This window comes from Anabrus simplex, chromosome 5, assembly GCF_040414725.1.
Source record: "Anabrus simplex isolate iqAnaSimp1 chromosome 5, ASM4041472v1, whole genome shotgun sequence".
Lineage (NCBI taxonomy): Eukaryota > Metazoa > Arthropoda > Insecta > Orthoptera > Tettigoniidae > Anabrus > Anabrus simplex.
Window position 1 is genome coordinate 383111467 of NC_090269.1, and position 144179 is coordinate 383255645.

Consider the following 144179-nt stretch of genomic DNA (forward strand, 5'->3'; position numbering starts at 1 on the left):
ATTGATTATTTTGGCGAAATTTCTGTACAGTTATCCGTTTCAGGTGTAATAATGACCATCTGCATCATTTTTAGCTTTGGTGTCTGTCTGTTTGTTTGTCTGTTGTCTGTTTATCTGTTTGTCTGTCCTTCTAAAACTTGAAAACTACTAAATTTATATTTCCACCAAACTTCACATTTAGAATCCACTGACCTTTGGGGAGGTTTTAGGGCAAATATTGTTTCTAAATCCCTGAACTAATTGGGGGTTTATACGAAACCGAAACCGTGATTTTGCACTCCCTCAAAATACACACAACCAAACTTAATGGAAATCTACCTGCCTTAATGGAAATTAATTTCTAAACCTTTTCTTCTCATGTGCATCATTTCAATCACTTACAGGAAAGATAGTATGATCAAACTCTACACGAACATTGGCCCACCCAGTACCCATATGTGAGCCAAATGCTATGTCACATAATTATCCGAAAAGTAATGCAATGTAAGATATTCTTACACAAATTTCAACCTATTCAACGTTTCTGATTCAATGTGACCCATGAATAGATTAGATGCGAAAAAATATCATAGGACCATCCATTTAGATCGCTAAATACTGCGCCTTACGGTACAATCCTTTGTCGATATGACGTACCGTTTAGCAGCGGTTAATCTGTAAATGAAGTTCTGCAATATTGTAAACATTTATATACTTTCGTATGTCCATCTGTATATATTCATTGATGTCGATTTGTAGCGATCGAGAAAGGGTGTGTCTGCTATTGTAATCAGTACTCCCTACACCGACTTTGACTGCTGGCAGTAGGAATGGGGTCCTTCTCCAACTCCTGTGTAACTGGCATTAGTAAGGAGGGCCTACCATTTTAACGAATAATTCAGTTTTCGATTTGTCTTGCAGAAGGCAAGGGATCATGCAGTTTTGTTCGAAAGTCCCCTACTCTATTGTGTGTGGCTCTAGGCCAGGGTGCCCGCCATTATAAACAAATGTTCCAATCTAAAATTTGACTAGCATTAGGCATAGTAGCCTGCTATTTTCATGGAAACTCACTAACTCTGTGTGACTGGCAGTAAGCTGGCTAGCAGCAGTAAAAAGGGACTGTCATTATAATGATAACTGCACAACTCAATTTTGACTGGTGGTAGGGAAGTTGCCTGGTATTATAATAAAAACTCCTCAACTGTAACCTGTCTGAAAGTAGGAAATGGGTCTGCCATTGTAACTAAAACTTCCCAAATCGATTGTGACCGCGCAGTAGGCATTGGGGCCTGCAATTATAATGTAAACTTGCCAACTCGATTGTGAATGGCATTAGGCAAGTGAGCCTGCAGTTATCATCACAACTCCGCAACCCTCACTTTACATTGGAAACAACGTATGTGGACCTCCCCATGCTATTTCTCGGATAAGGCTAAGAGACATGCAATTTTAAAACAATCTCATTTGCTGCACGCACAGTCTTTACGTCGATATCCGTGTACAATGTAGAATACCGTAGCGAAGCACGGGTACATTTGCTAGTATATAATAAAGTATGAGAATATATCGTCGTTGCCGGGACAAAACCTCCTATGTGATAATATTTTTGGAGATATACTGACCCGCAGCACATACAATATGAAGAGCGAGAATGCCTGGACAACATTCACACAACATTGCACCTTAGATGACAGAACCTTACCGGCCAAAGTTCTAAGCTAAAATATTTCACATAGGAGGTTTTGTCCCGGCAGCGACGATATTCTTTATTTATTCCTAAAAGCTCCATTTAGTCCGGAAGAGATTTTCGAAATTTGTTTTTTAGTTTGACAGAGTTATCTAAGACTCACAATTTGCAGCCTTTCCGGGCCCTCTAGCCCTTCAACTTTCGCCACTATTGAGGAAATCGCTTAACTTTACGTTTTTCGTTGTATGGGAACCCCTACTTTGTTTGCTAAGGAATGCTTTCGACATTAAAAAGAACGGACCAATGTCTGTTACTGTAAACAAACCTTCTCAAATCATTGCTTATTTCGTGGAGAAATAATGGAAGAGGTGCGTCTATTGAGAGCAGGGAGACGGACGCACTTAGAGTAAAATATTTTAGTCTATATATACAAAAGCAAGTCGGGCTGGAGCGATGTATATATAAATATTTAAAAATGAAAAAAGACGTGAATTAATGAGGCACTTCCATAAATCCCATAAATTTGAAACTTGGTACGAGGGAAACTGATGACCCCAGGATCCCTAGAAAAATCGGAAATTCTCAAAATTCCCTGAAGGGGGCACGCTGGGGGGGCTCAAATTTTGGGCTCAGCATAAGAACACAGTCGTATAGTATATCCAAAACGATAACCTATAGTTTTCGTGGGCTTAAAAATTTTCGGGAATTTCCTCATTTTTATCCCCTATCCCCCCAAATCAAGATGGCGGCACAACCTGCCAGACGAGGTAGACAATTGAAATTTGGTGAAATTATAGCTTTTGGTCCCTAACCGACGGGAAAATTCCAAAATGTTCAAATTTTTCACTTTTTACCCCCAAAGATATCGAAATATGGAGGCAATTTTAATGACTGTGCAGACATTCCTTTTGAGCTATTTTTGGCTAAACGGTAAGTCGTATCACAAAACGGATGGCACAATGTCGCTTTAATTTGGAGTGGTCTACAACTTTGGTCCTCTGACATTTTGTCTTATCTCTCTCCCTTATACGTTAAATTTGGCCGTATTTCTGGATTGTTCGTAAATTTGGTGATTTTTACAAGTATATTTCATTGTTTGACACACTTATAACAATGATAGGATCATCGCGTTAGGTGCGCACATTGGCACGATTAAGGGACATATATGTACCAAATTTCATGTATCTAGCGTATACATAAGTAGGCAAAATGTAATGTAAAATGTTAAAAATGCACCCAAATTTTACCCTATTCAACATTTGAACTCAATTTACCCCCTTAATATGGGAGATACGAGGATATGGTTTAGAAACAAACATTTAGAGCGGTAAATGAGGCGTCTGATGGCGCAAACCGTTTCTTAATATCATAAACCGTTTAGGAGATATGAATCTCGAAGTGGAAGTCTACACTTTTCAACGTGCTCATGCTTATCCGTCATCTATATATATAAAAGCAAGTCGGGCTGGAGAGATGTATAAATACATATTTAAAAATGAAAAAAGGCGTGAATTAATGAGGCACTTCCTGAAATCTCAGAAATTTGAAACTTGGTACGAGGGAAACTGATGACCCCAGGATCCCTAGAAAAATCGGAAATTCTCAAAATTTCCTGAAGGGGGCACGCTGGTGGGGCTCAAATTTTGGGCTCAGCATAAGAACACAGTCGTATAGTATATCCAAAACGATAACCTATAGGTTTCGTGGGCTTAAAAATTTTCGGGAATTTCCTCATTTTTATCCCCTATCCCCCCAAATCAAGATGGCGGCACAACCTGCCAGACGAGGTAGACAATTGAAATTTGGTGAAATTATAGCTTTTGGTCCCTAACAGACGGAAAAATTCCAAAATGTTCAAATTTTTCACTTTTTACCCCCAAAGATATCGAAATATGGACGCAATTTTAATGACTGTGCAGACATTCCTTTTGAGCTATTTTTGGCTAAACGGTAAGTCGTATCACAAAACGGATGGCACAATGTCGCTTCAATTTGGAGTGGTCTACAACTTTGGTCCTCTGACATTTTGTCTTATCTCTCTCCCTTATACGTTAAATTTGGCCGTATTTCTGGATTGTTCGTAAATTTGGTGATTTTTACAAGTATATTTCATTGTTTGACACACTTATAACAATGATAGGATCATCGCGTTAGGTGCGCACATTGGCACGATTAAGGGACATATATGTACCAAATTTCATGTATCTAGCGTATACATAAGTAGGCAAAATGTAATGTAAAATGTTAAAAATGCACCCAAATTTTACCCTATTCAACATTTGAACTCAATTTACCCCCTTAATATGGGAGATACGAGGATATGGTTTCGAAACAAACATTTAGAGCGATAAATGAGGCGTCTGATGGCGCAATCCGTTTCTTAATATCATAAACCGTTTAGGAGATATGAATCTCGAAGTGGAAGTCTACACTTTTCAACGTGCTCATGCTTATCCGTCATCTATATATATAAAAGCAAGTCGGGCTGGAGAGATGTATAAATACATATTTAAAAATGAAAAAAGGCGTGAATTAATGAGGCACTTCCTGAAATCTCAGAAATTTGAAACTTGGTACGAGGGAAACTGATGACCCCAGGATCCCTAGAAAAATCGGAAATTCTCAAAATTTCCTGAAGGGGGCACGCTGGTGGGGCTCAAATTTTGGGCTCAGCATAAGAACACAGTCGTATAGTATATCCAAAACGATAACCTATAGGTTTCGTGGGCTTAAAAATTTTCGGGAATTTCCTCATTTTTATCCCCTATCCCCCCAAATCAAGATGGCGGCACAACCTGCCAGACGAGGTAGACAATTGAAATTTGGTGAAATTATAGCTTTTGGTCCCTAACAGACGGAAAAATTCCAAAATGTTCAAATTTTTCACTTTTTACCCCCAAAGATATCGAAATATGGAGGCAATTTTAATGACTGTGCAGACATACCTTTTGAGCTATTTTTTGGCTAAACGGTAAGTCGTATCACAAAACGGATGGCACAATGTCGCTTCAATTCGGAGTGATCTACAACTTTGGTCCTGTGACATTTTGTCGTATATCTCTCCCTTATACGTTAAATTTGGCCGTATTTCTGGATTGTTCGTAAATTTGGTGATTCTTACAAGTATATTTCATTGTTTGACACTCTTATAAGAACGATAGGATCATCGCGTTAGGTGCGTACATTGGCACGATTAAGGGACATACGTGTACCAAATTTCATGATTCTAGGTTATACATAAGTAGGCAAAATGTAATGTAAAATGTTAAAAATGCACCCAAATTTCACCATATTCACAATTTGAACTCAATTTACCCCCTTAATATGGGAGATACGAGGATATGGTTTAGAAACAAACATTTAGAGCGATAAATGAGGCGTCTGATGGCGCAAACCGTTTCTTAATATCATAAACCGTTTAGGAGATATGAATCTCGAAGTGGAAGTCTGCACTTTTCAACGTGCTCATGCTTATCCGTCATCTATATATATAATAGCAAGTCGGGCTGGAGCGTTGTATATATAAATATTTAAAAATGAAAAAAGTCGTGAATTAATGAGGCACTTCCAGAAATCTCAGAAATTTGAAACTTGGTACGAGGGAAACTGATGACCCCAGGATCCCTAGAAAAATCGGAAATTCTCAAAATTCCCTGAAGGGGGCACGCTGGGGGGCTCAAATTTTGGACTCAGCATAAGAACACAGTCGTATAGTATATCCAAAACGATAACCTATAGGTTTCATGGGCTTAAAAATTTTCGGGAATTTCCTCATTTTTATCCCCTAACCCCCAAATCAAGATGGCGGCACAACCTGCCAGACGAGGTAGACAATTGAAATTTGGTGAAATTATAGCTTTTGGTCCCTAAATGACGGGAAAATTCCAAGATGTTCAAATTTTTCACTTTTTACCCCCAAAGATATCGAAATATGGAGGCAATTTTAATGACTGTGCAGACATTCCTTTTGAGCTATTTTTTGGCTAAACGGTAAGTCGTATCACAAAACAGATGGCACAATGTCGCTTCAATTCGGAGTGATCTACAACTTTGGTCCTGTGACATTTTGTCGTATCTCTCTCCCTTATACGTTAAATTTGGCCGTATTTCTGGATTGTTCGTAAATTTGGTGATTTTTACAAGTATATTTCATTGTTTGACACACTTGTAGGAATGATAGGATCATCACGTTGGGTACGCACATTGGGACGATTAAGGGACATCTGTGTACCAAATTTCATAATTCTAGCTTATACATAAGTAGGCAAAACGTAATGTAAAATGTTAAAAATGCACCCAAATTTCACCCTATTCAAAATTTGAACTCAATTTACCCCCTTAATATGGGAGATACGAGGATATGGTTTAGAAACAAACATGTAGAGGGATAAATGAGGCGTTTGATGGCCCAAACCGTTTCTTAATATCATAAACCGTGTAGGAGATATGAATCTCGAAGTGGAAGTCTACACTTTTCAACGTGCTCATGCTTATCCGTCATCTATATATATAAAAGCAAGTCGGGCTGGAGAGATGTATATATAAATATTTAAAAATGAAAAAAGACGTGAATTAATGGGGCACTTCCTGAAATCTCAGAAATTTGAAACTTGGTACGAGGGTAACTGATGACCCCAGGATCCCTAGAAAAATCGGAAGTTCTCAAAATTCCCTGAAGGGGGCACGCTGGTGGGGCTCAAATTTTTGGCTCAGCATAAGAACACAGTCGTATAGTATATCCAAAACGATAACCTATAGGTTTCGTGGGCTTAAAAATTTTCGGGAATTTCCTCATTTTTATCCCCTATCCCCCCAAATCAAGATGGCGGCACAACCTGCCAGACGAGGTAGACAATTGAAATTTGGTGAAATTATAGCTTTTGGTCCCTAACCGACGGGAAAATTCCAAAATGTTCAAATTTTTCACTTTTTACCCCCAAAGATATCGAAATATGGAGGCAATTTTAATGACTGTGCAGACATTCCTTTTGAGCTATTTTTGGCTAAACGGTAAGTCGTATCACAAAACGGTTGGCACAATGTCACTTCAATTCGGAGTGATCTACAACTTTGGTCCTGTGACATTTTGTCTTATCTCTCTCCCTTATACGTTAAATTTGGCCGTATTTCTGGATTGTTCGTAAATTTGGTGATTTTTACAAGTATATTTCATTGTTTGACACACTTATAAGAATGATAGGATCATCGCGTTAGGTGCGCACATTGGCACGATTAAAGGACATATGTGAACCAAATTGCATGATTCTAGCTTATACATAAGTAGGCAAAATGTAATGTAAAATGTTAAAAATGCACCCAAATTTCCCCCTATTCAAAATTTGAACTCAATTTACCCCCTTAATATGGGAGATACGAGGATATGGTTTAGAAACAAACATTTAGAGCGATAAATGGGGCGTCTGATGGCGCAAACCGTTTCTTGATATCATAAACCGTTTAGGAGATATGAATCTCGAAATGGAAGTCTGCACTTTTCAACGTGCCCATGCTTATCCGTCATCTATATAAATAAAGTCATAACGACCGTGTGTCTGTACATTGATTATTTTGGTGAAATTTCCATTTCCGTTTCAGGTGTAATAATGACCATCTGCATCATTTTTAGCTTTGGTGTCTGTCTGTTTGTTTGTCTGTTGTCTGTTTGTCTGTTTGTCTGTCCTTCTATAACTTGAAAACTACTAAATATATATTTCCACCAAACTTCATATTTAGAATCCACCTGTCCTTGGGTAGGTTTTAGCGCAAATATCGTTTCTAAATCCCTGAACTGAGTGGGGATTTTTACGAAACCGAAACCGTGATTTTGCACTCCCTCAATGTATACACAACCGAACTTAATGGAAATCAACCTGCCTTAATGAAAATTAATTTCTAAACCTTTTTTTCTCATGTGCATCATTTCGATAACAGGATTTAGTAAGGGAGATATCATTAACGGACCGTTTTTCGGTACAAATCCCAGCGGACTTAACGCAAGAGCGGGTGCGTGTAAAGCGTACTTCTTACAACTTGAAAACTAACAAGATATTTGAACCAAACTTTATATATAGCATCCATCTGTCCGACGGTAGGTTTCCTTGGTGTCTGTTAGTTTGTTTGTTTGTTTCTTTGTTTGTTTGTTTGTTTGTTGGTCTGTTTGTCTTTCTCTAACTTGAAAACTACTGGATATATTTCCATCAAACTTCATATTTAGAATCCACTTGTCCTTTGGTTAGGTTTTAGGGCAAATATTGTTTCTAAATCCCTGAACTAATTGGGGGTTTATACGAAACCGAGACCGTGATTTTGCACTCCCTCAAAATACACACAACCAAACTTAATGGAAATCTATCTGCCTTAATGGAAATTAATTTCTAAACCTTTTCTTCTCATGTGCATCATTTCAATCACTTACAGGAAAGATAGTATGATCAAACTCTACACGAACATTGGCCCACCCAGTACCCATATGTGAGCCAAATGCTATGTCACATAATTATCCGAAAAGTAATGCAATGTAAGATATTCTTACACAAATTTCAACCTATTCAACGTTTCTGATTCAATGTGACCCATGAATAGATTAGATGCGAAAAAATATCATAGGACCAGCCATTTAGATCGCTAAATACTGCGCCTTACGGTACAATCCTTTGTCGATATGACGTACCGTTTAGCAGCAGTTAATCTGTAAATGAAGGTCTGCAATATTGTAAATATTTATATACTTTTGTATGTCCATCTCTATATATTCATTGATGTCGATTTGTAGCGATCGAGAAAGGGTGTGTCTGCTATTCTAATCAGTACTCCCTACACCGACTTTGACTGCTGGCAGTAGGAATGGGGTCCTTCTCCAACTCCTGTGTAACTGGCATTAGTAAGGAGGGCCTACCATTTTAACGAATAATTCACTTTTCGATTTGTCTTGCAGAAGGCAAGGGATCATGCAGTTTTGTTCGAAAGTCCCCTACTCTATTGTGTGTGGCTCTAGGCCAGGGTGCCCGCCATTATAAACAAATGTTCCAATCTAAAATTTGACTAGCATTAGGCATAGTGGCCTGCTATTTTCATGGAAACTCACTAACTCTGTGTGACTGGCAGTAAGCTGGCTAGCAGCAGTAAAAATGGACTGTCATTATAATGATAACTGCACAACTCAATTTTGACTGGTGGTAGGGAAGTTGCCTGGTATTATAATAAAAACTCCTCAACTGTAACCTGTCTGAAAGTAGGAAATGGGTCTGCCATTGTAACTAAAACTCCCCAAATCGATTGTGACCGCGCAGTAGGCATTGGGGCCTGCAATTATAATGTAAACTTGTCAACTCGATTGTGAATGGCAGTAGGCAAGTGAGCCTGCCGTTATCATCACAACTCCGCAACCCTCACTTTACATTGGAAACAACGTATGTGGACCTCCCCATGCTATTTCTCGGATAAGGCTAAGAGACATGCAATTTTAAAACAATCTCATTTGCTGCACGCACAGTCTTTACGTCGATATCCGTGTACAATGTAGAATACCGTAGCGAAGCACGGGTACATTTGCTAGTCAATTATAATTTCAAAAGTTAGATGATTTCCATCTGTATGAGAAGCATTCCTACCGACGTAATATCCCTAACTTCGATCACTGGTCAAATGTTAAAAATAATTTCTGTACACAAATTATCTCCTACTGGATATGACGTGACCTGACCATTCTAAAAGTCAAAGGTAAACTTGCAGGGACAGGATTCGATGTAAATATTTTATATAAAATACGTGTTTCCCAGTATGAATGAGTGTGTGTGTGTGTGTAAATATGTGTATTTTTCTTGTTTCATGTTTGTTCAATTTAACTTGATCTGGTCGGGTGCTAGTGACGACGCAGATTACATTCATCGTTGTGTGCTACCTTAAGAAGTAATTTTCGTGCCCTGAAGGGAAAATTTTGATAAGTTTAAGTCGAGGAAGACTAGGAAGAATTTATTTTGTTGATGAACGTGAAAGGAAAGATTATCTCGTTATTTTCACAAAGGCAATCGATTTGGAAAGTAAACTATTATTAACTAGCTCACACGTGGATATCACAGTTTTCTAACACATTTATATTTGCATTTTGAAATATTTAAAAATTAATTTGAAACGTAAATGCCACGCAAAGATCAGAAGTAGATGTTCACTAGCTGCATAATTACTTTGAATTCTGGTGATAATGAGTCACAATAATTAATAGGAAAATAATTATTTTGGAAAGTAAATGGCAATTGCTAAGTGAATGATGCAGGAGAAATTAATTAGAAACACGATCGTGTGATGGTGAAGAACGTGTTAATAAAATAAGGAGAGGGATTAATAATAATAAGAATAACAATTAATTCATTTTGAAGTTTTTGAAATTAATTTCGATTTTCTATTATAGTTTATACTGGTGTTATTGACCTATGTTAAATACTTTAAATGATAAAACTTAGTAGAATTCAGCTTAAACCACATGTTGAGGCTACTTTAAAGTCATGAAGCCTTTAAGTACTTTATTGTAAAAATATTAGCAAGACAATTATCGAGTTATTTTGTGAACCTCTTTGTGAAGTTTTTGAATTCCTTTCAGTCGATTATTTTGATTTTTAAAAGGCGGTAGGCCTAATTTTTCTTTGATTTTCGTTGCAGACCAGTAAGGCTGTCCATTAAGAAATACGTGCTTCTCAAAGCCTGAGGAAGAAATGGATATTATGAAAGTTCAATGTAAAAGAAAGTAATATCAGCAAGAATATTCTTGCTTGTGATTTGCTTGTGTTAATAAATGTTAGAGTGTTGTTTGAAATTTTTTTTCTGGCTTGGTCATCAACCCTTTTTCCTTAAATGCCTCTAGAAAACAATAGCCAATGAACGAACGGTCCCCCTTGGGATCTCTCGCTCACTAGCTGGGCTTAGCTAGGCAATAATGGGGGCAGTAGTAATAATTTTATCTGCAGTGATTAAGAAGAAGTATGTCGGATGGTGATATACAACATTTTACAATTCTATATGTGCGCGCTGATTGCATAAGATTGCGATTGTATCAACAGAGAGATTAATCTAATAAGGTTTTGCATTATATATGTTTCTGTTCTGAACACGGATAGCCAACATGTTTCGTCTTGTTCTACAATCAATTCTAGTGTGTGCTGATTGTAACATGTCTTGACGAAGCATAGTACTGGTAAAAGTTTTCTGTTTAATAGTCAACATGTTTTGTCTTGTCCGATAAAGACATACAGCATGTCAATTCTATATTTTTACAATTGCATTCTGTAACTAGATTGAACCTGTTTTGTCTTGGCGGATACAGCATTTGCTTATCCTACAATATTTGTGCATGCTGAAAAATGTATTACCTTCTCCTAACCGCCTCTTCCTCCTACCACTTTCTCCTGAATCGAAAACTTATGTTTTGCCAGAAGGAGGGGCGCTTTTTCGAGGAAGAGGTGCCCTTTAGCCCTTTTGCCTGGAGGAAGAGCTCTTTTTCAATACAGCTAGGGAAGAGCACTTTTGCCCTTTTGCTAGGAGGAGGAGCAGTCCCTTTGGCCTTTAGCCGTTTTGCTAATAGGAGGTGCCCTTTTGCTAGGATGAGGTGCCCTTTTGCCAGAAAGAGTAGCATTTTTGCCCTTTTGCCCTACAGATGACGATGAAGTGATCTTTTTGCCCATTTGCCCTTTCGCTAGAAGGAGTGCCCTTTTGCCCTTTTGCCCTACCGATGAAGATGAGGTGTTCTTTCTTCTATTGGCCCTTTTGCTATTAGGAGGTGCCCTTTAGTCCTCTTGCTATACGGATAAGGAGGAGGAAGAGGAGGAGGGCGGCAGTGTCACTTCGGAGGAGGAAGAGGCCATAAGGGGCTATGTATAGACGCCATCTTGTTCAGCAGCCCCATCTGCCTGCTTTTTCCATAAGAGCAGCCACCATCGTATGCAATAGCCTCTAAGCTAGCTTTCTTCATAAGAGCCTGGGTATAGCCACCATCTTGTGCAGTAGGACCCCTCCGCCAGCTTTATTCACAATAGCAGCCGCCATCTTGCGCAAGCGCCCTTGGCCGTCTCATAAGAGCCTATGAATACTCGCCATTTTGCACAATCGCCCATAGCCGTCTCATAAAACCCAATGTATAGCCGCCATTTTTTGCAATCACCCATGGACAACATCTTCCAGAAGACCCTATATATAGAGGCCATCTTGCACAATCCCCCATAGATATCTCATAAGAGCCAGTGTATAGCCGCCATCTTGCGCAGTAGCTTCCAAGCAAGCTTTTTCGATATTAGCCTGTGTATAGACGCCATCTTCTGCAATCGCCCATGGCCGTCGCATAAGAGCCTATATACAGCCGCCATCTTGCGCAAGCTCCCTAGGGCCTCTCATAAGGGCCTATGTACGGCGTCCATCTTGCGCAATCGCCCATTGGCCGTCTCATAATAGCAGCCGCCATCTTGTGCAATTTGATAGCCGCCATCTTGCCCAAGCGCCCCAGGGAGTCTCATAAGAGCAGCCGCCATCTTGTGCAATTACATAGCCGCCATCTTGCGCAAGCGTCCATAGGGAATCTCATAATAGCTTATGTATAGCAGCCATCTTGCCCAGGCGCCCCTAGGCTGTCTCATAAGAGCCCATGTATAGCAGCCATCTTGTGCAAGCGTCCATAAGGAGTGTCTTAAGCGTCTATGTATAGTGGCCATCTTGCGCAAGCACCCATAAGCCGTCTCAGAAGAGCAACCGCCATCTTGTGCAATTAGATAGCCGCCATCTTGCGCAAACATCCCCAGGGTGTCTCATAAGAGCCTATTTGTAGGAACCATCTTGCGCAAGTGCCCCTAGGCTGTCTCAAAAGGAGCTGTGTATAGTCGCCATCTTGTGCAATTGGCGTCGGGAAGGGCATCCTTCCGTAAAACTAAGGATAGCCATCTTCAAGATGGCGGATGTTAGGTTAGTCTTGCTCTCTTAGGCGTCGGGAAGGGCAACTATCCGTTAAAGTAAGGATAGGGCCCTCGAGATAGCTACTGTGTGGTTAGGCTTGCTGTCACGCAAAAATCCACAAATTGGCCTAGCACTTCTACTATACTAAGGGTCAATGTCCTCGGGTAAATGACCTCGGGGTCAGAACCCGCCTAGGTACACTATAGGGGTCAATGACCTCTGGTGCTTATGCAGGAGAAAAATAGTATACCTACTTGAGGAACTCCCTGTGGCGTGGGAGCCCCACTGTACCCCTACCCATGCATTTATATATACGTACTTCACTTTTCCTCTATTTCTTTATGGCTATATGCCTGCAATACATGTATTATTATTCAGAAAGGAAGGGACATGAACCTGACATATTACCCAATCACAACAATAATATACTAAACTACACATATTCTAATATTTATTAAATAAAGTTTAACTTAGTGACTGGAAACAACACACTAAATGACATCAAAACGTTTAAAATTATAGTAACTTAATGAATAAAGAAGTTTAGATTCATTATTACAGCATGATTTTCCATGCAAATGCATGTTTCAAATAAACTGGTTACTCTTCTCAAACGTAGAAAATATTCGTTTTATGGCTTAGCAGTTCCAAATAACCGTTAACTTTCCCAGCATGTTTGCATGTTTTGGCCTTGTTAGCAGTAAATTCAAGCATAATGCATATTTTGAAGATTTTCGATTTAATAGCGAATGTTTGGAAGTTTAGTATTACATAATATGACTTTCTTCTGACTTTGGCGCATGTATAATGTTAACTTGCATGACCGTGCCTTTTGCGAATGTTGTTTATGTTTCTGTAATAACGTAATTTAAGGTTGTGCCTGCTATTGGCCCACAGCAACCTTGCTTGGTGACTTGGCAGCCACCTACGCCTCCAAGCCTGCTACTTTCTGTAGGGGTAGTCTCCCTTAGCCTTTGAAGATCAATCTTCACCACAAGACAATGGTTTTCCTCTTTATTTTACCCCTAGAGGAAGGGTTTCCTCCTCCGCCAACTTTGCCGTACCAAAGGTCGCCTTCTCCGCCTCAGTTGCCGTTAAGGACTTCACCAGAGCCCCGTCAGCCGTTACTTTTCAGAGTTCCTATAAGGCCTTCACAGCTACCGTAGCGGTTCTGGGGTACACAAGGTCCCCGCTGTATTTCACCCTTACATGCTATCCCCTACTTCGTACCGTTGCCCGTCCCCCACGACGTGGACGAGGGGTTGGACTTATGTTGGATTTATGCGAACGTTGGGGAGCAGAATATAGGACTATTTTTCCACGTTATACAGTATGTATCTTACTGAGTGTCGGCGAGAATGTATTCCTGGCATGCTATGTGACAACCAAAGTTAGTACATACGATAGAGGTTATATAATCCAATTAAACAAGCACTTTCTCATCTGTCCATTGGGTAAATAATGACATAAGGCGGAAAGCCTCACTTAGGAAAAAGGTATTTCAGTTATGCATTGCTATAAACTGAACCGTAAATTGTGGATTACTTTTTGACGGCTGTGTAACTGTCATTAGTAAAGAAGGCCTACAATTGTAATGAATAGTTCACTTCTCGATTTGACTTGCAGAAGGCAAGTGAGCATGCAGTTTTTTTTAAACTCCCCCACCCGATTGTGTTTGGCAGTAGGCAAGGGTGCCCGCCATTATAAAGAAATGTCCTCATCTAAAATGTGACTGGCTTTAGGCATAGTGGCCTGCTATTTTGATGGAAACTCACCAACTTGGTGAGACTGGCAGTAAGCTGGCTGGCAGTAGGAAAATGGGCCTGGCATTATAATGATAACTGCACAACTCAATTTCGAGTGATAGTAGGGTAATTGCCTACCATTATAATAGAAACTCCTCAACTGTAATCTGTCTGGAAGTAGGAAAGGGGGGTTGCCATTTTAACGAAAACTCCCCAAATCGATTCTGTCCGCGTAGTAGGCAATGGGGCCTGCAAATATAATGTAAACTTCCCAACTCGATTGTGAATTGCAGTAGGCAAGTGAGCCTGCCGTTATATCACAAATCCGTAACAAACACTTTACATTGGAAACAACGTACGGGGACCACCCCATGCTCTTTTTCGGATAACGCTAAGAGACATGCAATTTTAAAACAATCTTATTTACTGCATGTACACTATTTACTTCGATATTCGAATACAATGTAGAATACCGTAGCGAAGCACGGGTACATTCGCTAGTCTATAAATAACTACAATATGTGCAATCCTCGATTTTCTCTTCAGTGTTACTTTTTCTAAAAACATTACGAATCAACAATCAGTACATTGGCAGGCCTTTCTTTATCGTATATCTTTTAATTCCGGGAGTATCCGAGGACAGGTTCGGCTCACCTGTTGCAGATCTTTCTACTTGACATCCATTGATGACGTGCCAGTCTAGGTCTGGGAGGATGATGATGACCATGATGAGAACCAGAATCAACAGCGTCGGATGCCCTCACACCGTAGTGGAATGGTTCGGAATTTAATCCAGGCTTTTGGCACGCAGTCTAGTGATTATGAATTGTATACCACAACCTCCCCTACCCTGCCGGCCAACATTCAGATAACCACGGTGTCAGATCTTATAGACTTCAAGGACTTAACGATCACGGCCACAGGGCGGACTATATTGGTAGGTAAAAATTATGATACAAAATTGTGGACTTGTAAATTTTCATTCCACATTTTTAATTTAAAAACCTCGTAAGTGACTTAAAATGTGTTAAACTGAAAACTAAAAAACTGGTAACTTCACATTTGATCGAATTATAAAGTATATATTAATTAAATTTACATGTATATGTAGTCACGAGATGAATTTTATGGCGACAAACAGGTCTTCATTTGAGGTCATGGAACGTTTATTGTCTCTCCTGTAAAATTACATAATTCTGAATTACGAGGTGTATGAAGAAATTTAATGTTACCTTGTTCATAATTTATTTCTTCACATTTCTACTTTCGTGCGATGAATATTAGTTAACAAGAATATGGTAAGGTAATGTAAGGGCTAATCTGCCCGAAGGCAGGTCCGAACCTCCGCAGAGGTGTTCCTGAGCCGGAGTTTACGTGCGGTAGGGTGGCCAGTTCCTTTCCGCTCCTCCGTTCCCTTACGCCCCCCCTCCACCAACAGCGCGTGGCAACCCATCCAAACTCCTGACCACGCCCAATGTTGCTTAACTTCGGAGATCTCACGGGATCCGGTGTTTCAACACGGCTACGGCCGTTGGCTAACAAGAATATAACGAGTACAATTTTACTTCAAGGAATAAATTACACATGAAAATGGCCATGAATGTGATCGTTACATATAACTGAATTACGAACACTCAGTTACTCCCCGACGCTGGATATGAACCACCATACTACAGAACCAACAGTAGAATGAAAATGAAAGCTCATTTCATCGCTCTGCGGTATCCATTGAGAGGGGATCACAATGGAACTCCTGGTCTTGTGTGCTACTTCATAACGTTGCTAGTCCAGAGAGACCGCACGGTCCTGAAGGGAAAGGGGAACAGCCTTTGTGAGTTTTTCATTTAATATCAGGCTCATGGCGGCGTGAGGGCCAGTGGATATTGAAGACATCTGGAGCAATCTCTAACGGCGTGTGTGTGGTTCGCCGTGGTTTTAGCGCAAGTCGAAAACTTCGTTAAGAGATGTTGTTCACTGATTACCCGATATCCACGAAACTTTTTTCTTTCATCTACTGCACGCATATAACGAATTTACCAACATTTCCTTCCAGGTGTGAAGAAGACATAAACTGTAAGGACAGAATGTCTCACGAACAAATTATTTGCCTTTAAAGGATTCTACCGTAATCGTTCAATGTACGAAACAATGGATAAATTGGGAGTACGATGAACTTCAAACCATGTTGAATATTCCACGGTAATGTAGAGGACCCATATTTCTACCCATCAGGAGATTAGGGCGTGTAGAAATTCAGGAATATTACGGACAAGGCTAGAAATTGGTGTATACTGTATATTACTAAGTGCATTCTCCACATACGGGTAAGTTACAGTGAAACTGTTATAACATAAGGTAGTCAATATTTAATATAAACACTACAAATCTAAACTACCAAAAATGTGTTCGTAATTTCGCCCCCCATCAAATTTATTACAAGTACATAAAATTTTAATATATTTTTTCTTTTCTAACCTTACCGATCACTTTCCCTACAGTGATTAACTCAAGGCCATTTATGAGAACAGTTTTCTTGTATTCTTGTATTCAGTTTTGCTGGAGGGATATTAAACTCTTTACATGCACGTTCGTGACCCATTATCTTGTTCCTCAATCAATTAATCAATCAATCAATCAATCAATCAATCAATCAATCAATCAATCAATCAATCAATCAATCAATCAATCAATCAATCAATCAATCAATCAATCAATCAATCAATCAATCAATCAATCAATCAATCAATCAATACTGATCTGCATTTAGGGCAGTCGCCCAGGTGGCAGATTCCCTATCTGTTGCTTTCCTAGCCTTTTCCTAAACGATTTCAAAGAAATTGGAAATTTATTGAACATCTCCCTTGGTAATTTATTCCAATCCCTAACTCCCCTTCCTATAAATGAATATTTGCCCCAGTTTGTCCTCTTGAATTCCAACTTTATCTTCATATTGTGTTCTTTCCTACTTTTATAAACGCCATTCAAACTTATTCGTCTACTAATGTCATTCCACCCCATCTCTCCGCTGACAGCTCGGAACATACCACTTAGTCGAGCAGCTCTTCTTCTTTCTCTCAATTCATCCCAACCCATACTTTACAACATTTTTGTAACGCTACTCTTTTGTCGGAAATCACCCAGAACAAATCGAGCAGCTTTTCTTTGGATTTTTTCCAGTTCTTGAATCAAGTAATCCTGGTGAGGGTCCCATACACTGGAACCATACTCTAGTTGGGGTCTTACGAGAGACTTATATGCACTCTCCTTTACATCCTTACTACAACCCCTAAACACCCTCATAACCATGTGCAGTGATCTGTACCCTTTATTTACAATCCCATTTATGTGATTACCCCAATGAAGATCTTTCCTTATATTAACACCCAGATACTTACAATGATCCCCAAAAGGAACTTTCACCCCATCAATGCAGTAATTAAAACTGAGAGGACTTTTTCTATTTGTGAAACTTACAACCTGACTTTTAACCCCGTTTATCAACATACCATTGCCTGCTGTCCATCTCACAACATTTTCGAGGTCACGTTGCAGTTGCTCACAATCTTGTAACTTATTTATCACTCTATAGAGAATAACATCATCCGCAAAAAGCCTTACCTCCGATTCCACTCCTTTACTCATATCATGTATATATATAAGAAAACATAAAGGTCCGATAATACTACCTTGAGGAATTCTCCTCTTAATTATTACAGGGTCAGATAAAGCTTCACCTACTCTAATTCTCTGAGATCTATTTTCTAGAAATATAGCAACCCATTCAGTCACTCTTTTGTCTAATCCAATTGCACTCATTTTTGCCAGTAGTCTCCCATGATCCACCCTATCAAATGCCTTAGACAGGTCAATCGCGATACAGTTCATTTGACCTCCTGAATCCAAGATATCTGCTATATCTTGCTGGAATCCTATAAGTTGAGCTTCAGTGGAGTAACCTTTCCTAAAACCGAATTGCCTTCTATCGAACCAGTTATTAATTTCACAAACATGTCTAATATAATCAGAAAGAATGCTTTCCCAAAGCTTACATACAATGCATGTCAAACTTACTGGCCTGTAATTTTCAGCTTTATGTCTATCACCCTTTCCTTTATACACAGGGGCTACTATAGCAACTCTCCATTCATCTGGTATAGCTCCTCCGACCAAACAATAATCAAATAAGTACTTCAGATATGGTACTATATCCCAACCCATTGTCTTTAGTATATCCTCACAACCTTAATGGCATTTTATTAACCTCCTTAGCCCACCGGTTGGGTTTCCCCATCTGAAATTAGTTATATAATTCATAAATAACAAATAAAGTGAAAAAGGGGGGGGGGGGGTGAAATTACGAATACTCCCAGATTTATTGTAATGGCCGCTACAGTAAGTCACGCCAACCACCTCGCTGTAGCGTTTAGTACGCGACTGAAATGCAGTCCTGTATTTCATATACATATCAGTGCTCGCTCTAGGAACAACAGCATCTTAATTTGAATGCTGCACTAATTCAGCTCAGCATTAAAAATGAATCTACCTTTACACGGAAATTAAACGTAGTACACACAACCAACCAACCAACCAACCAACCAACCAACCAACCAACCAACCAACCAACCAACCAACCAACCAACCAACCAACCAACCAACCAACCAACCAACCAACCAACCAACCAACCAACCAACCAACCAACCAACCAACCAACCAACCAACCAACCAACCAACCAACCAACCAACCAACCAACCAACCAACCAACCAACCAACCAACCAACCAACCAACCAACCAACCAACCAACCAACCAACCAACCAACCAACCAACCAACCAACCAACCAACCAACCAACCAACCAACCAACCAACCAACCAACCAACCAACCAACCAACCAACCAACCAACCAACCAACCAACCAACCAACCAAAAACGGAATTAGGTACGGTGTCGGAATTTGGTTTCCACTACCTAATAACCAGTCTGTTAATCATCAATCAATGATCAATTAAGCCGGTTGCCCAGATGGCAGATTCTCTATCAATTATTTACCTCATATGTACACTTATTTATAATTGTTTACCTAGCTGTTTCTTAAATGTATTCAACTAAATTGTAAATTTATCGAACATTTCCCTTGACATTTTATTCCCGTGTCTTAATCCTCGTCCTATAATTGAATATTTGACCCTATATGTACTCTTGTATTCTAAATTTTTCTTCATATTATGATGCTTCATACTTTTAAAAGCTCCACTCAACGCTATTCTTCTACTTATGTCATTCCACGCCAACTCATTACTAACAATTCGAAACATACCACATAGCCGAGCATCTTGTCTCCTTACTTTTAATTCTTCCCAGTCCAAAGTTTGCAATATTTTAGTGACACTACTCCTCTGTTGTAATTCGCCCAGAAAAAATCGTGCTGCTTTCCTTTGATATTTTTTTACAGTTCTGGTATCAAGTAGTCCTATTGAAGGTCCCACACACCGGAGCCATACTCGAACTGCTATCTTACCAGAGATTTATATGCTCTCTCCTTTGCATCCTTACTACAACCTCTAAATACTCTCATTATTTTGTGAAGAGATCTTTAATATTTCTTAACTACTTCGTTAATATGATTACCCCAATGAAGACAATTCCTTAAATTAACACCTATGTACTAGGTGCTGTCGTAGGAGATGACAAAAAGGGGGCCTCAGGAACTCTGAATTTGGGAGTGTAAGTTCGTACTTTTGAGGCTCATAATCGAGACTGGCTTTCCATTCAATTACTGAGCCAGTGTCCATCCTCACACTCATATTTCCTATACGACCTTTCTTGGTGAACTTCTTTTTCGTCTGAACAGATGGTACTCTATTCGTCATGGTAGTGGGTTTAATATAATAACAGAGGGTGTGAACAAAAGTTTCCAGTTGAGGGCGTTGCTTCAGCGAACGTTCAGCGTAACGCTACTCGGATGCGAGTATACAAGCACGAACGTGTGGGCAACGGCATTAGTGTGGCAATCGTGTCGTGCCGAGGTGCGTACGTTAAATGCGGCCACGTGTACTATGGCGAAGATTTTACCAAATGCGTCCAAACAGGACCAACGTGTTGTTATTCTGTTCCTGGATGCCGAAGGACAAACACTGGTGTAGATCCATCGAAGAATGAAGACTGTGTACGGGGCAGCATATCAGTTGAATACCACCGTTGTGGAATGGTGCAGCAAGTTCCGTACAGGTCGCCTTTCGTCACAAGACGCCGGTCGATCTGGGACGCCAGCCTCATCCATTACGAACAACAAGCGAGCACCCGCGCTATATTCTGATCACACCATATGCCTTCGGTCCCCTCAAAGAGGCCTTGAAAATTCATCGCTTCCTGTCGGACGAAGATGTGCAGCAGGCGATTATGAACTTCTTCACGCGGCAGGAAACGGTGTTTTACCCCACGGGGACCTTCAACCTGGTGCGTAGGTGGGACGACTGCCTGAATGTTCACAGCGGTTTTGACTGATTGGCATCCCGATTCAGGACTGTACGGCTGTCGAACGGAAACCTTTTGATCGACGCTTATAGTAATAAGAAGAGGAAAGGGAAGAAGAAGAATGGAATTGTGAGAGCAGGAATATAAAGGTATCATTTTAATGTCTTTCATTACCCTCCAATTTTCTTGAAATAACTTGTCTTTGAAGGTTCGGGATCCATCTTTGTTCATTCTAGCCAATAGGGGATAGTTGCCTGGTTGTAATCATCTTTAAAACAATAATATCTGTCTGTACATCACTCTGTGCGAGGGGTGGTAGAATAACGTCCAAGGTATATTCTGCCTATCGTAAGAGGCAACTAAAAGGGGACCCATGGACTTTTAACTTGGGCGCTTGGGTCTGCGACCACGGGTACTGGCATTGATTTCACCTACTTGTGCGAGGCTCCTTACTTTCCTCAATCACATCCCATCTCTCTTGGTCAAGTCTTGTCCTTTTCCTACCCCGACAGCAATACGTACACGAAGCCTAGGAAGTAATATACTTGTCCGCAGCGGCCTTTGTCTTTTTTGACCGATACTTTAATACTTGTTGCCCGATACTTGAATGTTTCTAAGTGTCGGACCCCTTCTATTAGTTTCTTTTGACTAGGGTTAACAGAGGATGGTTGCCTAGTGGTACTTCCTGTTAAAACAATAATCACCACCATCATCTACCTCTACAACAAATATTAAAGCCATTTCAAGTCATTGTCACTCCGTCGGTTCTGATGTAATACTAGAGTATTAATCAACTCTCATCTGAACTTACTTTCAATTTTCACTTCGGAGATTTAGTATGTTCTGAGAAACCACACGTGATAACTAACCTTTAGCAACTGAGGTGAATAATAATGACCATAATAAGAAAATCTAGGGGAGTGAATAACTTCTACAGGTCTACTAGGAATAGCGTTATAGGAAAGGGCAAGAAAGATGAAAACATCATATCACTTGGGTATGCTGCATTGTATGTAACAAAGAATCAATCTCAATCTCCGCAGAACTCAGACGTTACAGTACCTACTGTGATAATGAGAGAAAGTTCGTATGCGATCGGATACAGTCCAATTAAAACGGAAGGCTTCTATAAATCATTGAGAAAAAGGAGAGAAAAATCTTGAGGAAAATACAAGGGCCTAGGAAAATGGGACAAGAATTTCGACTGCAATCAAATGTGGAATTATTCAAAAAGACAGAGAAAATAGAAAAAAATAATTTCAAAAGAGAATAATTTATTTCTAAGGACACATCAAATTTATGTCACTAGAAAATTCAGCTAAATCTCAATACATGCAGAGCAGAAAGACACATGAATTAGCTTGAAGGAGTCTAGGAAGGTGTGCAGGAAAAGAACATACCACACGATGCAGAATATAATAGATAATATTCTAGGATCAACGCATTTACCGGATTCTGAAATCAAACGATCAGCCATGTTCACTCGAATAGAAAACGGACTGGCAACACCTGGTTGCAAGGACAAAAAAAAGCCCATTCCGACAGGATGAGGAAATACTGGGCTGATCGAAAGAAAAGCAGAAATGAATGAGGTTTAATGTGGCCCACAGTACTGTGGACCCTAATGGAAAGGCAAAGAAAACAGAACGATTAGTAATAAAAGCAACATTATTGAAGCACAAAGGAATTCGTACGCTGTGAATATTAACAATAATAATAATAATTGTACCGGTAGTACACATTCTCCGGCCAGTTAAACTGCGCGCCTTCCATAAGGCCATCTATGTATTCTAACTTGAACTGATGTATTAGACTATATTATGGTTTTCTAACATTAGATATCGCTAGCATTCGTCTAATTGATTCCGACAGCGAGTTGAACTCTAAATTATTAAGGAATTTGTATTTTCACAATTGGCAAACCTTAGGTTTTTTAAAATTGTTTTATTCATGAATCAAAGTTGTCAACACTTCTGCTGGTTCCTTCTTCAATAGTAATCAACCGATCAGAAATTTGTAAATATATTGTCCATCCAATTAAAATTGGGGGTGTGCACAGGAATCTAGCTTATCAGTAACTAGTTCTGGAACCTTCCCCTAAAAATATACTATAAACGCTGGGCACTTTACGGCCGTATGGTGTTATTCATTTCTTCAGTTAATTGAGTGCGGCGTGTCCAAACGGAGACAGGGGCCGCGGGTGGCATTCCGTATGAGCAGCAACAGAAGATAATTGGCAGAATTTTCCTAAACATGTGATAGCTCCGACAGATAGCTCGAGGGGAAGGTTTCGACGTCTTTTATTTCATGTAAAGTTCTAAGTCTGGTAGTTTAAATGTAGAATTTCTGGCCATTCTGAAGACTCTGTTCTACTCCCTATTGGGAAATATGTAATGTAAGGGAACAAAGAGTGATTACCCTCTGTTGATTCCCATTCCGCTGGGTATGGGGTGACGAAGGATTTTAAGCATTTCGAATTCTTAACACTTATTTGGTATTTAATGTTTCTCATTTAGTCACTCCGCAGTAGAGGCCTAGGCTCTGTATCATTAGGCCATAATCCCTCTTAGGGTTTTACGTATTTCAAGGAGAAGTGCAAGTGCTTCGCCTCCTAGCCTTTTGTTTAAGGCCAGTCGTGTTTAGCCTTTTCTTTTCTACATTAAGGCCATTTACTATTGGCACTCATTCCCCCTGTTTATTCGGTAATTGTTTCCGAAACAGTGTGTTACGAACTGTTGAGCATGAGCTCATATCAGGGCAATGATGTGTAAATACCTTTATCAAGGAAAACTGATAGATTGTAAGAGCGCCATAATAATATTGACATATCTGCGAGGCTGGAGTATGATGTAATTGGAGCGCACCTCCCCTGTTGGGTGAAGGATAGGAGAAGATCGTGCTCTTGCAAATCTTATAAGTGCCAAGAGCGATCCAGCTCTTTTCTGTGTAAATTAGCTCTTACAATTCTCTCAATTTTTGTTCCTGTTGTTTGGACTTTAAGTCATTGTTGTTGGAGCTGATGAGCTCATTATTACATTGTTATTATTGTTTCAGATTTTCTATTTATCACTTTTTAAATTAGAGGAAAAAAGGAACAGCATTAAAATTTCAAAATTTGATGTGTTAAATTATGCTCCAGTTATCCGCTCAATCACCCCGGGTACTTGTTATCGCTCTGTGAGGCACGGAAATCCCGTAACAATAAAAATAAGAACAATAATTATATTGTGAGCTCGCAATGTATAGTTAATTTAACAACTGTCAAATATAGTCAGACGGAGCTCGATAGCTGCAGTCGCTTAAGTGCGGCCAGTATCCAGTATTAGGGAGATAGTAGGTTCGAACCACACTGTCGGCAGCCCTGAAAATGGTTTTCCGTGGTTTCCCATTTTCATACCAGGCAAATGCTGGGGCTGTACCTTAATTAAGGCCACGGCCGCTTCCTTCCCAGTCCTGGCCCTTTCCTGTCCCATCGTCGCCATAAGACATATCTATGTCGGTGCGACGTAAAGCCAATAGCAAATATGCATACGTATATATATAGTCAGAGCAACCATTCATTTACTCGTTCACATAATAATATGTATATTGTCTAGTGTTCAAATTTTGGAAATTTTTAGAAATGTCATAGTTGTATGCAAATATCAGGGCACGTAACAGAAGATACACTATCATTCTCTTTTCACAGGGATTCTCCAGAACACAACACTAACGAAGTGATAGATGTTACATGTATCACATCTAGGTCATTTACATTCGACAACGTCACAGATATATTCAGTAATAGGGATAGGAGAGTCAGTTTACTGTCAACAGAAATAATTAATGGTTTATGTTCATGTGAGACTGCGACAATGGTTCATTAGCGACTTTGACAGAGGTCACATTATCAGCAGCGGAGACGACAAAGCACCTCACAAAGAAATTTCCTGACGTACACTGTGTCCTTCGTAGCTGCAATTTGTAGTAAATTGTGCGGAGAAGGATATTATGAAACCGATACGGTTCTCATAGGCTTACTATGCAGAGAGAAGACTGTGATTCGCCCGTTGCCCAGACTATCACATTCTCAAGTTCCGCCACTAATATTCATCTGCCCTCACAACAGAGACCGTACCGTAGTTCTGATATACTTTATGCATTTCGTCTTGGCTGCATATTATGAATCTGCAGCACATTTGCATCTTGGCAGCGTTTTATCTCGACGATACACCTATACGGATTAACTTGTTTTAAATGTTTTTTAAATACTGATGATGGACCTGGAGTATCAAAACCGAGACTGAACTTTAAAATATATTTTTGTGCTTATACGATTGGCTAATTTCAATAATAATAATAATAATAATAATAATAATAATAATAATAATAATAATAATAATAATAATAATAATAATAATAATAATAATAATAATCTTTTATATAGGAAACTGACCGTCAGCAGCTTTGCCATACGACACGGCATTGTAATAAGTTTATATCCCGGAATAAAAATGGTTGCTTAAAGAACCACTGTCCCACGCATAGCCGCCTTGGAAGTCGTGGCTAGGCAGCTTTCCTTGAGGGCAAAGCTGTTCCACAACTCGACCATCATTCGCGGTATGGTACCTCTTGCACCCACTAACGGTGACGGAGTTCATATGATGTTTCTTCATGATGTAATTGGATACATTGACGTAGATTGCCTGCTTATCCGAGTGCACATCGTGCGACTGCTGTACGCCTGATTGTATACGTACCGTTGGGTCCAATGTTACAGAACGATCTCCCTGTTTATCGATGGCTAGAATATCTACTCTTCCCATGCTTCCATTTTCATCAAAGCAGTTCATTTCTTCGTATACTGTACTTCCCATCCGTTTTCGCGAAAGGTTTTTGCTATAAGGCCGCGAATTATGTGATGGCGAGTATTTATCAGCCACGAACTGAATAATAATAAGAAGAATAGGAAGAAGAAGAATAGTACCAGGCGTATATCTTCCTCTACTATGTCAACTGCGCTGCTTCACCACTATGGCCACCTAGGACAGTGACCAAGTGAGGTAAGTTCAAATATATTTAGCAAGATATTACGCCCTTCCCGCGTCCAGGGTGGTGTACGCAAAAGGAATCCCAACCAGCTTCTCAGAGTTCTTGAATGTCTAGTTGTTTTACGTGGTATCAAAGAAAATCGGATACACCGAATCCCGTATACAACTTATCTGATAGTGAATTCGAAGGACGTTACCATCCGACGTATGCGTTTGTTAATGTTATTACTCGAAGACTCATCGCCTTAAATCTAAAGTATCTCATACTACTGTAGAAATCTAGAAATAAGATCTAGGGTTAATGTTGGCTTACAATCATTTAGTAAGAAACAAAGTAAACATCTAGGAAGAGAAAATTAAGGTAATGTACTTAAGATTCAAAATTGAATTCTTGATAACCTTCTAGTATGTTCAATTCATTTGTTCATGATTACATTTTTATCTGTCGTTTCTGCTTATCGTCATTGAAATCAGCAATCTTCTCCTGGGAAAAAAGAATTAAGTTTCGTTACGATCAGGTTCTCTCAAGTTAATATCCTTCGTTTTCTGAAATATTCTTACATGTTTATATCACCATTAAAACACAGTGTTTAATAACATTTTTCTTGAATTACCTCATATGGTTTTCTCTCGCTTCACAAGCATAGGGAAATTCGATAAATTTCTTGTTCTCTTTTCAGCCAAGAAATGTATATGCTGAGAATAAATTAATACTATTCTATCATTCATAATTATATCATGAAATTGCCATTCCTCTTCAAAGTAATCATATAGTATGGCTTGACCTATACAACCTTAAATAATTATAATTAGAACTATCATATCCCGCTTGAAATAACTTTTTTCTTGCTAGTGGCTTTACGTCGCACCGACACAGATAGGTCTTATGGCGACGATGGGACAGGAAAATGGCTAGGAGTGGGAAGGAAGTGGCCGTGGCCTTAATTAAGGTACAGCCACAGCATTTGCCTGGAGTGAAAATGGGAAGCCACGGAAAACCATTTTCAGGGCTGCCGATAGTAGGTTTTGAACCTACTATCTCCCGAATACTGGATACTAGCCGCACTTAAGCGACTGCAGCTATCGAGTTCGGTCGTGAAATAACTAACGTTGGGGAAAACTCATATTTGACGACGTGATACATCAATCCATTACGTATTATTATATGCAGTAGCAATGGCCCTCTAGGATAATTTAATGATGCCATGATTCATTTAAAAGCATGTAGCTATTTAACAGAATTTCAACTTAACATATCCAAGTGCAATAAACATTTGCTTTCGAAGTGATACCCGTAGATGACGACGACCTGCCGTCCTACTTCACGAAGGTTAAAACTATACGTTGCCATTACTATAATGCATGGATTCTTGATATCATACAATATTACTCTATTAGTAGCACTTGCGATCCTAGTTTCCGTCAATCGTAACGTACATTACTCCAAACTTTCCATCTCTTCTTTCGTTTCATCGTAGTACATTCTTTCATTGAATTCATCTTTCATTTCTTTCCTATAGTAAATTTATGCCTTCATAAATTATCCGCTTCAACTCATATTTCTTCTTATTAACCTCAACGTTTTATAATAACGACTTCCTCGACGTACAGTTAATTTTATTATATAATTTTAACATACGACCAACATCTTCTTAATTCGTAATACCATTTATCCTGTCTGATGAACTTTCTACCTCTCATAACATCTTATCTTACAACAACAACGTATTACCTCTCTGCATTCTCAGAATATCTCACCTACATTCCCTTCATAATACTACTTGGAATCTGTATAATCTCAAAACTCATTCTTCTTATTAAAACTTCGTCTTCAACTGTGGCATAACGTTTCTTGGATTGTGTATCTCTTTTAATACCTAACTGGGATTTGGTTATTTATGTGGATGACCACCTGACTACTTCACATCATTCTATACCGAAATCACTCGTGAGAATCTAATTTTTTGTAGGTTATTTTTGACGATATAGAACGGCACTACTACTACACTTGACTATACATGGTTTACGCGAATACTATCTACCAAATTACGTATTTCAGTACAAGAAACTTATCTTATTTCCGTCCGCTCTTGGAATGGCCTAGGTCTGGTTCATTTCCTGCAGCTGGGAGCGATCCTCGTGTTTGGTGACTGGCTAGGCAGACGTACTCTGCGTCCGGATCGTCATGGTTCGGCTCAGGTAACCTCGGGTAGCCTGTCGCGCATCTTCCTAGTGGGATACCATCTTTAGGTGCTCAATTATGAAACAAGAAGACGTAATTTATATCAGCTGACACATGTTAAAAATATTCTAGGCCTTCTAATCGAACAACTATTTTTCTTTATAGATTTGATGGGTTGGTCTTTAATTTGTATGCTCAGACCTTCAATATGTCGGAAACTATTACGAAATGTATATTAAACTGGTCTGCTTTACAAGTTTTGGCAACATTAACGCGTTATTGTAGCCTCTTTCTTCTTCGGACGTTTGATTTTAATTGGCGTTCTATAGCTGGGTTTTTCTTCAATCTTTTTACATATTCAAGATGGATTTACGCGTTTTCTATTTATGTTTTGCCTTGTTTTTGAGATAACTCAGTGGAACAGTATGGTTAATATGCTCCTTTTGTTCAATTCTCTTCTTTTACGAAGTTTTATCGGAATAATTTGCCTCTTATTTACGATACGTCCGGATGCTGGGATTGCCAATGAATTTGTCACTTTTTTCTGTGTTGGGTCTCCTCAAAAATCCAAATCCCATGTTTTTATCTTTACACTGCCATCATGATTATATATCTTTCGGTATTATGTTAACCTAGACTTCCGTGACATACAGTGAAAACGCCATCTACTTAATCTCGTTGCGGGTAATTGCGTTTATTCTGCCTTGATTGCAGTTCTCTTTTGTAATATTGTAATGGTACAATATTTAATGTGTTGTAGTAGGTAAACCTTTCTTCTGGTTATTGTTTTTCTTGTATGTGCTGAAGTTTTCAACACTCACCACGCTTCTCCTCTAATGTAAGCTATCGCATGCCCGTAACTAAGTTGTTTCGTCAGTCAAACACGGGAGAGTGTACGGAATTGTAGCCTATCAGCGCTCTGATTTTAATTTCATCTAGAACATTCCCTTGCGAAATTATTTCAGAGAGCACCTTAGGGCCGTCTTGTCTGATTTGCGCCGGTGTTTCAGAGTGCAATTTGACATAGGTTGGATGAAATCAGGAGAAAGGGTGCGGCCAGTTGGAAGGATATCATATGCTAAGAGTTAATAACAGAATTTACCTAAACATGTCATTGTGCCGGCGTGTGTTTCGAGGGAAGTCTTCAGCGGTTTTCCTTAAAATCTCTTTCCTTTTTGAGGGGTGCGGATGAAATGTAGGACGTTCTGCTAAATTTTCGGACTTAATTTATATTGCCTACTGAGGAAATATTTAATTGTAAGGGAGCACGAGTGGTGACCCTCGGAACTCTTCCCTTCTACTTTTAATCTGAAATTGTTGAACCTCTAAATTTTGGAAATTTGTCTCGGTTTTTAATCGTTCCTCTTTAGTCACCCTCTTTAGCATAGGATTAGCCTTTGTGTCATTGGGCCTTAAGCCCACTTAGGTTCTTGTCTTCTCCAGAACATTCTTCTAAGCAATGCTGGTGTTTCGTCTCTTTGCCTTTTGTTAATGGCCTGTTTTGTGCAACCTTTACTTTTCCTTTCTAAGGCCTAGTAGAATGGGTAATTATGTCCCTGTATATTCCGTATGTTTTTTTTCGGGTAACCGCGTGTACGTTTAGGTTCCCCTGGGGAGCAGTACTTTTCCTGATTGTAAAATTTTGTCATTCATAAGCCCACTATGGGGTAATCTTTGTAGGAACACTATGAAGTGGGGTCACCCTACGGGTTATCATTGTATTTGAAAATGTAAATAGCCTTTGTATATTTTGGAGCGTAGACTCTACAATATTTTACCTGTTAGGACCAGTTATGCTGCTTTATATGTAGTTTAATGCCTGGCCGTTTCTAGCTGTTCACCTTGTACCTTATTAAAGACTTCTAAGTCCAATGCATCGTTGGAGCTGACGAGCCCGTTGTTTAATGTCAATATCCCCAAGGAATATTTCAACATTTCTGCCTTATGTTACATAATTACATTACTCTCTCTGTATTTTAAGAAAGGAAAGATATAAAATTTCCAAAACTAGTTAAAGTAAATTGTCACTCTAAGTGATCCCCTGTCCAGCCATTCATCCCACGCACCTCCTCTTCTCTGCGTTAAACGATAAATCACCGTATCAATAATAATAATAATAATAATAATAATAATAATAATAATAATAATAATAATAATAATAATAATAATAATAATAATAATAATAATAATAATAATAATAATAATAAATAGTCTATTCCTATCCCGATGGTATTACTTTTGCGAGGCGTACGGAGTGTTTTATTTTTCTCCCGTCGTAGCCTTTGCCTTTCCTTCGCTGAATGATTTTATTTTTAAATATGTCGGTCCTCTCCCACGGTTCCCTCTGATAATGGTTAATAGAGGATGGATTCCCTCTTGTACTTTTTCTTAAAACAGTAATCACCGACAACTACAGCATATTCTATAAATAATGAGAGATAACAACCATACTCGTGCATCTCATTAACAGTCATGTTAGATTGGAAATGATGATAAGACTGGGTGGCTGGACACTATCAGCTGTTTTATATGTAGCGTCCCTAAAACATCTTTGCATTTTGTCTTACGTCACAGTGATTCGGACAGGCCTCGTGATGATTGGTGAGGTCAGGGTTAGGACTAGGAAGCACACGACCAGGGTCCCAGCAATTATTTGGAGTAATAGGAAACCAGGGGATAACATTGGAACCTACCTCCTCCCGAATGCAGTATAATTGCTCCACAATGCAAACCACCTAGCCAACTCACTCAGCGGTCTCTAATAACTTTATGGAGTTCTTTCCATCAGCTTACGAGGGTGAGTGTGAACGATCTGTTATATGTTATTGTTCGCTATCCCCAATGGATCATTTTAGAGTCAGAGTTTCCTCAACAAGCTCCCAGCTCTATTGACCATATTGTGCCAAACGTTTGGTGTGGAGAATAAAAACAAGGATGTGTTCGTCTGTATTGGCTCAGTCTTCACAAGCAATCTGTTTAATGAGCTTCACCCCTTTGATTTTACTACTCGTTATATCTGGAATGCCTCATGCTGAAGTTCTTGCTAGTTAGCACATTAATTTCCCCAGGAGAATTCACAAAACATTGTGAACGAGGAACACGAACCTACTGACAGACCATTATTATGGTAACCGAGGAGATTATTATGGGGGTACAATGCCGAACCGAAGATATTTACTCGTTTCTTTTTAATCCGACATGAAAGGTATCACTCCTCCAGCTCCCTGGTTGAAAGGTCAATGTTGAGACCTTCGGTTCAGAGGACCTCGGGTTCGATTCCTGACCGGATTGCTGATTTTAATCGCATATCATTAATTATTCTGGCTTGAGGACTGATTGTTTGAGTTTGTTCGAAACTTCTCCTATTCATATTAAGACAACATACCACACAACCAACCATCACTGAAACACGCAATAGTGATTACTTCCCTCCACATGGCGTTGGCGTCAGGAAGGACATCCGGTCGTAAAATAGGGTCAAATTCACATGTGCTTCACAGTACGCACCCACTACACCAAAGGTGTGGGAAAAGCCGCAGTAGAATAATAATAATATGAAGATATATCTCTCGAAATATACCTCACAAAATCTTGGACGTTGTGGTTCCTGATATGATTGATTGATTGATTGATTGATTGATTGATTGATTGATTGATTGATTGATTGATTGATTGATTGATTGATTGATTGATTGATTGAAATTCCTTATGTTTTCTCTATTTACTTTAAGTAATTTGTGTTACGTGAGATGGTCAATGTGCAATGTGGCAATTCATGAAGTTAAACGAAACGCACTCGAATTTGTATTTATTTACGTACTTACAAGTCGTGAAGTTAGGACTATTGTTTCTATAATGTTTTCACCTCATTATTTATTACTGGTTTGATTGACTTATTCTCATAATGTCATAAGGCGATGATATTTATGATTGATTGACATGACCTGCGGCATCCCTCGTAATGAGTTTACCCTATACTACGCGCTATCAAGCTCTAGCACTCGGAATTTGATTTAGCTGCAATAAATGCCGTTTTCTGTGCTAGCACCTCTTCCTGCATTGTCAAGGGGCAGTGAGAAAACGTCTGCATATATCTAGGGGAGTTATCTCTCCTGTTACAAACTGCGCCCAATCAGCTGCCGGCCAGTTATTTGTAAAATAACAGATAATTTTGTCAATGAGTGTCTCTCTCCGTGCAAGCCTTATGAACAGGACTTGGGCTTGTTAACTTGGTCTACAGCGGCTGGTTGGTGAGTGATCTCCATAAAGTAAGGTTTCTTTGAAATATGAAAAACTAGCGCTATCCTCGTGACTGCTCAAAAGATGACCGCTAACTTCGCAGCCGTTCGAGCTGTCCCAAGCAGGTCCATGTTAATAAACGTTGTCGGCGTTGCCACAACGAGAAATTAACCCTTTCTCATGTCCTAGGATACTGACCGTACGGCGAAACAAGGTGACTTACTAGTCACCATACCATACGAAGCTCCGTCGCTCCGTCTTTCCGAGACGCTGGTTACTAAGTTCACGAAGAGGTCCATGGATGATCGGAGAACGGCAGTATCCGTAGGATTGATATGATAGCCTTCAAAACTAACACCAATGGATATACAACATGTGACAATAAAGTTCGGTGAATAGTCCTGTACTATCAACATTGATGAATAATGCACGACAGTGACCGTACTATCCTTCGAAATAGTTCCCTCCCATAACTATGCATTGCTGAGGTCGGCGATACATGTCCTGCAAACATTGCAAGAAGGCGTCCTTTGGGATGGTGTTCGAAAGCCTCGTCACGTTTAGTTGGATGTCACGAATATCGTCAAATATCTTTCCTTTCAAAGTGATTTTGAGTCGTGGGAATAGGAAGAAGTCTGGAGGATTGAGATCTGGCGAGTATGGGGGATGTTCAAGTTGCACAGCCCCATTTTCTGGCACAAGACGAGAACACGTTTTCCTCTTCCCTAAGTTATGGGAAACGATTTGTCGCATGGATTCACGGTTAATCTGCAGTTCATCCACTATCATGTGCACAGTTATTCGCCGATCGTTCGTGATTAATATCCTCACCTTCTCAATGTTTTCGTCACTGCCGGCGGTCGCCCGTCATCCGCTACGGGTTTTGTCGGAAACACTTTCCCGGCCTCCTCGAAAACCGGCGATCCACTCGTACACACATTTCAAGGACAGTGCTTGATCTTCATAAACACGGACCAGCATCGCATGCGTTTCTTTCGGTGTCTTGCCAAGCTTAAAACAAAACCGTACATTGATCTTTTGGTCGTTAATGTTCCAGTTCGCAGTTCAGAACCAACGCACTAAACACGCACTTTGTAAAACAGGTCTTACACAGCACAGACACGATGCTCAACTGAACAACGTCCGGAGCAGGTGGTCAAAACCTGCTGCTACGATAGTGCAGCGTTGTTGTCACCAGTGTTTCCGGATCGACCGTTATGACTTCATTCAGCAAACTTTATTTTCACAGGTTGTATTATTGATCCTACGCTTAGGTTTGAATCGCACGACAATCAGCCCAGTGAAGTACACGAGGAAAAGAAAAGCATCTACGAAACAACTATCCTCTTCTACCGACGTGAATACGGACTGGATAACATCGAGGTTATAGGCCTCACGATCGGTGCGAGAGGAACAATTCTTAGGTTCTTCGAAGAATTCCTCTCAAGGTTCAATCTATGAGAGTCGTTAACAAAAACTGTGGTTCTCAAAGGCTTGAAAGGCTCATTATCCATACTCAGAAATTATTTTTACAGTCATAAATATAGATAGTATACTTTGTCCTCAAGGGCAGCCTCCTTATGGGGGAAGTGTTCATTCTTTCTGAATATATATAGTGATTAATCGTTGGTATCATCCTCTACTTTCTCTTAGCGACCAGGTGTTTTCTAAATTTAAAACCTTTCGAGATTTTACAATTATACCTTTCTCTTTTACTAGTCGCAGCGTGGTTTGGGGTCTGCCCCTGTTTCTATTGGCCATTCGTGCACCGTTAGGTTGTTCCGGTACGTCATTATTTATGGGATTTATTTGATTATTCAACCGACTGCTTGTTGCTATTCTAGGCCAGATCTAAATTTACCCTTTCTGAAACCGCAAATCGTAGAATTTCACGTAAATTAAATGATATTATAATTAGGGAAATTAGTTTTAGACACCAATAAGTTAGATTGCAAAAGTATTTGAACAAGGCGCAGGTACCAGCTAGCCACTCTACAGTTATGTAGGTGAGCTGGATAAACTTTAGGGGTTGTGATAGTTCAGATCGCTAATATTTATGCAAATTTCAGTGCAGAGCCCTTGTGCGGGCTAGAATTAACTTGCGCCTTGTTTAAATACGTTTGCATTCTAGACTATTAGAGAATAAAATTCCTTTACCTTTATTAGAATTTTGGGGAATTTAGCTCGAGTTACCACTATTGTAGGCTCACGCGTTTTGATCTTGCTACCAAGATCGCCTTAATGAATTATCACTCCATAGTTACAAAACTCAAGATGCAAAAACCCTTTTAGAAATGTTATTTCATTCCAGGATCTCCAGAGTTGAGAAGAATATTGGAGGGCAGCCATGATCTCCTCAGAATATAACCGTTCTCTACAATAGCTCTAACACGATCTAACATCTCAAAATACTGTAATGCTATCCTTCTATCTTTTACTGTTAAGTGCTTCATATTGAGGCTTTTTATACAACTTGGGGGTTCTACTCCAGCTTCAGATGTATCAATCCAAGTTGTTTTCATTTTGTGTCCTATTTAACTTTTACTTGTTGTACACTCGAATATCCTACGAGCTACGTGAATGTACCATACTTTTCATCTAACCCAGTGATACGAGGATTAAAAGCTCACACTCTACGCACACAAATATTTCTTTACGGGGTAACTTATTGCTCTGTTTGCTTATTATCATTTTTAGATTGGTTCTGTAATATTGGTAATTAGTTTATTACTTTATACATATTTTTGTCGTAAAATTATTCTCGAGCCCACATTATCAATCATTCACTAGTGATATACATGTAGGGCTGTCGCTCAGATGACAGATTCCCTATCTGGTTTTTTCTAGTCTTTTCTTCAGTGATTGCAAATAAATTGGAAATTAATTGAATATCTCCCTGCGTAAGTTATTCCAATCACTAACTCGCTTTTCTATGAACGAATATTTTCCCCAATTTGTCCTCTTGAATTCCAACTTGATTTTAATATCGTAATCTTTCCTACTTTTAAAGATACGACTCAGTCTGCTAATATCATTCCACGCCATCTCTCCACTGACAGCTCGGAACATACCACTTAGTCGAGCATCTCATCTCCTTCTCACAAGTCTTCCCAGCCTAAACTTTGCAACTTTTTGCCGGAAATCGTCCAGAACAAATCGAGCGGCATTTATTTGGATTTTTTCCAGTTCTTGAATCAAGTAATCCTGGTGAGGGTACCATACACTGGAACCATACTCTATTTGGTGTCTTACCAGATACTTATATGCCTTCTCTTTGACATCCTTATTACAACCCCTAAACTCCCTCATAACCATGTGCAGAGATCTGTACTCTATATTTGAAATCCCATTTATGTGATTACCCCAATGATCTTCTTTCCTTATGTCATCACCTGGGTACTTACAGTGATCCCCACAAGGAACTGTTATCCCATCAATGCAGTAATTAAAACTGAAAGGACTTTTCCCATTTTTGAAAGTAACAACCTCACTTTTAACCTAGTTTATCAACATACCATTGCCTGCTGTCCACCTCACAACATTATCGAGGTCATTTTGCAGTTGTTCACAATCTTGTAACATATAGTACTCCATCACAGATCACCATCATCCACAAAAAAGGCCTTATCTCTGTTTTCACTTCTTTACTCGTATTACTTATATGTATGATAAAAATTAAATGTTCAATAATATCGCCTTGAGGTATTTCTCTCTTTATTATTACAGGGTCAGAGTGAGCTTCGCCTTATTTACTTGTTGAACAGATAAAAAGAAAATTACTGAAAAATTGAAAAGTACATACCGTACTGTAAATTGAGGAGTGTTTTTCTTCCTGCATTTCCCCAAAGTGACCTGGGACCCTGACATTTACTAAACCCTCCTGATGTTCCTACAATTTTGAGGGTTGTGGAGATCTTAACGCTCAATGTGCTGTTAAAAGAAGGAATATGATAAGGTGTCGTCTAACGTAATTCTGTACGTAACTAGAAAATTGTGAGTAATGTTGGCGATGCTGACGACAGTAAAAAGAAGTACCTTATGGCATCATAAGCACTATTGCTTCTAGAGATACGTAGGTGAATGATGGTCCATGTAGTGCATCCACTTTCTCCCAGCTTTTCAAATAAACTGACTACCCACTTAGTCCCGCACCCACCAATTTGAGTAGAAGCCTTTATCTTACTTTAAAGCTACGTAATCCGAGATAACAATGAAGTTATTATTCACCAACAACATTATTTCGGATAACGGATATTATCTCGGTTTAAAATTTTACCGGTTATTGGTTGACCGGTAAAATGGGAAAGCATGGCCTCACGAGATGGCAGCTCGTAGACGGCTGGAATGACTAATTGAAAGAGAAAATCACAGCGACGAGTAATATGATCAGGATTATTCAATTAATAAACGTCCTAGGTGGATAAAAGGACGTGTGACGTATTTCGAGGACTACGGCGCACTGCGCCTCAGACACTTTTTGGGTTATCGAACATAACCTGGAATTCCCAACACACAGGTAGGCCTGAGATGAATTTTCGATTATAGCTTTTATCTTGTACTTCTCACGACTGGGTGACATTTTAATGAAGAATTAATGAATACTGCCTTATTTCTTGTGTAATTGTTTTTTATTCTCTATGTTGTTAATACTTTCTGTCAGCAATTTCGATAACAATTCACTCTCTTGTAAAGTCATATTAGACTTTACGTCCCACTAACCACGTTTACGGTTTTAGGGGACGCCGAGGTGCCGGGATGTAGTCCCGAAGGAGTGCTTTTACGTGCCAGTAAATTTACCGGCTCGAGGCTGACGTATTTGAACTTCAAATACCATCGGACTGAGCCAGGATCGAACCTGCCAAGTGTTCGTGTCTGAAGGACAAAGCCTCAATCGTCCGAGCCAGTCAACCCGGCTTATTCTTCTTCATCTTCATCATCTTCTTCTTCTTCTTCTTATTCTTATTCTTATTCAAAAACAACCCTTCGTGAAAGAGGTGGCAGCGCGCCAGCTTCTCACCGCTGGGTGCCGTGTTTCAAATCTCGATCGCTCCATGTGAGATTTATGTTTGACAATGCGGAGGCGGGACTGGTTTCTCTCCAGATTTTCCCTGTGATGTTTCATTCCAGAAAAAGTATGTTATATCATTTCATTTAATCTGTCACTCAGTAATCTTTGCTGTCCCAGAGAAGTGCGGCCGAGTTCGACAGCCGTTAGAGTTCCTATCCTCTTCACTAGATATGGCTTCATTCATTCCATTCGTGATCTGACTAAAACAGGAAACGGGGCGTGGATTTTCATTAGTTGAAAACAGTTGGTAGCAATGGCAGGAGGGAACTGAGTTTCAGAAGATAAAGGCTAAGTTGGGAATAAACTCGACGGGTGAAGCTGTATGCGTAAACCGGCTTCGGTGGTGGGGCCATGCGGGTTAAGTTATCCAGGAGAATGGATTCGGTCATAGTGATCAAGAGAAATAGAGGGAGACCAGCACGATAATAGTTAGACTCATATTGTAGTTATTTAAATGTAAGATGTATGAAAATCAAGGTGCGGTACTAGTTACAAGCAGAGGGTTGTGCAGGTATTTAATGCATTCACAGAGCCTCGCAGACTGAAAGCTGAAATGCATAACAATCTATAATGAAGATACATTATTATTACTATTATTACTATTATTTATTACATTTATTTTATTTTTTTCCCATAAAGCATCACATGAAACAAATTATGAATTGTTGTTTTATTTTTTTGTTCTTCCAGAATTCCTTCTCCATGTTTCTATGTTTAGCTCGACGTTCGTCAGACCATTTTCTCCTGTATCTTCTGGCTTATATTCTGAAGCAACTTTCCAAGTGTAGATCTTAAGTCTGAAAGTTTTGCGGTCTTCGATATCTGTAGGTGTGATGTTCCCCTTATAGAAATCATTCTAGATTTGTTTGATCCAAACCGTTGTCGTCTTAAATATTTATGAGTACATCAGTATTTTCTTTGTTATTCGATTGTCATCTAGCCTCATAAACTGTCAAAATAATTTCAATTGTTGTTTACGTAAGTCTGTTTCAGTATTTGAGTACTTTTCTATGATCTTGTGCGATTGTAGATGATATCATTCATCTTTAAGTTTTGGGACAATGATTTTTCGGATGATTTTCCTATTAGCTTTCTTGATATCTTCGAGATGCCTTTTATAATTGAGGTTTAGGGTCTCAGTGGCATAGAGTGTTTCAGTTTTTACCACCGTCATGTAATGTCGAATTTTTGTGTTAATGGGCATGCATATTTTTTGTACAATTATTATTATTATTATTATTATTATTATTATTATTATTATTATTATTATTATTATTATTATTATTATTATTATTATTATTATTATAATTATTATTATTATTATGCTTTCCACAGCTACCAAAAAAGAATCCTGTTCATAACGTTCTCCACGATGTTCATAAGAAGATTTCTGGGTTTCCGATCGCCACATCTGTCAGTTCAGTACGAAAGTGTGTGATGTTCCGCGTATTCTCATATCCGCGTTCACGAACCCCATCAACGTGGCTTCGCTCTAACGTGCGATTGCTGAACGCCATTTTGAAAGTATATTTTAAGTTATCATGGGTACGATTTCGGGCTTGGGGTCTATATGAAGTTAGCGTCAGATATTTTTCCAACACCATTGTAACCATGGGGACCAGTGTTCGTCTATGTATACTAGGTCACTAGCGTCATCTGCTCACTGTGCGCTTTCTTCCTGTAACTAATAGCTTGAGAAAATCTGGTAATAATTGCACCCCGTCCTACTTCCCAGTCCAGAAATAAAATACTTTACAGGGCCTGGAAAGGCAAGGTACAGTACTTCTACATCACAGTGCTGGCTAATAATAACAATAGGAAGAAGAAGCAGGGGAAGGAAAACGAAAATCCACGGCCTGTTTCCAGTTTCAGCCAGGTCAGGAATGGAATGTATGAAGCCCCACCTAGCGGTCAGAATTGGAGTTGTGTCGGCTGCCGAAGCCCGTCGCATTCCTCTCGGGCAGTGTTTTATGACTGGCAGAGTGTTGCGCGAATGGAAGATGACAGGGAAAACCGGAATACCCGGAGAAAAACTTGTCTCGCCTCCGCTTTGTCCAGCACTATTCTCACACGGAATGTTCGGGATTTGAATCAATAATAATACGTGATTAGAATTGAAGAGCTATCTGACGGTGAGGTAGCGTCCCCGGTCCTAAAAGCCAAGAATAACGACCGAGAGAGTTCGTCGTGCTGACCACACGACACCTCGCGATCTGTACGCCCGGTCGCTTGGTAGGCCAAGACTCTTCAAAGGCTGTCGTGCCATGGGGGCAGGGTGTGGTTTAGAATGTCTTTAACTTTTTCACAATTCATGAAACTGCACTTTTTCGATATTTTGATTTATCGGAAATTTTTATCTCCCCTGCGGGTGGATTCAAAGGATTCATTATCTATACCCACTGCATGTCGTAAGAGGCTACTCTCATTTTCTATGCCCGGATATATATCTATGATTCTATATTTCTCCGTTACACTATATAGTAAAGTTCGCCTCTGTGGTATGTTGGTTACTGTGATTAGCTGCCACCCCCGGAGGCCAGGGTTCGATTCCCTGCCCTTCCACCAAATTCGAAAAAAAAGAGCTGGAACGGTGTCCACTCAGCCTCAGGATGCCAACTGAGTAGGGGTGTTTCAATTCACCTATCAGCCATTCTTGAAGTGGTTTTCCATGTTTTCCCAATTCTTCCCAAAGAAAATGCCGAGATGGTACCTTACTTTTGGCTGCTTTCTCCCTCGTGTCTTTCCCTTCCAAACTTCCCGTTCCCCAGCAAGGCCCCTGCTCAGCATAGCAGGTGAGGTCGCCTGGGCGAATTACTGGGCGTCTTACCCAGCTCTATCCATCCAAGTGTCTCACGCTCCAGGACACTGCCCTTGAGGCGATAGAGGTGGGATCTCTCGCTGAATCCGAGGAAAACGTCAACCATGGAGGGTAAACGGATTAAGAAAGAAAGAATTTTTTTGAACTTGCTTTACGTCGCACCGACACTGATAGGTCATATGGCCACCATGGGATAGGAGAAGCCTACGTGTGGGAGGGAAGCAACCGGGTCCTTAGTCAAGGTACAGCTCCAGCATTTTCCTGGTGTGAAAATAGGAAACCTCGGAAAACCATCTTCAGGGCTACCGATAGTGGGTTTCGAACCTACTATCTCCCGTTTGCAAGCTCACAACTGCGCACCCTTATCCTCACGGCCAACTCGCTCGGTAAAAGAAAGAAATAAAGAAAGAAAAAAGAAAGAAAGAAAGAAAGAAAGAAAGAAGGGAGGAAAGAATGAATGAAAAATTATATAATAAAATTTCGAAATTTTATTTTTGCTAGACGGGATTATTTGTGTTGTGAATGTTTTATCACTAAGTGTACATGTGCAATTAGTTCACGATTAGTGCCTCTCTGGTAGTAAGAGATAAACGACAGTTTGTAGCATTGCTTATCTATTATACACAGGATACAGTGAACCGCAGTTGCTTAATTGAAGCACTAAAAGCCCTTGGGTTTGATGCTCATTAGCGCCATGAATTGGATATCAAACACAAGAGCTTTACGCGTTAAGAGTTTGTCAACTCTAGTTCTCTCAGTAATCAGTGCCCAATTACTCCAAAAGCCTTCATCTACTACTGACCTCGGAGTCTCACTAATGAAGTCTCATTGTATCACACAGAGTTTCTTCAGAAGCATCAGACGAAAAATTCCTCCTCACACATTGTCTCTTTCTACACGTGCCGTCAAAGATAACTCATTTTATTAGCTATAGCACAACGAGGCCAATCCAAGGCACGTGTTCCTCTAGTAGCCTGCAATTTTTAAATGATACGCGTTAAGTAGTAATACGTGCTTACCTTGTACATATTCATCATTGTCCGTTTTATATTTAATCGTTCATTCTGCAATGACCTGTAAATTAACTGAATGCCTAAAAAGCCCTCTATTTGTAAATAGCTCTTTGATGTCATTTACTTCAGTACCTCTTATCTTTAAATTATTAGAAACGGATTATAAAAATTTCTACCGTCCCTCACTCTATTCGGATTACCCTCAATAACCGTATCCATTATTCTCCTATAAACTCCCCACATAATGATTTCATGTCCCATCAAATCAATAACATATTTCACAGGCAAACAAGTTATAATCTAAGCATGCTTATCAAAAAATGCCAAAAGAATATTATCCATAAAAGAGGACAGATCTGTATTAAACACTCTAGAACTAACAAACGAAATGAACTAAACATAACGGAAAGCACAAAGATGACATCTTTTGACGTGTACACTAATGTACCAATAGAAGAATGATTTAAAATAATAAAAAAACCTTCAAGATACCGACATTTCACTGCAAGAAACTAACGAAATACTTAACTTCCCAAGAACGACATTAAATCAAAAACAATTTTACATTCAGCGACAAAATATATTGTCAAAGGTAATGGTTACCATGGACTCGACATTACCAGGAGTTATAGGACGAACATATTGCAAAAAGATGTTGGAGAAACAAATTCTTCACATTGCAGCTGGTATGTTGATGATGTAATATGCATAAATGAGAATGCACAGCACTAATTACACACATTCAATTATAAATAACATAAAATGTAGAAATTATAGACTACAATTTATTATAGAAGAAATAATAATTTACAATCATTTTCACACGACATATTAATATTAACTTTAATTTATTAGTGTATTAATATATGAGAAATTGCAACATGAAAAAATAAACATGAGTACGAAACGTTTGTTCTACGTGATTTCACATATTTGTTTGTAATAATTCTACACAAGAAAGAAATAAATCCAAAACAGAACACAGCGAATGACGTAATATCCCCGAAGTTAGTTCAGGCGTTTTGCTTGAAGACCTTTACACATCTGAGCTTTACAAATTAGTGCATAGTTGGTGTTTGAATAATGGATGAATGATGGCGTACGTACTATGCAGCTGCAGTGTGTTTTCTTTGATGGTCGTTAAGTTTGTAATAAAGTTTAGAAAATTATTATCACGTGTCGCTTTATTGTCACAAATCTTTTCTAATATTTCCTATCGCAGAAACTCTCGAAAGTTTCGGGGTTAAGATTTAACTATCTTGTAAATTATAAGGATTTTTACGAAAGTATCCTGGATTAATTTCCTAGAGAATTCATCAAATGGTGCATGTTTAAAATAATGCGCAGCCTAATTTGCAACTACCAGTAGAGTAAAACTTAACCAATCTTCAGCTTGCTCCGCCACGCTATTTAGGCAACTTCTTTGGCACGTCTGAGCGCTGTATAGCCTATTGTCACAGGAGTACATGAAAAATTGAAGGGAATTCATTTTTGAAGGTTGAACTGTTGCTAAGGATTCGACGTTATCGTGATGCAGTACCAGCAAGAAAGCTTCATTTGTGGCAAGGACAGAATTGGTTTATCTACCACGACACCACCCCGGTATATCAGACTCTACCACTGAGCGATTTCCCTTGAAATTCGTTCCTCATTCTTCTTATTCAATAGCGGATCCCTTCCTGTTTCCATAATTCATTAGCACACCCGTGAGGTGTTCTATATGTTCCCGTCGGCTGAAGAGATGAAGATGAATATGACGCGATTCCTGCTCGAATTGAACAAAGTTGGATGGCAGTACTAGTTGGAAAAGTGTTACAGGCGTTGTAGGAACTGTCAAGAGATTTACTTTCAAAATGGTGTTGTATAATCTCAGTCCTCTATAAATATAGGTTGATGTACAAGTACGATTACTTTTTGACTCTACTGTTATGTGTACCGTGAAGGATTAAAATGAATCGGTCTAGTATCTTGAAAGAATGACTCGGACGTCGTGACTTTTTTTACAATCTGCTTTACGTAGCTCCGACAAAGATATGTCTCATGGTGACGATGGATTAGGAAAAGGATAGGAGTGGGAAGGAAGCGTCCATGTCCTTAATTACGCTACAGCCCCAGCATTTGCCTGGTGTAGGAATGGGAAACCAGGGAAAACATCTTCAGGGCTGCCGACAGTGAGTTTTGAACCCAATATCTTCTGAATGCAATCTCACAGCGGTGAACTCGCTCGGTACGCCGTGATTTCTGGAAACATATGCAAGGAGACGTATAGTACAAGAACATAGGTGATTTCGTCCAATGTTCCTAAGGTTCCTACTGTCCGGCTCCACGGCTAAGTGGTTAGCGTGCTTGTCCTTGATCCAGGGGCTCCCGGGTTCGATTTCCTGTATAGTTGTGGATTTTAACGTTCATTGGTTAATTCCTCTGGCTCAAGAGATAGGTGTTTGTGCCGTCTTCAGCATTATAATTCATATTAGGTAGGGCCTCATCCTCACAGAACGTGCATGTCACCCTTACAGTGCCAACTCGATAAACCTGCACCAGGTCTCTTCATAGTCAGACGCGAGATCCTACTTGGTAAATCACGTTGCAGTGGCGCTGTTGAGGCCAGAGAGCTCATGTGAATATCGTGCAACATCATTTATTTCCTAGTAGGGCGAAGACGTAGAGTTTGAATGCTGGGGGGTGGATCTCAATCGTTCTTGAAACTTCCAGTTCAGTCCCAATATTAACTGACAAATCAATTAGTAAAGGAATAAAAAATGGAAATAAATAAATCGAAAACAACGGTAATGGTGATGCGGGAAATATTACATTGGGAAGTGAAATCTTAAGGGAAGTAGATATATATAGCTACTTGGACAGTAGAATAGCTAATGATGGCAGAAGTAAGGAGGACATCAGATGCAGATAAGGACAAGCAAGGAAGGCCTTTCAAAAGGAAACAATTTAGCTCACTTCAAGCATTGATATAGGAATTAAAGTACGTTTTTGAAGACTTTCGTGTGGAGCGTGGCAATGTATGGAAGTGAAACATGGACAATAATGACCTCAGAAGGAAAGATAATAGAAAGTTTTCAAATGTGGTTTTACAGAATAATAGGGCACATCGTAAGATACCCAGGTCTTGTACAGTTAGTTTTTGAGGGATGTGTAGGCAGTAAGAACGGCAGGAGTAGCGCAAGATATGAATACGACAAGCAGATTAGAGAAGATGTTGGATATAGCTGTTACATAGAAATGAATATAGCGATATGAAGAGCTGCATCAAAGCACTCTATGGAGTAATGACCCAGACAACATAACAAATCAGTTCGTAACTGAAGGTGTCTAAATACTTCGATTTAAAGAAAATCCATTATTTAAACCTCGTTATCAAATTAAAAAACTACGTAACAATATCTAGATTTGTGACTCAGTCTGGGGCATAACTAACCAAGTCTTAAGCCAGATGAAATAATATATACTTCACGTTTGTGATTCGTCTCTGCCAAAAGGAACATATAACTGTGTCACATACAAGAGAGCTCCCAAATCACTTACGCACAGAGAAATCCATTCTACAACAGAGCACACTTGAGCAGCACATTTCACAGCGTCTCTTAGAAGTTTTCTATCGGCTGCCTATCTGCTACACAAGAAGTACTGAAAGAGCAAGTCAAGATGTAGAAGTAGAGCTCCACTAGATTGGATATTATGATGTAGGCATGTCTAAATAAAAAGTAATCAGTTCGTAATAGACCTTACAATTAGAACCGAGGCATCATTTCTTCAACCGCATGATGTACGCAAGGAGAAATGTGATATATATGAACCTTCTATTCCATATTACGCTGAGGAATAAAATCTGCACTCCACAGAATTATTAGAACTGATGATAGGAACAAGAAGTACCATTACTCACATTTATTTAAATTTTGCATTAAATTAAATTTGGATAACCAGTTTAGTAAGACATTGAGTTAGCTGCCCTAGAAGGCTCGTTAAGAGCAGTAAGAATCCTTTATACTCTTAGCTATATCTTTGCCCCTTGAGGAGTTCCTCATGGGCTTCGAAATTACTGATTAATACGATTTTACTGAGTAATAGGTATAACATGGTATACAGCTATGATATGTTTAGTTTGTAATACTCTCTCTCTCTCTCTCTTTGGCTCTTATGTAACAGTACGCAGGCAGACAAAATGGAGTATTGGTTATCGACAATAATTGATACCACCAGGCACGATAACGGGATACCTAAGGGAAAGTACGGACTAAAATATTGATTATCTGTCAAAAAGAAGAAGATATAATTCCGCTTCCTTTAGTGAATGATGAGACTAGCTTCGAGGAAGGCTGGTTCGATTTTAGCGGCGTTTTGGTTCTAAATCTAAGTAAATAAATCTAAATCTATCTATGGAAATAGATGTTTATGTTTGCCTTTAATATACACGTCTTCATAGAAAAATAAAACACGTAATAATCAAAATCGTGTTCGTGGGTATCTGGCAGTGAGACTGGGCTTAAATATGCGTGTGATGCCAACCAGGGGAAATTTAAATTGTCGTAGTTACAGAATCAATTTTGACAAAGAATTATTAATAAAATAATGTTTAGATATAACTCTTCTTTGCATTCATACCATTAACTGTGATAAATACCTATGTAGGGTTTACATGATTAATGGTACATGGGCATTTGTTTGTAGGAAATCAGTATAAGGATGACAGCAAGTAAGGTCACATACGCCGAGATAAAAAGAAAACATGCGTGTGGTAATGCAATTTCGTACCAAAGGAAAACTAACAGTAGCGGGGAGAAAATGAATTTAAGGAAATAGACAGGAGTAACGATCACAGAAAGATAAAATAAATGGTTTCCGAAATATATCGATGTGCATTTTATTGCATTTTTATTGAAACATACATACAAGCTGTGCTCTAGTCATATAATTACTATTAACCTTTGAGTATACAATTCAAAAATGACATTCCAAATTTTGAATCATGTTCATAAAGTATTGGCAAGCAACGACATTCTACCTACTGGATTATGGAGGAAGTCCTGTGGTTGAAAAGCACTCTTATAAGAGGGATATTGAAGTTATGGCTTGATAGAAAATAGTTATAGGACTATAATGCAGCTCTCTCATTTTACTTGTGTTTACATTGAACATGGAAAATATATCAAGGAGCGCAAATCGACACGAGAGATATAAGTGATGGAAAAACTCTGAAAGCCATTGGGTCTATACTAAAGATTAACTACGTCAAAGATCTGGGTTTAAAGTTTCCAAATATGAAAAGAATACTGAAAAAAGAAAATCAACATTACATTAAATCCCTCATTCCGAGAAATAACGTACATAAGGAAAGGGGCTATGATATTCTGTATCATTTATTCAATCAATCAATCAATCAATCAATCAATCAATCAATCAATCAATCAATCAATCAATCAATCAATCAATCAATCAATCAATCAATCAATCAATCAATCAATCAATCAATCAATCAATCAATCAATCAATCAATCAATCAATCAATCAATCAATCAATCAATCAATCAATCAATCAATCAATCAATCAATCAATCGATCGATCAATCAATCAATCAATCAATCAATCAGTCAGTCAATCAGTCAATCAATCAATCAATCAATCAATACTGATCTGCATTCAGGGCAGTCGGGAGGTGGCAGATTCCCTATCTGTTGTTTTCCTAGCCTTTTCTTAAATGATTGCAGAGAATTTGGAAATTTATTGAACATCTCCCTTGGTAAGTTATTCCAATCCCTAACCCCCTTACTTTAAACGAATATTTGCCCCAGTTTGTCCTCTTGAATTCGAACTTCATCTTCCTACATTTAAAAGTTCCGCTTAAGCTTATTCATCTCCTAACGTCATTCCACGCCAAGTCACCACTGACAGCTCGAAACATACCATATTTTCGAGCATGTAGTCTACTTATTCCCAAGTTTACCAGCCCGAATAATTATTATAAATATTACCGAATAATTACTACCGTTATTACAGTTCATTTCTATGTTAACATTTCGTACTATTAATGAGGATTACACCGTACCTGGCCAGGACGGCGGTTTGAAAGTTCTTCAACGACTTCTTGGAAATTGATATTTCACACGTCCAGAACGATTCACTAATTTCAGTCATCATGGCATTAACGTATATAATGAACAGTGCTTTTCCTTATGACGAGTTGAAGTCTATAACTTATTCACTCTGAGTGACCAAGGGATCAGTTAAGATAAGCAGAAGTACCGGAGGTAGGCAGGTAAGGGGTTTAATAATGGTGGAGCAGGTGAGGATTATTAAAAAAAATAGGCATTTTGATTTGATATCGTTTCCTTGGAAGGAAATGTGACGTAATATGTGGTATAAATTAAGAAGACTAAGTGTGCAAAGGGAGGTAACGAATCAATAACATTTTTCGAAATATGAATGAAGTGCAAGAGGCTCCGTGGCTCAAGCGACAGCGCGCCGCCTTCTCACCAATGAGTTCCGTGGTTTAAATCTTGAATCACTCCATGTGAGATTTGTGCTGGACAAAGCGGAGGAGGGACATTTCCCGGGTACATTTTTCAATATCATTTAATTTCTTGTGACAGTCCTTAATCATTGCTCCAGTGGAGTGCCACAGGATTCGGAAGCCGGCACAGTTTCCATCCTCGTCGGTAGACGGGGGCTTCACTCATTCCATTCCTAAACCAGTCCAATGACAGGAAACATGATGCGGATTTTCATATGGATTAAATGCAGTGAACAGTTAATGGACCCACCTTGAGAGCCAATCTATCATTTTTTAATACTTCCCTCGTATTTTATCCCGTGTACTTTTTAAACTGCTCAGTAGTCTCATCTGTGATACACCTTTTTGTATGGAAGTTCAGCATTGACGTGTATTAACACGAAATACTGATGCAGAACCGGGGAACGTGTATCGGGAGCACCAGGTGTGTTGGCCATGCGGTTAGGGGCGCGCTGATGTGAGCTTGCATCCGCGATATAGTGGGTTCGAGCCCCAATATCGGCAGCCCTGAAGATGGTTTTCCGTGATTTCTTATTTTCACACCAGGAAAATGCTGGGGCCGTTTCCTTTCCGCTCCTAGCTCTTTCCTCTCCCATCGTCGCCATAAGACCTATCTGTGTCGGTGTGACCTAAAACAAATTAGTAAAAAAGCATCTAGAACACATCTTGTGGTAGAGGAAGATTCAAATACGGAGTTCGTGGACAGTATTAGATTCAGCTCAGTGGAAACCTCATAGCGAACACGAGGGGAAAGTTAGAATTAACAGGATTCATGGACAAAACCACAACTGCCAGATTTTAGACTTTCAGTGCGGTCTGTGGATTGAAAGACAGGTATTCTGAATACTCTCTGTAAGTTATCAACATTTGTGTGAGTAGCTGTAGTATTTGTTTTAAAGGAGAGTGTAGTCAAATAGTCATCGCCTCTTAATTGTAATCCAGGGAGAGAAAGAGGAGACACGACCTTCAGAAAACTGAAGGTACCAACAAAAGGAAAGTGCAGGACGGGCGTGAAAATATTTGACCCTTCAGTTCTCACAAACCAAGTACTATATACAGTATATCATAACTATACCGACAAAAATATCAGGGATGCTCTTCGAGTTATGTTAAAAACGGTGGTGAAATGAGATTGGCGGAGACAATTAATCTTTTCGATAAAATGAGGTTAATTTGTTACCTACGGGCACAGGATTCAAATTGACGAACTCGCAACATATGCTGTGCTAGAGCGCAATCCGCTGCCATGCTTCAGGGAAGAGATGCGGAGTGGTTGTATGATGGAGACAGACATGATGTTCCACACGTATGCACAGGTTTCCTCCTTCCACCCTCATATGATTGTCTTTGTCTCTTAAACGCAATATACCCTATACGTTTATTAAGCAGACATAACTGCACACACAGCACGAGAACACACTGTATTATTAAGACACACTTGTTAGTCCAGGAATGCACCAGATCGTTTCTCCTCTCGTCTGCTGGTCGCTGGAACGTTCTTAATTATTTAACATGCTCGAAGGTGCCGTCTCACGATTGTGTGTTGCTTCGCTCACAACACTGTAAATAGAATGAATTACTGAACGAGGGAAACAATATGCCAAGTGATTTGAATTCAGTGGATGTTCAATATGCCCTCCTTCTACTTCGATGCACTAGATTAGTGACCTTCGGACTCTGTTCAGGATGTGTGGATTGTCACGCATTACCTCTATCCCACACTTCCCACTTCCCCTCCCTTCCCTTCCCTCTTCCGATGCACAGCAACAGGCAGCGGCTGGTTCTTGAGCATAGCAAATACGGTAAGTTCGTCAATTTGAATCGCGTGCCCGGAAGTAACATAGTAACCTAATTTTCTCGAAAAGAAATATTTCCTCCGCCAAACCGACTACATTATCGTTTTTATCATAACGCAAAGAGCATCCCTGATTTTTGTTGGTATAGTTATGATTCACCCTGTAGAGAATGTTGAAAATGAATTAGATTTGATCAAAGAAGCCTGGATAGATTACATGAAAGTATGAAGCCTAGCCAAAGTGGCTTCAACCTTGGACACTAGTGAAATACATGTGGTCACTCACCCATGGGGAGCCATACCTACATTTTGGACACCATTTTCGACAGACAGGGGGTACTGTGGATGTACCCCCCGCCTGCTCACAAAGTAGAGGTAGATGCCAGTTGCTTTTAGTAAACAATATTTCATGCCTGCTAGAGAAAAGAACCAGTGGTCTGCCACTGGCTGCAGGCCAAGTAGGTGGTCGGCCACCTTGTTAGCGTGACGACATCTTCAGCCATATTGCCTGGATTTCGTGATCTGACGTACCACCTATCATATTGTCGCTGTTGTGCCGAAACCACGAATGTGACACTGTTCTTCCTATCCATTATTTCCCTTAAGACTGGTCACGGCTCCCGGCCATATATTGACATGTAATCCACTATAACAAAGTTCCTTGACTTCATTTTCCTATGCAACGTACGGAGGAAAATGAACCTTTCTGGGAATGAGCAAATGTGTACTACAAATATACATTCCAATAATACGGTAGAGTACGGTCCATTCTTTTACACACACGCACAGCAAAATGAACTCAACGAAAGTTGTTCTGGAGGACTTCATAACCATATGTGGCTGGGAGGCGTGACCAGTATTAAGGAGAATAATGGATAGCTTTGCCACATTCGCGTTTTTCCCACAGTTGCGACGATATGAAACGAATTATCAGTTGACTGTGTCAAATCCACTCCAATCGTTTCCAAGTCTCTGAACCAGCTGGGAGTTGGACCGGGAACCTCCGAGGGAGAGGCAAGCACGATAAGTGTACAGTGCGGTTCGATCTCCACGTCCATGAAACTATGAACAAGTTCAATAATAAAAAAGTTACTGAATTAAATTCATTTCTTGAAGAACCACATATATTAAAAACAGACTAATATTTCATAATAAAAATTACAAATAAGATCATTATAATGTGATGTCCAATCAGAGGTTTATTTTATTACTTGTTTTGTATTCATTTTTATTCCTCTGTTCTCAAGGAGGCGGATTACATTCCAGCGGAAGAAGAAAAAATTTTGAAGAGTCACTTATACAACTTCATAACCTTTCTTCGGCTAGTTGAAAAAATTCTTGCTGAACTTTCAGCTTCTATTGAAATCTATAATTATCTTTTGTATTGCCAATAACTTTTGTTAACGACGGTAAACTTTCTTCAGAACTTCAGCAGTGATAGAGTCTAGCGGAGATGTCTGCAGTTAGAAGGGGTGGTGCATATCTCATTCGACGATTGCTTAGCATATAACAGGACAACATAGCCGTTAAATTGAGCGTGTCTAAACAACCCTGATAACCAGTGTTATTGCAGTGACTGTAATAGTACGTGTCGAATAAGTGACCGCGAACTTAAGAAAAGGGTCATTTCCATACTTTGCGAAAAACCTGGGAAGATTTTGTTACTTGAACCTTTTAATATCTTCGTTGAAGAAGCAAAACTTCGTATGTCACGACGCTCTTAAGACTGGTCACACCTTCCAGCCCATATGGATATCCACTCCATTAGAACAATTTTCGTTATGTTCATTTTCCGATGCTGATGTACGGCTCCATGGCAAAATGTGACGTGCTGGCCTTTGGCCACATTGGTCCCGGGTTCGATTCCCTGCATGGTTGAGAATTTTAAACATCACTGGTTTATTTCGCTGGCACGCGGACTGGGTGATTGTGTCGTCTTTATTTTCATTTCACCCCCATTAGGACGCGCAGGTCGCCTAGGGGTGTCAAATCTAAAGACCTGCACCTGGCGATCCAAACTTGTCCTCGGACACTCCCAGCACTAAAAGCCGTACAACATTTCATTTTTCCCATGCTGATGTGGAAAGGAAACAGAAGTGCAAATACAGTATACTGTATGAGTAATTTCAGTAAATACGTCACGCAAGTATATATTCCTACTGTGCGGTAAGGTAAGGTTCATAATGGATAGGAGAGGCATTTAGACATACAGGGTTTTGTTTGTTCAACGACGGTATGAACAATATCAGAGACAGTTCGCTGTAGCTATACCATCATTGACTTGTTCTTCCTGAAAATTATTTCAAGAACAAATGTTTGAAGTAGTTTGACACGGGCACGTCAGAAGGCTCACTGTGGAGTTATCATTTCGGTAAACTGAAGGAAATAAAATTGGCATACGAATAATGTAATTTCCTATGTTGTATGTCCTCCGCTCTCTTCGCTCAGCGCCAGCCAGCCGCACGCACGCATGCGTGGATCATTCGAGACTCGACGCGCCGTCTTCAGTGCGCGTGTCTGTTACGTCGTGTGCAGTATATAAGGAGCTCCCTGTCTGTCACTCATGAGGATTCTCCCCAGTGTCCTACTCCAGAATACACTGAACATCGAACACGGAGGCTACTCTTCTTAAAAATGTGTCTCGTCCAGGTGGACGGAATTCTGGTAGAATGAGGTTTCACCTCAGGTCACTACTCCACTTTCCCGTTCCTTCATCCATGTCGAGCCCCAATGTTGTATGCCACACATCCCCAAGCTCACTCAAGCTCCGACACACACATTAGATTCTCGAATTGTGAACATAGCTTTCATTTAGTACAAGCTTATGATCTCAGACACTTCAAGTTAGAAGGAACTCTCTTAGCTAATCTATGCTAGTGCAAATGATAGTTTTCAACTATCACGAACTATATCTTTCCCAAGAACTACCATTTCAAGATAGCAGTGTGTGTAAATACATTCAGAGTGTACATAGTGTATAGAAACAGAAACTCTCTCAAGATTAATCATCTACTTTGCTTCAAGACAATTTTATGTTTTATTCCTGTACATACTGTAGAATCTGTGTGAAGCAAATAAATAAGTTGTGTTCTTGTAAACCTTATCTTGTTTACAACATCCTGTATTTGAAAAATTCTAGCTGTGCACCAGTCAACTGCACTCAATTAAGTAGGGAATAAATAGAAGTCTGTAAGTGATTAGCAACCATGTTTTTTCTCTATTCCTTGTAAGATAGGCAGTGGCGATAGATGTACTCGTAGGTGCATGGAGTGGTGGGATCAATCCAATTCGGACGCCCATAGCATGCGAATGCTTTCGCTCATGCTTGAGAAAGAAACTGCAAATGGTTCACCATTTGAGGCCTTTCTAACAGAAATAATCCAACACCAATCTAACTCAAAATTTTGGTTATAAGTACGTTTGTGTGTATTCTTCATTTTTAAAACCAAAACGTTACGATGATTGACTAAAATGTGAAATAAGAATCACACAGATTTGACCTCACGGGTACGAAAATGAAGCTTTATGCTGAAACCCTACTTAGTGTTGTAATAACACATTCTAAGATTAATCATTGTCGCAGGGAACGACAAAGGCCTGTAAAATATAACAATTTTCATTGTTTAAGTTTCCACAGAAGGTCGTTTTAGACCTCTGGTGACGAGTTTGAAGGCCGCTGGTGGCGCTGTTATCAGTTTTACCACGTCAAAACGGGGAGTGATAATTCACGTCAGTACTGAGAGCGAGTGTGTAGAGTTTAGTTGCATTAGCTGCTACGATGCCGAAGCGGATTTACCCTTACTGGGAGGGCTACATAACAGTCCTTTCCTACACTAATCATACATATCCTGCAATCCAAGGAATCTGTAAGAAGCGTGATTTCATGATATAAAGGAATTGGTTCATTGCTGTATTGAATAAAAGAGGCATAGGCTGACTGGGCTTAATTCCAGAGAGGAATAAGCAGGCAAATCAACGGCCAACCACCAGTGGTGAGGAAATTGAAGGCCCTTGTTCAGGTGGTAATCCTGTCTCCAAAAAGACTATCGCACGTATGTTGAGGATGTTTGTTTCAACAGTTAAAACCATAATCAACATAGACCTGTAACTTCACAAGCAGCGTAAGCGCCGAGTTCACGAGCTGTTGCCTCGTCACATTTCGGAACGTCGCAGTAACGCGGGAAAGCTGACAGGGAACAGATGGAAAATGTGGTTACATTAGGCGAAGAATATGTGTACCTTAGTGATTGTAACAAAGCCCGTTTGATTCTGTACCAACCTAGTGTCACTTTTTTTAAAATCGGACATTGTATAAAGAAAGCCAGGTAGGTTTTCCAAGGGCTTTCATGATCATCGCTGGACACTGCTACAATGGCAAGTTAACCATTCGCCGTGTCGCTAATAATGCGAAGGTGAACTCTATATACTATCAATAAGAGGTTTCAACACCCATTTACAACACAGATATTCGATCATCCTATGGGAGGGAGAAAATTCAGGTATGGACATAAAGATAAAGCATCCAGCCGCACCTCTAGTTTGACTCATCTGTTCTTAGAGGGAATGAGGATGGAAACTGGATTCCGTGCAATTCCTTTTACTGACATTCCGATGAATGTACGCGATAGGGAGCACATGGACGTCCGTGCATTTTGACGCCTAAAAAGGGCCTTAGGAAATAGACGTCCACGGACTTCAATGGCCGCATGAAAGCCTGTCAGGTGGAGTGGGTTAAGATAGACTGCTAGTTCTGCGAAAAAGTCTGGTGCAATGGAAATTACGTTGTCGAGATAGAGCTAGAAATGTTGGATTTTCAATTGAGCATGGTCATTGGTGGAGACATGCCTTCTATTAACCTAATTATCCTTCAATTTACGTCCCAAACGTCCCGAACGACCTTCAATGTGTATGCAATGTGTGTTCTGTACTTTATCCCTTGAACTGAGTTATGATGGTGAGTTCTTGACGTAGGGTTAGAGGTAGCCTATATACAACTGCCAAAATATATTCAACCCTTTACCCTTCCAGCCTTTGAAATGTGGCACCGGCTTGAGACATCACAGGGTCGCTGACTGGGTACTACCCCAGAGACATCTTCGAATATTATAAACTAACCTTAAATTAATTATGCAGGAAGGATAAAAGAGAAGAAAAATAAAATAATTAAATAAAAATCTGAATGAGAACCTTTACGAATACAAATTTATTGAAAGACTAAACTTTGGCAAAGCAAATACCTCTATACAAGTCAATAAACTCTTCGGACTAAATATTGTTTATAACCTTTGTCAACTCCGACTATAAAGTATCAACATCATGACTCATAAAATTCAAATCTTCTTCCAAACACATTATTCAATTTTGATTACTATTACCTTTCATCTTATTTACCAACTCTACTCCATTACCTCCAATTTTATTTCAATTCCATTCCACTCATAGTTGGTTATCACCATATTTCAAATTTTCCAATAATAAAAAAATATTATAATAATTTACCATCATAACCTTCGTTAATTCGTCAGAGTGACCTTTGAAATGTTAATATACAACCAAACTTCTTCCATTCATTCTTTGAATAAACAAATTCGTATTTACTCTCCATACCAAAAAATTTACTTCATCACCATATTATAAACCTTGTAATTACAATTACTAATTATCAAATTATTTACTTGATTACAACCCTCCATTCTGAAATGTATGAGGCTATGTAAATTCATTAAGCACAACATCCGCCGTGTAATTCATGAACTCATCATTTTAATTAATTAAATTCATTAAATTCATTATATTTCACTAATTTCGTGGTTATCATGTCATTATAATTGTTACCTCTAAAATCATAAATTTATCCAATTACGTTTGTAAGATCTGGTAATTTAACCAAAAATTTATATATCATTAACTTATCCATCTCAAATTTTTATATAAAATAATCCCTATTATTATTTGAGTCCGAACTATTTTACTTATTCTTTCTCAATACCATCCTCCACTCATATAAATGCTGATAATATGGAACGCACGCGCGAAATCGAAAGTAACCCTGACATAAATAAATTAAATTAATTCACCGATTCATTTAAAATTATAAATATCCCGCATATGCATAATCAGCTGTTTTATCATACACAAAACATATGCCTACCCTGTAGCAAGAAACCTACACAACAACAGTAAATGCTCCTTAACCTACACTGATTCTACCAACAATGGGATAGAACCTCATTGTCACAAGTACAAACAACCACGTGAACTGAATTCAACATCGCAAGAAATATTACAACTGCAAATCAGAATTTGCATTGCTCACACACTGAAGAACATATAACATGAACAAACACAACATAATTCCAATCATATAGTCACAGGGAAAATCATTATTCACTGACTCGGCCGGGCATCGAACTCCGACCCTCAGTATGGCATCATTACAGTGACCTATCATCATACTCGCCACAATGAACTGTCACGAAGTATATCTATTATTCTTTAATTTAAATGTGCTGTCCTATGTTCCACAAAACAGAATTATCTTACGAATGACTGTAATATTTTTTACTTGTAAGACCCTACCACAGCTGCCAGGCTCCCTCTAATACACAACACGCCGACCCGGTCTGCTACCTTATCTCACGCCCCGACTCATTTCATTAACACGGCATTTTAACTTGTCCGCACCCAATGAATATTCTCTCTCTCTCCACTCTAAATGAAGCCATATGTTCCTCCACAATATCCTGCGTATTCTTGCTTTCTGTGCGAACAGTAACTAATTATATATAACACTCTCACTGCATCTTATTTGTTCCATATTTCACGTGTATAATTCTACATTTTCTCACTCAACATTATCAGGAACACGTATATCACTATGCCGGTATTTATACATATATGGCGCTACACAATCTCATTGGTTCGACCCCTGCGGTTGGCATTTTGTGTCTTAGAGGCCCTACTTCAACACTAGCTAACTACATCTCGGATAAATTATAGGATGAAACTTATTCCCTACAGCACTTTTTTTTCATTGGTTAACAATACACGTTACTTACTGATGACATATATATTCAAATCCCACTGTAATGTGCCGGAAAAACCAAGGTTCGAATCTTTGGTCAGTAAAAATTTTCTTGACGAACTTTTCATGCGACATGCCAGGTTAATCTATCTACTCCCTCTGACTAATACCTTACTGATGCCTCCTAAATCACATTAAATATTCACACACACACACACGCTAGTATTTATCAGAAGATTGCGCACTAAGGAAACCCATATTTCACACACGTAATAGAAGATCATTATTTACACACACATTATTTCCTCATTCGCGAAGACCATTTTCAACACACGCTATAATATCACAATATTTACTCCCCCTAGACATCATTATAAAATTACCTAAAAAACCTAACTATCCTTGCTACAGTACTTAAAGAGAAAATAAACGAATAATCATGCATTAATTTATTTACAAGCTAACAGCTAATCATGCACATGCCAGATATAATGAATCAGGGTACTTATCGATTCGGCGACGCTCCATACTCAGCTCCACGGCCTCATGGTTTCAGGTCGGCCCCATGATGTACTTAAGCCATCATACAGGCGGCCTCAGCACCTGAACCGATGCCATTCTTCATAACCATGGTCTTCATTCTTGTGGCTTTAATGAATTCACACGACTTCACTTCTTAATACACAAAATACATATAAAACACAGATATAATTAAATTATTCTAGCACATAAACACTTATTTACACTGGTAGTGAATACTTTGTCTCTGCTCTTTTCCGCGAGTTTACCACGTGGCACTGCAAAGCGTCCTTGCATCGATCTCGCTCCGGTCCTATTTTTCAATTAATATTGTAAAAATCGCCTTCTTGAGTTTAACCAGATTTTCGGTCGTTATTGAGTTGAATACATAGTCTATCGGACCCGTAGTATCCTATCGACAACTAGTTAGTGGACTAGGAAATGCTCAAGATTGGGGTTCCTCGTGAACCACATACGCGTTACGTCCGACACGTTCAAATTTCCGTAGCAGAGTGAGTCTTCTGAGCGGCACGCGTCCTCTTCATGCACGCCAGCTCCTGGATAGGGAGCTCGGGGAACCCCATCAACAATGATGTAACATCCCGTCACGTATGCCTTCAATTATCTATTCCAATAAATGATTGCAAATATGCCGTCTTTAATTATTGTTCTCAAAATAGTTTAATATTGTTTTCACATTATCCCTTGGTGGATTTAATTATTTTTGGAGGTCATTTGTACGGCACCCATCTTTAATTTACCCCCATCATTCCAAAACTTGCTACGCTGCTATTCGCTGCCTGAAAGTGCTGCCAACTTAAAACTGGTGACCTTGATCACACACCTCACGGAATATTCCAGTACTTCCCATTTCATCATCAAATGACCCTGACACGTGGAACTTATCTTTAAACCGGGGCAAGCGAAATGGCGCCACACATCCGGCCTATAATGAAACTGTGGTTCATTCCCTTATATGCCATCTTTAATTTATAATATTTTAAAGACAATGCTATGTGCCAATTGGGCTCAATATAAATAAAACCATATGATAACGGAACTGAAATGCCGATCTGGGAGTAAATCTTCTACTGACTGTTCCTCCTAGACTAGGCTTCTTATCACCGACAAAGGAGGGAAATCTGTCTTTTGAATGTTACAGAACGATAATGTTGTATGTGGGCTGATTCTGTATTTGACGACATCTGTGGGTGTTCAAAGAAAATATTTAATCATTGGATACCATCTATATATTAAAAGATTTTACTATAAACAGCTTTGGGCACTCCATCCGTCCGTTCTATTGGACCGATGTGTTTCATTTCTGTTTTATTCTCTCTGGAATTAGCTGCCAGTGAATCATGAGACACTGATAGGTCTCTAAGTTCGATCAACATTGAGTAATACTAAAATCAAATGAATAAATAACCACTCCAACATAGGCGAAGGCTTATCCTAACCCGTTATACACTTTGTACTTAGATTGCTAAGCGATTAACACTTTCATAAATATTCTCTTATATGTGACTTTCATCATTAGTAATGCCATTACATGCAGCCATGTTTGATTAATACCTGTCAAGCCGGAGAAGATACCCTTCGTCTGATCATGGAAGAACACATTATTTGCTAGATACTCTTTTATTCTCTAAACCAGGGCCTCTCAGGGTGCATGCGCTTGGTGCATGCACTGTGCACGGTGCAAAAGACGACTTCCCTTGGTTGACCAGAGTGCAGACCCCCCACTCCTCGATTTGGAGCAATAGCGCTTACTCTCTCTCTCTCTCTCTCTCTCTCTCTCACGCCTGTCTCGCTCGCTCCCCCTGTCTCTCTCTACCACACTTGCTCCGTAGCGCTCTAAATCCGAGCTGACTTGAGCCGAGTAGAGCCGAGCTTAGCCGAGTAGCCTAGAGACGAAGAGTTGGTCCGAACTGAACCGAACGCGATCGATGCACAGTGCACGGAGCTCTTGCGCCTCGATTTGTAACGCGTGAGAATTTGGGCGTTTAAGAGGCCCTGCTCTAAACTTTCCAAGCTTCTAAATATACTCAGAAGATGGCAGAACGTTTCCAGTAACTCACGTGTTGCTAAGAGAAAAACGTCTACGTGCAAACTGACAGGAAGTTGTAAGACCAACTACAAAATATCAGACCGTAATGCAGAATACAACATGGCGATTGTCTTGGGACATTGGTCTTGGCGTAGATTTGCAGTCTGATGTAAAATAAGAGAAAAGCGTTGGACGAAAGTTGTAGAGAAATAATTAACGCTGGAAATGTTCGTAATTTCCGTAAAGAAGAACTGCGTTTAAAGTTAAAATCCACGAAATGACACAATTTTTCGTCTACAAATGTATTAAAATAGCGAACACATATTCTATCCATCTAAATAACCCTGCAACAAACAAAACTGAAAATCATAAATATATTTCAATATCTATCATAACAGCGTGTGCTGGCCCCGTGGTGTAGAGGCAGCGTGCCTGCCTCTTCCCCGGAGGCCCCGGGTTCGATTCCTGGCCAGCTCAAGGATTTTTACCTGGACCTGAGGGCTGGTTCGAGGTCCACTCAGCCTACGTGGTTAGAATTGAGGAGCTATCTGACGGTGAGATAGCGGCCCCGGTCTAGGAAGCCAAGAATAACGGCCGAGAGGATTCGTCGTGCTGACCACACGACACCTCGTAATCTGCAGGCCTTTGGGCTGAGCAGCGGTCGCTTGGCAGGCCAAGGCCCTGGGGTTTGGTTTGGTTTGGTTTTTATCATAACAGCGTAAAGTATATTTAAAAGAAAAAAAAACAGAATAAGCCAACTCCGGTACCATGAAGTGTCATTACCAATTACTACAAAGTACAATAGCCAATTTAAAATTTGCATATACTGATGTATTATTAAAAATCAGTTTACTTTCAATGGTATCACTCATGATTGAGGTAAGGGTCGTATAATTAAGCTGACACGTTACTTACTGAAGAAGGTCATTTGCTGTAAAGGTTCAATATTTCGCACTCCCCGCCCCCTCCTTTACGCCTGGGAGTTCACAGAGCGGCTTACTATCTTCTCAATGTTGTTCAGGAGGTCTTTAGCAAGTTCCTTTGGAAAAAGTAATCAACAGAATTTTTGTAATTGTTGATCAATATTATTATTATTATTATTATTATTATTATTATTATTATTATTATTATTATTATTATTATTATTTTGAAGGATCCTTGGAAATCTGGTCTGCCACAAGGACAAAGTTAAACGCGAAAAAAAATCTGAAACTGAAATATTAAACACACAAAGTAACTCTCAAACGACAAAATAGATAGTAGAAAAAGACCCGGTGGCTGCGCGGTTTGCGTCACGCAGGTGTAAGCTTGCATTAGGGATTTAGTAGCTTCGAACCTCACTGTTGGAAGCTCTGAAGGTGGCTTTCCTTGGTTTTCTATTTTTATACCAGACAAATACTGGGGGTGTACCTTGGTAAATGTTACGGTCTCTTCTTTTCCACTTCTAGCCATTTCCTATCCCATCACCACCATACGACCTATCTGTGTCGGTGTGATGTATACAAAATTTTAATAAAAATGTCTGTAAATTATCAGTCAACGTCACAATAAAGATATCTACTGAAAACACTGCATACATAATTAGCAGGTAAACACAGTTTTAACTATGCCGACGACTTTGTCTTAATGGCAGATTATCCCGAAAGCCTGCAGTCTAATATCTTGGAACTTGCAAATAGATGCAATGGGTATGGTATAGAAATTAGCTTTTCAAAGACTAAATTGATGTCAGTAGGTAAGAAATCTAAGGGAGCTCTATGTCAGATTGGTGACACAAAGCTGAAACTGGTAGATAATTTCAAATATTTAGGATATCGGTTCTCCCAGGATGGTAGTAACTTACACTGTAGTAAATGAGACTGAATGAAGGTACAGTAAAGCATGTGCAGTGAGCTAGCAAATGCAGTGAGCTCGCAGTTGCAATCAACAGTATTCTCTAAGAATGAAGTCAGCTCTATCTTGACATCGGTCTGTTTTCAGACCAAACTTGCTTTACGGGAGTAGACTCAGGATATCTTATAAGTTAGAAGTAACAGACATGAAAGTAGCGAGAATGATTGCTGGTACAAACAGATGGGAACAATTGCAGAATGGTACTTGGAATGAGGAGATAAAGGCAATGTTAAAGCGGCTTCAGTCGTGGGGTCATGAGAGACGAATGGAGGAGAATAGGTTACCTAGGAGAATAATGGAATCATCTATGGAGGGCAAGAGAAGTAGAGGGAGACAAAGATGATGAAGGTTAGACTCAGTCTCTAACGACTTAAATTTAAAAGGTAAAGAACTAAACCAAGGCCACAGGACTAGTTACAAATAGAGGATTGTGGCGGCTTGCACACTGAACACTGAAAGGCATAGCGGTCTGTAATGATGATGTATGTAAAAATCTTAAAAGTTCGAAATAATACACGAATAGCGAATGTAGCAATTTTATTTCAAGACTCATTTTCTGATCTATTTATAACGAATACTGCGGAGCAGCACGGGACCTCTAGTTATTTTAAATTCCACCTGAAAGTGTAATATAAAATCTGACGTTCTCCGTTAACTACCATGTTTGCATTACCGTTGGCCTATGCTATATAAACAAGTGTTAAAATTAAATTACTTCTTGGGTCGATGACCTTCGATGTTAGGGCCCTTAAAACAACAAGCATCATTATCAAGCAAATTACTTATGCAATTGTTGTTAATTTTACGCTCATTTGACTGCCAATACGTGCCCACATTAACACATCAGCCATCGTAGCTAACAGAAATATCAATGACAGGTGCATCTGTATGACTACTATTGTCCTTTATATGTGCCTCGAGAACCCGCCACCGTGATTCTTTCAAACCATGATTGGCAAACACTTTTCCATCCTTTAAAATGTGGTTAAAAATATTATAGAAAATAAATTTTCTCTTGATATTCATGCCCATGCCTAAAGAGAATATTTCCCCACCAAACCAGATGAAAGGTTCCACAATTTCTTTGATTATATATTTTTTTCTTTTTGCTAGTGGCTTTACGTCGTACCGACACACGTGGGTCTTATAGCGACGCTGGGATAGCAAAGGCGTAGGAGTTGGAAGGAAGCTGCCGTGGCCTTAACTATTGTACAGCCCCAGCATTTGTCTGGTGTGAAAATGGAAAACCACGGAAAACCATCTTCAGGTCTGCCGACAGTGGGATTCAAACCCACTATCTCCTGGATGCAAGCTCACAGCCCCGCGCCTCTAAACGCACGACCAACTCACCCGGTTTTGATGATGTTAGACATACTATTGTTAATATCGGATTTCTGCATCTGACAGTATGTGTAGATTCCATTCAAAACATAACCAGTTTTTTCATTTCACAAAAAATTTCTAGAAAGCCTGAACGTCTTTCTTACTTGAGCAATTACATTCTCCTTGAAATATTTACTACTCTGTGCATTTTTATGCAGGTATCTCAGAAAATTCATATCAACAAACATATACTGGCCTTCAACATTCTTACGTTCAAGTTCAGGTTTATTGATCCCATAAAAGTACTTGCTTCCATCTCACAAGTGGGCGTTCCTTCTACGTGGTTTGTAGACCACCCTTTTTTAGTAAGCATTTGTTTCGCTTTTCGTTTTAGTGCAATTCTGTCTCTGACTTTATGCATGGTTGGTCACTGAGTAACAGAAATAACGCTACAAAGAACGCAGAACACACTTCTCACAAGCTTGTGTACATACGATTTCAAAGACCTTGTAATAAAAAACGCTTACATATTCAAGAGATGCTCGAGAGCTGGCTTCAAAGTACAGACTCTCTCCCATCATTTTTCAGAACAAACAGGTAACATTGTGACATTTGTCATATGATGCTACGCCCACTCCTCAATTGCAAGCTTGTATTTAATTACAATTTTCTCTATATTTATCTCTTGAATTTCACAAAAACATTTCGTAATGTAAAGGTACATATACGAATGAACATATTTCAGCAAAACAAATCAGAAGAAATCAGCATTTTATTACCAGACTACCCGTTAAATCCATGGAGTAGTATCTATTTATTTACAACATCATTTTGAGTGGGGGAGAATCGAGTCCTACAACTCCGAGGCCGCACTCAATTTCACATGCGAGGAATCGGTTCCGAGATGACGTCACCAGAATGACGCTGGGCACACTAGTGGGAGTCGTCCGTGTATAACTGCGACTAATTTGAGCGTGCAATATTTATCTTACATCAGTGCGTATTTGTTCTGTGCTCAGGGATGTTAATATAATTTTTCTGGCATAATTTGTCAACGATTGTTAGCACAATGGTCATTAGGTAAAAGAGTGAGGTAGTTTTCCGATGTTTTCATCACTGAGCCAGAATGTACTCTTATATATCAGTTTGCCGAGCTTACTAATAGTGATGGGTTGCGACTGGAATCTTGAAGAGCAGATTCCATATGCCTATGGAATCGGCTACCCGATTCCGGAATCGATTCCGAGAAACTGGTAGCACCATCTATGATTCAGACACGAAAACACGCTCAGCACGAATGTGTTCTGTAATGTGAGTTCATTTTGCTTTATAACCAGGTCACTCTAGAAGTCATGCCTGCGCTCATTATAGTGACCTGGAGTTATATACTCCAATGCGACTGTATCTGATCAGAATATATGATTTCCTTTTGAAACCAATCAAACTGTATGGATTATCAATCAATCAAAACTTGTACAGAGATTATGACTCGATGTAATGCTATTTCAACAAAGTGAAGTTGTACTAAAGAGACAACTTTAGCTAGTGTTAACCAGTGATGAAAACAACAATTGTAATTCTAACGAAACCAAACCTTATCAAACCAAAGCAAATAGAAACCAAACCAAACCAAACCCCATGGCGTACCAGCCACGAAGAGCCATAGCCTACCAAGCGACCACTGTTCAGCCCAAAGGCCTGCAGATTACGAAGTGTCGTGTTATTCTATGCTTTCTAGACCGGGGCCGCCATCTCAGCGACAGATACCTCCCCAATTGTAGTCACGTAGGCTGAGTAGATCTCGAACCAGCCCTGAAGTCCAGGTAAAAATTCCTGACCTGGCCAAGAATCGAACCCGGGGCTTCCGAGTAAGAGGGATGTACGCTTCCCCCACACTGCAAGGCCGGCAGTAATTCTTACAGTTTCTCATAATAATATTTAGTATTTGTATGAAATGCCCATTGCAGATTAAATGTATCGGAAGACAGGTACGCCACAAAACAAATTGCGTACTAATTAGCCTAGAAATGTGACTTAATTCCACAGACTTTATACGTCTATACTAGCGTTATTTGAAAAGCTCATTGTGAGAAGAATACAGTATAAGCATAAATAAAACACACTGTCGAAATGAGTAATGTTATTTCCAGACTACCAGATTAAATTATCTCATTATTATGTCGCATAATTCATTCATAATAATAAAACATTTAATTTAAATGTACTATACTGTATGAAAACACATGATAAATATTGCACGCTCAAATTAGTCGCAGTTACACACGGACGACTCCCACTAGTGTGCCCAGCGCCACTCTGGTGGCGTCATCTCAGAACCGATTCCTCGCATGTGAAATTGAGTGCAGCCTCGGAGTAGTAGGACCCCATTCTCGCGATTCCAGGCGTCATTCGCGCACATCACTACTTACTAATGGCTCAGATACTTTGTGCAAACATTTTAATTTAGGTGTCTGCTCGTCAATTTCGACGTTCGCTTTTGCTCTAGGCCTGCTAGACGACAGAGTAAACGGAATCTCTCTTTGGCGTCTATTAATTTTGTTTGGGATACACGAAATATGTCACCAGAGATCTCTTACATGCCGACATCGTATGACATAGTGTGTCGAATGGACTTCTTTCCACCTTTCAAAAATCCGACGACCTCTGCCGGGTTTAAACCCGCTACCTTGGGATCCGGAGGCTGACACTCTACCGTTAATGCGCACACCATCCAACCCTATCAGCAACACATTCACAGCACTCATTACAGGGACTAGTTCTAGAAGGAATGGCAACACTAGCATCGCCCATACCTCAGTCACATTCATGTTGTCAAAGGCAAGGATAAGACTGAAGGTATGAAACGTGATCAAGCGCATACCAGGAGACACACGGTATTTCATCAGCGATGGATTGGAGCTGTAAGAAGAGGTATAAAACTTAATATAGTATTGAATTATGGAGGCAGTTTGTGGCAGCTCAGAAATTTAAATATTGATACCAGAGAACCTCATACCACCGACATTCGTAGAAAAAATTAAAATGTCCGCAAACTCGAGGGGGATTCGTTGGGGGTGCTTAGTGTGATTAGCTGCCACCCCCTGGTTCGATTCCCGGCCCTGCCACAAAATTTGAAAAATGCTACGAGGACTGGAACGGGGTCCACTCAGCCTCGGGAGGTCAACAGAGCAGAGGTAGGTTCGATTCCTACATCAGCCATACTAGAAGTGGTTTTCCGTGGTTTTCTATTTCTCCTCCAGGCAAACGCCGGGATGGTACCTAACTTAAGGCCACGGTCGCTTCCTTCCCTCTTCCTTGGCTTTCCCATCCACCGGCATGGCCCCTGTTCAGCATAGCAGGTGAGGTCGTCTGGGCGATGTACTGCTCATCCTCCCCAGTTGTATCCCCGACCCAGAATCTGGAGCTCCAGGACACTACCCTTGAGGCGGTAGAGGTGGGACACACGCTGAGTCCGAGGGAAAAACCCACCCCGGAGGGTAAGCAGATGGAGAAGAAGAAGAAAAATAAAAAGAAGAAGAAGAAAGCATTCGTTTCAGCAAGTGAAAAGATCATTTCTTTCTCTTTTGAAACGAACCGAAGCTATATGCATAGCAACGAAATATTTGTATTGTTAATAAATGCAACATATATGTGATATAAGTGTACAGGAAGGATATCGTCGCTTCAGTACCAAAACCGCGAATGTGATAATGCCCTTTCTATCCATTATTTCCCTTAAGACTTGTCGCACCTCCCATCCACATATTGGAAAGCATTCCAACAGAAAATTTCCGTTGTGATCATTTGCCTATGCCAAAATGTAAACTGTTCTGATGGGCTGCATATCCATAAATGTGGTTAGGAGGTGTGATCAGTCTTAAGGAAAATAATGGCTAGGAAGAGCATTGTGAGATACGAGTTCAATCAATCAGTCACTACGGATTTGCATTTAGGGCAGTCGCCCAGATGCCAGATTACTTATCTGCTGTTTTCCTAGCTTTTCCCTAAATGATTTCAAAGAAATAGGAAATTGACAGAGTTTTTGTCCCTTAGCCCGCCTGGTGGCCATGATCGTTAAGGCGCTGAAGTCTAAACGGTCTGACACCGTGATTAGCCGGTTCGAGTGCCGTTGGTCGAAAAAATGTTCACCATCCGAATGTTGGCTGGCAGGGTAAGGGATGTGGTATACACTTTCTATTCACTAGATTGCGTATCAAAAACCTTGTTTAAATTCAAACCTCTCCGCAGTGCTCATATGGAGTGAGGGCATATGACGCTGTTGGTGGTGATTCATCCGTCGGATGGGGACGTTAAGTCTTGAACAGACCATTTGGTGCTATTCGACACCGGGTATCAGCCTTCCCCTGCTATCATATATCCCGTCGTTCATTTAACCTCATTAACTCCTCTGATGAGATTGACGTCGGGAAGGGTATCCGGTCATAGAAACCCGCCACGACAGATCCATCTCACCTGATACTCGACCCCGTAGAGAAAAGTAACGAGGGTTGGACAAACACTGAGTTTTGTCTCTTAACCCCCAGCCTCCATTCAAACCACTCAAAATGAGTAGGATGCAAAACGTTCTTTTTTAACGACCTAGAGAACACAGAATTTACTAACCTCTGAGAGATATATTGTAGAAACATCCTGTTTACACGACATTTTGAACCGAACTTATTTCCTTACTAACTGTATGTTTTTCATTTATTCCTTGAAAAATATTTAGAGGACCCTAAACGTAGTAAGTATACCGTTACTATGTGGTTAATCTAATCTTTTTTCCTGTATCTTTTACTTTCACTAATTAGTACAGGATTATGGATAAAATTCGGATCACGTGTTTCGCGTGAGTAAACATGGTGGAAGATAATTGAATTTGCCAGGTATCATGCTGTTTGCTCAGTGCAGCAGGTAATATAACATAATACATAAGGAGAGTGGGGAGAAGATAAATGAACAGCATCTGTCCTGTGGCAATTTCTAGTGCACACGGAACTTGTTCGAAGGGTTTGATGTTTGTTCACGTGTCATAACACTGACGGAAGGTGTGGTATTTTTATGGTTATTGCTGTAATATTTCATTCCTTCCCGGTGGTTTAACGTTGCATTTTCACGCAGGTTTATGGCGAAGGTGAGAATGTAAAGGGCGAGAACTTCGAAGGAAATGGCCGTTTTCTTAATTTTTAGGTTTCCGGTGACTAATTTTTCCTTCCATTATTTTTACAAGTTGCTTAACATCCCACCGACACAGATAGGTCTTATGGCGACGATGGGTTAGGAAAGGGCTTAGAGTGGGAAGGAACGGGGAGTATCCTTAATTCAGGTAGAGTCCCAGCATTTGCCTTGTGTGAAAATGGGAAACCATGGAGATCCATTTCGGGGCTGCCGACAGTGGGATTCGAACCCACTATCTCCGAAATGCAAGCTCACAGATGCATTCGGTTTTTCTTTCATTATTGTGCACAACACGTTCCAACATGTATATTATATGATTGTTGTGTAACATGCAATGTATCACTACTTGTGGAGGGCTACCTGAGGAAGAACGCAGGATTTTAAATGTTTATTCACGCCTATGTTTTAAGGAGTTGGATATCATTATATTATGTAGACTATCTATAAATCACATATCGTCACTGTTCGAGCAAAACGTCGTATCTCCAATGCTCTTCCTATCCATTATTTTACTGAAGACTGGTCACGCCTCCCACCTACCTACATGTTACTTGTGGTAATTTTGAACTGGTTTATCACTAAAAAACAAAGTAGGCTTGTAATACTAGTTAATATCTGCGATATCTACCTGCTGTCAGTTCCTGATGGATCCAGTACTCTTGCATCCATCTCATGGCGCAGGCCATCTATGGCTGTAACAATATGCAAGCTGCTGGGTTATGAGTGGTTCTGAGTCATGACATTAGAGCACAACCAGTGCGTCTAAGTGTCATGAAAAGTGTTGGTCACTGTGTTAGTTGTGATTCAATAGCACATTCTGACACAGTGAGGAAAGCAATGGCAAACCACCTCACTCTTCATCTTGCCCAGTACGCCAAATTTCTGGTGCTGCCATTGAATTTTGTTGTTCTCCTACAATTGCATAGCAATTGGTGATGCTATATGAGGATACAACTAGCCTCTGGGCTGATGATCTCACAGACAGACATCTGCGATGTACCCATGCCAAATTTTAACTAAGGTTGTCCGGTAGTTTTGACGTGATTGAACGAAAAACGAACATACATCAAATCATTTTAAGCTACTACGCAACTCCTTGCATATATTTCCACAAATATTGCAGTTTTAGGTCAAAATCTTGAAATGAAACACACTTAAGTTACGTGACGGTTTCCTTGGACAAACATCGTGATTTTTTTATGAAATTCCGCTCAGCAGATTAGATGTAATAGAGTTAAGGAAGGTAGGCAGACCGACGTAATTTTTTAAAGTTATGTCGAATATCTTAATGTCCATTTTACTTATAGTGGTTCTGAAACGCGTCGGAGCATAGGAAGAACTTCCCATCAAATGGAAACTTTGACGAAGGAACCGGTCAATCGATCGTCTGTACCGAACAGCTGTGCCAGAAATCAATCTCTTAACTATGAAGAGATGATGCTTATTACATAACCGACCATTTGAGAATTAAATGTAGCAGAAAAAAGTCTCCGCCTCTGTGGTGTAGTGATAGTGTGATTAGCTGCCACCCTAGGAGGCCGGGGTTCGTTTCCCGGCTCTGTCACGAAATTTGAAAAGTGATACGAGGGCTGGAACTGGGTCCACTCAGCTTCGGGAGGTCAAATGAGTAGAGGTGGGTTCGATTCCCGCCTCAGCCATGCTGGAAGTGGTTTTCCGTGGTTCCCACTTCTCCTCCAGACATATGCTGGGATAGTACCTAACTTAAAGTCACGGCCGCTTCCTTCCCTCTTCCTTGCCTATACATTCCAATCTTCCCATCCCCCACCAAGGCCACTGTTCAGCATAGCAGGTGAGGCCGCCTGGGCGAGGTCCTAGTCATCCTTCCCAGTTGTATCCCCCGACCCAGAGTCTGAAGCTCCAGGACACTGCCCTTGAGGCGGTAGAGGTGGGCTCCTTCCCTGAGTCCGAGGGAAAAACGAACCCTGGAGGGTAAGCAAATTAAGAAAGAAAGAAAGAAAGACTGCTGGTTTTCCCTTATTTTCATCTGTCAAAATTACAGACAAAATCTTCCTATCGGAAGATTGAAGACGTTGACAGGTGACCTTCGAAAAGTATTCTGTTTCTCTTGGATCGGTTATTTTTTTCTCATATCCACTAGTTATCCTCTGATTAAAATCTTTATGAAAAGTCAATAAACCATTGAGAGTTTGTTAGAGTAAAAATTCAATCTTAAATAATCTGATCCAGTAATACCAGCCGCCCCTTCCAATATCGTTTGCTGAAGCCCAATTAATGTGCACATGGTGATAGGGGTGCTATTCCCCTACAGACGTACTGTATGGTACTAATGTTCAGTGAGCACATTTTGCACACGATTCTGAACACTAGCGAAATGTTATATCATCCGATCGCAAAACATGACGCCTTGAAATCATATACCAACGTCCTTTTACTACGCAACTATGTTAATTTGTCGTGCCTCGTTACCGGGTGTAACGAAGAGGGAAATCAAAATGCATACGACAAAGTAACAGTGCAATAATTAATGTCTCAAACACCGAACCGGATGGCGTATATACTCTGCTCTCGTCGTACTACCAGCATGTTTCCAGCAGTGTAGCGCAGCGGATGTGGTAAAGCGTTCGCCTAGCAATCGAGGGAATGTGCCAGCGGCGGTTTGAATCCTGCATCGTTCAAATATTTCTGCATTGGTATGAGGTTTGAATACATAAATAAGGGCCCACGTTTTCCACATTCAAATAGTAGAATGGCACTGTTATTCATCTTGTGCCCTGCGCATGCTCTGATGGATAGGACCTGAATGTACTGTAATCTCTGCTGTCATTCGGCAAGTTTTCCACAGGGGAATACGTTGACATGCTCCTTATTTATGGGGAAGCAAGACAAAACGCGTGCGAGGCAGAAGGTATGTATCAGGAACGGTATACCGACAGGCGACACCCGCCTGCTACGACATTCCGCCGTGTTGAAAGACGTCTGAGGACAACAGGCGTGATTTCCAACCAGCCACGACTCCACGACAGGCCCGTTACAGATTACCGGATTTAACGCCGTTAGGCTTCTTCTTGTAGGGACATTTGAAGAACGTCGTTTACACTCCAGTACCAGGAAACCCCGATCAGCTCCAGCAACTCATCACGGACGCCTGCCGAACAATCAGACCTGGAATGCTTCAGCGTGCAAGACGATCTATTGGACACCGAGCCCGAATGTGCATAAACCGAAATGATCATCACATCGAGCATTTGCTGCGATAAATCATTGCCAGGGAAACTATGTTCGTATTATTTCAGGTCTGTATGTGTTCAGCCTACTAACTAATCGGCCCTTCTTGGGACCACAAACACATTCATTCACACAAAAATTTGCATGAAAGCGGGTATTGAACCTGCACTGCATGCGGTACGTATTAAACAAATATTTCAAAAATTTGTAGTCTTCACCCCGGACTCGAACCTCCCACCTGACATGGAAGCGCGTACCGCCATGCCTTTACCAACTACACTACGGATCTGCGCGGCGCACTCCGCAGCTTATAGCAAGTACTAAGGTTACTGCGGTCACAGTATCAATTTAGTGTTTCGCCGGTGTATCGGGTTCATCCGATTTAGAAGGCACCCGCATGACTTCCAGTACTTAATACGAGTATAACGTTATGGCGTCCTATCATGGTGTGTCGATAAATCCCTGCTCTTGCCCTGTTCGTGGGTGCTGCTCAGGTGAGTAAGTACATGGTCATCATCATCATCATCATCATCATCTGTGTACCCTCCAGGGTCGGCTTTTCCCACGGACACAGCGAGGGATCCCACCTCTACCGCCTCAAGGGCAGTGTCCTGGAGCTTCAGACTCTTGGTCGGGGATACAACTGGGGAGAATGACCAGTACCTCGCCCAGGCGGCCTCACCTGCTATGCTGAACAGGGGCCTTGTGGAGGGATGGGAAGATTGGAAGGGATAGGCAAGGATGAGGGAAGGAAGCGGCCGTGGCCTTAAGTTAGGTACCATTCCGGCATTCGCCTGGAGGTGAAGTGGGAAACCACGGAAAACCACTTCGAGGATGGCTGAGGTGGGAATCGAACCCACCTCTACTCACTTGACCTCCCGAGGCTGAGTGGACCCCGTTCCAGCCCTCGTACCACTTTTCAAATTTCGTGGCAGAGCCGGGAATCGAACCCGGACCTCCGGGGGTGGCAGCTAATCACGCTAACCACTACACCACAGAGGCGGCCTATTCTTAGGTCAAGTAGTTAAAATTGTTAAGGACGGTTTTAACCCTGTAGTTGTCGCACATAATTCTATGTCATAGAAGGTCGCGTGGCGTCTGAGAGACGCCATTTCCTTTCTCCTTTAAATTTCGAATAATTATTTAATTAATTTTTAGGGCATTTTGAAATGATGAATATCTGAACCTATTTTTTTAATATAAAATCAACTAACGAAGGGCACTAGGCAATACGTCATCATCATCATCATCTGTTTACCCTCCAGGTTCGGCTTTTTCCCTCGGACTCAGCGAGGGATCCCACCTCTACCGCCTCAAGGGAAGTGTCCTGGAGCTTCAGACTCTTGGTCGGGGATACAACTGGGGAGAATGACCAGTACCTCGCCCAGGCGGCCTCACCTGCTATGCTGAACAGGGGCCTTGTGGAGGGATGGGAAGATTGGAAGGGATAGGCAAGGAAGAGGGAAGGAAGTGGCCGTGGCCTTATGTTAGGTACCATCCCGGCATTCGCTTGGAGGAGAAGTGGGAAACCACGGAAAACCACTTCCAGGATGGCTGAGGTGGGAATCGAACCCACCTCTACTCAGTTGACCTCCCGAGGCTGAGTGGACCCCGTTCCAGCCCTCGTACCACTTTTCAAATTTCGTGGCAGAGCCGGGAATCGAACCCGGGCCTCCGGGGGTGGCAGCTAATCACGCTAACCACTACACCACAGAGGCGGACACCTATTTTTTTATATATAAAATAAACTAACGAAGGGCACTAGGCAATACGTACGAACCTGAAACGGCTCTCAAACATAAACAAGAGGCACATCCCTACACCCGTCTCATCGCTAGCCCAAATATCCTTGGTCTTTGTGTTGTTATTCTTTTCCTGTCAACACGTAAGTGCAGTATGCCAATTCGAACTTTTCATTAACGTATGTCGGTAGATCGATCTTCGCTTTCCCGCTGTAGTTCCTTTGAAACTGTTCAATTTTCCCGTTTGTGTACTGAACTATAGTAAATCTCATTGTGCCACCAAATAATAGTTCCCAGCATTCTTTAGGTGTTTGAGTAATCTTCGCAACACCTTCCACACAAGGTAAATACGTGACGTCATTTTGCCACAGTGTTTGAACATTTCTCGGAGGATTAGTTTTAAACCACTTGGAAACTCCATTTCGCCCTAGGAAATAAATACTGTTATTTTCTCCTGCTTCATCACTACTGTCTGCGTCTTGCTCAATGTATATCGTTTCCCTTCTGGTTTTTAGATCATACTTTTCATCACTATACGGTTCACCTTCTTCATCATCGTCATTATCCTTAAGAAAACTCTGAACAATACGTCTGTCTTTAAGGCGTTCAACGTTATATCTTCTCGTCTTTCCACTCATTTTCAGCTCTAAAAATATCAAATATTTGCGTTTTAGCAAGAAACCATTCAATCTGAGACATTCTGAAAAATAATTGCTGCATTAATATTGAAGATAAAACTTCAAAACGGGAACTTACTTTGTAGCGGTGAAGTTCGCGTGGCGTCTGTCACACGCCGATGACACTTATGTAAAAATTAGTCACCACCACACGAGCTAGACTAACACTGATGCACTGATGCTTTATTATGTTGGTTGCGAATAATTACTTGAATGGTACACGACATTTCTGGTCAGTGGTCTTTGGTAGTTTCTTCGCAATGACGGAAATAATCTAGTGTGGTGTCTCTCAGACGCCACACGACCACTCCTGGGTTAATAATTACTAAGGAACATTTCAATTGCTTTAAATCCTGGTGGTAGTGTTTGGTTCAGATATTCAGGAAAAGTATTTTACATGAATAACAATGCAGTTTGGAACGTTACTCAACAACTAACTCAATACTAGAAGATAAGGCAAAGCATTCTTATAAAAGAAGCGGGAGAAAATTTCGATTATTTTAAGTTAAAGCTATTATTATAACAATGGTTACTTTCAACGGCCACAGAACTTTGTACATTAACCAAATTCCAACTTAATGACTAATTTTTACAAGTTCTACCCACGGAATTGCACATACACGGAATTCAATTGATTGTTTGCCATCTGTTATTGAAATATTATTAGGAAATGTCTTCAAGTCTGCTGTAGTTGATCGATTCAGATATCGTAATAATTACTAAACATAAGTCATTTGAACATAGTTCATTGTATCACGGAAATGTTTCGTCCACCTACGGCGGAACTTAAGGTCAAATTCAGGGTATTGTCGGAGCGTTTATTTAGGATACTGACGCAGTGTTTAGGACCTCGAATCAAACAGAAACCGCATATTATCGTGTACCTGTGAGGATTTCACGGACAAAAGGAAACGAAATTGGCACCCTGCCTCTCTACATTGCCTTCCTCGATCTCCAATAGTAGTTTTTGGAGATAACAGGACTAACTTCTGACAACCACCATTCATTTTATATCACGAGTACATTTTTAAAGCGCTTAGCATAAGCCACGTGTAAAACGCAATAGCTCGAAACTTGAACCTTCTATAGGCCCACACCTTTCACAGTTACGAAAGGTCTTCATAGAATGACGAGAATTTATTTTATCAACCAGTTTGTTCGTCCAATCCTTGTCCCGTTTCTCTACGGGGTCGGATATGAGATGAGATGAATCTGTCGTGGCGAGTTTTTATGACCGTATGGCTTTGCTGTCGTCAACGTCATTAGAGGAGTTAATGAAATGAAATGAATGATGCGATGTACGATAGTAGGAAGGGAGAGGGTAAAAACCGGTGCCGGCACACAGCCTTCTCCTATCTAATAGCACCAAGGGGTGTGCTCAAGACTTAACGTCGCCACCCAGCGAACAAAGCACTGTCAAAAGTTTCATATGCCATCACTCCATATGAGCACTGCGGAGATGTTTAGGATTTAATCTAGGTGTTTGGCACGTAATCTAGTGATTAGAAATTGTACACCAATACCTCCCATATTCTGTCGGATTATATTTTGATGGAACCGGCTAACCACGGTGTCAGAGCGTTCAGAATTCAACGCCTTAACGATCATGGCTACCAGGCAGACTGGATTTGTCAACCGGCCATAATTATAACTATTACGGTAAAAAGCTGAATTACGAGCGCAATGTTGTGAACTACGCAGAGGAGGAGATCGTTGAAAGAGTGATCGCTGCAGAAAGCTCTGAATATGACCAGGTGAAGCAGGTGATATTATTAACCCTAAGCTAAAACTTAGTGAAATTAAAGGCCATCTAAACATTGTCATTAAACACGTTGAAGATAACGACGAGGAAGATATGTCTGCATATTACGAACGTTTGAGGCATCTGCTAGAGTTAATTGTGAAAGAAATTAATGTCAAAGGAAGACAACAAATGATCAGCAGTTTCTTCAAACCAGTAATCGAGCCAAGCATGGTCAATGAAGGTGTGCCTTGATAAACGTGTTCTAATTCTGTAATGCACTAGTTTTTCTGTACCTTTGTACTCCTTAAATTTAAACTACTGTACTCGTTAATTTTACTGAACAGAGTGTTTAAATACGTACCTTGGCTCAAGTCATAAGTTATTTTGTTCAATCCAGATATTCATTAATTAATTCGTACAACCTTGAGCCTCAATTAGTCCGGACTAATGAGGTTCCACTCTATTATTATTATTATTATTATTATTATTATTATTATTATTATTATTATTATTATTATTATTATTATTATTATTAGTAGTAGTAGTAGTAGTAGTAGTATTAGTATTAATATTATTATTGTTACGGAATTTCTGTGGAACAGAGAGAGGTGAAGGAAGGAGTGGGCTTGAATGGGTCTATCTACGATATCAAAAAATTAAATTAAAACTTTAATATAAAGGTTATATTTCTTTTCAAATCTCAATCTTAAATATTTCACTTAGAGAAACAACAAGGTTACATGTACAAAGCAATGTTGATACACGAAATTTACAATTTCTGAGCTTCAAGCTCCAAATTACAAGTTTACAACGCCGCAAATATAGCTTTTCGATAGACAAGGAGAGAAATCTCCCCAGACAGAGCACTTTGCTCCCACCGTTACAATCTACAGCTTTCCAGAGGCACCCCTCAATGTTACAGCAATATCAGAAAAGACCTTCCTTGCTCTTCAACTTCAAGCTAGGAAGCTCTGCTCCCAATTTCTTACAGTCTACTCAAGACAACACTACACAAAATCCTAACACTTCTGGTCTCTCTAGGCCCAACCTACAATTTACAATTTTTGTACACAGGGGTATCTATTACCCAAACTACTGGGCCTTCGTGGAAAAGAAGAACAGATTAAATTACTGGCCCAGACTCAAAGTGTATGGAGGCGTACACTTGCGCTCCAAGAAAACCAAGTATAAAACCCTACTTGGGCTCGCGGCCCGATGATGCAGAGGCTAATCCCAAGCTACTGAGGTGACTAGAAGGACAAGTTAATTATAGTTTTACAGGAAGAGAAACAGTTACAAAATTTTAGTCACCTCAAGATAAATTGAAGTGGGACTCGAGAGGGTAACGCACTCTCTATCCCCGATTAAGAATTTAAGTATGAAATTTTGCATTAGCAGGAAGAAAGTTTACATCTTCGAAAACAGATAGTTACATAGTTGAAGATTAGGACCTTCCCCTCGGGTAATTTTCGGAGATAGCTACAGAGATAGAAAACTGGGGGCCATTACCTGGGCTGATGTTCTGCCTGCCGAAGAATGAGGCACCCCGGTTCCTGTCTTAACACACACACTCAGAACATCGACGATCAATAAGACAAGGCAGCTTGAAAAAGCTGCAGCTTATATACCCGAGAGGAGAGTTCGAGATGGCTCTGGACTAAATCCGGATACACCCTCTCATTTTTATTGGCAGAATAAAAAGTTACAAGAAGCCAATTATTGGTTGAAAAATGAATACAGAAAATTTCTGATTGGTCAGACTCAAAAGGTGGCGGGATGAGAAGGAAGTGTTGCAAACCTGGAAATAAAAAATAAATGAAGGTTAATTTAGTTGAGAAAGCATATAAAAACGGAACTTCTTTAAATCACTCATTCTTCCGCCTTGCACCAGGGTGCATGACCTCAGTTTTTGTAACGACATCTATGGAGGATAATTCTAACTTCTAGATGTACACCAAAACAAAGAAAAAGAAATCCAGTCAGTTTAGGAATCTTTAAAATAACAAACTTCTCAGTTATTCAGTAGTGACATCTTCTGATTAATCTCCCAACTTTTATGTAATAGCAGTTTCACAAGTTGTTCGATAGATAGAGTTCCTTAAGGCGCTTCTTTTAAATGTGCGGGGTTGAGGCGTACCTCCCGGCACAATTATTATTATTATTATTATTATTATTATTATTATTATTATTATTATTATTATTATTATTATTATTATTATTATTATTACTATTATTGAGGCATTTCAATATGGATTACAATCGTGATAAAATCTGGTGTTGTAATTTTTTAAATGGGAATTCTCTTAATAGAATATCACCAAACGTGGTATATTACTGTGTGACTTTGTGATCCTTGTCTTCCAGACCGATGACTGGACTCAGCTCCAGAGAGACTGTCGTGTGATGCCATCTACACCTGGGATGAGTGGCAGGAGATCATGGCCAAAAATGAGGTGAATGAAGAGGAGAACACTGTGTATGTATGAGGGCACCAAGCCACAGCCAGAGCCTGGTAAGCTGCTTTAGCAGATTTTCTCTGCGTATCAAACTCTTGTTTGTGACATTTTTCTCTGGCTGGGCACTGCCACCATCTCAACTCCTTCTTCCAGCCCAGATTTCACTGATCAACATCATTATATTTTAGATGAAATTAGCACCAATAATAATAATAATAATAATAATAATAATAATAATAATAATAATAATAATCCGATGCCACTGCCTGAATTCAAATATAGTTCCGAGACAGAAAAATAATGTAGCGAAAATCACGGGTTAAGGAACAATACCACGTATCTGCCAATCCCCTTCCTACACTGCTGTTTGTAGACAGTGAAACACTCAGAAGCAGTGGTCTGAAACACGCCAAAATCAGAGAACGTGTAGAACAGTGGAACCATAATAAGTGATATATATTGCAGAGAGATGGCGTGTACGTAGGCTCAGCAGTGTCCTTCTGTGTGTTATCGGCCAGGGCAGTGTTAAACAGCGCTCAGTCAGTGCGGAGCCGTCATACGAAGTGTAAACGTGTGCCTAAGTGCCACTATGCCTCGCCGAGATCACAGGAGGGAATATCAGCCTGTGAGTGCGTTCGAACGGGGCAGAATGATAGGACTCCGGGAAATGGGTCTGTAGTTCCGTGATATTGCGACTCGTTCAGGGAACGCTGCTTCAACAGTGAGGCGTATGTGGAACCAGTGGAGAAAAGAGGGCCATACATAGCATCGACAGGGTACTGGACGACACAATGTGACGACAGAGCGAGATGACTGAAATCTTGTCCGCTTGGCCGTAACGGAAAGAACAGCTTCGTCGACGGTGTTGGCTAGACCTTGGAACATTGCAACGAGTGTGGGGATGTCTGCATCGACGGTTCGACGCCGTCTTCTGAGGGCTGGACTGATGGCACGCATGCCATTGACCAGCAACCACCAACGCTGTAGACTGCAATGGGCACGTGAACACCGACATTGGCGTGCCGAGCGGCAAAATGTAGTGTTCTCGGACGAGTCCCGCTTCAACTTGTCCTACAGTGATGGACGCATACGAGCTAGACGCCGCCGTGGTGAACGCCATCGGGCAGACTGTATTCTTGAGCGCCATTGCGGACAAACGCCAAGTATGATGGTTTGGGGCGCAATTGCCTATAACATGCGATCTCGCCTCCTACGTCGTGATGGCAATCTGAACAGCTACTGCTACATCAGAGAGGTTTTACAGCCCAAGGCACTGCCGCTCCTGCAGGCCGTTCCAGACGTCATATTCTAGCAGAATAATGCCCGGCCGCATGTGGCGAGGAATGTGCAAGCCTTCTTCTCCGTTTCTTTCAGCCTCCTCGAGGCAACTTCAAAAATGTCACATTATCTGGCCTTCCATGGTGTATCTCATACCCAACCTATAGGGCCTTTGCGGAAAAGAACAGGTTAAGTAAATGGCCTGAAACACAAACTGAGTGGAAGCGAACTGCGCTCCGAGATAACGAACACTTAAAAAAACCTAAAGGACTTTAGACCGATTAAACAGGGGCTGTTCCTAAACTACTGAGGTGACTCGTATAAGGTGAAATTAAACCATTACGGAAAGGAAGAAAAACAGTTACCAAAACGTAGTCGCCTCAAACCAAGATGAAGGGGAGCTCGAGTGGATCCATCACTCTCTATCCCGGGTTTGACGTTGAAGCTTTATGAAATTGTTACATTAGCCGGAAGAAGATTTGCATTTTAGAACATTTTGTTACATAACTAAAGAGTCGGACCTTTCCCTCGGGTTAAACTGCGGAGGAAGCAAGAAAGAAAGAAGTTATGGGGCCATTACCTTGTAGATGTTCTGCTGAACGAAGGAAGAGGCCGCCCGCCTCCTGCTTTGACACACATACACTTAATAAGACGACAATCAATTGGCCAAGTTTATAAACCCTCAGGGAAGGTTCGAGATCATTCAAGACTAAACCATCCACACCCTCTCAATTTAATTGTTCAATTTCAAAGTTACACTCGGAATCGAACAAGAAGCCTGTGATACGTTGAAAAGTAATTACATAAATTAGCGAGTGGCTAGATTCAAAACTGGCGGAAAGGAAAAGGAAATATTGCCAACCCAAAAATAAATGAACATCATTCAGTTACAAAAACCTAGATATACTAAACCTTTAAATTATAACTTCTCACACCTCGCACCAGGGTGCATGATCATAGTTTTTAGTAGTGTCATGTGTGAAAGAATGTCCAAACTGCTTGATGAATGGCAAACAAAAGAAGGAGAAATTCACTCAGTTTAGGCAACTGCACAATAACAAAATTACATCATATTTCTGTGGTGACATCTTCTGCGTAAAGTTCTAAGTTGGTGTAGTATCAGTTTCACTGCTTTACCAATAGAGGAGTTCATTTAGGCGTTGAATTTGAATGCGCGGCGTTGGGATGTACCTCCCGGTACACTTAACAAAAACAAAACATTCTTGATTATAGTTAAAGTTAAAAATTTGAAATTATAGTTAGGTTGCGCTAGTCAATCATGAGTTCTTACATCTGTTCCTTGAAGATGGAACTTCTTCCATCAAGGATTTCATGATAATTGAAGCATGTTACACCACAGTAGAGCTGGCGGATGATTTGAATAGCCGAAGAGGCCTAACCCACGGTTCAGTTATTATTATTATTATTATTATTATTATTATTATTATTATTATTATTATTATTATTATTATTATTATTATTATTATTATTATTATGATAGTCATGATATAGGAGTTCTGGGCTTCTGCCGTATCAAGAGAATAAGGCGAAATTCATTACGTTTCCCAGAGAACTTCGCTCCGCGTCTTCAGAAGAAAATCTCGACTGCTAACGAGGAAGACTTCTCCAATAATGAAAGTTTGAATTTAGAGATTAGTAATGGAAGTGTAAGTGGTACGTTCATTGGTCACTAGATGGCTCACCGTACGCGGTACATCGCTAGCATTCGAAGCGGAAGCTGGCGCACCATCAGAATCGGTCTGGGAGGGGGCATAACCGTTGTACACACATTATGAGAGTATGACACTGACACAAGCCTGGAATGAAACATCTGGTGATGAGGAACGTACAAAGTTGGAAAACACCGAAACTAAATAACAGTAGTGAAATTACAGGGAAGAGAACTACCTACGTAAGTCCTTAATGGCTGGCAACCACGTATTACTTAATTGATAGCCAGTTTCCATGTTGAAATGTTGAAAATTTACGCAGCTTTCCGTATAATCCAAGACTTGTAGTGTCTAGTGTTGGTAAGAGCTCGAACATCTTGGAACACGACATACTGAGCCGACGATAGGGCGTACTCAGCTATTGCTGATTTGTCTGGCTGGTTGAGACGAATATTTCTTTCCTGTTCCTTGATACGAGTATCAATGAACCGACATGTTTGGCCAATGTATAACTCGCCGCAAGTACAGGGAATTTCGTATAACCCAGGATGTGAAAGTGGGGACAAATATCCCTTGGTTTTACCTACACTGTGAGCAATTTTATTACGGTGCCAAACACGGTTTTTATAATGTGCTTGCGGAAGACTTTGGCAATTTGATCTGTTGTGTTGTGAATTTAAGTCGGGTAGACAGTTCCCTTCAATTCTTATTTCTATGAGCTTTGCTTGGTCGTCACTCTTGAATGCAGGGCTCTATGAATCTCCACATCGCTGTAGCCATTACCCATGAACGTGACTTGAGTGTACCCATCTCCTCCTGGATATTTGATGGCTCACAAATTTGTATCGTCCACTTGGTGATTGTTGTTTTGTGTCGAATGGTGGTGAAAATCTGCATGAAGACAGCGATTTGTATGCGTAGCCTTGCGATAGACGGTATGTTATAAGGGAGCCGTCCGGTTTCTTTCCTATTAGAACATTCAAGAAAGGCAGGCATCGGTCTTACTCTATCTTCACAGTGAATAAAATTGAAGAATGTTGCTGATTTAAACGCTCTAGAAACAGATGAATTTTCTCAGAACATTCTATCCAGACCACAAATGAATTCTGTGAAAACATCAGTGGTAATATTATTATTAATAACAGTAATATTAGTAGGATAATTACTTTGTAGTGGCCGATGACCTATAAGTTAGGGCCCCTTAAACAGCAAGCACCATCATAATTATTTTGTACACTATCGGAAAGTTTCATTTCTTAAAATACGGCACTACAAATTGGGGTCCAACCACACTTTTCATCACAGCCTGCAGAATTGCTAGGGTTACACATCTGTCAAGCTAACCTTCTTACCGCCTATTTTCAGATGATCCGCAGCCGTATGACATTTACCTGAAATGTGGTGGCGGCAAATTTAAAAATTTCACGTGCTCTTGTTTGGAAACAAACTCACGTGCTTTTTTGACAGCTACCATCCGCCATCTTTAATCCATAGAGCACAGCGCTGCCCTCTTTAGCTACTTAACTTTGAAATGTGGTGGCGGATAATTTGAAAAATGCTTTTTGACAGCAGCCATCTTTAATCTAGAGAGCACCGTGCTGCCCTCTTTAGCTAGATACCTTTGAAATGTGGTGGCAGGCAATTCCACATGACAGCAGCCATCTTAAATCAAGAGAGCACCATGCTACCCTCTATGTGGTGGCGGCATATTCTACATGCTCTTGTTTGGAAACAAATTCACGCGCTTTTTTGACAGCCGTCATCCGCCATCTTTAATCAACAGAGCACAGTGCTGCCCTCTTTAGCTAGATACCTTTGAAATGTGGTGGCGGCAAATTCCACGTGCTCTTGTTTGGAAACAAAGCCATGTGCTTTTTGACAGCTGTCATCCACCATCTTTAATCAATAGAGCACTGTGCTGCTATCATGCGGGCAATTTCGTCACTTGTCATCCTCCATCTTTAATCCACAGAGCACCGTGCTGCCCTCTATGTGGTGGCGGCAATTTGAAAAGTTCTGCTAGCTGTCATCCGCCATCTTTAATCAAGAGAGTACCGTGCTGCCATCTTTAGCTAGATACCTTTGAAATGTGGTGGTGGCAATTTGAAAAATTCTATGTGCTCTTGTTTGGAAACAAAGCCACGTGCTTTTTTGACAGCTGTCATCCGCCATCTTTAATCAATAGAGCACTGTGCTGCTATCATGCGGGCAATTTCGTCAGCTGTCATCCGCCATCTTTAATCTACAGAGCACGGTGCTGCCCTCTGCAGTAGCGGGCAATTTGAAAAGTTCTGTTAGCTGTCATCCGCCATCTTTAATCAAGAGAGCACCGTGCTGCGAACTTTAGTTAGATACCTTTGAAATGTGGTGGCGGCAAATTGAAAAATTCCACGTGCTCTTGTTCAGTAAACAAACTCACGCGCTCTTTGTCAGCTGTCATCCGCCATCTTACATCGCAAACCTAAGTGCTACACTCTTTAGTTGAAATATGGTGGCGGATAAATTAAAAAGAAAAATTCTTCAGCAGCCATCTCTCGACGCTAATTGCACAAGATGGTGGCTATACATGACTCCTTAAAGGTGCTTATGTAAGATGGCTACTATACATAGGTTCTTATGAGACTCCCTTGGGATGCTTGCGCTAGATAGCGGTTATACAAGACTCCTTATGAGACGCCCTGGAGATGCGTGCGCAAGATGGCGGTTGCTCTTATGAGGCGGCTTAAGGGTCCTTGCACAAGATGACTAGAGACTCCCTAAGGATGCTTGCGCAAAATGGCGGACGCAAGATGGCGGCTATACACGACTCCTTATGAGACACCTTAAGGGTGCTTGCGCAAGATGGCTGCTGCTCTTATGAAGAAAGCTAGCTTAGAGGCTAACGTGTCGTGCTAGTTCGATTCATTAAATTTGGGGCTTAAATGCAAAATGTTAAATATCTCGAAAACGGTGCATCGTAGAGCAAAACGGCCAAAGTTTTCTACCCAATACCTCGGTTCGCAGTATAAGGAACAAGTAAAACAGTCTATTGATGAGATCAACGGTTCGGTTCCTACTTAGGCCCTTCGGCATTCGCTCTGTTTTAGCTTGTATGGAAGCAAGTCTTCGCAACATGATCAAGTCTAGCTATGGTAGAGAGTATAACGTGCCGTGGAGGTTCGATTCATTAAATTTGAGGCTTAAATGCAAAATGTTAAATATCTCGAAAACGGACAAAATTTTTCTACCTAATACCTAGGTTTGCAGTATCAGGAACATGATAACATAAGAAAAACATAGTCTAATGATGAGATCGACGGTTCGGTTCCTACTTAGGCCCTTCGGCATTGGCAGCTATCTATTTCTACAAGATGGCGGATATACATAGCTTCTTATGAGACAGCTTAAGAGCGCTTGCACAAGATGGCTGCTGCTCTTATGAGACGCCTTAGGGGTGCTTGCGGGAGGTAGCAGTGACAAGACGATAACTATACACAGCTGCTTATGATACGGCTTAGAGGTGCTCACACAAGATGGTGGCTGCTCTGATGAAGAAAGCTAGCTTTGCATCGCGCAGGTATTTTTACAGCATTAAACCTCATACCTTTGAATTTTGGTGGCGGGCAATTTGAAAAATTCGACGTGCTTTTTCTTCACAGCAGCTATCTTTAGACAATAGCGGCAATACATAAGCTGTTAAGGCCTCCTCTTATGTCAAGGCATAGCTCTATCGAACAAGTTTAAACCTGCATCGGAATAGCTAGAGTAAGCACGTGCTGCAGTGATGACGTCATTATGCATGTTTAGACTTGCAAATCACTAAAGAAACATAACAAGACTAGAATCGAACACTGCACTCTATACCGTGATCATGTGATCGGAACATTGATTGAAGTGTTTAGAACACTAAATAAGTGATCAAGACTATAATAGAACACTGTACTCGATACAACATGTGTTTAGAACATGTCAGGGGATACCTTTGTTCTAAGAAGATTAGATTACCGCACATTCCTTGTAGGACTAATAGGCTAAAGGGCTAATGGGCTAAAGGGCTAATGGGCTAAAGAGCTAAAGGGCTAATGGGCTAAAGGTCTAAAGGGCTAAAGGAGCAACAACCTCATCGGTCGCTATCAGCAAGAACGCTTGTACTTTGTTAAGTGTAGAAAATTAATCCTTATTTGTAAATGGTGTCATGTTCAGAACAAGGAATGGAACCTAGGGGTTACGTCTTAGCTAATAAAATCCCCGAGGTGCGATGAGTTACGTTTTTCGAACTAGTGTTTGGAACACTGAACTTTTCAAGATGATAGCAGAGAGTTTAGCAATGTTCTGTTGTTGGATTATAAATTCCGCGCTACAACATGCATAAGGTGGCAGCCTTGAGGTTTACCGCCGTAAATATGACAAGAGTGAGGTTAGCAATGTTCCGTTGTTGGATTTTAAATTCCGCGCTATAACATGCATGAGGTGGTAGCCTTGAGGTTTACCGCCGTAAAGATGGCAGCAGTGAGGTTAGCGACGCTCTATTGTCCTTCAAAGTGAGGTTAGGGTTCGTCAAGAAGACAGCTGTCAAAAAAGCACGTGGCTATGTTTAACAAACAAGGGCACGTGGCTGTGACGTCACGGTCACGTAATCAGTCCTTAGCTCGACGTCGTTAAGAGCAGCATTAGGATTAGCTAAGTTTAAAAGTCTTGGGAACAGAACAGCAGTATGAATTGCCATGTTTCAAATCGTGTACACATCACCTATCGATTTTACATGCATCGACCCTCGTACTAAACTTCTTCCGCTAGATTGTGCTGCTATCTTAGCATGACCTTAAAGTACAAAGAATAGCCATGTTTCAAAGCGAGTACACATTACCTATCGACTTTGCATGCAACAAGTATCGTACTAAACTTCTTCCGCTAGGTTGTGCTGCTATCTTAGCGTAACTCATACACATGAACTTAAAGTACAAAGAATAGCCATGTTTCAAAGCGTGTACACATTACTTATTGATTTTGCATTCTTCGAATCTCGTACTGAACTTCTTCCGCTGGATTGTGCTGGTATCTTAGCATGACTTATACACATGAACTTAAAGTACAAAGAATAGCCATGTTTCAAAGCGTGTACACATTACCTATCGATTTTGCATGCATCGACTCTCGTACTAAACTTCTGCAGGTAGATTGTGCTGCTATCTTAGCATAACCTATACGCATGACCTTAAAGTAAAAGGAATAGCCATGTTTCAAAGCCTGTACACATCACCTATCGATTTTGCATGCCACAAATATCGTACTAAACTTCTTCCGCTAGATTTTGCTACTATCTTAGCATATCTTATACACATGAACTTAAAGTACGAAGAATAGCCATGTTTCAAAGCTTGTACACATTACTTATTGATTTTGCATGCATCAAATATCGTACTAAATTTCTTCCGCTAGATTGTGCTCCTATCTTAGCATAACCTATACCCATAAACTTAAAGTACAATGAATAGTCATGTTTCAAAGCGTGTACACATCAACTATCGATTTTACATGCATCGACTCTCGTACTAATCTTCTTCCTCTAGATTGTGCTGCTACCTTAGCATAACCTATATGCATGACCTTAAAGTACAAAGAATGGCCATGTTTTAAAGCGTATGCATATTACTTATTGATATTACATGCATCGACCCCCGTACTAAACTTCTTCCGCTAGATTGTGCTGTTATCTTAGCATAACTTATACACATGAACTTAAAGTACAAAGAATAGCCATGTTTCAAAGCGTGTACATATTACTTATCGATTTTGCAAACATCGACTCTCGTACTAAACTTCTTCCTCTAGATTGTGCTGCTACCTTAGCATAAACTATACGCACGAAAGTACAAAGAATAGCCATGTTTCAAAGCGTGTACATATTACTTATTGATATTACATGCATCGACTCCCGTACTAAACTTAAAGTACAAAGAATAGCCATATTTCAAAGCGTGTACATATTACTTATCGATTTTGCAAGCATCGACTCTCGTACTAAACTTCTTCCTCTAGATTGTGCTGCTACCTTAGCATAACCTATACGCATTACCTTAAAGTAAAAAGAATAGCCATGTTTCAAAGCGTGTGCATATTACTTATTGATTTTGCATGCATAGAATCTCTTACTAAACTTCGTCCGCTAGATTGTGCTGCTATCTTAGTATAACTTATACACATCAACTTAAAGTAAAAAGAATAGCCATATTTTAAAGCGTGTACATACTACTTATTGATTTTGCATGCATCGAATTTCTTACTAAACTTCTCCCGCTATATTGTGCTGCTATCTTAGCATAACTTATACACATGAACTTAAAGTACAAAGAATAGCCATGTTTCAAAGCGTGTACACATTACCTATCGATTTTGCAAGCAACAAATATCGTACTAAACTTCTTGCGCTAGATTGTGGTGCTATCTTAGCATAACCTGTACGCATGAACTTAAAGTACAAAGAATAGCCTTGTTTCAAAGCGTGTACAAATTACCTAATGATTTTGTATGAAACGACTATCATACTAAACTATTCCCATTAGATTGTGTTAAAATCGTTTAAGTGTGCTGCTATCTTAGCATAACCTATCGATTTTACATGCATCGAGTATCGTACTAGGCTTCTTCTGCTAGAGCATGTAGCAATCGCTTTTGTGTATCCCTAACCTTTGTGCAAGAACTTAAAGCACGAAGAAGAGCTATGTTCTAAAGCGTGTACCCATCACCTATCGATAATGTATGTATCGACTATCGTACTAAACTTCTTCTGCTAGAGCGTACGACTATCGCTTGTGTGTGCACGAACTTAAAGCATAAAGAATAGCAATGTATAAAAATCTTGTAAACATAGCAGCAGCATTAAGTATAGCAATGTTTAAATGCGCGTACACATCATGTATCCATGATGCACGCAGAACTAAACTTATTCCACTATAATGTACAAAGTTCGCATGTGTTTGTGCTGCTATCTTAGCATTCCCTATGTGCATGAACTTAAAGTACAAAGAATAGCGATGTTTAAAAATCATGTGAACATTCCAGCTGTAAGAATAGCAAGGTTTAAGAGCGTGTACACACCACCTTTTGATAATGCATGCATCTTCTACTAGAGCGTATGACCATCGCTTGTATCTACTGCTATCTTAACATAACCTGTGTATACGAACGTAAAGCATAAAGAATACATATGTGTAAAAGACTTGAGAACATAGCAGAGTGTTAACTACGTAGGTGTAGACATTAATCTTTTCATGCTGACGCAGCATACTACGTGACCGTGATGTCACAGCCACGTGCTCTTGTTTGTTAAACATAGCCACGTGCTTTTTTGACAGCTGTCTTCTTGACGAACCCTAACCTCACTTTGAAGGACAATAGAGCGTCGCTAACCTCACTGCTGCCATCTTTACGGTGGTAAACCTCAAGGCTACCACCTCATGCATGTTATAGCGCGGAATTTAAAATCCAACAACGGAACATTGCTAACCTCACTCTTGTCATATTTACGGCGGTAAACCTCAAGGCTGCCACCTTATGCATGTTGTAGCGCGGAATTTATAATCCAACAACAGAACATTGCTAAACTCTCTGCTATCATCTTGAAAAGTTCAGTGTTCCAAACACTAGTTCGAAAAACGTAACTCATCGCACCTCGGGGATTTTATTAGCTAAGACGTAACCCCTAGGTTCCATTCCTTGTTCTGAACATGACACCATTTACAAATAAGGATTAATTTTCTACACTTAACAAAGTACAAGCGTTCTTGCTGATAGCGATCGATGAGGTTGTTGCTCCTTTAGCCCTTTAGCCCTTTAGCCCATTAGCCCTTTAGCCCTTTAGCCCATTAGCCCTTTAGCCCATTAGCCCTTTAGCCTATTAGTCCTACAAGGAATGTGCGGTAATCTAATCTTCTTAGAACAAAGGTATCCCCTGACATGTTCTAAACACATGTTGTATCGAGTACAGTGTTCTATTATAGTCTTGATCACTTATTTAGTGTTCTAAACACTTCAATCAATGTTCCGATCACATGATCACGGTATAGAGTGCAGTGTTCGATTCTAGTCTTGTTATGTTTCTTTAGTGATTTGCAAGTCTAAACATGCATAATGACGTCATCACTGCAGCACGTGCTTACTCTAGCTATTCCGATGCAGGTTTAAACTTGTTCGATAGAGCTATGCCTTGACATAAGAGGAGGCCTTAACAGCTTATGTATTGCCGCTATTGTCTAAAGATAGCTGCTGTGAAGAAAAAGCACGTCGAATTTTTCAAATTGCCCGCCACCAAAATTCAAAGGTATGAGGTTTAATGCTGTAAAAATACCTGCGCGATGCAAAGCTAGCTTTCTTCATCAGAGCAGCCACCATCTTGTGTGAGCACCTCTAAGCCGTATCATAAGCAGCTGTGTACAGTTATCGTCTTGTCGCTGCTACCTCCCGCAAGCACCCCTAAGGCGTCTCATAAGAGCAGCAGCCATCTTGTGCAAGCGCTCTTAAGCTGTCTCATAAGAAGCTATGTATAGCCGCCATCTTGTAGAAATAGATAGCTGCCAAAGCCGAAGGGCCTAAGTAGGAATCGAACCGTCGATCTCATCATTAGACTATGTTTTTCTTATGTTATCATGTTCCTGATACTGCAAACCTAGGTATTAGGTAAAATTTTTTTGTCCGTTTTCGAGATATTTAACATTTTGCATTTAAGCCTCAAATTTAATGAATCGAACCTGCACGGTACGTTATACTCTCTACCATAGCTAGACCTGATCATGTTGCGAAGACTTGCTTCCATACAAGCTAAAACAGAGCGAATGCCGAAGGGCCTAAGTTAGAACCGAACCGTTGATCTCATCAATAGACTATGTTTTACTTGTTCCTTATACTGCAAACCGAGGTATTGGGTAGAAAACTTTGGCCGTTTTGCTCTACGATGCACCGTTTTCGAGATATTTGACATTTTGCATTTAAGCCCCAAATTTAATGAATCGAACTAGCATGACATGTTAGCCTCTAAGCTAGCTTTCTTCATAAGAGCAGCAGCCATGTTGCGCAAGCACCCTTAAGGCGTCTCATAAGGAGTCGTGTATAGCCGCCATCTTGCGTCCGTCATCTTGCGCAAGCATCCTTAGGGCGTCTCTAGCCATCTTGTGCAAGGACCCTTAAGCCGCCTCATAAGAGCAACCGCCATCTTGCGCAAGCATCTCTAGGGAGTCTCATAAGGAGTCTTGTATAACCGCTATCTTGCGCAAGCATCCCAAGGGCGTCTCATAAGTACCTATGTATAGTTGCCATCTTGCATGAGCACCTTTAAGGAGTCATGTATAGCCGCCATCTTGTGCAATTAGCGTCGAGAGATGGCTACTGAAGAATTTTTCTTTTTAAATTATCCGTCACCATATTTCAACTAAAGAGTGTAGCACTGAGGTTTGCGATGTAAGATGGCGGATGACAGCTGTCAAAAGAGCACGTGGCTTTGTTTCCAAACAAGAGCACGTGGAATTTGCCGCCACCACATTTCAAAGGTATCTAGCTAAAGAGGGCAGCACTGTGCTCTGTTGATTAAAGATGGCGGATGACGGCTGTCAAAAAAGCGCGTGAATTTGTTTCCAAACAGAGCATGTAGAATATGCCGCCACCACATAGACGCCAGCACGGTGCTCTCTTGATTTAAGATGGCTGCTGTCATGTGGAATTGCCTGCCACCACATTTCAAAGGTATCTAGTTAAAGAGGGCAGCACGGTGCTCTCTTGATTAAAGATGGCGGATGATAGCTAACAGAACTTTTCAAATTGCCCGCTACTACGTGCTTAAGGTAGTAGCCATAAAGAGGGCAGCACGGTGTTCTGTGGATTAAAGATGGCGGATGACGGCTGACGAAATTGCCCGCATGATAGCAGCACGGTGCTCTGGTGATTAAAGATGGCGGATGACAGCTGTCAAAAAAAAGCACATGGCTTTTTTTCCAAACAAGAGCACGTGGAATTTGCCGCCACCACATTTCAAAGGTATCTAGCTAAAGAGGGCAGCACTGTGCTCTGTTGATTAAAGATGGCGAATGACGGCTGTCAAAAAAGCACGTGAGTTTGTTTCCAAACTAGAGCATGTAGAATTTTTCAAATTACCGCCACCACATAGAGGGCAGCACGGTGCTCTCTTGATTAACGATGGCTGCTGTCACGTGGGATTGTCTGCCACCACATTTCAAAGGTATCTAGCTAAAGAGGGCAGCACGGTGCTCAAAGGTGGCTGCTGTCAAAAAGCATTTTTCAAATTATCCGCCACCACATTTCAAAGGTAAGTAGCTAAAGAGGGCAGCACAGTGCTCTATAGATTAAAGATGGTGGATGACAGCTGTCAAAAAAAGCACGTGGATTTGTTTACCGATTCAAATCTCGCGCTAGTGAGGTTAGTTTGTAGCACTAAGGTTGAGGCCCGCCAAGATGGCAGCACTGCGGATGACAGGTGACGAATTTGCAGCTACTGCGATAAAGAGGGCAGCACAGTGCTCTGTGGTTTAAAGATGGCGGATGACAGCTGTCAAAAAAGCACGTGGCTTTGTTTACTACGCGCTAGTTAGGTTAAGTTGGTACTACTGATGTTTAGTCCCGTCAAGATGGCAGTACTGAGGTTAGCGATGCGTTGTTGTCTGTCAAAAAGCACGTGGCTGTCAAAAAACACGTGCCTTTGTTTACCTCGCGCTAGTTAGGTTAAGTTGGCACTACTGAGGTTTAGGCCCGTCAAGATGGCAGTACTGAGGTTAGCGATGCGTTGTTGTCGATGATAGCTGTCAAAAAGCACGTGGCTTTGTTTACAAATTCAAATTTCCCGCGGGTGGTGGAAGAGACCTCTGGGAGGCCTCTGGCTGCGGTGGTGGTGGAGGAGGCATCTGGGAGACCTCTGGCTGTGGTGGCGGTGGAGGTGGCCTCTGGGAGGCCTCTGGCTGCGGTGGCGGTGGAGGTGGCCTCTGGGAGCCCGCGGTGGCGGTGGCGGCCGAACTGTCCAATTATACTACTCAAGACCGACAGACATAAGTGCATTACGAAAGATTGAAGGAACACTTCCTAAAATGTGTAAGTTCCTTCCGATCGTGTGCTTTGTTACCCTGTATTACTTGTTAGGTTTATGCACCATAGCGGTAATTTAGCGTCCTGTAAAGCTTTGAATAATTATATGGATTGACAATGATATCAAAGAAAACAGAAGAATATTTCTGAACTCTTAGTTCAAAAGAAAGGAATTTAGTATATTTCATTTCAACTGTTATAGCTTATACTTAAAATGAATAACTTCAACAGGGATTTGGAAGTACAGTGATTACTGGTTTAGCAGGCTCGGCATTGTCATGTTCTCAAGGATTGAATAGAGCCTGCTGCTAACACATTTACTCCTACAACAAGTTCGGCCCACTTAGGGAAGCTCTTGAGTGGGCGGTCAACGAGAAGACACTTTAGATAATTAATTAGCCGCCACAGTCCACAAAACATGCCTAGAGTAATAAGTTACCTCCCAGTGTATCAAGGAGTTGATTTCCTGACGTCATTAACACTTTTATATATAAATATTTCTCACCAGACAGTAAGAAGAAGAATTTTAATAATATTTGACCCTTTGAAAGGACACACATCTAGAGCAAAACGTTTTAATATTCTTAATGTCTGAGAACCTGACCCAGCACTCCTTGGAATGCTGACCATGTAGCCATGGAGCTGGGCATTTAAGAGGTCATACTGAATAATTAAATTTTCCTTGACTTTTATTTCAATAATTACACTCCATTACCTGAAACTCACAGCTAATTCTTCTTCACTTCCAATAGGCTCGCGGAATGAGGTGCATATTTTTGTTTTCCTGAATTACTTCATTAAATGCTGTAATTGAACGAACTGAGGCCTGATTAATCTGAAATACTCCCTGCAAAGTCTCACCATCCAGACCAGGGATTTTTATTTCGTTTTTAAATCCGTTTACCCTCCAGTGTTGGTTTTTCCCCAGACTTACTGCAGGATCCTACCTCAACCACCTCCTGGGCAGTATCCTGGACTGTGAGAATTTGGGTCGTGTAAGAGGCAATGGGGGACGGGGGGAGAACCAGTACCGCACCCAGACAGCCTCACCTGCTATACTCAGCAGGGGTCTTTTGAAGGATGGGAAGATTGGAAAGGATAGACAGGGAGGAGGGATGGAAGCGGCCGTGACCTTACGTTAGGAAAAAAATATTGAAATTTTGGAGTGCTTCAAGTACGTGTGAGACGAATTGATGCAAGGCTGGGCATGGGGATGAGTTGAAGAATTCAACAGGAAGTTACATTCTGTTAGAGAGTGAGAAACCTGCTACGGAGAAAGGAAGTACCAATGAAGTGTAGAGAGATACTGACATATACACTAGAAGCCTGGACTCTGAGAAACGGCCTGGAGAATAACATTCAAGCGTGCAATCCAGCGAAATGGAACTTTTAACATGATAGCAGAGACGAGAGAGCAGAGTAAGAAATGAGGATGCTAGGAAGGAAATCGGTGTGGAAAAGCCTTACGAAAGAATAGAGAAAAATAACGTTAGATGGTTCCGTATTTTAAGAGAATGGAAGAAGGAAGGGTACATAATCAGACGATGGAAATCCAGACTGAAGGAGGGCGAACAAGAAATAAACGCAGACTAAGGGGTTTGAATACGATCAGGAAGAAACATTTCAGGAGGAACTAAGATGGTTGGATAATGGACGTTGGAGTGGTGTCGCAATATCGCAGACCGGCGGAGCTGCACGAGGGCAACTGATCATGTTAAAGATCACGTACAAGACTCATTCATAGAGGTATAAGTGAACTCGTGCCCTAGTACCGAAGAGTTGCAGCTCTTTTCAGGCACACATTAATGGAGGTCAGCTTCACGTACCACATATCAGCCCTCTAGCCATTATTAAATTTCTTGCAATAGGGAAATAGAACACGGGACTCCAAGGATGGAAACTAATAACGTTACACTACGGAGGCAGACAATCTAAGATTCTACTGCCATGTTTGTCCACAGTTTACATGACTTACGAGATTATCAGCCTCCGTGGCTCAGGCAGCAGCGCGCCAGCCTCTTACCGCTGGATTCCGTGGTTAAAATCCCTGTGAATCCATGTGAGCGGAGGAGGGACAGGATTTTCTTCGTGTACTCCGGTTTTCCCTGTCATCTTTCATTCCAGCAACGCTCTTCAAAATCATTTCATTTCATCTGTCAGTCATTAATCACTGCACAGGAGGAGTGCGACAGGCTTCGGCAGCCGGCACAACTTCTATTCTCGCCGCTAGATGGGGCTTCATTCATTGCGTTACTGATCCGGTCGAATGAGTGGACACAGATTGTGGATTTTCATTTATGTACAAGGATATGGATGATGCAGCTCTTTCAAAATCGTAACGACCTGTGTCTCTACATTGATTATTTTGGCGAAATTTCCATGCACTTATCCGTTTCAGGTGTAATAATGACAATCTGCAATTTTTTGCTTTGGTGTCTGTTTGTGTGTTTGTCTGTTTGCTTGTCTATTTGTCTGTTTGTCTATAACATGAAAACTACTGGAGATATTTCTACCAAACTTCATATTTAGAATTCACCTGTCCTTGGGTAGGGTTTAGGACCAATATTGTTTCTAAATCCCTGAACTGACTGGCGTTTATACGAAAACGAAACCGTGATTTTGCTCTTCCACAACATATATTGTACCGGTTATGACCTGTACATGAGTATTTTTTGAGTATAAATGACATTTAATTATCACGCGTAATGTTCTGAGCACGCCTGGTTTGTTTACCGTCAGCGGGGCAAGCAAGCGAGTGAAGGACAGCTGTGAGCTGTGACGTAGCCACGGGGGCTAGCTAGACCACCCACCCGTCACACCACGTGTTCCCAGCCTGGACTCGTATATTCTAGATTCCACGTCACATCTTCCAGATTGTTCGACGGGGAAAATTTTGTAACTCCCGTAATAATTACGCTAGCGGCTTGAGCGATAAGTCATCTTGTTTGGGATCACCTGAACGTCGGAATGCTCAAGTTTGAAGTAAATCCATCGAGGGATTCAGGAGATACTCAGTCAAGCCGTATTGTGACGTAGACGCCCCGGATCGAATAAAAGGAGGTCCCACTGTAGCCTGTTCACTCAGTTACAGCTGAGTAGTCAGCGTGGACACTCTCGCTGCTACTATCGTCGTGTAGTGACAGTCCCGACGAGGAACTCTGTAATTTTCTAAGTATTCATAAAGTGAACTTTTATTTTCTTCAAGTGTGGGAGAACGAATTCTTCCAAGTATTCTCAAGTGGACTTGCAATATTTGGAGTGTTAGAGAACATTTTCTAAGTCTTCATAATTGATCTTACAATATTTACGGGTGTTCGAGACTGGAATTTTTCCTATTATTCATGAAATGGACTTGTATTATTTACGTGTGCTAAATTCATAATTGGACTTGTATGATTTACGTGTGTTAAAGCACGAATTCTTCATAAATTGAACCTGCAATATTTGCGAGTGTTAAGAGATTCATTCCTCTAATAAACAGTGATTTATAAACTTTGCTAGTGATGATCATTGAATGTGCTTTAAGTTCCCGCAAGCATAAATTTGTGATTTTGCCGGTACTGGTACAAAGACTTATAAACTTTGCCGGCGATGAACTCTAACTTCATTCAACGTCTTTAAAACATAAATTTTGGATTTCACCTGTGTTTATTCAAAGGCTTATAAATTTTGCCAGTGATAGACTATAAATTTATTCACGTGGATGGACTTGTGTTTTTCGTACATGTTCACTCAAAGACTTGCACATTCGCCAGTGTTGATTCAAAACTTTATAAATTTCACCAGTGATGAACTTTAAATCTATTCAGATTTTCATGTGGATGGACTTATGTTTTTCGTCTGTGTTCATTCAAAGACTTGTACCTTCACCAGTGATGAACTTTAAATTTGGTCATAGTTTCATGAGAAGGGACTTGTATTTTTTTGCCAGTATTTATTCAGAGACGAAGACTTTTGCTAGTGGTGAACTCTGAAATTATTTATTTTCCTCGTATACAGAGACATATCATTTTACGAGTGTTAAGTTTTCAAAGTCTTGACAAATAATAACCAGTGACTTCTCTAATAGGTTAATCACCCAAGGTTTTTATGAACTCAGATTTATCAGTACTGCGAGTGACCTTGGAGACATCAACCCTCTCAGTCATGTTGGACTGAGGTAATAAATGATCATCTGCAACATCACCTGGGTCATCGGGGTTTAACCTTGGCCTCGAAAGTTCGAGGCATCTCTACCTTCTACCAACCCAGACAGTCCAGCCGCTTCTGTACGGAGTCCCTGGAATCTTCTGGAACGTGTTCCAGCCTGCTCGGCTTGGTGAACTGGAGAATCCGAGCCTATTATAGGACTATGTGGAAGACAACTTATATCTACCTGGAGGTGATGTGCAATTTCATGTCTTATATGAATAAACTCATGTTCAGTCAGAGTCAAAGTTTTCTTGTAGATAGGACCCTACCTCCTGTACCGAGACCTAGCTACTAGTCACCCAGTTTTAGCCCTGAGAACTATGTTCTTGCTTACTTTAAAATATAATCTGAGAGTCGGGCTCTTTTACCGGTACAATATGTAACCAAACTTAATAGAAATCAACCTGTCTTAATGGAAATCAATTAACGGGCCGTTTTTCGTTACAAGTCCTACAGGACTTAACTCAAGAGCGGGTGCGTGCATGCATCTATAACTTAAAAACTACTGGAGATATTTCAATCAAACATCATACTTAGCATCCACCTGTCCAAAGGTAAGTTTTTAGGTGCATACCATGTCAAATTTCCGGAATGACCGGGGGATTTTAGGAACCGAAATCATTATTCTACTCTCCCACAATATACACAAGATCAGCCTGACTTGAAATCGACCAACCACAATGGAAATCCATTTATAAAACTTTATTCTCGTGTGCACATTTTCGATAGGAGGATTAATAGGAGAGATATCATTAACCATAGCCCAAAAGGTGTTGTACGTAGAGCAGATTTCTTATCTATATAAATAAAATCGTAACGACCGCGTGTCTGTACATCGACTATTTTGGCGAAATGTTCGTAGTTACCCGTTTCAAGTGTAATAATGACCATCTACATATTTGTTTGCTTTAGTTTCCCGAAATCCTCATTTTTAAGCCCTCACCTCCCCCAAAGCAAAATTGAGGCACAATCTGCCAGACGAGGTAGAAAAATTGAAATTTGGCAAAATTATATGTCTTAGCCTGTAATCGAAGGGAAGCTTCCAAGATCATTAAATATTTCATTTCTTTACCCCCGAAAAATATCGTAATATTGTCTTCATTTCAATGTCGGTGCAGACTTTCATTTCGAGGTATTTAACGGCTAAACGGTAAGTCGCATCACAAAACCGATGGCACTATCTCAGTTCAAAAAGGAGTGATCTACAACTTTGGTTCTATGAGGTTTCGTCCTATCTCTATTCATTATATTTTAGATTAGGGAGAATCATGTGATTCTACATGAACATTGGCCCACTAAGTATCCTTACCTGAGCTAAATTCTATATTTGCAGCCGTCATATTAGTACCCAAAAAATAATGCCCTGTGAGAAAACCTAACCCAAATTTCACTCCATTCAAAGACTCTAACTCAATTTTACCCAAAAACACACGAGGCAGGAGAAATACTTTAAGACCAGCCATTTAGACAGCTAAATGACGCGTCTTATGGTACAATCAGTGTGTCGATATGATGTATCGTTTAACAGCAATTAATATATAAATGAAGGTTTGCAATATTGTAAACATGCATATACTTCGTATATCGATCTATATATATTCATTGAAGTCGATATGTAGCGATGTATAAAAGGTGTGTTTGACATTACAATTAATATTTTACATCGATAGTAAATCTCGGCAGGAGGGCGTCTGCTGTTGTAAATCATTATTCTCCACTACGACTTTGACTGGCAGTAGGAATTGGATCCTTCTCCAACTCCTTTGTAACTAGCATTAGTAAGGAGGGACTACCATTGTTATTAATTATTCCCTTTTCGATTTGACTGGAAGAAGTCAAGAGAGCACGCAATCTTCTTCAACACTCCCCCTAACTGATTGTGTTTCGGAGTAGTCAAGTGTGCCCGCATTATAAACAAATGTATCCATCTAAAATGTGACTGGCATTAGGCATAGTGGCCTTGATATTATAATGGAAACTCACCAGTTCGGTGTGACTGTCATTAGGAAAGGGGCCTGTCATTACAATGATAACAACACAACACAACACAACTTTGACTGGCAGTAGGGAAGGTGCCTGCTATAATAAAAAAAATCTCCTCAACTGCAATCTGTCTGGAAGAAGATAAGGGCGCCTGCCACTGTAACGAAAACTCCCCAAATCGATTGTGACCACGCAGTAGGTATTTGGGCCTCACATTATAATGAAAACTTACCTACTCGATTGTGAATATCAGTAGGCAAGTGATCCTGCGGTTACCATAAAAACATTGGAAACAACATATGGGAACATCCCCCTGCTGTTTTTGGATAACCCAAAGGGACATGCAATTTAAAATATTATTATTCACTGCATTCACAGTAATTTACTTCGATATCCGTATACAATGTAGAATACCGTAGCAAGTCACGGGTATATTTGCTAGTCTTTATATAAATACATTCAGTCTGCGTATGTCTGTGATCACAAAAGTCTGAAAGTAGTCGGTCGATTGAGTTGAAATTTTGACACGACGTTGAATTCAAACACGAGCGTGTTTAGGAATTGGTTTGAATGAAACCAGTTAGGTAGTTCTTTTATAATGAGTAATTTTATGGAATTAATTTAATTAGAAACCCGCACTAATATTGGATCGACCTTGATGTACAGATTGTCGCTAGGCAATACGACTTACGCTATATTACTATATTCTGGCAAGAATTGCTGTATGTAGGAGGATGGGAAGATGCCGCCATGTTTTATGAAGTACCTTTCTTACTAGGAGGTTCATGTAATTAGGCAACTAATTGCCTGTTATTTGGAAATAGGAATCTAACATGCCGTGATCGAGATGTACTTTCTTGAAAGTAGGCAGCTCAATGCCTGTTATTGTAAATACGAATAACTGTAAATAAATATGTCCTGTGCCGTAACACTCTGAAGGTAGTCGATCGTCGTCTGTGTTTCCGCCAGCCATATTACGAGTTTTATGAGCTGAATAGAGAAGAGCAGCATAATAGTCTCAACAGCACCAAAAATAATTAGGTCAACAGCTAAGATTTATACAGCTGCAATATCTGAATGATCGAGTTTCAGATCCTTAAGTAATAATGACAGATTCTTAGTCATAGTGCGGCAGCCTTTAGACTTAAGTCATAGTGCCACATTCATTAATCATCCCGAATGCCTCGCCCATCTTCGAACATAGGCCGCCGTTCTCGACACGCAACCGCAGAACGTCAATGGCTATCAAACCGCGCCGATCAAGAACGTTTAGATGGCAATGAACGTGTTAGAGTCAAAACTTCTCAAAGAGCAACAGAAGACGAAGTGTAGCATACCCACCTCAGCATCGCCAAGAACAATTCGATCAACAGCGAATGTGGACGCATTTGGAATATCTGAATGGTCGAGCTTCATATCACTGAGTTGCTTTTTCATGTAAATTCGTTCAAATCGGAAAAAAGAAATGGAAAAAGTTTGTCCGCACCGCACAGCAATGAAATTAAAAGGAGAAACTCCGGGAATGTGCTGTGCGAGAGGAAAATTGAAGCTACCTGAACTTGAGCAGCCAAAAGAACCACAGAAAACGAATTACTGATGATACACAAAACATTACCTCAATAGCATAAGAAATTACAGTTCCTATTTTCAGATTACATTCGGCGCTTAGGTTATAGCAGAGCATTTCAAGCCGGTATTTAAAATTCGAGACAAATTCGCCACAGATCATTAGTCTTTACATCCTTTCCCCAGGAAAAGTCATAAATTTCTCCATATCTATTTCATCGAAGATGAAAATGACCAACTGAATGCACGCTGCCTAATCTCTACTGGAATAAGAATGCATATTGTTGATTCGTTACAAAAATATTACATGACAAAATAATTAAAAGTGCGATTGATCTCATGTCACCGGGCGAGTTGGCCGTGTGGTTAGGGGCGTGCAGCTGTGAGCTTGGATCCGGGAGATAGTGGGTACGAACCCCGCTGTCGGCAGCCCTGAAGATGGTTTTCCGTTGTCTCCCATTTTCACACCAGGCAAATCCTGGGGCTGTACCATAATTAAGGCCACGGCCGGTTCCTTCCCATTCCCAGGTCTTTCCTCTCCCATCGTCGCCATAAGACCTATCTGTGTGACGTAAACCAAATAGCAAAAAAAAAAAAAAAAAAAATTCTCATGTCCGCTGGAATACATTTATTTACTTACTCATTAATTTAATATCAGACTGAACCACAGCGGAGCGTGGCCGGGTTTATCTAGCACCTAATTAAAATATATTTAAATAATAAAAGATGTAACATTTAATTATAAAATCATACTAAATTTTCATTCTCTAAAAATGTATACTTATTCAGATTTATAATTTAATTCATAGTCATTCACCTGTTACTTTACACTGCAAAACAGGTAATGTGATTAGATTTAAACCACTTACTTTTATATATTTAGACGTATATGATCAGTTAATGGTTCTTGCACACGTTAATACCCTGGTTTCACACGACTGAAACATTTCTCTCTTCATAAACTAATAGTGCTGAATTTAATGAACGTTTGAATGAGGGAAGTATGAAGTGGCTGACTCTAATGTGCGCTGACATCTACGATTATGGCAATATTCGGCGTGAGTTGCTAAGATCAGAATCCGTTCCAATACCTAAAACACCCGGTGATTACAGAATGGTAGGCCCTATGAGCCATTTATTCAAGGTCATTAATCTGCTTACCCTTGCAGGTTGGTTTTTCCCTCGGACTCAGCGAGGGATCCCACCTCTACCGCCTCAAGGGCAGTGTCCTGAAGCTTTAGACTCTTGGTTGGGGGATACAACTAGGGAGGATTACCAGTACCTCGCCCAGGCGGCCTCACCTGCTACGCTGAACAGGGGCCTTGGTGGGGATGGGAAGATTGGAAGGGATAGACAAGGAAGATGGAAGGAAGCGGCCGTGGCCTTAAGTTAGGTACCATCCCGGCATTTGCCTGAAGGAGAAGTGGGAAACCACGGAGAACCACTTCCAGGATGGCTGAGGTGGGAATCGAACCCACCTCCACTCAGTTGACCTCCCGAGGCTGAGTGGTCCAGCCCTCGTACCACTTTTCAAATTTCGTGGCATAGCCGGGAATCGAACCCGGACCTCCAGGGGTGACAGCTAATCACACTAACCACTACACCACAGAGGTGGACTCAAGGTCATTCACAAAAGAATATACAGGCTTTGCGAAGAATATACTTCACCAAGATAATTTGTATTCCGAAATGCAGTTGGCTCACAGGAAGCTTAATTCAGCATACAGGTACTATATCAACCATGCAAAGATATAAATTGTTTTAGTGACTATCAGAGTGCAAGAGCACAAGATGAATTAAATATTAAGAAATATAGGGCTAGTTGACTAAGATCTGAGAATTATTGCCAACTTCTACTAGAATCGGGCTGCGTGTGTAAGAACGGGAGATGAGAATACGGAAGATGTACATATCCAACATGGTGTAATCCATGGTTGTGTAATGTGACAAATTATATCTTCCGGGAAGCACTACAAGATATAGAGATTGGAATGCTTTTAAACGGCAATGGAAAAACACCTTTCGATGTGCAAATGACACTGTAATTTTTGACAGATATTTTGGGAATTTTACAGTACCTCATCTACAGACTCTCCATGAATACGGCAATGACTATAAGATAATGGCCGGCCCCTTGGTGTAGCGTGCCTGCACCTTACCTGGAGGCCCCGGGTTCGATTCCCGGCCAGGTCAGGAATTTTACACGCATCTGATGGCTGGTTCGAAGTCCATTCAGCTTACGTGATTGCAATTGAGGAGCTAACTGACGTTGAGATAGTGGCCCCGGTCTAGAAAGTCAAGAATAACGACCAAGAAGATTCGTCCTGCTGACCACGCGTTACCTCGTAATTTGTAGGCATTCGTGCTGAGCAGCGGTCGCTTGGTATGCCATGGCCCTTAGAGGCTGTTGCGCCATGGGGAGAGGGGTTGAGATAATGAAACAAAAGTTTGGGTCATAAAGAGAAAATTACACACCTGTATTGCATTTTATTATTGACCCGAAATCTTTTTAAACAAGTTTGGAAATATACATACCTCGGCATCATCGCTCACGATCAATGGGATAATTCGAATGAAGTGGAGTCCCACATTTCCTGTTCTGCTCTCTGTTACGGTCTTGAAGCATGGAAGTTGACAAAACCACTCAATAAAATATTAGAGGCCTTTCAGATGTGGTTCTACCGAAGAATGGTAGCGGTAGCATGGACAGATCCTTGGAAGGCTGAGCATAAATGAGGAAGTACTGACTACTGTAAACACGAGAAGGCTTCAACACATCGGTCATACCCTTAGAAACAAAAGCAGATATCATCTACTGCAAGAAATTCCGTAAGGAAATAACCCGCGAAAGGGAGGTATTGGCAGGAGACGAATCTCCTGGCAAAAATCATCAGAAGACATCGGCAGAGTTATTCAAAGCATCTAACTACAGAGAAAGAACAATTAAGATGGGGGCCAGAAGTAGAAGTATAGTGCAAATTTGAAACTTCAAATATGGAAATTAAATCTACTTACTGATGTTTGAACCAATATTTATGTCTGCTCTGACTTTCATTTTTCAAATTAATACATTTCTAATTATCATCTCGAGTGTGTCGACTCGTTGGCTGAATGGTGAACGTTGAAGCCTTCAGTTCTGACGATCCTGGGTTCGATTTCCGGCCGGATCGGGGATTTTATTCATGTGTGATTAATTCTCCTGGCTAGCGGACTGGGTGTTTGTGTTTGTCCCAGACTCTCCTCGTCAGACAGCATACCACACTAACAATCAACCCAGAAATTCGCTATTGTGATTACGTTCCCTGACGTAGGGTTGGCGTCAAGAAGGGCATCCAGTCGTAAAAGAGGACCATATCCAAATGGGGAGACACATTCTGCATCACAGGTGTGGGAAAATTGGAATAATAATAATAATAATAATAATAATAATAATAATAATAATAATAATAATAATAATAATAATAATAATAATAATAATAATAATAATAAGAATAATAATAACAATAATAATGATAATAATAATAATAATAATAATAATAATAATAATAATAATAATAATAATAATAATAATAATAATAATAATAATAATAATAATAATAAGATAATCTCGGGTGGCATGGGGATAACGTAGGGAAAGGAGTCTTAGGCACTAGTTGGTTAGAATGCAAACGTAGTTAAGCAAGACGAAAGTATTTTCTACCTACACAACAGATCAGCATTGAGATTTGCATAAACATTAGCGATCTGAACTATCAGAACCCCTCAGATTTATGCAACCCACCTACACGATTGAAGAGTGAACATGGAAAAGGAGTGAAGGTGCCACAATGGTGTATTGTCTTATTTTGCTCGGGATTGGCTGAATTGACCATCCAGCGTACCATGGTGAAAGTTGGAGGTTTGGAAACGTATCCTGTGAACTTCCAGACAGTTCACCACTGTGGCATTTTCACTCTTCATCTCCAGAGCGGCTAGACGATACTTACACCTTAATCAAACACGTTTGCATTCTAACGTATTATCGCCTACAAATCCTTTTCCTTCGGATTTGAATTATACTTAACAATGTCATTAAGCCGCATTAATTGATGTTCCTGTTTGAGTTCGTAATCGTTTGTTTCCTGTAATAAACTGTTTAACAGAGGCCGAATTTTTATTGAAAAATTCCCTGAGCTAGCGATCGAGTGAGAAATGTTCTCACGCGTGAGGTCAGCGGCAAACTCTCTGTGTTCTGTGACGTCCCATTATAAATATTGCTTTCGATTTGTCACATTTCTCGGCACATATTTCCCGATGTAGTGTGTATCGAGCCTTAGACCCTCCTCGACGCAATGCCCAAAATGTGACGTATATCTCTGTGGTCAAACAGAAATACATTTAAAATTACGTGTTGCTATTTCTAGCCGAGTGCAGCCATTTTAAGGCAGACCCTCCGATGAGGGTGGGTGGCATCTGCCATGTGTAAGTATCTGCGTTTTATTGTAGTGGAAGATAGTGTTATGTGTGGTCTGTGAGTGGCAGCGGTGTTGAGGATATCACATACATCCAGCCCCCGGGCCATTGGAATTAACCAATGAAGGTTAAAATCCGTAACCAGACCGGGAGTCGAATCCTGGGTCCTCTGTACTGAAGGCCAGTACGCTGACCATTCAGCCAACGAGTCGGACACATAAATAAATCACATCCCCAGATTCATCGTAGAAGCATACAGAAGCATATCGGAACTGTTGGAAATGGATCGCAATCAACGGAATATATTATTATTTAACTTAGTTCACTCCAACCCTCCTCTCAATATAAGAGAACACGGCGTACAATATCCTGACGAGAGTCTATAGAATATGAAACTCAATACCAGAACAAAAAATGAGATTCACAGACTTAGTTCAAGATTTTGGAAGATATTGCGTGAAGACAATAGCTTCATTTGCCGGACACTGGTATCATCGAACGAGATTCAACGAGATAAGAAAAGCAGAATAAAATTCATATCCAGTGGTCGTTCTCACTGTCTACATATCCCGAACGGAAAAAGTGGGATAGGGCGCAAGGGGAAGCTAATAATTTACATCAACTTATGTAGTTCTTTTTCTATAATCCCAGGAGGAAACAAGTTCGCACTGTCTTAAGTAACAACCAACAACAATAAAAAATTCCCATCCGAGACCTTGAAGAATATTCTTCGAACCAGAATTCAACTAATAACGACTGCGTTCGAAATCACTACCCTACTCCAATTACTAACCCCGAAAGTACTGCCCTAGCCGTCATTAAAAGGAAGGATTAAGTGTAGCTATTGAAAAGATTGTAAGATCAAGAAAACAGGCACCGTCCTCATACACAAAACAGGAGACGTGGTGTCGACTCATGCCATGAACATCGAAAAGGTTTAACCGGCACACACCTAAGCTTGGCATTATTACCGCCCATTTCAAAGAATGCTAAACACAAGTTCCGTCATAACAGTCGTATTTCTTGACACATTCACGGTGAACCCGAATTCCATCGACAAATTTTCTGAGGTATTTCAGGGAGAGCTTCTGGGTGTGTTAGTACAAGGGACCGTAGTCTCCGGTAGCTTGTTACAGAGTAATTGAACTTCCTTTGGTTTGTTATCCCAGTCAGCTTTGTACCCTGTTACAATGAAAACAATAGTAATGATATTTTTACTGTTGAAATGTGATTCTTGGATATCTCTATAAACGAAGAAAGCAAATTACAAAAATAATTTCCCGCCTAAATGCAGTCCTGGAAAAACTGTCCAAAATCACTTGTTCCATGTACTTGTTTTCTTTTTATTAATATCCTGGCAAATTAAATTATTTACATAATTATTTCTGTAATGTGTTCCTTGGTTCAGTATTCTCCGCATGTTTTGATTTTTAGAACAATATCCACACCGAATGTAGTTATAAAAGTTTAAGTGAATCAATGCATTGACTCACATTACTGTTCGTAGTGGTAAAAAAAGGCAAACTCCTAATCTAATCGACCGGATAACGTTGATTAAGGAAGGATTGTAATTTTTAAGAATTAATAAAATTCGCATTCACTTACTTTGTTATATTTTATTTACCTAAATTCTTAGCTCATAAACCTACGATATTTTCGATTGTGAGTTGTTTGCCTGAAGGGCTATAACTGTGGATTTTTATGTCCTTCCTAAAAGCTAGCTCTTGATAAACGCCTGGGTGTCGGAAATTTTTTCCCGCAGGATTTCTTCAACCTGCCAGAAACCAACGACGCTGAGTCGTATTTTTAAAGAAATAAGGATGATTGGAGTAACAAAGCGATACAACTGTCTGGCTCCATGGCTAAATGGTTAGCTTGCTTGCCTTTGGTCACAGGGGTCCGGGGTTAGATTCCCGGCAGAGTAGGGAATTTTAACCGTCATTGGTTAATTTCGCTGGCACAGGGACTGGGTGTATATGTCGTCTCTTCACGACGCGCAGGTGGCGTACGGGCGCCAAATCAAAAGACCTGCACCTGGCGAGTCGAACATGTCCTCGTACGCTCCCGGCACTAAAAGCCGTACGCCATTTCATTTACAATTATAACTAAATTATTACTCTAGAATGAGGCACCGGAGACCACCGGGTGAAAATAGCAGGAATAGGGCATGATAGTGGTGGTTCTGGCTCTTTTATTAGGAGCTATGATTGAATCGAAGATAGTTACAACAACACTGATCAATATGACCTCCCGACTCAGCAACATGCTGCAACCGTAACACGGCATAGTCGGTAGTTGACACAGGTGCTTGTTAAATGTTGGATTTGATAAACTTCATGGTTTATTTCCAACACGAGCTGTTTAAATATTTTAATTAACCAGCTTCCCATAAATTTTAACTTTACCTAGATCCCCTCCTGTCCTGGTATATTCCCTGACGGCTGGAGAACCTACTAGCTCCTATACTGTACTCTACGTTTTCCTTTCTTATATTTCCCTTTCCTCATAACTCCTCTTACCTTTTAACACTTCCGTGTTACACGTCTTCCCTCTGCTGTTTACCTTCATTGACTCATATATATTCCTCGTCGATGCATCTTTTGAATTTTCCCCCTGAGTAGGCACAATTGGCCCTCAATATCCCTTAGGTCCTCCTCTGCGAACCATGTGACCTCGCCGCGGTGGGGAGGCTTGCGTGTCCAAATGATGCAGATAGCCGAGCCGCAGGTGCAAACCATATCGGATGGGTATCTGTTGAGAGAACAGACTAACGAATGGTTCATCGAAAGGGCGGTAGCAGCCTTTCGGTAGTTGCAAGGGCGGCAGTCTGGATGATTGACTGATACGGCCTTGTAATAATACTCAACATGGCTTAGCTGTGTTGATACTGCTACACGGCTGAAAGCAACGGGAAACTACAGCCGTAACTAACTCCCGAGGACATGCAGCTCTCTCTGTATGAATGATGTACTGATGATGGCTTCCTCCCGGGTAAAATATTCCGGAGGTAAACTAGTCCCCCATTCGGATCTCCGGGTGGGGACTACACGAGAGGGGGCGATCGTCAGGAAGGTGGATACTGACATTCTGCGAGTCGGAGCGTGGAATGTTAGAAGTTTGAATCGTTGTGGTAGGTTAGAGAATCTGAAAAGGGAGATGGATAGGCTAAAGTTAGATGTAGTTGGCATAAGTGAAGTAGGTTGGCAGGAAGAACAAGATTTTTGGTAAGGCGACTACCGAATTATCAACACAAAATCAAACAGAGGAAATGCAGGAGTTGGTTTAATAATGAATAAGAAAATAGGGCAGCGGGTAAGCTACTGCGACCAGCATAGTGAAAGAATTATTGTCGTCAAGATAGACACCAAACCAATGCCCACCACAATAGTGCAGGTCTATATGCCTACTAGTTCAGCGGATGATGAAGAAATCGAAAGAATATATGAGGAGATAGAAGATTTAATACAATATGTAAAAGGTGACGAGAATCTAATTGTGATGGGAGACTGGAATGCAGTGGTAGGCCAAGGAAGAGAAGGTAGTACAGTAGGAGAATTTGGATTGGGACAAAGGAACGAAAGAGGAAGTCGGCTGGTTGAATTCTGCACTGATCATAATTTAGTCCTTGCCAATACTTGGTTCAAACACCACAAACGACGGCTGTATACGTGGACGAGACCTGGAGACACTGGAAGGTATCAAATAGACTTCATTATGATTAGGCAGAGATTCAGAAACCAAGTGTTGGATTGCAAAACTTTCCCAGGAGCAGACGTGGACACTGACCACAACTTGTTGGTTATGAAATGCCATCTGAAGTTGAAGAAATTGAAGAAAGGAAAGAATGCAAAAAGATGGGATTAAACAAGTTGAAAGAAAATAATGTGAGGGATTGTTTCAAGGAACATGTTGCACAAGGACTAAATGAAAAGGCTGAAGGAAACACTATCGAGGAAGAGTGGAGAGTCATGAAAAATGAAGTCAGTAGGGCTGCTGAAGAAATGTTAGGAAGGAAGAAAAGATCAACCAAGAATCAGTGGATAACTCAGGAGATACTAGACCTGATTGATGAACGACGAAAATACAAGAATGCTAAAAATGAAGAGGGCAGAAAAGAATACAGGCGATTAAAGAATGAAGTGGATAGAAAGTGCAAGGCAGCTAAGGAAGAATGGCTGAAGGAGAAATGCAAGGATGTCGAAGGCTGTATGGTCCTGGGAAAGGTAGATGCTGCATACAGGAAAATCAAGGAAACCTTTGGAGAAAGGAAATCTAGGTGTATGAATATTAAGAGCTCAGATGGAAAACCACTCCTAGGGAAAGAAGACAAAGCATAAAGATGGCAGGAGCATATCCAACAGTTGTATCAAGGTAAAGATGTAGATAATTTGGTTCTGGAACATGAAGAGGCTGTTGATGCTGATGAAAAGGGAGACCCAATTTTGAGGTCAGAGTTTGACAGAGCTGTGAGTGACCTCAATAGGAACAAGGCACCTGGAATTGATGACATTCTCTCTGAATTACTGACTGCCTTAGGAGAAACCAGCATGGCAAGGTTATTTCATTTAGTCTGCAAGATGTATGAGACAGGAGAAGTCCCATCCGATTTTCAGCAGAATGTTGTTATACCTATTCCCAAGAAAGCCGGTGCTGACAGGTGTGAAAACTACCGCACCATTAGTTTAGTATCTCATGCCTACAAAATTTTAACACGTATTATTTACAGAAGAATGGAAAAACAAGTTGAAGCTGAGTTGGGAGAAGATCAATTTGGCTTCAGAAGAAATGTAGGAACACGTGAAGCTATCCTGACTTTACGTCTGATCTTAGAGGATCGAATCAAGAAGGACAAGCCCACGTACATGGCATTTGTAGATCTAGAAAAGGCATTCGATAATGTTGATTGGACCAAGCTATTTAAGATTCTGAAGGTAATTGGGATCAGATACCGAGAACGAAGAATTATCTACAATCTGTATAACAATCAGTCTGCAGTGATAAGAATCGAGGGCTTTGAAAAAGAAGCAGCAATCCAGAAAGGAGTGAGGCAAGGCTGCAGTTTGTGCCCTCTCCTTTTCAATGTTTACATAGAACAGGCAGTAAAGGAAATCAAAGAGAAATTTGGAAAGGGAATCACAGTCCAAGGAGAGGAAATCAAAACCTTGAGATTTGCCGATGGTATTGTTATTTTATCTGAGACTGCAGAAGATCTCGAGAAGTTGCTGAATGGTATGGATGAAGTCTTGGGTAAGGAGTACAAGATGAAAATAAATAAGTCCAAAACAAAAGTAATGGAGTGAAGTGGAACGAAGGCAGGTGATGCAGGAAATATTAGATTAGGAAATGAAGTCTTAAAGGAAGTAGATGAATATTGTTACTTGGGTAGTAAAATAACTAACGATGGCAGAAGTAAGGAGGACATAAAATGCAGACTAGCACAAGCAAGGAAGAGCTTTCTTAAGAAAAGAAATTTGCTCACTTCAAACATTGATATCGGAATTAGAAAGATGTTTTTGAAGACTTTCGTGTGGAGCGTGGTATTGTATGGAAGTGAAACATGGACGATAACTAGCTCAGAAAGAAAGAGAATAGAAGCTTTCGAAATGTGGTGTTACAGAAGAATGCTGAAGGTGAGATGGATAGATCAAATCACGAATGAAGAGATACTGAATCGAATTGGTGAGAGGAGATCGATTTGGCTAAATTTGACGAGAAGAAGAGATAGAATGATAGGACACATCTTAAGACACCCAGGACTTGTTCAGTTGGTTTTTGAAGGAAGTGTAGGGGGTAAGAACGGTAGGGGTAGACCAAGATATGAATATGACAAGCAGGTTAGAGCAGATGTAGGATGCAATAGTTACGTAGAAATGAAAAGGTTAGCACAGGATAGGGTGGCATGGAGGGCTGCATCAAACCAGTCTATGGACTGATGACTCCAACACACATCCCTTAGGTTAAAATATTATCCCTCCTAACTTACACAAATTCTCCTGTTCCTTTGCCTCCCTCTTGTACGATATATCTACTGTATTCTACCGTAACAAACATGGGGAGACCTACGTTCATTCCTGTCCTCCGTTAGAAGTCTGATCATCATCCTCAAATTGACCGACTCGTTGGATGAATGGTTAGAGTACTGGCCTTCTGTTCAGAGGATCCCGGGTTCGATTCCTGGCCGGATCGCGGATTTTAACCTTCATTGGTTTATTCCAATGACCCGGGGACTGGGTGAGTATGCTGTCTCCAACATCCCTGCAACTCACACACCACACATAACACTATCCTCCACCACAATAACACGCAGATCCCTACACATGGCAGATGCCGCCCAACCTCATCGGAGGGTCTGCCTTGCAAGGGCTGCACTTGGCTAGAAATAGCCACACGAAATTGTTATACCCTCAAACTCACTAACTCTCTCCTTATTCTCTTCCATGCCTCTTCACAGCATCAGTCCTTACACCTGCATTCTTCAGCCGTTATATATTCTTCTTCGCGGAAATATGGCATATTATTAAAAGAAGAATCTTACTTTTGAGACGCTCCAGATAATTCATTTGACACTCGACACTGGAGTTCTGATTGACATTCTTTGGAATATATTTTAAGTGATTTTGAAGCCATTTATGGTACAAATTCCGTTCAATTTTATACGTATGAAGTGTCCGTGATTTACTCTTCATCACACAACAACTTTTCCAAATGTATTTCAGTTTTGCCGTTTGCCAGTAGAGCCCACTGTGACAAGTCAACGACACCTCACAAGGCATGATGTGCTGCCATGCAGCAGTAGAGAGCATCATCAATTATCAGCCGCGCAGCACGTCGATCATATTGCCTCAGTATGGCAGCATTTTACCATCACCTTATGACGTAAAACCGAGGAAGGATTCTCGTTTCTAGATAGGATGATGTTCCTTCCTGAAAATGAATTGAAATCTGCCGTCACTCATGTTATCTAAGAAAACATTCGTTTTTTATAATACCACATTTTGAAAATCTTCACCGTGTCAAGTACGGCTCCGAAACTATTGATATATTCAAAAATACGAAGCAGAAAGTCCATGAAGGTAGGATGTAAGTAAGGAATGAACGAAGGAAGGCAGGAAGGGAGGAATGATGTCTTCGCCTAAGAAACAATGCCTCGTATCTCCCAATGTCCTTCCTGTCTATTATTTTCCTTAAGATTGTGGTCATCCCAGGACTTGTTCAGTTGGTTTTTGAAGGAAGTGTAGGTGGTAAGAACGGTAGGGGTAGACCAAGGTATGAATATGACAAGCAGGTTAGAGCAGATGTAGGATGCAATAGTTACGTAGAAATGAAAAGGTTAGCACATGATAGGGTGGCATGAGTCTATGGACTGATGACTCAAACACAACACACAAGATTGGTCATACCTCCCAGCCCCGTACGTATATGCAGTCCATCTTCCGTTGTGTTCATTTTTGTATGCATGCGTATGAAGGAAAATGAACTTTAAATACGCCATGCAAACGTACATCCCTATAGTATTTTATAGTAAGATTCATTTTCCTCTACACGTAACCAAAACACAACAAGAATTGTTCATATTACCATATGCCTACAGTTTTATATTGAAGAAAATACATTCTTCACTCCTTGTCACACCGCAACTTTTCCAAATGTTTACTGATTGATTTAATTTTCCCGTTTGGTAAGTTTGATAAGTTAAGGTAATAAATATTAAAGTGTTAAATAAGCTAACATAATAAGTAGGAGCCACGACCCCTGTACCGTGAGATGTTATTTCCTATATTAAATATTCAGGAGAAGTTAGGCTGGTGATATGGTATCTAGCAGAAACGTTGGCTTGATCGTCTTCAAGAAGACATGCGCTATGTTCATCTTGTTCCAAGCGATGCGCTTAGTAGAAGCAGGTGATGGTTGGCTTACAAAACAGCGGACCCCGCTCCACGGCAGGACAAATGCTAAGAAGATAATGATAATCTGATATGTAGCCGATTCAATATGGCTGAAATGCTATACTTATTAGATATATGCTCTTAGGTCCGTGTAACTGCCTGTTGGGGCCTGGCGTTCACTTTACTTTTGGATGTTTAGTAAACCTTTCCTCTAAAATTTGTAGTATAATACAGTATTCATTTCAACAAGGTAAATTAGGGAAGGCTTGGTAGACTGTTAAAGAAAATAAAATAAAACTGTATTTGAGTTTACATGTCCTGCGTGGAGGGAAGCGTATACTTTGTAAGGAGGGAAGTTAGAATTTCCCACATACCTTATTTTCAACGTCTTCCTCTCTACACCTGTTGTGGGTCCTATTTTTGTTCCTTGTTTCAAAATGTTTACAATTTCCGTGAAATAGGTAATTTCTGAGAACTATTCACAAAATTCTAAAAAAAAAACCCAACCACTTTCTATTTTAACAAACGGAAACTTTACTGCAAGTTTCCTTTCACACGTCCATTATTTTGGTGAAATGAGACTTCTACGGCAGAAATGTGAACATTATAAAACATAAAGAAACGTTTTTGCCCAATAGCGTTTCTGGTATCTTAAACCATGCATACAAATCTTCTAAATGATACCTCTCAGAGATTTTGAAGGGAAAATAACTGAGTTGAAGTATACAGACTCAATGAGAGACGCATTTTAAATGTGTGTGTGCAAAATTTCGTTTATTTTATCTGAAATATTTCAAATGATACGGTAGTTTATTTATTTCACAGTATGTCACCAAATGATTATTTTTGTCGTTGTTGTAGTTTGGGTCATCAGACCACAGAATGGTATGATGAAGTTATCTATGCCATCCTATCCTGTGCTAACCTCTTCAATTCTGTGTAACTACTGTATCCTACATCTGCTCTAATCTGTTTGTCATACTCTTACCTTGGTGTACCCCTATCGATTTTACTGCTTATACTTCCCTTAAAATCTAACTGAACAAGACCTGGATGTCTTTAGATGTGACCTATCATTCTGTCCCTTCTCCTTGTAAAATTTCCCGAAATCGTCCTCCTCCCACCATTTCGATTCAGTATTTCTTCACTTGTGATTGATCCAACCATCAGCATTCTTCTGTAACACCATGTTTCAAAAGCTTCTATTCTCTATCTCTTTGAGCTCGTTATCATCCTTGTTTCACTTCCATGCAATGCCACACCCCAGACGTAAGTATTCATACATAATTTTCTAATTCCCATGAGGTAGGAGGCGGGGTGGGGTGGGCCGTAATTTCTTCCCCCCTACCGAGCTCGATAGCTGCAGTCGCTTATGTGCGGCCAGTGTCCAGTATTCAGGAGATAGTAGGTTCGAACCCCACTGTCGGCAGCCCTGAAAATGGTTTTCCGTGGTTTCCCATTTTCACACCAGGCAAATGCTGAGGATGTACCTTAATTAAGGCCACGGCCGCTTCCTTCCCACTCCTAGCCCTTTCCCGTCCCATCGTCGCCATAAGACCTATCTGTGTCGGTGCGACGTAAAGCAACTAGCAAAAAAAAAAATTCTTCCCCGAACCTCATTTTTCCCCCCAAGGGATTTACAGTTTGCACGGTTGATACTTATTGTTTAGCCGTGCGCACACACGTAGTCTCCTGCCGTTGTCTTGTTGTGAGAGTTGGTTGTAAGCACCGCGTTTAGTTTCCGTGTACAAGGAGGATTCATTGTTCATGCTGAACTGAGTTGGTGCAGCATTCAGATCAAGAGCCTGTTATTCCTAGAATGAGCACTGGTATGTCTATGAAATTCTGGACTTCATTTCAGTCGTTTTGTAGTTTCTGGCGTGTAAACGCTACAGAGAGATAGTTGGCATGAGTTATTGTAGCGGCCGTTATAATAAACCAGGGAATGTTCGTAATTTCACCCCCCTTCATTTTATTTATTGTGTATGTACTTTATTATTACTTTCACATGCGAAAGCGCAAGCAGTGCGACACGGAGGCTATGAGAAAGGCTGCTAATGCAATGAGGGAGAACATAATGGGTTACAAACCTGCAAGCAAAACTTTTAACAACCCAAGAGCAACGCTGAAAGACTATGTCAAAAAGAATACCAAGAAAACATTTTTAATAAATGGTCTCAGGTAATTAATTATAGGGCATGTATTTGGTAAAGCTAGAAATAAAATATATTAAAATGTTGTGTACTTTTAAAAAATTTGGTGGGGGACGAAATTACGGACACATATTTGGTAGTTTAGTTTTTGTAGTGTTTATGTCAAATATTGACTACCTTAAGTTATAACCGTTTCATTGTAACTTGCCCGTAAGTGGCGAATATATTCATTAATATAATTATATAACAATTTCCAGCCTTGTCCTTAATATTCCTGAATTTGTACCAGTCCAAGTCTACTAAGGGAACGAAATTTGTGCCCCCTACCTTATGCATGTTCAAAGTGAACAAATTTCTTTCCTTAAAAAAGTCCTTCCTTGCTTGTGCCATCATTAGTTATTCTACTAGCCAAGTAACAACATACACCTACTTTATTTAAGAGTTCATTTCCTAATCTAATATTTCCTGCATCACCAGATTTCGTTCGAATGTACTCCATTATTTTTGTTTTGAGGTATTTATTTTCATCTTGTACTCCTTCACCAAGACTGTAACCATGCCATTTTCATATTGAATACTATTGATATTCGAAGTTGGATCGTTATTCGGAGAAGTGGAAAAAGGGTTATTAAATCATGCAGTGCAGATTACTTCTTTCAATCGACTATCTCAGGTACCTCTTTGGTGCTATATCTTTAACTACTTCTTCACTTCAAAGATTAATCTGCACTCGTATATTGCAATACAACGGACGTTCGGGTGAACCTTCTGAGCTTGCTGTAGTCCTGGATTGCTAGTTGAGCTCATGGTAGGATTACTGGCTCCTGTTCTCATTGATCATCTTAATGAGCGTAGAGAGCCTCGGGATATTGGTAGAATAATCTGTCCCCGACTAAGTACAGAACTTCCTGGAACTTCTAATATTTCATATTATTATGTCCGATATCGACGTTCTCCGTCATCAATTTCGGATATGTCACTCCCCGTGGCACAAATTTAACCCTTTTTATTTCTTTATTAGCTGATGGTTGTGAAATACTTCTCGATAAGTTAATGATAAGATGGTTACTAAGTTGGTGACGTTAGGTAATTAATGAGTGGATAGTTTGAAAAGTGTTTTTCATGATAGCCTACTTTGTGCTAATTTCTTATCTCTGTGTTATTGTAAACCACCTATTGTACAATTACCAATCCTTTAACTTGCACACACTCCTCCTCGCAACCAACATCTGATAAGCTCGTTTGGTTAGGTATAACATAATTTCGTGTGGCTAATTCTAGACTTTTGCAGCCCTTATAAGACAGATCCTCCGACGAGGGTAGGCGGCATCTGATGTGTACGGAAAAATGCGTGTTATTGTACTGGAGAATAGTGCTGTGTGTGGTGCGTAAGTTGCAGGGATCTTGGGGACAGTACAATCACCCAGTCTCTAGGCAAACGGAAATATCCATTTAAGTTTTAAATCCAACCCGGCCGAGAATCGAACCGGGGCGACTCTGCTGACCATTCATCCGAAGAGCCGAACATTTGATTAGGTCATTTTATTCTCAGGAAAATTTTCTTATTCCAAATTAATCAAAAAGTTAAATATACCATTAAACCAGTCTCAAACTGTACTTTATGGTACGGATACTCCGTGGCTCAAAGAGGATTATGAAGTGCCTGCGTTGAGTGAATGGACACGGGATCACTCAGAGCAAACATTTAATTTAACAGACTTGGAAATGTCAATTCTTTTCATTCTTAAAATTCAGGAGGAGAAATTCAATGATATAACAAGGAACAGCAGAAATATTAACAACGAACCCGTCAGCTCTAACAATGCCTTGGAATTAGGTGACATAAATCAGGTACAAAATAATTTGGGAGAAACTCCTAGTCATTAAATTACATACGATAGAGCATAACTGCTCTTGACAGGTACAATATTATGAAAGAGCGCAGTTGCTCCGAACGAGTACAATTGTAGATGAGTCTCCGTTCAAAGATACAAGAGCCTAGCCTCAATCAGGCGATCGGTTGCTTTTCACAATCATAATTACACTCGGCCACCCGTTGTGTGATCCCACATCATAGTGTTCATACATTGGTTTCCCCATGGTGGGCTTATCTATTACAAGGTTCCAGAATTAGTTTAATTATGGTTCCCAAAGGGGACCAAAATGTAGACACGGTTACCCTAGGAACTATAAGGAATAAACAGGGGCATAATTACCCATACTACAAGGCCTTTGTTATAAAAAGTAAAGGTTCCACACAAGAGACCACAAAAGGCAAGTAGGTGAACACAAGCACTCCTTAAAGAACATTGTGGAAGAAACGAGAACATAAGTAGACTTAATGCCCATTGACACCAAGGTTAATCCCATACCAAAAAGGGAGACTAAAATGCGACAATTTAATATCACGAGACAATATTCCCAAAAATATGTTAAAAAATTTAGCCACCCGGCTAAAAAGGCGAAGGGGAGAGATCTGAGGGTCACCACTCGTGCTCCCTTATATTAATTGTTTGTATAGTAGGGAATAGCAATAGAGTCAGAAGACTGCGCAGAAGGCCCTACATTTCCGCCCAAAAAGAAAATATTACATGTTGGATTTTAAGAAAACCGCTGAAATCTTCATCTCGAACTATCCTTAGATACGATGACATGTTTAGCTAAATTCTGCCGTTACCTTGTGGCGCTAAATCTGCTTCAAGCCGGCCGCACCCTACCCGCTAGCTCTCTGTGGCTTCCGTCAAGTCGCACTCTCAAGAAATGGAGCAATTCAGACAAGACGTAACGTGCTCTCGTAAAATAGTTCCTTAGGGGATAGTTCCAGACTAAAATACAGTACGCTTATAGGGTAAATTTACATACACACCCCCGTCTTTGATTGGCTAGATAACGTAGTTACAAGCATGCGAAAAGCAGATTACAATAGAGGAGGGACCGTGTGAAGTGTTGACAACTTCAGTACATTACAAAAAGTAATTCTCAGAAAGAAAAGTTTACCAACTACAAAAACAAAATATCTCCAGCAATTAGTTTGTGTCTAGCTGTTAGATGCGGCTAGCAAATAGATGGCCGAGCCATCTAATCGTCGAAGAAGAAAGTTTTAAAAGTTCCTGTTCACGGACATCGATAGCCATAGAGAAGGCGCGCAGTTTAAGTAGCCGAGGAAAGTTTACATTACTATAAAATGCTGCAAATTCAGAATTTCTACGCATGCTTCGCTTATTTATACTTTACATCTTAATTTTTTGACGTCCTCTATAAGTCGTTTGCAGCCTTTTGATGATTTTCGACATTTTAGAATTCCGAGAATCCACTCAATCATCTTGAATGGGGTTTGGATATATTTGAAGCCATTTATGTGTCGTGACATTTGACGGAAGAGAGAAAAAATACATAGCAGCTTGCAATCGGAAGATAGTGGTTTCTAACCCCACTGTCGGTAGCCCTGAAGATTGTTTTCCAAGGCTTCCCTATATTTTTTACAATTAGCTTTACGCCGCACGGACACAGAGAGATATTATGGTGATTACGGGAAAGGGAAGGGCCATGAGTGGGAAGGAAGCGACTGCGGCCTTAATTAAGGTACAGTCCCGGCATTTCTCTGGTGGAAAACCATCTTCAAGGCTGCCGACAGTAGGCTTCGAACCCACTATCTTCCGAATGCAATCTGATATCTACGTGATTCAAAGTGCGTGGCAACTTGCTGGGTGTTTCCCATTGTTTGACTAGGCGAATGCTGGGGATGTACCTTAATTAATGCCACGGTCGCTTTCCTTCAACTCCTAGCCCTTTTCCTAGCCCTTTTCCTATCCCATCGACCCCGTAGGACCTATCTTTGTCGGTGGGACGTAAAGCAAACTGTTAAGGAAAAATAAATTAAAATTAATGATCAGTAATCTTCACAACACAGTTGATCAAATATTCACGAAGGTCATGGGAAGCCTAGGATGCCACATATAGCAAGTGGAGAGTTTAATCCTACGCAGTTCATAGGCGCTGGTCTCTGCTCCTCGCAGCTTTCAGTTGTGACGTAGATGTTTACTAACATGCCAGTGTTTCGGAAAAGTGCGGTTTCCAACTGATGAACCGAAGATGCACTGGGGCGAAATGATGGTGTACGGTTGAGGTTTCTGAATTTAATTACATATTCACTAATTAACTTTTCTTTTGCTATGCACGTAGAGAACATACAAAGACAAACCTAACAATACCAAGCACGACATCCTAAGCAAGTCGGAGTCCGCTAATTCTGTTCAAATTTAGCAAAAGCAGAAGTGTATATTTTCAGGTTACGATAAACAAGCTTCATGCAATGCTGAAAAATCAGTATTATATTCGATGATCATTTAAACTGCGTAATTTAAAAATCAAAGAGCACTTCCCTTATCAGAGTTTTAGGTAATAATGTATTGTGAGTGAAATATCATAAAAATTGGCGGTTGGCTGTTACTATTGAAACTACCGCGGGGTTTTGAGGGTTTCATAGACTTAATTATTAAGTTCCTTCCCCTGTTTCAATTTCTCATACTAACACCAATTACGTTCTTTTCGTTTCATATGTTTAAATCTCTCATCATTCACTTTTCTCCTTTCAACTCTTTCTTTTGCAATGCTTTATCGAATCCGAATTAAATCTTTCTTTTCCATTATTAAATTTATTATTCTATACAACTCGCCACCATGTATTCACAACGACAGCTAACCCCACATTGAGCGCGCGAGCCAACACAGCGCCATCTTATAACAGAGTAAGCGTGTGTCGTCACATGTTTAGTACAAATGTTGCCTTACTTTGAAGTGCTATTTCATTAAAACTGCGTTTCAAATTTTTATACTTCCTTTTATTTTATCTGCCAACTGAGATATAAAACATAATCGTTAGATGCTCTCGGGGATATACGCGTTTTATCCAAATATTAGCAGCGTATTAAAACTTTTCTTCCCATGAACCCGTTGTCGAGGAGCATACGTCTACGTTCAAAATCACAAAATAGAAAGAATGGACTTGTCTACTTGTGCCACATTGTCACAGAATTGTTATCCGCGTGGCACTGTGATTTTAGTACCGGTACCTCAGAATTGGAGCACTATTACTTCATCCAATGACATCATATCACAGACGGACTCCCGTTGTCAGATAAACTATTCTGATCCTTTTAATTGAAAATGAGGTATTGATGACGATTTTCTAGAAATTATTTCGATTCCAAACCTTCATAATTTTGTGAAGCTCAACAAGCCAAGAACGGCTCCAAAACTATAGACGCACTCTACGTTAAAAGACTAGTTCTCTATTGCTCGGTTTTCAGTCGTGAAAGTGTGAAATCTATTGAAATTTATTGACAAATTACAATCGAGTATAGTGATGCATGTTTCTCACAGTAACAACGGAAAAATGCTCAGATCCGTACTGTTCGCGAAAGGGTTGCGCCGGTAATTAGTGTGCACCTGTATCCTCCTTACTGACCGGGCATCGCCCCTACTGATTGCCACGTGTTAGGGCCACTGAAAGGAGCACTAGGTGGGATGATGTTCCGTTGGGATGATGTTGTAGGATGACGGCTGTATAGGAGTGGCTACGCAGATAACGGACGTATTTTTCTAGAGAATCTGTGAACTTATAGAGGACTTATTTTGAGTGTAACTGAGACAAAGAAGTAAAATGATGCAACTGTGCACCCCTTTAACAGAATAAAAGACATTGAGGAATATATTATAACTTTCTATTTAACTCGCCCTCGTAGAATATATGAATTGGAGATAATTAAATTACAAACATACATTACTTACGTTATTCTGGTCCTTTAAACCAACGGCTTACTTTAACAAGTGATACTCAAGCGTATTTCTTCGGTCCCCAAGATGGACTGGAGAGCAGAATACGCAAGAGCTTCATCCGATAATTTTGGCTCTTTAAATGGCACAGTTTACCACCAGGAAATGTCCGACTAGTTGGCTGAATGGTGAACGTACTGGCCTTCGGTTCAGAGGGTCCCGGGTTCGATTCCCGGCCGGGTCGGGGATTTTAACCTTCATTGATTAATTCCAATGGCTCGGGGGCTGGGTGTTTGTGCGTCCCCCACCATCGCTGCAACTCACACACCACACATAGCACTATCCTCCACCACAATAACACGCAGTTTTCTACACATGGCAGATGCCGCCCATCCTCATCGGAGGGTCTGCCTTACAAGGGCTGCACTCCGCTAGAAATATCCACACGAAATTATTAAAATTATAACCTCCAGGAAATGAGAGTAGTTTACAGAATTTTTCATTAGCGGAAACTGTACTAACAGAAGCACAGCTTTCTTCATCATCAATTTCGATTGATAGTGCTTCGGTGCATTCCCATTTCTCCGCATTTATTTATTTATTTATTTATTTATTTATTTATTTATTTATTTATTTATTTATTTATTTATTTATTTATTTATTATTTCTGTATATATTATCAGCAAGAGCATTACACCGAATTATGAAGATCAGTAATATGTAGAATATTTATTAATATAAGAGCCTCCAAGGCTCAGGCGGCATGGCACCGACCTCTCACCGCTGGGTTTCGTGGTTCAAATCCCGGTCACTCTGTGTGAGATTTGGTGGTGGACAAAGCGGAGGCGTGACAGGTTGTTCGCCGGGTACTCCGGTTTACCCTGTCATAATTAATTCCAACAACACTCTCCAATATCATTTCATTTCATCTGTCATTCATTAATCATTGCCCCAGAGGAGTGCCACAGGTTTCGGCAGCCCACAATTCCTATCATCGCCGCTAGATGGGGGCTTCATTCATTCCATTCCTGACCCGTTCGAATGACTGGAAAATGGATGTGGATTTTTAGTTATTAATATAAAATGAAGAATATTCAATCATTTACAAAGACACAATAAAAGCTGTACAATCCTGTATTTCACATGTTTATATAAAGAACGACATAACAAAGGAAAATTCACTTAAATATAAGAGAAGAGGCAGGAATGAACCTGAAGTTATATGAGGAATATCACGTCAGGAGAAAGGATGCGATAGGAAGATATCGACGATTGTGTTGACAACACGTATGGAGATGGACCGTTGGATAAAAGTAAGGCGGGAATAAGTAATATGGAAGAACATTGCGAATATTCGCGCTACTTTGCTGAGGGATCTAAAGTAAATCGAAGACTGTTGCGTAGTTTTAGTGGTACTACGAACCATGATCAGAATAAAATTATATTCGTATCGGAGCGAAGGTATTAGCAAAAATAATCATAATAAGCATGGTGCCTCAAATAGAGCGGAAGAAGCAAGTAGGCCTATTTCAAATTACCTGCATATAATAACGCATGGCAATGGATTAGTGTAACCAGTGTGGTTTGGAACATTCAATGTATTAGTGAGACGAATATATGTCAAGAACTTCAAGAGAAGTTTGTTATTTCGAACATAAAACTAAACCAACTAAGATCATATCATAAGATACGGGGTGACAACTATTTCTATATACTATATACTATTGTCTTTTAAGGTTATTGCAAAACGTTTTGAACAATGTTAAGCATGTCACATTGTAATTATTATTATCTATTTATTCTCAAAGGAAAGTATCCCTATTTTACCTGAAAGCATGTTAGAGCTATAGTTTAGAACATTACAACAGTAAGGTTATTACTACATTAGTGGAACAACATACTGCATAGAATATCGCAATGAGTTAAAAACATTATCTAAGAAACACATGAAAGCTGAAGTGCCACACCTTTTCACATATATATCAGAAATTGAGGGAGAAAAGTTTACATTGCAGTAACTCAGATGACCTAACAAATTGTTATTTTTGATAGCATGCAGTGGACAATAGAAATACTATCTGGGTCGGTGCGATGTAAATCAAATAGCAAAAAAAAATGAAGACAATAGAAAATTAAATGAGCTAACTTTTCTTCTGTTTGGCACCTACAAAGGTATCCATCTGATGATTGTATTACTACTACTACTAAACGTTTTCATTCCTTCCATTCCCAGGACAGCCGACGGTTGGGGCCAGCCGTGAGGTCCAGCCCAGTCCCGTCTTCCGAATGCAGAGGCTTAGAGCCACGGTAGAGCCGTGGCACCTCTCCGCTGCTCGGTTGGCCGGTCAGAGTACAGAGCATTTGGACCACGGACCAGCCGTGGCCACTTAAGGGACCAAACACAAGGGCAGAAACCCACTCTGCATCTACCGACTGATTGTATTAATTCTAAATGTACCATGTCCAGTAATAAACTGTGTACGTATAAAAATGGGTTGGAAGAATTTTGAAGTTAAAAGTTGATGAACGTTTGGAAAGAACATGACATGTCCCTTCATGCTATTCGTCCATATAGAGTTACACCACTCTTCCATCTCACTTCTTAATATCTTTCTCACATGAGATACGGGACACGTGGAGAAGCTGAAATCTGTATCCTCTAGGGCTGAGAATCTTGCTGACATGTCCACTCTGCGCTCTCCAGGAGTTCCAGCGTGACATTTCACCCAAATGAAAACAGATGTGCAAGTCGCTGGATAAGATTAAATTCCTGATTTTTAAGGCCAATGGGTGTATATTATATTTGTCTCTTATGACGGTGATTGAAGATTGAGAATCACTGGATATTTGAGCACTATCATTATTTTGAAAGCACCGTCTTACTGCCCGTTTTACAGCAAAGATTTATGCTTTAAGAATGGTCGTATAAGGTGCTAACCTATATCCCTTACTCAAAAATATACGCAACGAATGAGCATCCTACATTGACCGTCATACGAGACCCGTCAGTGTACATGAAGCAGTGATGTATATTGTTGCAGAGGGTTATCTGCAAACGCTCATCGTACAAGCGAGGATGGCCGGACACCAAAAAGTGTAACTTCTTTTCAACATCATAGTGAAGCGTTTGAAGAGGACTGTTATAAACCCTCCGTAAATTATTAACAATTTGCTTAACAATAGCTGTCAGATACAGTGGTTAAATTCCAGCGATTATTAACGCTTGGTCGATGAAGATGGTGCGACAGCCACGAATGACTCTCAGTATGAAGTCCCTTTGAATCTGGCATAGTTTTATATTGACACACAGTTCGTGAAGTATATCTTGAAAATTCCCCGCGCAGTATGTGATAATGGATTCAACAGCATCCCGATATATTGTTTTTAATATGGATGAGTTCAGGCCCCGTGTAGGTTTGGTGGTGCAAGTTATGCTTGATAGAAGACTGGTACATTTCATTGCAAGGTGAGTAAAATGTGCCGAAAATGTTAAGGTTTGATGCAGTATTACACTCAAGTAAGGCATCTGATTAATAGGCGTGATTTCTCTGCCATTCAAAAACAAAATTGTTTTTTATCTTCATTTTTTTTGGTTGAAATCATAGCTTTCGTCTTATACTGATTGAAATATAACTTGTTTTTCTGACCCCAATGATAGTGTTGATCAAGAGCTGCGTTAGTAAACTGAGTTATGTTGCCCATATGATTGTCTCGAACCAGGTTCAAAGCACCGTCCGCATACGCTATGAGTTGGCAATTATCATGCAACTCTAATGCCAGAATGTCATCATAAAATAATAGGTTCATGAATCCTGGACTGCATGCGGATCCCTGCGTACAGCCTTTTAATAACGATCGATATATATCTTTTCACATAATGTTAGTTGTACCTTTCTATTATTGAAATTGAATAAATTTAAGTAGGTTGCCAGGACATTTCTTCAGTTTCAGCTGAACCAAACATTTTGGCCAACAGGCACCAGAAGGTGCGAGACATATCAAGAGAAACTAGTAGCCCTATTATAATTCTGGTATAAATTTATCCCTAACTCACTCTACGACCCTGAACACTGCACCGTATGTTGATCTGTTCTGTGTGAATCTATATACGTTTCTGTTAAACAAATCGTTGCTATGCATATGAAACATAGTTCTGTCGCCCAAATCGTTGACTGCATGGTCAGAGTACTGACCTTCGGTTCAGAAGGACCCGGGTTCGATTACCGGCCGGGTCGGGGATTTTAACCTTCATTGGTTAATTCCAGTAGTTGGGGGACTGGGTGACTGTGCTGTCCCCAACATCCCTGCGGCTCACACACAACACATAACACTCCCCTCCTCCACAATAACACGCAGTTACGTACACATGGCGGATGCCACCCATCCTCATCGGAGGGTCTGTCTTACAAGGGCTGCACTCGGCTAGAAATAGCCACAAGAAATTAATTACAATCGTGTCAATAACAAGCTTCTCTGGTATTTTCCCGAGAACTGTGAGCAGACTGATTGGGCGGGAATAATTTGGTGTGAAGTTCTTCCTGTCAAAACCATAATCTAACCCCATGGAACTAAAGCCCTTGAAAGGCCTTGTCCTACCGAACGACCGCTGCTCAGCCCGATGTCCTGCACATTACGAGGTGCTGTGTGTTCAGAACGACGAATCCTCTCGGCCATTATTGTCAGAACCAGGCTTAGGAATAATTTTTACCTCAGCAATTTTCCAAGAATCTGGAAATTGAAAAATGAAAACCTACAACCTGTTTTCCAGTCATTGACCGGGTCAGAGATGGAATGAATGAAGCTGATATAGGCTATCAGTATGATGGGGTCGCCACTCCCATAGTGATTTATTGATGGACTGATAGATGCTATGAAATGATTATGGAGAGTGTTGCTGGAATGAATGATGACAGGGAAAACCGGAGTACCCGGAGAAAAACCTGCCCCGTCTCCGCTTTGTCCAGCACAAATCTCACATGGAGTGACCAGGATTTGAACCACGGTATCCAGCGGTGAAAGGCCGACGCGCTGCCGTCTGAGCCACGGAGGCTCCCAAGAATCTGGAAAACCTCCTAAGTGAAAGAGTTAGTTGAACAGGTTAAGAAATACGGATGGAACTGCGCAGTGAACATGTTTAATTATATTAGCAGAAAAAGCATCAGTGCCGGGTGACTTCTGACCACTCTTCATTTTAATGACGCGTTCGATCTCCTTCTGGCCGATAACCTAGATGTTAGGCCCTTTTAAACAACAAGCAACCAATCTCCTTCTCATTAAAAGGTATGTCATCAGTTGTGTCGGAAAGAGTAAGCGATTGTTGAAAAACATAAATCTGTTCTGGATTCTAGCTTGCATCTGCTGGAAAGAAATTTTTACATAGCACTTCAGCAGTTTCATATGCAACATTGTATTATAGGTTTTACTTCAACTTTTCATGGAAGAGGGATTATTTGACTTAATGTTCCCCTTTAGAAACTGTAAACCAATGGGATAATTTGAAGAACGTGCTGGACATGTTTAATATCATTATTTAAAATTCCGTTGATAATTTATCTCTTAAACTTCTCAAAATGTTTTGCAATTTGTACGTGGAGTGTAAGGCCCGGATATCTCTAGTTAAACGCAAAATATTATACTCTCGTGTTCTCGTTTGGAACAGTTAGCAGAAGTTTGAAAACTTCTTGTTAGTCGAGGACGTGGACTGCAGCTTCTGTCCCGTCTAATATTACGCTCCTTATAGCTGGAGAAGCCACTCAATGTTACAAAGTTGTTCATCGCAAAACTCAACCAGAAGAAACTTCATTGAGTTAACAAGTACAGATTCTCTACTTCTTAATTCGCGCATTGAGAGCTAGAGGGAAAACGTTAGGTATTTTATCACACGCACGTGAAAGTGACTTACGAGTGAAAATAAATATTTGATGAACCTGCACTGAAGTACGGGAAAACATAGAAGTACGATCAAACTCAATATCTTAATATTCTTTGTCTCAACAGTGTAAAGGGTTGAGGTAATTCGTACCTTTTTATTCTGTTTCTTACAATTGCATGTTGCCTTATTAAAAAACAAACAAAGTAACAAATTGATATGGAAAAATTCTGCAGTTGAAGAGAAGCGACGTGAAACTTCAACTGACAAGGTATATTTTAAATCACATTTAAATAACTTATATGGGAACACCTTAAAAGGTCAGAACTCGCAGCAATAGACTCAGTCAAAACAAGATATCTACTACTACTACTACTACTACTACTACTACTACTACTACTACTACTACTACTACTACTACTACTACTACTACTACTACTACTACCACTACTACTACTACTACTTATACTACTACTACTACTACTACTACTACTACTACTAATAATAATAATAATAATAACTTTACGTCCCACTAACTAGTTTTACCGTTTCTAGAGACCCTGAGGTACCGGAATTTAGCCACGCAGGAGTTCTTTCGTCCGCCTCTGTGGTGTAGTAGTTAGTGTGATTAGCTACCACCCCCGGAGGAACGGGTTCGATCCCCGGCTATGCCACGAAATTTGAAAAGTGGTACGAGGGCTGGAACGGGGTCCACTCAGCCTAGAGAGGTCAACTGAGTAAAGGTGGGTTCGATTCCCACCTCAGCCATCCTGGAAGTGTTTTTCCATGGTTTTCCACTTCTCTTCCAGGCAATTGCCAGGATGGTACCTAACTCAAGGCCACGGCCGTTTCCTTTCCTCTTCCTTGTCTATACCTTCCAATCTTCCCATCCCCCGTCAAGGCCTCTGTTCAGCATAGCAGGTGAGGCCTCCTGGGCGAGGTACTGGTCATCCTCGCCAGTTGTATCCCCCGACCAAGAGTCTGAAGCTCCAGGACACTGCCCTTGAGGCGGTAGAGGTGTGATCCCTCACCGACCCTGGAGGGTAACCAGATAAAGAAGAAGAAGGTGTTCTTTTACGTGGAAGTAAATCTACCGACACGAGGCTGATGCACCTTCAAATACCACCGGACTGAGCCAGGATCCAACCTGCCAATCTGGGATCAGAAGGCCAACGCCTCAAACATCTGAGCCACTCAGCCCGGCTCAAGATATGGAAAACTAACTTTGGGCATATCAAAATCACTGCCATTACGGTGTGCTTACAAGATAACAAAGAACACGTCTTTTATTAAGGATATTAAAATTAAAATGCTACTGTCATCCATACCACAAAGGACAGAACACATCCGACAGAAAGAAGAAAAGAAGAGCCGAAATATTTTAAGATTTCTACGCATGAGATGCGATGAAAGATACAAGTTGGGTGGATTGCAACGAGAAATTACGCAATGCCATCACACGTCTAGCTGTACACGGATTTCATTATAAGATATGTGAAAATACGCACTTCCACCAACCGAATGAAAAACGTGTGTGCAAAGTATGCCAAAGAAAATTCGAAATATATCATCTTGACAAATGCAAAAGTTCTTTGAATGAATATAGTAAAGAGAGTTAGTGAACCATAATTTAACGTATTGTACGTTTTGTATGACTATTTGGCTGCAACAAAAGTATTATTAAATGGCATTTTAGCGAAGAAACGCTTAGTCGTTAGTAAGGTTTCTGGTGAAGGTCAGGGGAGAAATGAACTTGAAGCTCCCAGCTAGCCTGAAGGGCATGGCTGCTGTTTCCGTGTATTGTTCTCGTTGGCTGACTTACCTGGGAATTTCTTGGAGATTGAACAGGAATGTTCCGCCCCTAGGCACCTCGCAAATTTTGTGGTTGTCATCACCCGAGCTATAAAGAGGGAGGCTAGACGCGGGCAGTCAGTCAGATTTAGGCTACGTTTTGGAGCTATATTTAGTGTTGGTGTTGGACTCGGAGTCAGTGTGAGACTCGGTGCGTTGTGGCTGGGTGGCTGGGCTGAGGCGACAAAGGTGTTCTCTGTCGCTTATTTCCCACCATGGTCTTAACGACGAGCTGTTGTTGGTATCGGAGTGTCAAGCGAATAGCTAGAATGCAGAAGACGAGCCGAACGAAATACTGTGAAATACACAAATACACAGTACTCTCTCAGATGATGGCGGGAGCTCCCGGGTCTGCTGATTCACTAGTCCCTTCCAAGAAGTACCGAAAGGAGCTACTACAGGCTTGGCACTTAACAATATGTAGTGAACACGAACTATTAAATATAAAGCTCGTATCAAGGGCAATATGTCTTGAAAATTAAATATTATTTGAATTAGCGGATATGGGGGGCGACAAGAGAGCATTCTACAGTAAGTTGTGCTGGCAGAGCTTACATTCTTTCCAGCAGAACACATATGGAGAAAGGATTTTTAGGCACAAGTAGGTTAGTATGCAAACGTATTTGAAAAATTCGCAAGTATCATCTAGCCACTCTACAATTATGTAGATGAGTTGCATGAATTTTAGCGGTTTCGACAGCATCGCTAATATTTATGCAAATCTCAGTGCAGAACGGTTGTGCGGATAGAATACACTTGAGCCTTGTTTAAATACGTTTGAATTCTAACCTATTAGTGTCGTACAGCAGCGTATCATACGATCAACCACAAGAAGCTGACCAGAAAAATATATCCCATCACAAAAGACTACCGCCTAACATAGTTCATCCAGTATTTACTGCCAAATAGGAGATTTTTGTCACCCTGCACAATAAGAAGAGTCGATGGAGTACTCATAAAAATGGTATACCTCAGGGCAGTGTGTTGGCCTCGCTAATATATAATATCTATATAAATGACCAACAAATCCGCCCTGGGACGAGAGCATTAATTTATGCAGATGATACAGCTACCGCTGTCAAAGCCGGAACTTCTGAAGAGGTAAAGTTGAAGGTCAATACGGCACTTGAAGACCTGGCCAAATATTACGATAATAATCAATTTAAGCTCTATCAGGAAAAGACGCAGGTATGTGCATATGTTCTGAGAAATTGGGAAGCCAGTTAAACATAACTTGGCGCGGACAATAGCTGTCTCAGTGTAATACTCCAAAATATCCAGAAATACACTTGGATCATTCGATCACATTCAGAACTGACTGCGAAAAGATGAAGCTGAAAGTATCTGCTAGAAATAACATCATTCGTAATCTAACTGGCACCGCCTGGGGTGTAGAACATTGGCATTGTGCTTCTCGGCAGCAGAATACTCGGCACCGGGTTGCCGAACTCCGCACATGATAGAGAGATTGATGTAACTCTGAATGAGACTGGACGCATCGGGGCAGGATGTCTGAGGCCAACTCCTATCCGTAAAATACATCGATTTATGGGAATATTACCACCCGATATTTGAAGAAGAACAGGTGCGGAAATGGAGAAGGAGAAGCAGGAATATGTTCTGAGACCTCCTGTACAGACACAAACAATAGCTTCATGGGTTAAGATCAAGATAGGGATTTTCGAAGTCAGCGGTGGAAGTTAAATCATAACGTGGTAAAAATTGACTCCAACAGTGGTGGCATTCGTTAACTGAAGAGCATTGGGAGAATGTTGAGGAGATACCTGCGTCGGGCTATGATTTGCCGTATGATGCATGGAAGACGTTAAATAGGCTGAGAGTTCCGATGCAACGTGAATCTGAAGAAGTCTGGAAACATCACTGAAGACGAGTGTTGCGATTGTAGTGATTTAAAGGACCCATACCATCTGTTAATCTGCAGAAAACTGCCTGAAAGTTGCAGCATGAACGAGCTGATTTCTGTTAATGATAAGGCCATCAAGACTGCGGAATTTTGGTCCTCACATTCCATCTAGTAATGTAGTTTCTATACTTACATAGACTCGTGTATTTAACTATGTGCAATATTGATATCCTGGACACGTATAATAAAATACATTAATAAATATATACCTAAAATCCCTTCCATAGTATGTACCTAAGGATATCATAGCTCAATGGGAGAGAATTCAACGTGAGATAGGAATATTGTGGATTCCGATCCCACGTTTGTACATCTATTTCCTATGTATAATGCATGTTCAGTAAACTCTGGCCTCCAGTCCCCTCATCCATCAGCGCTCCCCTATGCCTTGGCAAACACACAGAGTGAGAAACTCGAAGGTCAAATACGAAAATTGAATGATTGGCTCATCCAATTCGGAATTCGCCTGAATATGAGGAAGACGGAATACATGGAATGTGAATGTCAAACCATCAGCATCGGTGGAGAAGAACTGAAGAAAGTCTACCACTTCAAGTACCTCGGCTCGCTTAACTGCAGTGAGCGCGACGGAGTTCCGGAAGTTCGTCAGCGTGTAAACACCGCTTAGATGAAGTGGCGCCAAGTGACTGGGGTCCTGTGTGATCGATTGATCCCCCTACGCCTTGGCGCCCTCTATGTGCCAGAATGTTTGTCAGCAACAGCACAGCACGAGGATGTTCTGCACGTGATGGAAATGCGAATTTCCCAACAGTGTCTTGGACTAACGTGATTTAACCATGCCGTGAACAGTAATATTAGACGAAGGATGGCAATTGCGAAACTGCAGAAAACCAGGCTTAGATAGTATGGACAAGTGGTACGCAGCAATTACGACACATTGGCAATGACAGCCGTACCCTCGTGGACGTAGACCGCGTGGCAAACTCAAGAAGCGGTGAAGGGATCGCATCAGAGAAGACTGAGTATATGGGTGTCACCCATGCGGATGCCTTGGATCGGGCCAAATGGAGACGGACGTGCCGGCAAGCGGACCCCGCTAAAGTGCTGGAATAACGGTGCGAAGAAGAAGATATAATGTATCTTCGATATGTACTATACCGTGTGATTCTCCCGCGCCGTACAATGCATTTTATGCAACCTGCCATATTAATTCCATCCTGAAAACATCTGCCCTGCCAGTATGCTCAGAAAACACAACTGAATATCTCGGTATTTATCGCCTCACCATGAATTCGACGCCGTAACATTATACTCGTTTCAAACAATGGAAGGAATGCGTGTACTTTCTAGATCATATGGACCTGACAAGCCGGCGAAACACTAAATTGATACTGTGACCGCAGTAAACCTAATGCAAGCTATAATATGCACAGTGTGCTTTGCTGAAGCGTAGCGTAGTTGGTAAAGACGTGGAGGAGAGGTTTTACGTGTGTGGTAATAGGTTCGAGTACTGGGCGAAGATTCCATATTTTTGAAATATTTGTTTTATACGCTTTGCACGCAATATAAGTTAAATAACGTCTTTCATCCAAATTGTGTGTGAATACATGTATTTGTGGCCATAAGAAGGGCCAATTATTCAGCAGGCCGGACACATACGGACCTACACCACTGCCGTAACAACCCTTTTATGGCAGCAAATGTGATGACCGTTTTGGTGTATGCACATTCGGGCCCGGTGTCCACAGACCATCTTGCGCGCAGAGTCACTGCAGGTGTAATTGTTCGGCAGGCGTCCGTGATGTGTATCCGGAGCTGGTCGAGTTTTCCGGCGTTCGAGTGTAAACGGCGTTCTTCAAATGTCCCAATAAGAAGAAAACTAACGGCATTAAATCCGGTGATCTGGTGGGCTATGGAAGAGAGCCTCCTCGGCCTATCCATTTACCCAGTTCCTCTTTCCTCATTTCTCGTTCAAATGGTAACGAACGGGTAATGTCGAATGTGGCGAAGCTCCATCCTGTTGCAACCACATCGTCCAGCAGCAGTTCGAATTTCCGGACACAGAAAGTGCAGGTAGCGTTGGCCCGTCCAATGGCCCTCAAAGAAATAAGGTCCAATCAGGCGGTCTCCGAAGATTCCACCGCATACATTCAATCCACATCGGACTTGACGGGCCACCTGTCGCACCCAGTGAGTATTGTCCGGACTGAAATAGTGAATGTTGTGGCGATGGACGTTCCCGTTATTGCGGAAGCGCGATTCGTCCGAGAACATGATGTGCGATACGAATGCTGCATCATTGTCCAGCCTGCCTAACAGCCACTGACAGAACACCATTCGAGTTTCGAAATCCCGCCCATGGGGATCTTAGTGTAGCTCAAGATGGAAAGGTGAAATTAATATTCAATATTTATTCACCTGTCGTGCAATCCCCCTTTAACTGATGTGTGGATTTTTAAGAGCTGCCACCAGAACGGCAGGATTCTAACCGCCGAATGCACATTCCGTCGATTGCTATGCTAACGCCTAACCGTATCTGCTACGCTACACTGCAGGTAGCATGCTGGTAGTAAGACGAGAGTAGAATGCATACGTCATGCAGTTCGGTGTTTAAGACATTAATTACTCTTACCTAGGTTTAAGCACTGATTCTCCTCTTCGTTACACTCGGTCATGAGACAGTACACATTAACATAGTTACATGGTCAAAGGACGTCCTACCGGGCGAGTTGGCCGTGCGGCTAGGGGCGCGCAGCTATGGGCTCGCATCCGGGAGATAGTGGGTTCGAATCCCACTGTCAGCAGCCCTGAATACGGTTTTCCTTGGTTTCACCGTTTTCACACCAAGCAAATGCTGGGGTTGTACCTTAATTAAGGCCACGGCCGTTTCGTTCCCCATTCCAAGGCCTTTCCTCTCCCATCGTCGCCATAATACCCATCTGTGTCGGCGCGATGTAAATAAAAAAAGCAAAACAAAGAAAAGGACGTCCTACATGATTTCAAAGCGTCAAGTTTGGCGAGCGGACGATGTAACCTGTCGGTAGGGTTCAGAATCTTGTTCAAAATGTGCTCCCTCGACATTAGTACCATACAGTACGCACAGAGAGGAATAGCCACAATATAACCATGTCCCACATTAGTTGAATTGTATAAAACTCCATTGGAAGGAGCGGCTGAATCAGACGGTATGTGCAGAACATGACCTAATAATTTGTTAGTTAATTTTGAGAACAATACAGTCGCAAAAATTGACATTTTTACAGGAAATGTATAACATTTAGTTGTTCACATATATCCTTGAAGGAATGAGTGAAAATTAAGACGGAAAGAGTGTGCTTATTACTATACGGGAGTTAGATTGCTCTTTCATCACACGTAGGGGTTGAAAACTGTGAATGACTGATATTTAATCATTCATTTGTGAAACCACATGTGTCATACAAATTGAGTTTTGAATCACCACTTATTTATAGTAGTCACCCAGGTGGCGGATTGTCTATCTGCTGTTTACATAGTCTTTTTAAAATAATTGTAAGGAATTCGGAAATTCATTGAACACCTCCCTTGTAAAATTACACCAACCCCTAACTTCCCTTCCTGTAAACGAATATTTCACCCAATTCGTCATCTAGAATTCCAACTTTGTCTTCATATTGTGATATTTCATACTTTTAGAAACACCACTCCAACTTATTCTTCACGTACAGTAATATCACTCCACGCTATCTCTGAACTAACTCGAAACATACCACTTAGGCGAGCAGCTCGTCTCCTTTCTCTAAAGTCTTCATAGTCGAAATATTTTAACATTTTCGTGGGTTACTCTATTGTAGCAAATCATTCAGAATCAATCGATCTGCTTTACTTTGGATTATTACAGTTCCAGAATCAAATAATCCTGGTGAGGTCCCATACATTGGAACTATAGTACAGTTAGAGTCTTTGAGAAAGAGTTGTTAAATCTCTTATATTTGTGTTTTATTGCCCTTTTACATTCGAGACGCTGTAGCAAGTTTAATTTATATTGCTAGATTGCACAGTTTGTTCACTGCAAAGACATAGAGAAAAACGAAAACACCTAGTTGCTTGATTAATGTTTTATAGCTTTTTAATATTACCAGTTAATCATATTCCACAACTGCTTCCCCGGTTTTAAAACGCGTAGGTCGGGAAAACAATGCATCCTGAAATATTTTGTGTTGATGTGGGAGTCTGAATGTGCACTGAAACTCGTTTTCTGGAGTGTACACTGAAGAAACGTGATATTCGTTCTCTGGAGACTCTTCTAACGCATTATTACAGTGGAAATACTCGAATGTCAAAGGTGTTGATTCAGTGGTGAAATTCTTTGAAAAAAAACATCTAGATTACATCAGCAGACGTGAGATACGCCAATGTCGATTGTTCTTTTTTCCTTCTTGAGGAAATTGAATTTTTTTCCGCTCGTGATCAACCCCCTGTGGGTAGAATAACATACACTGTATCCTGTACACATGGAACTCGGCCCTAATAAAGAAACACAGGACTTGGGAGTGACTTCGGGTGATTACATTTATTGAAACTGTGCCGACACAAATTTCGCTTTTATGTCATAATCCCATTGAGATGCGCTTGGCTAAATGCCTCTGCATGTCCTCGGTGGATAGTTAATTACACTACTAATAGATCCACTATATACAAATATACATTATCAATAATAAAAACATTTCAATTACAACGCTAGTCCTTGCTGCACTTATAACTTCACAGACTCCAACGTGCGACCGTCCGCACGATAATAGACTGGCATGAATATCCAGCGACCTCTACTTAGCTATCGAGCTAATTAAACACATAAAAGTAATCTAATACAACGCTGATTACATCGACATATATGCAAAGAAAGAAAACAAAAAGTATCAGTCATCAAATCTCACACAATCACAATTCAAACCATACAGGCTTGAAATCACGTATAAATAATATATCTCGTATGGGACCTGTAAATAAAGACATGAATATGCAAAAAATCTCCACATGTGGTCATTGGGATCTCCCACTGCAGGCAGACACATGTGTACGGCCAGAAGTAATACACAAGGCATATCTATTCCGGGTCACTTTCACTTTCATAAACAGCTGAGTCCAGTAAACATTCCTAATTGTCTGGGGAGAGCACAGATGACGGTACAGCTAACACTCTACAAAGAAATGGTCTTGGGCTGGTTCACTGAACTCACTAGCGGCACTCCTTGCTACCTGCTAACTTTCATTCAAAGACAGGTATAATTCCACGACTCTCGCATTTCAATTACTGCTTCTTACATAAAATGACCTGCGATCTCAATACACTGACATAAATAATAGGACGTCACTAAGGGCTTAAGCCTCTTTCATTTGAATATACACATCAATTTCAATAAATCCTGAGACCAACTCAGTCCTCGCATTTGGCAGTATACGGGTTCTCGACCCTCCTCAGATCATGTCTACGGCAATTCTAGCCTCCTTCAAATGTCTCAGTCTAGCAACCCCTAAATTATATATAATCACACGGCTTATATTTACCAGCTCCAGGTTATAATTCATCTATCTTTACGTACTCTTCTGGCGCCTTATTCGGCCAGTCAGCTGTTCGTTAATACCGTTATTGATGCTTCCGTAGAGTAGTAAAGACTCTAACTAAACAACGTTGAGTTTCTCCTCGACTCTGCTTCATGGCCACATGTGAAATTTCCATGCATGATAAAAATTATAAAATGAAAACTACAGCTGTACACTGATTTCCCATACGTAATTACGGCTTTCAGCCTATGTAAATTATGACCATAACTTGCATAATTACCACACAATGGAATACACTGAAACACACAAAACACTCCTATGTCTACACAGGCAATCTCTTAAATCCATCTAACTAACTGAAGAAAGTAACAAAGAAAATAAAAGCATTCATCAGCCAGGAAATATTTACATTTAAATTGAATTGAAACATCTGTGCCGTCTGGCTGAAAGTTAACTTTAAAGTATTTATTTACAACAGATCTACACTATTGTATAATTACCACTCCAGGAGTGCTAAAAAGTGACAAAAGCTTAGCTTGCGTCGGACTGAGCATTCGTGATGTTTACATGGCCACAGCGTCACCACGAACTTAGGCCATGATCACGTCAGTTTCCAGGATCTGGGAAGTCACCCCATCGACCCTTGACACTGCCTCCATAGTTCTGGTTGGTGTTGCTTCTGAAAGACAGTGGATTTAGGCAGTTCTTCTTCACCGCTAGTAACACAAGTGTGTATGATCGCGCCCTTGACTACAGTCCGTTCCGCTCACCATTAATTTAAGGGCATCTCGGCCCGGACGCTATCAGTCATTGGCGCGGCACTACAACGCATACGGATGCGAATGTTCTCGCGATCGCTCACGTGAAACGTTATAATCGTTTGATGCCTTGACGTGAATTATCTGCCGCTTTATAGGCGGCACCAAATAACAGCGTTCATTTACCGTCCTTACAGCGTCAGATAATTATGCGCCACTCCCGCACTTGGCGTTCCTTTAACGACCGTTACAGATAGAGGTAACTATCTTATTATGCTCATACTGATATTACTCCCGAATCAAATTTAAACACTGCACATACATTGTGCCATAGATAAACACAGCTATAATTGTACTCGTCTCGAATAAGTAACACTAGCTCAGTTCTAAGACATCAGGACAAAGCGTCCTCTGCTAATTATGGTCTCGGCGAGCGATCGATCAACCGGCACGAGATTCAATCTAAGAGCGAAGTGACGCTTCCCTGTTACTCATGGTTATAAAGCCTCGACCAATTTCATTCAAAGACGGGGACTCCGCTTTGATGAATATAGTGGCAGTTGAGCGGCCTGTTCAGTTGGAATGAGAAGCCGTTGATAATGCGAAATATACACCTTGGCCTTAAGCAGGCACCATTTATAACCTCAGGCATTAGAACAATTAAATTTGCCTCTATGGACATATCATAACTGTGGAATATCGGCCCAATGACAGATTAATTTCATAAATAATACTGGTTCAAACATGCAGTTAGAAAATTGGTTATCCTGCTATCGCGGTTCGGCAGCCCGCAGAGCCCTCCTACTAGCTTGTGATTGGCTGAGTTCGAAACCTGCTGGACAAAGAGTGCTGCTGCGGTTCCCAAAAACAACGTTCGAATTTAAAAGAAAAATCGTTGCATGAAGCTCTGTACTGGCTGCTCTTTTTGTGCTGGCGTGGTCCGGTATCTAACCGCCTTCCAACAGACTCCCACGAAAATCCTTGTTGCGCAATAAGCCCACAGTGTTATGAAATGATTAAAAATTTTGCATATGAAGCATACGACTATACGGTTCAATATTATTCCTTAAAGATTGTACCAAATCCGATCATGGGTACGTTCCATGTGACTTTTATTTTTCGTTACTTGCTTTTTCCCACAATTTCCTGAAGGTGGAAATAGCACCTTTTGCATATGAAGCATAGTCACATTTTAGAGCCATGCTGTTCTACGGTAACAGATTTAATCTGGAGGACCTTAATCATCATCGCGTCCATTTCAACCTGAATCTACGAACGTAAAAATAACAATACCAATAATAATTATTGTATGTCAGATTAATTACTTTTACCGTTTTCGGAGACGCCGAGGTGCCGGAATTTTTCTCGCATGAGTTCTTTTATATGCCGGTAAATATACCGACACGGGGCAGGAGTATTTCAGCACCTTCAAATACCATCGGACTGAGCCAGGATCGAACCTGCCAACCTGGGCTCAGAAAACCAGCTCTTTAGCCGCGTGAGACACACAGCCCGGCACTACGAACACAAAATGGTGGTAATGGAAGTTAGATTACTAAAGAAGAGGTGGTTGTGACTGAAGTATCAACTAAAATATTCCCTAAAATGAATATTTTCCTGTTTAATGTTTATATTTGTATGCCATTATATTTAAGACTTATACTTATAAAAATGCTCAGGGAGCAAATCGAACAAAAATACTTGCTTCCTTTTCTTCCCTAAATTTCCATCAAATACGATAATCAAAGTAAGCAATGATACTCTAGAAATAAGTGAGTGGGAGTGTGGTTCTCTTCATATTATATTTCATTTGTTTACATAATGTGGATTAGCCAACGAAATGCATTTTGAAATTATCACTCAACCTGGGGAAAAAGGTAAGTCCTTTTCCCCGATTTCTTATTTTTGTAATAATCAACTAATTTTAGTGCTCTGCATCATATTGTACCATATACTGTCCTTAAATCTGACTAATTCAGGGCTGGGGGAAGCGCGAGGTGATGTTCGAAAAATGGGCGTAAGGAAATATCTAAATAAACTTATACTAATTAGTATATGGACAGGAAATAAGGAAGCATATTTCTAAATGATAAAAATTTAAGTAAAGGTGTAGAATGGATTTATAGGTCCAAAACATAAATACGATTCATACGAAAATGAAATCCAACATGAAATTTTTAATCTCGACTCCAAAACTGTTCGTAAAAATGCCACTCGCACATAAAAATGAAATAAATTACGACAAAATAAATTTAAAGGGATGAAGACGGGCAACGCCCGGCAAAATAATGTTACAAAATCAATTGCACGGAGATTTGATCCGCGTTACGAATAAATTGTGTGGTTGCGCCAGCCAAACTCCTAAGTCCATTTTGCCCTAGGGCATCGATCTTAATGGTTCTATGATGTTCCGGAAATACTAATGCACTAGTAAAAATGTAACCGACTATTTATATTTACACTCCGACATATTCGGGTACAAATAATAAAACACACTGGTACACTGGTGGTTTCTAAACATTCCTTCCAAAATAAAGGGCAGACTCTACTCTATGAGTCCGCACTCATATGCAAAACGGGACAGACAGAACTGGCTTTCCAGCAAATTAGCTATCGAGCTAAATATCCCAAATTTACACAACACAAGACGCATTAGAACAAACAAGTACACACACACACAAATAGAACAAAACCTGTGGATGAAAACACATACAGAGAAGCATATATAATAATAGAGATATCGGGGATCGAACCCGATTTTCGCAGGCTTCGTAGGCTTGTATCTAAAACAGACACAGTTTTCCACCTCTCTCGCTCCACGTGGTTAGGTCGATGAGCTGTTTGGATGGCAAAACATTATCTAACACTCAAGGAAGTGCAGAGCTTTGCGAACACATAACGGGACCTCGTAAATCCACATTCACTGGACACGAGGAGAACTACCAGTTGGCTGTTAAACGGGCGTCTTATACAAAGGGTCAGCTTTTCCGCCTGCAATACTTCTCATGAACGAGGTAACAAATTCCATCATACATCTCCACTCATCCGCTACTTCCGTAAGGAACTCATCAGCTGGCTAATTATGGCACATATGAACATAGCTCCCAGCAATAATACAGCATTTCTCACCTAATCCCAAACTTTTGGCCCAAAATCATCCCTCTGGCATTTCATGCCATTCACTTTGCATATCCTTGGTTGGATCCCGTGATGTTTCTCAACTTTCCTTCTTCCCAATATAAATTACCCTATTATGAAACAACAGTGGACTTATTGTCACAGCACATCTTTAAGTTACTGAAATTATTCGTGCCACATGCATAGAAACAACCTAGATAATTCTTGTTACTAATTATCTGAATTTAATCCAACGCAGTGGGCGTATAGCATGTTTGATATTTAAAGGAACTCTACCTGAAATATCTCTATGGTATATGAAATAAAGGAAAAATAGGATACACTAATCAAGCAAAGAAAACCATCTATCATTATCCTATCATCACCCTTTCTTCCTATCTAGATAAAATATGTACACATCAATTGGGCTAAAACATGCACAAATACCCGACCAAATTTAACGTTAATCAAAATCATTTGCCACTCAGGCTGACATTTAATCATTAAAATACTCAAATTAACCCTAATCTCCCATTGCACTAACAGCCCTTGAATGGCCTTGGCGTACCAAGCGACCGCTGCTCAGCCCGAAGGCCTGAAAATTACGAAGTGTCGTGTGGTCAGCACGACCAATCCTCTCGGCCGTTATTCTTGACTTTCTAGAACGGGGCCACCATCTCACTGTCAGATAGCTCCTCAATTCTAATCACTTAGGCTGAGTGGACCTCAGCTCCTCAGGTTCGGGTAAAAATCCTTGACCTGGCGGGAATCGAACCCGAGGCCTCCGGGTAAGAGGCAGGAACGCTACCCCTACATCACACAACCGTACTCTATTGTATTAATATTCCCTAAAACAGACTTATATAGATATTAGGACTTTACATTTGCAGCTATTAGCCATCCACCAGGAATCACGAGTCCGCTGTGTCATGATCGCCTTAGCCCATCATGACAGCGGGTAGGTTGTATGGTCGTGGTCTCGAGTCCTCGTACAGCCATCATTGTCTTCTTCTACTTCCTGAAAATGTATGCAAAGATGCTGTGAATTAAGAAATTCTCTTCACCGCTTTGCGTGCACGAATACACAATACTGATCCTAACGATAGGCTACAACTGACTTAGCCTACGCACAAGTATTTGTCCCAACTTTTGCGTCATTAGATAAAGTGAATATGCATGCCCAATCAACGTTAGTCCTTCTTTGCGGCTAAAATATGCGGAACTCACTCGTAATATCCGCGACTCACGAACACGCACCGGATGGATATGCTAATTAAAGCGTTAATTGTACACTTATATCACTCGCAGGTCTCGAATTTTTATTCTCAGATTAATGAATATGTTGTGGCGTTAGAGTCATCAGTCCATAGATCGGTATGATGCAGCCCTCCATGCCACCCTACCCTGTGCTAAACTTTCATTTCTACTTAACTATTGCATCCTATATCTGCTCTAATCTGCTTGTCATATTCATACCTTCGTCCACCCCTACCGTTATTACCAACTACACTTCCTTCAAAAACCAACTGAACAAGTCCTGGGTGTCTTAAGATGTGTCCAATCATTCTATCTCTTCTCGTCAAATTTAGCCGAATCGATCTCCTCTCACCAATTCTATTCAGTATCTCTTCATTCGTGATTCGTTGTATTCATCTCACCTTCAGCACTCTTCTGTAACACCACAGCTCAAAAGCTTCACTTATCTTTCTTTCTGACCTAGTTATCGTCCATGCTTCACTTCCATACAATGCCACGCTCCACACGAAATTCTTCAAAAACATCTTTCTAGTTTCTATATCAATGTTTGAAGTGAGATAATTTCTTTCCTTAAGAAAGCTCTTCCTTGCTTTTGTTAGTTTGCATTTTATGTCTCCTTACTTCTGCTACCGTTAGTTATTTTACTACCCATATAACAATATTCATCTAATTTCTTTAAGACTTCATTTCCTAATTTAATATTTCCTGCATCACCTGCCTTCATTCGAATGCACTCCATTACTTTGGTTTTGGACTTAGTTATTTTCATCTTGTACTCCTTATCCAAGGCTTCGTCCATACCATTCAGCAGCTTCTCGAGATCTTCTACAGTCTCAGATAAAATAACAATATCATCGGCAAATCTCGAGGTTTTGATTTCCTATCCTTGGATTTTGATTCCCTTTCCAAATTCCCCTTAGATTTCCTTTACTGCCGATTCTATGTAAACATTGAAAATGAGGGGGACAAACTGCAGCCGTGCCTCACACCTTTCTGGATTGCTGTTTCTTTTTTCAAAGCCCTCGATCCTTATGATTGCAAACTGATTTTTATACAGATTACAGATAATTCTTCGTTTTCGGTATCTAATCCCAACCAGTTTCAGAATCTTAAATAGCTTGGTCCAATCAACATTATCGAATGCATTTTATAGATCTACGAATGCCATGTACGTGGGCTTGTCCATCTTGATTCGATGCTGTAAGTTCAGACGTAAAGTCAGGATTGCTTCACGTGTTCCTACACTTCTTTTTAAGCCAAACTGATCTCATCCCAGCTCAGCTTCAACTTGTTTTCCATTCTTCTGTAAATAATACGTGTTAAAATTTTGCAGGTATGAGATACTAAACTATTGGTGCTGCAGTTTTCACACCTGTCAGCACCGGATTTCTTGGGAATAGGTATAACAACATTCTGCCGAAAATCGGATGGGACTTCTCCTGTTACATACATCGTACACACTAAATGGAATAACTTTGCCATGTTGGTTTCTCCTAAGTCAGTCAGTAATTCAGATAGAATATCATCAATTCCAGGTGCCTTGTTCCTATTTAGATCGCTCAGAGCTCTTTCAATCTCTGACCTCAAAATTGGGTCTCCCATTTCATCAGCATCAACAGCCTCTTCATGTTCCAGAACCAAAATATCTACATCTTCACCTTGATACAACTGTTGGATATATTCCTGCCACTTTTCTGCTTTGTCTTCTTTCCCTAGAAGTGGCTTTCGACCTGAGCTCTTAATATTCATGCACATAGATTTCCTTTCTCCAAAGATTTCCTTGATTTTCCTGTATGCAGTATCTACCTTTCCTAGGACCACACAACCTTCGACATCCTTGCACTTCTCCTTCAACCTTTCTTCCTTAACTACCTTGCACTTTCTGTCCACTCATTAATCGCCTGTATTCTTTTCTGCCCTCCTCATTTTTAGCATTCTTGTGTTTTCGTCGTTCACCAATCAGGCCTAGTATTTCCTGAGTTATCCACTGATTCTTTGTAGACTTTTTCCTTCCTAACATTTCTCCAGCAGACGTACTGACTTCATTTTTCATGACTATCCACTCTTCCTCTATTGTGTTTCCTTCAGCCATTTCATTTAGTCCTTGTGCAACATGTTCCTTGAAATAACCCTTCACACTCTTTTCTTTCAAATTGTCTAGATCCCATCTATTTGCATTCTTTGCTTTCTTCTATTTCTTCAAGTTCAGATGGCATTTCATGACCAACAAGTTGTGGTCAGAGTCCACGTCTGCTCCTGGGAATGTTTGCAATCCAACACTTGGTTTCTGAATCTGTGCCTAATCATAATGGAGTCTGTTTGATACCTTTCAGTGTCTCCAGGTCTCGTCCACGTATACAGCCGTCGTTTGTGGTGTTTGAACCAAGTATTGGCAAGGACTAAGTTATGATCAGTGCAGATTTCAACCAGCCGACTTCCTCTTTCGTTCCTTTACCCCAATCATAATTCTCCTATCGTATTACCTTCTCTGCTTTGGCCTACCAATAAATTCCAGTCTTACATCACAATTAGATTTTCGTCACCTCTTATATATTGTGTTAAATCTTCTATCTCTTCATATATTCTTTCGATTTCCATATCATCCGCTGAACTAGTAGGCACATAGATCTGAACTATTGAGGTGGGCATTGGTTTAGTGTCTATCTTGACGACAATAATTATTTCACTATGTTGGTCGTAGTAGCTTACCCGCTGCCTTGTTTTCTTATTCATTATTAAACCAACTCCTGCATTTCCCCTGTTTGATTTTGTGTTTATAATTCGGTAGTCGCCTGACCAAAAATCCTGTTCTTCCTGCCAACGTACTACACTTATATCAACTATATCTATCTTAGTCTATCCATCTCCCTTTTCAGATTATCTAACCTACCACAACGATTCAGACTTCTAACATTCCACGCTCCGACTCACAGAACGTAAGTATCCACCTTCCTTATGATCGCCCCCTCTCGTATAGTCCCCAACCGGAGATCCGAATGGGGGACTAGTTTAACTGCTGAATATTTTACCCGGGAGGAAGCCATCTTCAGTACATCATTCATACAAAGAGAGCTGCATGTCGTCGGGAGTTAGTTACATCTGTAGTTTCCCGTTGCTTTCAGCCGTGTAGCAGTATCAACGCAGCTAAGCCATGTTGAGTATTATTACTACAAGGCCATATCAGTTAATCATCTAGACTGCCGTCCTTGCAACTTCCTAAAGGCTGCTACCCCACTTCCTATGAACCATTCCTTAGTCTGGTCTCTCAGCAGATGCCCATCCCATATGACTACACTTGCGGCTCGGCTATCTGGTTCATTGAGACATGTAAGCCACCACACAACTACAAGGTCACATGGTTCGCAAGGGTACCATACCGCACTTGCTATTTCAAAGTATTTGATAAAGACGAACTTGGAGGTAACTATCTTTTAGAAGTACTGCTAGCCACAAAGCAAATTATTAGTTCTGGAACGCGCACACAGCCTGTAACTGACTTCGATATTCACAACGATAAAAGACACGCACCGCGTGCAACTCACTGAAAGCACTTCTGGCGAATGAGAAAACTTTCCTCACCACGGGAGTTTAAATAGTCTTAGAGTTTGTCCGTAGCTCGAGCTACATCCCCGGCTAACAGGGACAATGGCCTGCTTACGGCTTTCCAAACTCCAACGCCTTCACGTCCAAATAAGTCTACTTATCGAAAGGGCTCAAGTAATCATTATTATCACTTAGAAGTAAATGATAAAACTGTTTCCAATTTCCCATTAATTCGGACATGTGGAATTTTAGCTTAGTGGCGAGTATCTCTGAATTAAAAGGATCCCAGTCCTACGAAGACGAAGTTGGTCAAACTAATTTGGTTGTCTTGGGGTTCCCGACGTTCAAATTTTACCTCCCCCCTAGCACGTATCGGATGAGTTTGAAAAGTAGAGTGGGGTCTACGTGCCTGGATACGTAGCCAACGGTTCGATTTAAACTTGAAAACGTTAGCTGGTAATGAAAAAGTACTGGGTGTTCCTCGTTTATATCACGGCTCTCCTAGCTTTCTACCTTCATTCCCTGCTCCAGATATTTCCCAGATATTTCCCGAAATGGTTCAACATGGCACCAACAAGGTAAGCAATTTCTTCATAATACTGAATAAACAGCCTAATTTTGCTTCCCGATTATTCAAGAATACAATAAAGTCCAGGATAACAACCAAGTTGAGATATAGTTTATAATCGGAATGTTGTTAACAAAAGTGATTTCAACGTGATAAGTCAGTTTGCTTTCTGTGCACCTGGTATATTATTTTCCTGTTGCTACTGTGAAGGTGGACTTTGCCATCTTGTGAATACATTATTAGTTAATTTAAAAGCTGCCATTGCTAACGGGAATTGCTCAATCATAGTAGCTAACAATATACAAATGTGACTTACACCTCTTTGGTACTGACTGGTTCACATAAGAAAATAATGCTTGATAATTATAGTCATTATAGCAGTGAAGTCCTTTGATTTGGAATTAAGCAATATCACTCACAAACACTATTTCAAAAAGATGTCTCATGCAACGCAGAAGGTTTTTACA